General features: G+C 36.4%; 2 protein-coding genes and 1 long non-coding RNA gene across 3 annotated transcripts; 2 read left to right on the top strand and 1 right to left on the bottom strand.

Moving 5' to 3' along the window:
- Positions 1-1,364: 1,364 nt before the first annotated feature.
- On the top strand, positions 1,365-5,125 carry LOC129278250 (uncharacterized). Its single transcript, XR_010295560.1, has 4 exons — positions 1,365-1,399; positions 2,762-2,858; positions 3,615-3,774; positions 4,846-5,125. It is a non-coding gene; the product is annotated as an uncharacterized LOC129278250 (long non-coding RNA).
- Positions 5,126-64,573: 59,448 nt separating this feature from the next.
- Positions 64,574-70,309, bottom strand: LOC129274574 (angiopoietin-related protein 7-like). The gene is made up of 4 exons (XM_054911363.2): positions 68,734-70,309; positions 67,503-67,849; positions 66,870-67,137; positions 64,574-66,407 (listed from the first exon to the last, which is right to left on the bottom strand). Exons 1-4 carry the CDS (start codon positions 69,176-69,178, stop codon positions 66,154-66,156), a joined length of 1,314 nt encoding a protein of 437 aa, XP_054767338.2. The 5' UTR covers positions 69,179-70,309; the 3' UTR covers positions 64,574-66,153.
- Positions 70,310-80,659: 10,350 nt separating this feature from the next.
- LOC129274096 (integrin alpha-V-like) lies at positions 80,660-135,579 on the top strand. Its single transcript, XM_064108954.1, has 28 exons — positions 80,660-80,772; positions 104,675-104,808; positions 105,583-105,680; positions 106,436-106,574; positions 106,876-106,940; positions 107,875-107,917; positions 108,739-108,822; positions 115,473-115,561; positions 116,343-116,552; positions 117,582-117,684; positions 118,346-118,446; positions 119,588-119,678; positions 120,135-120,180; positions 120,951-121,055; positions 122,818-122,873; positions 123,297-123,448; positions 123,933-124,061; positions 124,491-124,555; positions 125,107-125,254; positions 125,732-125,815; positions 126,274-126,353; positions 126,695-126,778; positions 127,305-127,410; positions 128,242-128,412; positions 128,699-128,980; positions 130,009-130,110; positions 130,823-130,954; positions 131,729-135,579. Exons 1-28 carry the CDS (start codon positions 80,660-80,662, stop codon positions 131,828-131,830), a joined length of 3,114 nt encoding a protein of 1,037 aa, XP_063965024.1. The 3' UTR covers positions 131,831-135,579.
- Positions 135,580-144,179: the final 8,600 nt, after the last annotated feature.

Here is a 144,179-nt window from a genome sequence, read left to right as displayed (position 1 = left end):
TTTTACATAATTGTAATTTATATTGTGTTGGGGAAGGGAAAAGAGACATAGTATTGACCACCATGACCACAGTCTATAGTTATGAACGTATAACAAAAACGAGTTGTTTTGATGATGGTTTGTCAGATGGATAATAAATTTCAGTAAAATGGTCAACATCCAATTTCAAAGTAAAACCCATTTCCATAATAATTCAATAGAAGTTTAAGAAAACACACCAACGAAAAACACTGTCCATATCCTATACGTAATTGCATTTATGATTTTGAATTCCTAAACGTTCGCGAGGAGGGTATCGGTGCGAATTTGAAAACACTTCTTTAGCTATTTTAATTTGATCATTCTTTATACATGTATCGTATGCCAATAATATTAAATTGAATTAAGTATTTGGCCATTTAAATGTTGATCTTATAGGTCATTCAAATTAGTTGCAAATTGAATTATTACATCATTAAATCGGTTGAAATTTTGACGAAATTGGACGGGAAAACCTATACTTGGAATCAAAATTCAAATTTGATTATTAGAAGAGCGATTTGACATGAGAAGACCGTGCATGTAAGTCCAGGGAAAAAGTAAAAAATACCAACTCAAGTGTTATCAATTTGTTGCAGAAGATCTACAGTATCATTTAAAAATGTTATCCTTTCCATTAGTCAAACATAATTCAAATTTTATTCTCAGAACCTTTCTTATTTAATCTACTGTATGCATGGAGGGGATTTGGGATTTTTGGCATGGGAGTTTAAGACTGACCATTTATACCTCTGTCATTTTTATCTGTGCCATTTTCACCTATGCCATTATTACCGCTGTCATTTATACCTCTGCCATTCTTACCTTTGCCATTTTTGCCTCTGCCATTTTTACCTCTGCCATTTTTACCTTTGCCATTTTTAACTCTGCCATTTTTACCTTTGCCATTTTTACCTCTGCCATTTTTACACCGAGCCATTTTGATCACAGTCATGCGCAAGCAATAATGTATTATCACGGTTGATAATATGGTATATTGAACTCCTAAGTATGCACTATGGCCCGAATTCACAAAGGTCGACTAAAGTTATACCCGGGGTATAAAACGCGTCATTTGACGTCATTTTAATCCATGGACTAAAGTTAGCACCTAGGGGCTAACTTTTGCGATTCACAAAGGTCGACTAAAGTTATACCGGGGTATAAAACGCGTCATTTGACGTCACGACTTAGTCAGCTCTTTGGGGTGGACTAAATCGGTGGGTTAAAGTTAGTCCACTGTTTTAACCAATCAGAGAGCAGCATTTCGATTGCGGAAAAGTTTGCTGCAAGAAAAAAGTTTTTTGGACAGAGACGAGATTCGGTGTGATCGGCTTATCTAAAGACTAAAGCTTCATATTTCACGACTTCGACCGAGATTGTAAGTAAATTACACAATTTTTGGAGCTTAAATCATGACGGAGCCTTCAGTTCCATCTGTAACTATTATTGATAGCTTTAACTTTCCAAAAGGTATACTCGAAAACTTGAAATGGTATCTGAATCATTGTTATCGTCGCGTCTCTAAGCTGCTCAGTCCCAGCCATGTACTTTTGTGTGCGTTCATATCTATGAGCAATTGCAGTGCGAGACGCAATTAGCGTACACTACACAGGCCAGGTAGGCGTGATTGAAAGGTCGATACTATTTGCTAGTTATGTCAGGCAGTGATTTTCGATTTCGTGTGATTTTCATGGAATTTTTGTTGTCTACGATACCCCTGCCACTCCTCCTGGCCCTGCCAACACAGCTATACCCCTGCCACTCCTCCTGGCCCTGCCAACACAGCACTCAGCAGCTGTGTTGGCAGGGCCAGGAGGAGTGGCAGGGGTATCGTAGACAACAAAAATTCCATGAAAATCACTACTGTGCATCTAATTTTGTCTGAGACTGAAGCAAGGCCAAGGCAAGTCCAGGAGAGCAGCAATACAAATAAGTTTTTTTTTAAACACTACAATACAGAGCCGGTCTAACTCAGACATTCTACTCTGGGCTGGCTTTGTCTTGGCTTGGATAGATGGTCAAGCTATGAAGCTTACCTGGTAGCCATGTTAGAGTAAGTCCTACAACATCGTTGGAGTAAAAAAAATATTTTAATAAGGGTCAACTCTAACTTAAGGCTAAGCCCTGATTAAATTATTTTTTGAAAAAATATTTAATAAAGATTGGGTTCCACTCACCGCTGTTTACTCCAACAGCTATAAATGAGCTGATTTTACTTTTACTAAAACTAAGTTTTACTGACCTTCGGCATTGCATTTGCGATCACTTATAGATTTACGGTGTCATCAAAACATTAAAAAATAATGGAAATCCTAGGCCTAATTGATTATTTGAGTAGATCTAACTGAGGTCTAACTTTGAAAATTCTCTCTTTTGGGGGTTATTATAAACTCTACCCCACCCTCTTTGTTTCAATTTTTTTTTCACAAGGAGTCCCAATGTTATATTCACATGAGACCACAGACAAGTGCATTTGATCTTCAGTCCTCTACATTTGTAGTAGACCGATAAATAGGTTTATCTCTGTCAGGGATATGCTCCCCTGAGATTTCATGTGGCTCCGCAGCATACCGTCCCACCAAAAAAAAATCAGAAAATGTTGAACGACTCCTCTGAAACAGCGAATTTTATCAATCTACATTTGTAGCTGCTTTATTATTTTTTTCTTTGATATACCTTGACATTGCAGTATGATTGATGAATAAATATTTTTTTCATTATTTTTTTTCTTCCATATCAGCAACAGACCATACATACTCGGCAGATTGTGCTCAATCAAGACAAAGCAAACATGGCTCACAATTTTGAACTGCTGTGCCGTCTTGCAAGAGAGTGAGGTATGCCTTATCAATTCATATTTGAAAAAAATTAAATGTCATTAAAATGGCCTTTTTTAATAAAATATTATTTCTGGGATTTGAATTCATCATGTAATTGTAAATGTATCATGTGACATGTATGTTACTTTTTCATTCTTGTCATAGAAATTGACAAAAAAGAAGAGGGGGGGGGGGGGACCTTGCTTGTGTGTTATTAACATATATATTTGTCTACTGGTCACTAGGCTTGTTGATCTCCAATTAATCCTGACATTTTGTTGAATATTTATTTAAAAGAGAGAAAGAAAGCATTGTCAGTCTGATGAATGCCGGGGGGGGGGGTAGAAAAAAAGGTTTAATGAGACTTTGATGAAGATTCATGAAAATATGTTATTCGAAAGTCACTCGCAAGCAATAACCTCTATTTGTGTAAACAAAGTTCCATAAAATTAGTGCTTTGCCTTCATTATTAAAGCCAATTGAAAGTGATTCAGTAAATCAGTTTTCATAGAAGCATCTCTATGACGTGCGTGGTTTGATCAATGATGATGATCAGCAACAATTGGCAGGTTTTTTTTCTTCACTTTTACAAGTAGGTAAATAGAAAAGCTACTCATGTCAATTAGAATTTTTATCCTATCTTTTTTTAAGGATTTCTGTATAATCTTTCACATTCTGTTCCTCATTTTAAACACTTTTGAATTAAATGAAATTCAAAGAGTAAATTGCCCATTCATGGTGACTCTTAAACACAATCTTTTAACTTCCATGCAGATTCAGCAACACATAGAAAGACCACAGCATGGATTAAGAGACAGGAAGAATCCATTTGAATACTACGAGGATGAACCTCTCAGAGTGGGGTACCAACAGAGAGAACCACACATTGCCTGTCATGTTACAGGTTTTGACAGGACTTTGTTTTATGTCATTGGTGAGTTTTCATGTGCGAACTATAAAGCAGAGGGTAATTGGGGGGGGGGTCAAATTATGTTCTATGAAAGTGATTTTCCAGGCCAAAAATGATGAGATTTTGATAAAGAATAATTCGACTAGCAAAAACCATCAATATTGGATGGAGAATTATGAATTGATTCAGTTTTAAAGTTTTACATAACTTGGGGGAAACAGTTCTGTGTATCTCATATGCAATATTCATATCCCCACTTGTTCTCTAGTGATCTGAAATCATAATCATTATTTTTTTTCCTCCAGGAATGTAAAAATGGGGTTGACTGCTGATTATATATTTAAGATAGTTATTGCGAGTTCAGAATAATGTAAGGATCAAGGATTGGAAGTATCTAGTCATGAAAATTAAGTTTTATGTTTTGCTTAGCATGCAGATTTTCCATTGAGTAATTGTCGCCAGAGCAAATATCATGGAACCCTTGTACATTCATGTGTGGAAAATGTGTGGATGTGACATCATCAGGCTATTTCTTGCATATTCATGAAAACATGCACATGTTTCACATAAATAATTAATGCAAAACCTAATATTCATTATTAATCATCCAAATTGTATGATTTTTGTTTCTGCTTTCAGCCAGGAGTACTAGTAACCCCTTACAGGGGAGGGGGAGTGTTGGAGGTATTTCACAGAAAGGTTTTTGTCGGAATGAAACATGTAACCCTTTGGGTTGGAAATAGGTGGGGATTTTATTTTTCTCTCATTTTTTACAATGTAGCAACATTTTTTAATACAAATATGTCATATTCAAGTGGGAAATTATCATGAAGGATGATTTATAACCACCCAAAAAGAAATATTGGTATGTCATTTCAGCTTAACAGAGATATTCTCAATTTTGCATGGATTGTTATTGCAGTAGAGTTTTTTTTTAATGAATCGAAGAAAAATCTCTTTAAGCAGTTCCAGTGCATCATAAACATCAGGTCATAACAGAAGCACAATGTTTGCAAACGTAAATGGTAAAGTATCAATTGGCTTTCATATCAATAAACCAATTACATAACATCACTTATCATTCGATAATTAAAGGTACCTTTTAGAAGATGCAAGCAGACGAAGCAACTATATCACAGTCATCCGTGTGCAGAATCATCAAAGATTTTTCTGAGGCAATAGCAAGGAGTAACAGTCAATGAAGTTTCCGATGACGAGAAATTCAAACCACCCAGCGACAATTTGATGATTGCTACAGGTTTCCAAGAGTCATAGGTGCTATCGATTGGGGCCAATCCAGGCCATGTCTGCATCAGGAGTCCTGATGGGGAACAAGCCCTGTACTTAGCAGGAAGAACAGGTCTTCTGTAAATGTATAGGTTGGTATACTCACTCAGTTTTTAATGTGATATTCTCTGTATTCAACACCTACTAGAGGTATGTGATAATGAAGAAATAATATATTGGCCCCTACTACATACTGTCTTTTATCAAGTTTCAATCTTGTTGTTGGTCAAATTTTCTTGTAATTTTATACTCTTAATATGTGAAATAAGACAATTTTAAAGATTTCACTGAAGAAAAAAATATAGATAATCTGCTAACTTTCCTATTGCAGGCGAAATGAAAAATAGGAAAAAAAAATGCATTTTGCTTATTCAGGTAAAGGAGGTATTAATTGCTTGATCAATGAAGATTGTGGCTGTAGTGAGGTCGACAAACAAAAGACAAGCGTAACAAAGGCCTCTACAGGATTTCGATGTTTTAATATGTCAATTCGATATCAAATGCGTACAATCAATCCAATCGAATTGGTCTTAAATCTATTAGTGCTTTTAATCCGTTGATTGTTTTAATCCAATTCGTCCTTTTAATCCAGTTTGAACCAATTAGTACGTTCAATCCGTTGATTATTTAATCCTTTTGAACCAATTAGTTCCTTTAATCCGTGAAAACTGTGGAATCAATGATAAAGAAAAAGGAATCATAAATACCAGCAAAATGAATCATCTTAAGTTACCAATAGAGTAACATCAATTCTTTGGAAAACATGAATAGCCTTGTCTCAACTAGATTCCAAATTCTATATACATATATGCTTACTCATTATAGGTTTGCTTGTTTCAAACTACAAACATAATTCAGTTTTGTTCTCACTACAATTATAAGAATACAAGTATAAATCAACTATCATTCTTGATATATCATATAATAAATGTAGTACAAAATGTAGTTTCATGTATAACTAATCAGTCTTATTTGATTACAAGGGGATGCAATGAGCCTGGTATAGCTTGTACATACATTATACATACTACATACACATTATCATTTGTCATTATGAACCAAGAAAAAGATCTCTAAAATTTCACTTTATGCTTAAACCATAATAAGAAATACATAACATAAAACATTAACTAACCTCTTTGCTTGCTTTCTCGAGTAAATTAAATGTCTTCTGAGCCAGGATGTTTCTGATTTTGAAGGGCAAAATCCTGGTCCCTCACACAACCCAATGTCCAAAATTCAAATGCACTGTCATGGTGCTATGTAAGTGTACTCATTGACTAAGGGAGTGCTAGATACAAATGTGTTAATCAGGTAGTGCAATAGTGAAAGTATATATACAAAAAGTGCTAAATCACTTCTGCGCTAATTTTGGTGTGCTAATTTATAAATTTAGATGTACTTTCATCACATGGCTCCTTTAAATTAAATATTAATTTACCTCAAGAAAACATCCGCAATGAATAAATCTAAATTTAAGTACTTTATAGACTACATACATGTATACTTCTTAAAGATAATTTTACGCTACTAGACTAAGTACACATGAACGTTTCCTCGAAAATTTTCACTAATCACATTTCCTGGCTGTGTAATCATACCGTTAACCATAAGATGATACTATATACAAATGATGAGAAACTCAAACTACATCTTTCAAAACATGATAAAGAAACATCGATATCGCAAAATGTCATATTTGAATTCTAACAGTAATTTACGAGCGTAAATCCAATTCAAAGGTATCGTAGTACTTGAAAGGCTTTCAATGTAAAACAACAAAAATTACTTTTTTCCAGCATTTCACCTTTCCTTTTTTTGGGGGGTATATAGATAAAAACATTAAGTTCACACAATCTCAACCTTCAGAAATTTGACCATTTCAGGAAGTCAATAAGTATTCATAATCAAGAAACAAGTCATTTTAGGTAAAATATGAACTTAACCTCTAATCTAGTCCCTTTCCTCTATTTTCATGGAATATTTATCTAAACCAAGAAAAAAGGCTTTTGCCAAAAAGGAAGATAAGCGTCGTTTTAAATTTTATAGTCTTAACTTCAGACATCATATATATATGTAAAGATTCAGACCTCGATGCATGTGAGATACTGTACGTGTATATACGATAATTTGTATCAATAACAAATATAATAAAAAGAATTATATAGTATACCATATCTTAAATGAATTCAACTTGAATTCAGTCAAAACTTATGTTTTAGATAATTTAACACTATTCCTTGGAAGATTTCAACATTCTATGATATATACTTTTTTATGCGTTCTTCCTGCTCATTATATATATGAAAATATTGAAATATTCTAGAATACACACAAAGTCATCTTTGATAAGTTTAAATACAACTGAAAACAAACATGTTCTCGAGACTTTCTCCACTTTGCATTTTTATAAAACTTTGAAAATATGCAATATACAAATTGTTGATTTTCTTCTGAATGAAAATGAAGAGAAGCATTAGTCTAAATTCCAGACTAATGTATGTTTGATCAAATTGAATTTTGGTAAATGATATTCAAGAATGTGTATGAAAAAACAACATGATTAAGCAATTATTCTGCAATAATCAGACTCATTGTCTGAAATTCACGAAGCAATATAGTCTTTAATCAGACTCAGAATGTTTGAAATGACAGTAAAACCTAAGTTTGACTTCAAAATTTTAACACAGTCAATTTCTATTTCTATAACCTACAAATTGATGTATTCATATCTTATTAGTAGTCTAGAGTTCAGTCTGTGCTCGAGAGCTCTCAAAGAGAATTTTGATGAGTTATAGTCCAGATCAAATCATCAAATAAACTTCAAAATTATCAGATCCTGTATGAGCATTTTAGTCTTTCTTAATGAGTCACGTTGGCTCCTTGGCTGGGAATTATTCCTGGTCTTCACTCGGAAGAAGAAGAACTAGCTTGTGGATAGGACGATCAAGGTAAGTCACTGGGTTACTTTGTCTTCCCACATTGTCTAATTTTCTGTCTCTTACCATGACCCTAACCTTACGAATGTAGTCATCCTTTGATTGATATAGTTCAACGATTCTTCCAAGAGGCCAAACATTGCGAGGAGTGTTATCGTCTTTAATAATCACCACATCTCCTATTTTCATGTTGCGATGTGGCTTGGTCCACTTCTGTCGCGACTGAAGCTGACAAAGAAACTCCTTCTTCCATTGACACCAGAATTCATTATGACACTGAAATACAATTGAGATGGTCAGGTGAGTTTGAGGGAGGATGACAGGATGCTTGCTTTCAAATGAGAGGTCAGATCTCCTCAAACGTCCTCCAACTCTAAGGATGCCATCATCATCTATAAATGGTTCAAGACGACAGAAGCGACTGGTCTCCTTGCAATGACGCCTTCTTTCTCTTTCGTTGTGAGACTTGCTGATCTCTGATGATTTCGCTTCATCAAATGTCCTTCTCTGAATCAGTCTCATGATTTCCTTCTCTGCACGAAGAAGTAGTTCAGTAGTCAGAGGTTCCATCACAACTTTCTTGACATCTTTCCCATCTCGTCTTGCATAGCAGCATCTCTGTAAGTATGATTTGAGACGGAGGCAGTTCGCCACAGCTCTCTTTGCCCGATACCAATTAGAGAGATGATCAAATCGTCCTAACTCGAGCTCATCTACATGTACCTCTTTTACTAGGGCATGAGCGTTGCTTTTCACTTCATGATCTTTAGGAATGACAGTAGCTTCTTCCTCAGTCTCTTCCAGAATCTCCCTTTCCATAAGCCTAACAAGCTTCAAGTCGTTCTGTGAATAGGGTTCCTGCTTCTCATCAGGAGTAAAATCAGCCTCGAGAAGTTGGAAAGCATTTAGAGGGGTAATCTCTTCCTTCGCAGTAGATGGATGCAGGATCACTTCCGAGCGATGACACTTCAACTGTACCTCCTCAGGTACAATTCGTACAGTTGTGCGATGATTCACACAGATGGGATCATTGTGACTATCAACATGCCCTGTGTTCACTGTCCCAACAATGCTCCATCCTAGATCTGTCTGGACTGCATAGGGCCCCCTTTCGTCAGGAGAGTGGATGACAGCACGGGGAGCTAAAGCCTTGGCACAGTCGTAGCCGATCAAGAGTCCAATTTCAACATCCTGAAGAGGAGCAATCATATCGGCAATCCTGGACAAGTGTTTGAAGGATCTCGCTGTGTCAGGAGTAGGAATATGATGTCGATCTGCTGGTATAAAGTCTCTTGTATAGCTTGGAGGGAGACTAATTACCTTCTCGGAGTTGTAGTAAGCCTTCACTTTCAATCCAGTCACCTTCTCACAAGCTATTCTCTCATTTGCTTTTGTCATTGTAGAAAGCAATAGGTGCATGTCTATGCCTCTGATGCCCATTGCTTCTTTGGTTTGTGTGAGAATGAAGGATGTATCGGATTGCGTGTCCAATAGTGCATATACTAGTCGCTCCTTATCATGACTGGACTCGTGCGATAGCCATACCGGAACAATCATCGATGACTTCATAGAATTACTGGAATCTGACTGGGAAGCATGAGAATTTGATTCCAGAGCTTCATTACTGCTCCTCTCTCTGTTAGTAGCATCCAATCGCCTTTCCTTCCATTCATCATCATGTAGAGCAGTGGGATGCTTTCCTTTACATACAGAGCATGTATCTCTTTTCTTGCAACTCTTTGACATGTGTCCCTTTCTCAAGCAACCAAAGCAGAGACCATTGTCCTTAATAGTCTGTCTTTTCTTCTGCGTCGTTTCGGAATTGAACGAGGAACATTCAGCAATATGGTGTTGACCCTTGCAGAAGACACATGACAGATATTTCTTCTCAGCAGAGCCGTCTTGGTGATTGTGTGTTCCAGTCTGTAAAGATCGAGAAAGAGTTGACCACTTCCTTTCCTTTGAGGTCTGCAGAGACTGAAGAGAGGTGACGGGATCACAAGCAACAGTTGCCTCTTCGTCAATGAACTCTGTGAAGATGGCAAACGGTGGAAAGGTTTTCCAATCTTGTCTCCACTTAACAACCTTCCTTCCCCATTTCACGACTAGCCATTCAGGGAGTTTCCTCAGTAGGTTTCGATTTTCTCGTTCGTCATCAAGATGATTCAGGTGGGGAACATACTTGGATGCGGCGTCACATTGTTTCAAGAAGTCTCCAAATCTCCTAAGTCCAAAGGAATCTCTTGATCCAACCTTGGGCCAAGCATCCAATTTGTCTCTGTAAGCATTTGAAACTACAAATGGATCCCCATATCTCTGTTCCAACGCTTCCTTCGCATTAAGGTAACATCTGCCATCGCCGATCATAGAGTAGCCTTCTACCAAGGATTTCGGCTCACCTGTCAGGTATTTCAAGAGAAAGTAGAACCTCTCTGCCATAGGAATTCCACGATATTCGATCAATGCATCGTAGCTTCGCCTCCATGCCGTGTAGTCAAGGGGGTTACCTGAGAAAATCCCAGGCTCTGGAAGAGGAAGTCTATTTAAGGATAGCAACTCTTTCAAACTGTTGGCGAGAACATCATCATTGCTGGACTTTGGTTCTTGTCGATGACCAATCTTAGTCGCAGGGCTTTCCGAAGGTGGAGCAGGGTTGTTCGTCTCAATGATGGGTTCCATTGAAGGGGCACTGTTACCTCCATTAACTATACTCTGAACTCGAGGAGGAACTGACACTTGACGATCAACCCAGTCTTGAATTCTCCCTCTGGATGATCGGGAACCTGACTTAGACGAAAGCGTCCCACCTTGCAATCGAAGAATAACTTTCATTGTTTCTCTCATTAAAGATGAATGTTCATCTTCCATGGTTTCAAGTAGATCTTCACCATCATCAAGATCTGCTGAAGGAGCTATAGCTGCGAGTTCTTCCTGAGAAGAAATGGCCTTGTCCATGGCTTCCTGTACTTGATTACGGGATTCTTTAATCATCACAATGTTGACATCGTCTTCAACTATAAGCTGTCGATGCTTATTTGCCCTTCTCCTCCAAAGTCGAATGGCATCTCTCCATGTCTTGACTGTGACGTCTGCTTTATACTGCAAACCCTTCTCAGTGGGCATTCTATCCCGTCCATTCTCAACTCCTTCTGCCATGATTATTCCCAAATAGAAGATTTATGGTGAAAGAATTGAGATCAATCAATCACGAAGATTTCATTCATCGTGTCGAACATTGAATATCGAAGTTCCAGATTTGCATTCGAATTGTTCCGTAGCTGGAAAAATTCACAAAGCCCATTGAACTGCGAGGATGTTTGATCGTGTCGAAAGAAGAAATTCACGTCGAAGAATTCTCGCTGCCCAAAGAGTTTTCACTGTGGCTGTAGTGAGGTCGACAAACAAAAGACAAGCGTAACAAAGGCCTCTACAGGATTTCGATGTTTTAATATGTCAATTCGATATCAAATGCGTACAATCAATCCAATCGAATTGGTCTTAAATCTATTAGTGCTTTTAATCCGTTGATTGTTTTAATCCAATTCGTCCTTTTAATCCAGTTTGAACCAATTAGTACGTTCAATCCGTTGATTATTTAATCCTTTTGAACCAATTAGTTCCTTTAATCCGTGAAAACTGTGGAATCAATGATAAAGAAAAAGGAATCATAAATACCAGCAAAATGAATCATCTTAAGTTACCAATAGAGTAACATCAATTCTTTGGAAAACATGAATAGCCTTGTCTCAACTAGATTCCAAATTCTATATACATATATGCTTACTCATTATAGGTTTGCTTGTTTCAAACTACAAACAGAATTCAGTTTTGTTCTCACTACAATTATAAGAATACAAGTATAAATCAACTATCATTCTTGATATATCATATAATAAATGTAGTACAAAATGTAGTTTCATGTATAACTAATCAGTCTTATTTGATTACAAGGGGATGCAATGAGCCTGGTATAGCTTGTACATACATTATACATACTACATACACATTATCATTTGTCATTATGAACCAAGAAAAAGATCTCTAAAATTTCACTTTATGCTTAAACCATAATAAGAAATACATAACATAAAACATTAACTAACCTCTTTGCTTGCTTTCTCGAGTAAATTAAATGTCTTCTGAGCCAGGATGTTTCTGATTTTGAAGGGCAAAATCCTGGTCCCTCACACAACCCAATGTCCAAAATTCAAATGCACTGTCATGGTGCTATGTAAGTGTACTCATTGACTAAGGGAGTGCTAGATACAAATGTGTTAATCAGGTAGTGCAATAGTGAAAGTATATATACAAAAAGTGCTAAATCACTTCTGCGCTAATTTTGGTGTGCTAATTTATAAATTTAGATGTACTTTCATCACAAAGATATATTTGCAGAAAGAATACCGAAGAGCAAATTTTCTAATATTCATTTTGTTTTGATCCTTATTGCAGGTATCCGTTGCTCCCCTCTTTGATGAATTCCTGCCTGCATTCTGTTGTCAATAGAAAAGGAGGGTGTGCTACGGGTATAAGCATTCCATTGGATTATCTGTGCATGAAAGTGGACACTTGTGATAAAAAATGGTAGCTTGGTTGTAGTGGCGTACCTAGGATTTTCCACAGGGAGGGCAAAACCGTTCGGCCGAAAAATTTTACAAGTAAAAAAAAAAAAAGGTCTTCAATCACAAATAAAGGATTTCGTACCAGAAAAAAAATTGACAAGCAAAAAAAAAAGGTGTTCAAGCTCGTCAGGGGGCAGGTATACGTCCTTTGCATGGGTTGTGGCTCGTCAGGGGGGGGGGGGGCAGAGTGCCCCCCCCCCCCCCGTAGATACACTAGTGCTTGGTTGATAGGATGTATTCATGCATTCCGATTTATCATTAGTGATCAAATGACCATCTTGCTTTTTAAAAACCCAAGTTCACAACATTTTTCTTGTTTGATAAAAGGTTTGGGACGTGAATTCCAGGATATAAATGACACATATGATGGGCTAATGTATAAGCAGGGACATGAGAGGTATAAGCAACATTTTTTTCATGCTTAATTAAGTTTGGCATGAGATGGACTTGGTCTTTCTTATGATTCAAGTCTATTTTATACCAATTTTGTTTTAATCAACAATCAATGTTTTAAGTCTCATGATTTCAATTTCAAAACCTCTTTGTTAATTAAATATTCATTTTTCCTTAGCATTTGCATCTTCTTAATTTATCAAATTTAAATTATAAGATATCATTTTTGCTGAATATCCCTTTTTTCACCTATTTTCATAGGCCCTAAGATACATTTCTGTAGTAAGCACTATAAATATATTGCAAGCTATTATCATTTGTTTGATATTACTATTTTATAGAATCATCTTTTAATTTCTTTCAGAAAGATATTTGACAAATTACTTGTGATATCCATGCTTTAGCTGTAGAGTTTAAAATCTTCATTAAAGGAGAATGAAACCCTTGAAACCAGCTGAATCCATATCAAAGAAAAAATTCAAAGAAACATATTGTTGAAAGTTTGAGGAAGATTGAATGAATAATAAGAAAGTTATGAGCATTTGAATATTGAGATCACTAATGCCATGTAGATCCTCCCATTGGCAATGCGACCAAGATCTGTGATGTCACACACGTACAACTCCCTCATTGCTTTAGTACTTATTTCACTTATATTCTCACTTATTATAGAATCTATCACAAGGTGAGGTGTTCTCTTTATGAGAGGACAAGTACAGAGGTTTCACAACATTATATCATTGATGAATCGTTTGTCATATGATTAGAATGAGCAAAAAGAGATGTTTTGGGGTATATTTTCAGTGTCCAAAAGGGGAGAGTTGTTCATCTGTGATATCATAGATCTTGTTGCGTTGCCAATAGGAGGATCTCCATAGCAATAGTGATCTCGACATTCAAATGCTCATAACTCTTCTATTGCTAGTCCTATTTTACTCAAACTTTTGTTGATCTTATTCTTTGATTTTTCTGCTTTCACAAAAGCTAACTTGCTCCAAGAGTTTCATTCTCCTTTAAACTTTATTTAATCTGTTGTTTATCTATTTTCATTCAGAGTTTCTGAAAACGTAAACATATCATTTGTATCATCATGTAAAGAATTTCAATCTACCTTAAAAAGTAATGCACTAAATAAACTGCTCTGTCTACTACACATGTACATATAAGTTTTGATTTTAAAGGTCAAGTCCTCCCCAGAAAAAAATTTGATTTGAATTAATAGAAAAAAAATCAACCAAGCATAATGCTGAGAATTTCATCAAAATCCGCGTCGTTTGTAAAATAGGAACGTTATGAAATTTTCAAGTTTGGCTTATTTTTCACAACACAGTTATATGCACAGATCAGTGACATGCAAATGAGACTGTCAATGATGTCCACATGTTCGGGGGGGGGGGGGGGGGACTAATCTTGGTTTCACTTGACAATGAAGGGAAAATTTGAATATTTCATCTCGTAGAATTAAAAGAAATAGTTTGCATGCCGACTGGGATGTACATATAAGTTTGTAGTCAAGCAAAACTTTAAAAATGTCATAACTTAATATCTTTACATCAGATTTTGATGAAATTTTCAGTGTTACGCTCGTTGTGTTTTTCTCTTTTTATTCAAATCAACTTTGTGGGGGTGGACTTGTCCTTTTATATCGTTTTCAAGTAATTGTGTCAGGAGAAAACAAAAATGAAATTCTTTTATCAATTCTGTCCATATGCTGCATGGTTCATCGTTCTTGCAGGAGGCAAAAAATAAATTTATATAAGAAAGTCTTATTTTATTTACTTTCAGATAAAAATTGTGCTAAGGAGAGATTAAGGTTATGTGTAAGACAGGGGTGGTGGTGATGGTATGTTGGTTAAGGTTGTGTATGAAGAAAGTCAAGTGATTGCTTGCTTGTGCAGGAGGATATACTTCAAGAAACTTGTTGTAAGGCATAATGCAAAATTATTTATAATAGAACTTAATTGAGAGAAAAGTATTTGGCACGTTAAGATGCACAATAATGTACATGTGATTGAAGCAAATGAGAAATGAAAGGAGTAAAGGTAGCTACATGTGTCACTGAGAGAATTGCCTGTGGTGTTATATTTATAGCATAAATCTTTGTTTAAAAGTTATTTTATTTTAGGAAATTTAGTCCCTTCAGTTTGAAAGTATAGAGGGCGGACCATGGACCACTGACCATGGAAAAAAGTCCCCCCCCCCAAAAAAAAAAAAAAAAAAAAGAAGAAAAAAAAATATATATATTACCAAGAAAAGAAAGAAAGGTGAAACACATTATTTTCTGAATATTATGTCAAATCTATCACAAAATTGGATATTTGATATTAAAATTTTGAATATTATTCCTTGCTCGCAAGTTTTTATTTTACCTGATATGCCATATTTAGCCCACTGATATTTCCCCAATTTCAAATATATTATTATGATTGGGTGGAATACCCTTTACACTTATCCAGGATTGATAAGTCTTTATTTTTCTGATAAGGAAATTGTGTTTCCTTTAAGGAAAAAAATACTGCAAGCATGGTGAATAGCTTGACCCCCCCCCCCCTCCAAAGCAAACTGGAGTATATAGGTTAAGGTTGGGATAATGCGATTGCAAGAGTGACCAGTGAGTGTGGAGGAGCTACTAATGAGTATCTCAGCTCCTTTTAGAGATGTTGGTAAAACTGACGTACAGAATAGGGAGGGGGGGGGGGGGCTTGGGGCTCTTGCCCCCCCCCCCAAAAAAAAAAAAAAAAAAAAAAAAAATTCACAACCAAGAAAAAGAAATGAGGGTGAAATAGAATATTTTTTGATATTATGTGAAAATCTAACACAAACTAGGATTTTAATGTCAATTTTAAAACAATTTTGCTCGCTTAATTTTTTTTTTTAAATCAATTTATCGAGATACACCATATAAGAAGACAAGAATAAATAAATGAATTGAAAATATTACTTCGAATGGGAAAGTCAATTTTGAGGGAAAGGAAAAGAGGCACGCTTGTGGACGCGAGATCAGATCAAGGTCATGTCGCTTCACCCCACGCGACGCTGGCCCCACCATTTACCAAGTACATAACCCAAACAAAGATTCAATTCCATATTTCCATTTTCTATCAAAGCTAGCTCCGGGCAAAGTTCCACCGGACTTCGATAAGGTAGGTAGGATTATACAATCAGATTGGTTATGATTTAATTCAAACAAATGTAATTGGCGTGTAACGTTAGATTTATTTTTCCGTAGATCTAAGTAACTTCCTCAGGCCTAAAACGCAGTTACGGCACGCTATTATAGGCCTAGATCCACGTCTAACTGCACTGTAATACGATGGCGATCGATCTGGACTTCATATTAGACCAAAAAGGCAAAAAAAAAAAAAACTTTGGTCTCTGTCATTGTTCCGCTGGACTCCGTTGCCTCCACTAACCAATTGAGAAATAAGAAATTGAACAAAAATGTGTAAACCCCCCTCGAAAAAGCCGGCTGCTGCAGCTGTCTAAAAAAGGTTAAAACTTCTTCACGTTGCAGTGCACCTACCGCACGGTACCGTACATTGACGGAGTTTGAACTTCTCGATACGGTACGATGCTGCAGGCGCAGTCGAGCTAGCTCGCACGCAGGCAGCGCTAACGTTAGTCCGAACCTAAGTTGGTAAATATTAACAAATAAGTAATGACAATGTTCGTTGTCAACACCTCATTGCTAAGAAATTCAAGTTCATGCTGCTGATACATGATTTTGGGGTTGAGTTCTGCTTCCTAACTCATGTGATGCAATGGCGACATTTCATATGGCCCTAGGCCTAGCAGACGAAACTCTCAAATACGGCACTGAGCATGCTCAGTACTGCTTTATTACACTGAGCATGCTCAGTGCAGTGTTATAATAGTATGCTAGCTTCAGTCCATGATTTAATCCATGGACTAAAGTTATCACCGGGGTATAACTCAGCCGTGGGTTAACTTTAGCACCGGGTGCTAAAGTTAGTCCATGGATTAGTTAGTCCACCGTTTGTGAATAGCGCGGTGGACTAACTTTATACCCCGGTATTAGTTAACCCCCGACTAAATTTAACCCCGGTATAACTTTAGTCGACCTTTGTGAATTCGGGCCTATATGTATAATACCCCACCCGCGTGAACAAAAAGTAGACTATTCAGCGATCTCCGATTAAAATAAGAACCTTCAATCTTAACAACGACTAATCACTAGTCTGATTATTATATTGATTTGTCATGCTCTTGTTACGAATACGATAAGAACTAGATGAAAATTTAGATCGATATACATGTATTCTATCAGTTTCTATCAGTGACATTTGCAGTCTTTTTATTCAAAATGTTTTGTTTTTCTCAGGGAACTTATGTTAAATGAATGAACAATCATTCATTTGCCCATCCAATCGATCAATGAATTATTCCCCAATCCTTCCATCCAATCCATGGCCAAATTTATCAATTATTGCTGACTTCATCACAAATCCATCACTGCATCAAATTCATCTTTGTCGAGTAATGAGAGATCGAGGATAGAAAATCGGCCAACGGAACAGATCAAGGATTGAGTTTTCTGATTAAGTATCAATAATGTTCAAGAGAACACCGATTCTGTCTTTTTTCAGAATACTCCATAATGTTTGTTTACAGTGTTTTATTGATAACATTTCTCTTATATGTTAGTTTTTCATTATCTATTTTTTCCGATTGTGTATTCCAATTACTTATTTTTCTCTATGGTCATGATGATGTTTACAGTGACTCAATGGCACATGAAATCGAGGACCTTTCCTCTTGCCTTAGAACACCTACCTTAAACATTTTATAACTCCTTATGCCTATCCTTTTTTTCATTTTTAGATTTTCCTCATGTGAAGCATTATATCGCTCTTTATCAGATGGAAGATATGCATGATATTTATATGATAAGGGTAGGGGGTGAGGCTTGCCTGACATGCTTCCGTGAACAGAAAATATACACCACTTCGTCATTTTATTTTATCTATTACTTTCCGACATGAACTCACATCATATCAGATAGATGTAGACCTTTTTAGATCAAGAGAACAGCAATGTCCTTCTGGATGATTCCACTCAATTTGAACCAAACTGCATCTCTCAGCAAGGATGGCGTCCCTCAACTTATACCCAGATGAATGCAAATTGCTACCCCTAGATAAGATATACCTCAAATTACAGAGTGACTGCGTGTCCCCTCGGCGCACTCTGGCAAAATCGAACAGCCAGACAATACAAAACGGTCAACCCTTATCAACGAAGGTTTTCAATCTGTGAGAAAGAGATCGATTGGAGCATATCCTTGTATTTTATGCTTTAGTAGCTGTTTAGTGAATCAGTGGGAAAATTTGAGGTCCCTTTGGAAGAGCTGGTACTATTTCGAAGGAAATAGTTTGCGTATAACGCTCAAGCAATAGTGTTTCATAAGAAAGTGACAGTCATCCTTATTCATGTTGTTATCTGATAAATCATCATCATCTTAAAACCAGGATCGGTCGATACAACTGTATAAATACCAGTCAATGGCAAACTTTCACGTTAGCTGAAATAAATGGCAAACTTTCCTGGTATAGATTTAAAAAAATCAAGTGACAAAATTCAGCCAATCAGTCGATAGGGATTATTGTCTCCATTTTATGAGCCACTTTTTTTCTCAGTGATTTTTACGAAACATCAGAACAATATTTTGTTATGATAGTTACTTCAAACCTCAATATTACCACCGTCATCACTATTCTCCGAGCACAGTCATTTAGCATCCAACATGGATCCTACTAGAAAGATCCATGCATCCATCAAGTCCAAAGAATCTAGTTGTTTGAAGTTGGGGGAAACGGCCTGTTGATATCTTCTTTGTTTTCTTTTCATGTTTTATTCACCATCCGCGTGTAATATACCGACATAACCATAGGACTACAACGGGGGCAACTTAGGACATCGATCGTATTCTGAAAATTTCAATTGCGACTGAAAATAGCAGCCGAAGAATGTTTAAACCACTGCCGTTCTGAAAATACCACAATCAAATAAAAATGTAAAGACTACTTTCAAAAGAAAAAAAAACAAGCGGTTGATATAAACCAATAGTATCTTCATTGTTTTTAAATGAATTGCGGTTGACTTAATAAAACATTATCTTAGGGTATACATGTAAATATGTTTAAATATACTACTTATAGACAAGAGAATGAAACGAACAAGCTGATTATGTTGGAACTTCTTGTTTAAAATGAAAAGATGTTGCGCATACTTGTTTTAACTATTGAAATCATAATTTAATTTTTGTTCAGTAGCTTTTGAGATTTTTTGGTTTTAATTCATTTTTTTTTCTTTTTCGGAGGGGGGGGGGTGGAGGCAAGGCTCCATCTCCCTCTGTGTTTATAAGCTTCGGGTTCGGGGCTAATTAAGGAAGCAAGTATACACACACAAAAAGCTATACAAACATTGAAATGTGTCGTGAAAATTATAAAAGTTCGAGGGAAATAGCACACAGAAAATATATATAAATCATTGAAATTCAAACAGAAAATATGTATATAAATCAGTTAACTGCTAAAACACGGTTAATTAAATATTCATTTAGTACAAGACCCCAACAACGGATTTATGTTATATTAAGGACCTGCATGTATAATTGCTCCGTTCATTATTATAAAAAATTACTTTAATTGGTATACTCTGTCAGCTAAAATACATCTACGTTCATGAAACAAAATTATTTCTGCCATATCAAAGCGAGAAAACCGGCAACCTTAATTGGATTTACAAAAATATGAAGAAAAAAAAAAATCAGTTTTTTTGTATTGTTAATATCAACCAATTATTAAAGGGCACCAAATGTCACCAATTTCGTTTTGACCTTATTATTAACAGATAAACAAACATCGTGTATGATTAGGATTAATCACGAAAAGCGATAAAGACAATAATTATTCTATTTTGAACATTATGATGAATTACTCTTGTGTGCCCTTTCACTGAGGATATATATATATATATAAATATTTTGAGAGAGAGAGAAAGAGAGAGAGAAAGAGAGAGAGAGAGGGGGGTAGCGAGAGAGGGAGAAAATTGTGAGGAAGTGCCTGTGCGGGGGGATATTTTCCATCGAGTTAGTGCTAATGGATAGATGCGACGAGATATATACAAGAAACATTTTATGATAACCCATTTCTTAAAATGCCAGATTGAAACAGCGTATAATCTATGCATTTCTTGTCAATCTATGTCGTTTGTCTTATTGCTTTTGCAAACTTTGATATTGACCTTGTTCTCAGACATGCATATAACAGGGCCAATTGTGCAATATGCCCCGCCCTGGAATAATGTAAAGGAGACAAATCTTGCAAATGGCATTTCATTGGATTATATTGAGGTTATGGAAATAGAACAAAAGCGAAAATGGGGTAAACTGTGGCATGTACTTTTTCATCCAGCCCGAAAAACCCATTGTGCGAGAAAGGCTGGGGGTTAGGAAAACGAAATATGAAAAATGAAAGCATATACTTGTGATAGTATTGCTGTGTATTTATCTTTTTTATATTATTTTGGTCTGGTTTGGTTTGGGTTTATTTACCGCATAAAAATCACAACGAAATATATTGTACAACATATTAAGATTGAAATCTATAAATATTCAAACGGATGGATCACTCTATTCAAAGGCATTGATGTAATGGCTCTGTTCTTCCTAGAGGTCCAAACAAAGTAACATGAGAAATAATATGGAATGTATGTGTTGGTGATTCATAAAGTAGTTCGTAGGTTACGCAGGAGTCTATCCCATTATCTATCTATCTATTTATCTATCTATGAATCTATCTATCTATCTACATATTTGTGTCGCACTCTCAACTGGCAAATATATAATCTCAATCGCATTAGAAGTGTCCTGGATAAGGACACGTGTCATAATGTTGTTAGGGCTCTTGTGCTCTCCAGGCTCGACTATGGTGGTTGCTTGCTTGGGGGTATTAGTAAACAAGATCTTGGAAGACTTCAACGCCTTCAGAACAAATGTGCACGATTAATCTGTCAAAAACCAAAATGGTGTCATGCTACCCCTCTTCTAAATGAACTACATTGGCTACCTGTTTCTGATAGAATACATTATCGAATACTTGTTCAAACCTATAAATCTCTCAACCATACTACCTTCTTACATTTCTTCGTTATTTCAGCAACAAAGATCTACATACTCTCTTCGTTCTGCAGCTGCTCCTTCCTATGTCATTCCAAAATCCAGAAAACAGGCCGGTTTCAACTCCTTTCAATCTCTTGCCCCCCGTCTTTTGAACAAACTCCCTCCATCTCTTCGAAACCTCTCTTCTCTTGACCTCTTCAAAAAACATCTCAAAACACACTTATATAACCATAAACCTTAACTTGTCTTATGTAATCAACAGCGCTTTGTATCCTCCGGAAAAAGCGCTATATAAATCCAATTATTATTATTATTATTATTATTATTATTATTTGTATTTATTTATCTGTCTTTATCTATTTATTTATCTAATTGTCAGTCTATCTATCTATCCATTTTTCGAATTCGAATCCCCTACTTTCCAGTATCTTCTTGTACATTGTCGATATGGGGCTCGAAGGAAAAGTTCGTGCACAGGAACGGTTCACCTTTTTTTCCCGTTATCGATAATGGAAAACATATCAGTCCATCTTTCTTTCCACCTCACAGTGTATTTTTCCAACTCTCGTCTCGCCCAAGTTCTTCTTTTCCACCTACCAGCTATAACCCGTAACGCCCTCACCCCCTACCCCTACCCCTGGACCATCTCACCCATCGCACATGACAGGAGCTAAGCCATGCAAGCCATGCTACCTAGTACATGAGACAAAGCAAAAGTCAAGTCAACCCCAAAAAACGTTTATTTGAATAAAACGAGAATAATCCAACAAGCATAACACTGAAAATTTCATTAAAATCGGATGCAAAATAAGAAAGTTATGACATTTTAAAGTTTTGCTTAGTTTCCGTCACAAAACAGTTATATGCACATCCTGGTCGGTATGCAAAGGAGGAGACTGATGACGTCATCCATCATCAGTCATCACCACGGAGGAGCCGTGGTGTAGTGGTTCGGACTCTCGCCTTGTAAACAGAAGGTCGTGTGTTCGAATCCCACCGTAGTCTGGCGTCCTCTGGCAAGGCGTTAATCCACACTTTACCACTCTCGACCCAGGTGCTAAATGGGTACCCGGTAGGACGTGAAAGTAATTATAGCTTGTTCAGTACTGTGTGCGCCTCATCGGCGACTGTCTGGAATACTACCCAGGGAGTGGAGGATGTGCACACATTGTGTGCGGGAATGACTGATTGAATCCGATGACTGAGTTGTGATAATATATCTGTAAAGCGCTTAGACACGTCTTCCCGATGTATTAAGCGCTATATAAAAGCGGATTATTATCAGTATTATCCACTCACTATTTCTTTTGTATTTTATTACATGAATATTCTAATTTTCTCCTTTTTGTCAAGTGAGACAACGATTAATTCCTCCCTGAACATGTGAAATTAGCATTGTTTATTATAGTTTAGTCAAGTTGGTCCTTATTGTCAAGTCTATTAGAAATGAAATATTGTATAATTTAAACAATAAAACACAAAAGAAATAGTGGTTGAGGGACATCGTCGACTGTCTCATTTGCATGTCAATGAATTATGCATATCACTGTTTGTGAAAAATAAGCAAAACTTCAAAATTTCATAACTTTCTTATTTTACACCAGCTGATTTTGATGAAATTTTCAGCGAAATGCTAGATTGATTTGTCTCTGTTTATTCAAATCAACATTGATTGACCTTTAATAATTTGCTTCACTAGCAATGTTAAGGATCAACGTGGAGGTGCATGGATACAGGGACTGTCCCATTTCTATTCTCTTTCGTTCAGACCACTCTAAAATTGTCAAATAACAAGAGTTTAGAATGCAATGGGAAAACGAAAGATTATCCAGTCAACCTGAAAGCTTGAAGAGTCACTTGTGACGCTAGCACACCTAAATACAATGATTGGAAGTGTCGTATGTCGACAAGGGTTTTCATTATCCTCAGTTGATTTCAAAATTTGCTCTCGTTAAATCAAAACTAGGAAAAAAAACGTAATCGCAACTTCAGTTGAAATGTTTTAGTTGAAGGCGATGACGACAGAATTAATTTAGAATCAGCAGAAAAGTATTGCCCCCATATTAAATTATGATGAGGCAAAATAATCACTAGATTCGCAGCTATTTTCCAACTCGAGGTGGTTTACAATTGCTCAGAATGCAAGACATGGGGGGGGAAGGAGGGGCAGAAAGAAAGTGTAGTTTTTGTATATGCCCCGCCAACCAAAAAAAAGGAAACAAAATATTGCTGCCCGAAATGGCATCCTCAATTAAATAATCTCTACAGGGCACACATGAGTATTCCAGACTTCAATTCAAAAACTTGTTAAATCACGGCTTAACAAAAAACATCAAAAATCAATCCCTCGATAGATTTTGTTTTAATTCTCTGACATTAATCAACACGAACAGTACAAAATAAAACAAAACTAGATACGTTAATCGGACACTTTTCCAGCTGAAACAAAAGTTAAATGGCCTGATAGAATACTAACCATAACCTCGGTCAGTTCACGGCGAGAAAAACTGAAACTGCATTGCTGATAATAATAACTAAAACAAAATTCAGTATAGCTTCTACAAATAATGAAAGGATATGAACTTACAATTATTTTGATCATTTTCATTCCGATATACAAACATTTTGTCATGTGATCTTTACTTACGCCTGCCCGACATGCTTTGCGCGCGGATGGAGTACACGCAGGTGCCCCATAGGACGAACGTATAAAAAAGAACGAACTATCTGCTTTGATTTTTTTTAGCATTGATGTAGAAATACTTGAATTATTCACGATAAAACGACGCACAACGCAGTATTAGGCCTGATAGCATAGGCCTACAAATTAAGTATCCAAATACTGAGTTTTATTATTTATGACAAATGTTTTCTTATTGCAATTTTGTTAATGTTCAAAATAAATTCATATATTGTTTCAAATGCGTGCAAAATATTATCTGTGCAGTCTTCTGTATATATTTTTTATAGTATATAAAAAAATCCCTCATGTTAGATTTTAAATGACATTAAATCATATATTTGAAATTTTACAAACTTGTTATCGATCTTGTATCCATGACTGTCGATGATCTTCTCAAAATCAATAGGATTTGTTAAAGATTATTAATGACCTATATGTTCGCTTTACACATCGGAAAAATGAATGATTAACAATCATTTAAACAGGTTGTACAATTTTGTTACGCTAAACAGAAAAGACCTGCTACAATGCCAGTCCGGCTATCGTCCTGATTTTCCTGAATGTACGAAATTTATCCCCCCCCCCCAAAAAATCGTTGTTTCAGGTCAATCGCTTTTAAACGGTCGGGTGCATTACATTTGTCTGTTTTATGAGCATTTTCAAACTATTTTTCAACCTTGGAATTCTACTTTTAAGATCATTCTTCAAATCAGATTTCAAGAGGTGATGTTAAAACCGTTTCACAGAACGATGACACACTTTTTCTTATTTTCCGCGATGCCGCAAACCCGCCAATTGCATGTTAAAACAAAGACTCGTCCCAGATCGAACAAACGACTGGATATCGTCATTTGATCATCGTCAACCGATGCACTCCGATATCATTATCAGTATGATCGTCCTCTTGGGACGACCTTTTTTTTTTACAATCATAACACACGAGTCCCCGGGCATCGATACTGAACACTCTACGGATGTATCGATATCAGGATCACATTAACAATTAACACAAATGCCTCAAAAATCATAAGTAGTACTCTGTAATTTGTTTAGGGTGTAGTTAATGTAATAAAAGAAAGCTATAAGGTTTCGCCCCTGAAGCGAATGTTGCCCTTCTATGACCAAGATGACAAAGTGGGTCGGAGCTTGACATGAGAGGAGAGAAACATATCAATATCTGCCCATTATATTTTTTTTTCTCAAGCGTGAAAATTTGCAATTACATTTTAGGTTCAAGTTCGGACATTTTGTATATTGTTTTTCTTTAAAAAAACACACACTTTTAATGGAATTGCTATATGATATATAAACCCATGATATCAAGCAAAAAGGTACACATTTGAATCTCTCCCTCAAAATTTGTTGTTTTTGTAATTAAATTTAAGCATTTTAATACATCGTTTAATGACGTCCAATAATGTCTTCAACAACATTCTCTAAGGATCAAAAACATTTTTCTTTGACTTTTAACTACTTCTTAGTGAGGCAAACAACATGAATAATCCATCCTGTCACATAATTGTTTGGAATTTTGATGAAAAATTGCACATAAGTATTAAGACCAGAGGGTTTTGTTTGTTGAACTTAATTTTCGATAGAAACGACGCACATGCCTATTAATAACGGTCCAAATATCCATGATATTGATTGCCAATTTTTTCAAATCAATCAAACGAACCTTCATCTGCTTCGCCTTTTCTTCTTCTACTACATTTTCTCCTGTTCCCCATCCTCCCTTCCTCCTCCTATTTCTTCTTTTGACCCTTCTACATTATCAGCGTCTTCTTCCCTTCTTTCTTTACTTTACGCCCCCTCTATATACAAACAAAATGTACGTGGCAGCTAACTCCCTTTATTGCCCTCTGTTTCACCCCCCCCCTTCACCTCCAGACGACCGATTCCAACTCCTGAGCTATCAATTTTCGATTTGCTGTGACAATCCTAAATCTCAAATCCGTCCTCAAAGATCGTCTTCGAATTGCACTCACGCACCATTTAGCGCAGATGTGCGCTAGATTACTACGTTGATGCGTTGGCTGCGTCCACAGATCTCGGCGACGATAGTTACGTGTTATCATAAATGGTAATCAACAAATTGAGGGACGGACGTCCTTTCCTGGCAGTCCACGCAATGCTCCGTCACACCAACAATACCGCCGGCAATACCGACTCCAGACCGATCAAAGTTTTAACGTTGTTTCAATAGGTATGTCATCGGTCCGCAATGGAGTCGGTTTCGTTGATGTGACCGCTGCATAAGGAGGTCGAAATCTATAACTCTAGCAAATTTTAACACACCGTTCCGGATTTACAAAACCACCATAAACATAAAAGATAAACTAATTGATGAACATCCCATAATCATCATAACGTGATAAGAATGTAACCAGAATTCACGAACCTTGATTCGGCTGAAAGATAATAATTTGATAACATTTGTGGCTTTATCCTCCTTTTTCTTCTTTTCTTACGTTTTTATTTTTTGGTAGAACGCTTCATACGTTAAGTACTATTAATAAAAGTTCCAAGTAATAACGACTTCTAGTGTCATAATGCATTATCTTGTTATGCCCACTGCAATTATCACGATAGGTATTATGAGATAACCCTTCCCTTCTAGACCTGGGTCCCGCCCGTTCCCGACTGATTAAAATGATAAAAATGTTCATATCCATCGCAGAAGCCAGCCCCACCTCACCTCGCCACACGACATAAGATCCTCAAATAGGGCCTACACGACAAGCCCAATCCACTCCTCCACCCCCCCCCCCCAAAAAAAAAAATACCACCCTTTCGGACACCAATCGATTTACATATCCTTCATAAGTTGCCTTCTCATCACCCCAACCCGCACCCTATCCCCCACCCCCAGCTTCTCCATGCCTACTTGAAATAAAAAAGCTGATTGATAAAGGTCCACATCCATCATTAGACCGGACCAAGCTTCCGGCTGTTAAGTATCAGAATGAATTTAATTTGCCCTTCAAAATCCTTCTACGACTGCATTAAACTTAACCATGTCAACGGTAATCCATCACATGCTATATCCCTACAATAATAATAATAATGAAAAACAACAACAACAACAACCAAGCGATGATTATGGTTGAAAAAGCAAGTATATTCTAGGTGAAATTGCGTTCCCACATTGTTTTAATTATAGCTAGAAAGTAGAAATTAGATTTATATGTATATATATATATATATATACACACACACACAAACATACAAAAATATTTTTTAGCTAAAATTCGAACAATGTGGAAATGCCATTTCACAAAGAATATACTCGCTTTTCCAACAATTATATATATATATATATATACAAATGTGTAAAGTTATACATGTACAACAGCTTTGGCAACTCTTTTATTTAAATATTGTAAAGAAATGGATGAAGAGAACAATGGTAGGCGTAGCTTAAATCAAGGTTTCCCAGAGCTATCTACCTTTTGGAAAAATTTGTTATGCCGAAAAAATGTCTCTGCCAGGAATCGAACCCAGGCCCCCAGCTTTGAACGCCGGTGCCTTAACCACTAGACCACAGAGACGGGTTAGTGGCTAGGGCGACCCCGATCCGATTGACCGTATAATATATATATATATACTGTATATATATTCATTGCAGCAAACGGGAAAATAGAGTTGGCAGGGTCACGCATGTCATGCCTATGGCATCACGGAAATACTGTCAAATGCTTGAGAAAAAAATTGTGTACCAAAACCAACTAAAGTCATTCTTCGAATATAAACATGCACATACAATACTGTTATACGTTTTTAAATTATTCCACGCGTACATCTGCAAGAATGCTGCCACAGAATTAGTTTTAGAAAACCTTTGTATCTTGGATAATATCATCGTGTTTTTTTTCAGATCACTCGATCACGTTTATCATGATGGCAATGAAATGGAACCAACTTGGATGGGACGTGACATGGGGCTTAAATTGCGTTTTTTTCTGATCTAGGACGAAACAGATTGCTTCCAATTAAAACGTTAAGTGTTTCCTCCTAATGTTTCACCAAAATAACTGAATTGAGATTTGACTCGGCCGTGGAAATGCATTACAAAAAACGTGATTGTAATTGCTTTTTTGGTTAAAAGAATACCTATACTCGAAGAAGGTGACTGAATTATTATTTATTTTTATTTATTTACTTGTGGACGATTTTTACTTCTATTTTTTTTATTTTCAATCCTGAATATACTTATGCATAAAGGCGTAGACTCACAAGGTGCACGTGTACCCTCCCGCTGAGGGCAGAGGAGTTCCGACACTGGCAAGCAGAACGAAATTTGTACTACTTCTTCTGCTTTCAACAGCTGATTTCCAAAAAAACATCTCCATCTCCCCAAAGATCTGCACCTCCTCCATACCACTTTAGTTCCACCTCGCCAGGATGTGCACTCCCATTCTCAAACCAGCCTTACGCCCTTGATTAATTATTAGGGCAAAATGTATACTCCTTTATTACGCTTGGTTTGCTGCACCCTATATTTATTTCTTTAATTTAACCAGGTCCCTTTATGTAGTATATAGATTATACTCTGAACAAATTTTTTTTTCACGTGTTCAGCATGTTTTCTTAATAAGCCCGACACTAACAACTATTGTTAAAACTTTTAATTCATTTATTTTTTTTCTTTAGATTTCAATAGTCGTCTGCCATGTTGAAGCTGGCTATGTGGAGTGGGTAACTTAACCCGTCTATAGCAGATTCGTATTGTAATCTTAAACATATTTTTTTGCATATAAATGGTTGATGTCTTTTGCAATGTTATACAGTATATAATATTGTTTAATACGGTAAATAATAGTTGTTTGAGGTACCATGCTTAAGAAGCGTTGTCTAAAATGAATAAAAAAAAAGTTTTATTAAGACATTTTTTTTTACCTTGTAAGCAATATTTAATATAAACGATGTTAAAAGAAGTATCAGGCAGGGGGGGGTCAACGGAAAACAAAAACAGGTTCAATATTTTATTCATTTTGTTAGGAGAACTTGAAACCCGCGAATTATAAATTGCCATAAAGTTAACACTCAAACCGAATTGTGCTACAGTACCCCTTTGTATTTCAAGCGTGGTTACGATCATTTAAGTGATTAATTAGACACTTGAATATATTTGATTTATTTAAAAAAATAAAAATTAAAAAACATCATCATACCTCTTCCTGATAATGCAGCAATATTTCGTATAATGAAAATAATGTATGAGTATGATGTATACTACTAATCACCTAATAATGGAGATGCAATAATAATTATTTATGTATGGTAATAATTTATGTATGGTTGTTAAGTTTGTGAGATTAGTATGTTAGTATATATAACAACCCATTAAATTTCATGTATCTGGGAATATAAACAATGGCTTGGAGGACTGTATTCTTACTCAAATGATATTTTCTGCTCTTCAACAACCGTTTGAAAGAACGGCAAAACACACCCACGTAAAATGATACCCAGACCTGCTTATCGATGACGAATGGGTGATTTCATGTGAAAAGATTGCTTGGCACATATGCGTTAAATCGATCGGACAGCTTCCTGATAGCTAAGAGCTACATTAGGGAATGTTTGCAAAACATCTGAGGAATATGGAAAGTATAGTGCACTTTATCACACTATCAAACATTAATGTCGATTACTGTCGAAATAAATCTTGGATAGGCTTAATCAAGGCTGCTCTTTAGACTCTCAACAGCAATATTTAGTCTCTATAAAACTATGATCCATTCCTCAGCCTTTCCCATTTTTTCTCTCTCTCTTCTTTCCTTCTTCTAATTCTTTTTTTTTCTTTTTTGTTGTTCCTCTTCTCTTTTTTCGCTTTCTTCTGCTTCTTCTTCTTGAAATTCTTCTCCTTCTTCTTCCCCCTCCTCTGTCTCTTCTTATGTTTCTCCTCCTCCTTCTTATTCTTCTTCTTTTTTCTTCTCCTACTATTCTTCTTCCTCTTCTTCATTTTCTCATAATTTTTCTTCTTTCGTTTTTGTTTGTTCACTTTCGTTGATAGCAATGTTGATATTCTAACAACAAAACAGCTCCATCCCATCGTCTCCTATGGTGAAACGTTGGGTATTGGGTTAAAGTTAAGTAAAAGTCACATTGCTCATTTCACATTTTAATTGCTATAGAACATTATGGCTGATATCAAAATATCCTTGATGGGTTTATAGTATCCACTAGATAAATTACATTCTTAACTCATATAACCATTACCTTAACCCTAAAATAATAGGGAATAATCATACAATATACTTGATAGATGATATCTGGTCCCTAAAAGGCTTTAAATTGTATAGTTACGAATTCCAACTGCACATGCGCGCTGTCCAATCTATGTCGGATGCCGGACTGAGAGGCTCATTTGAAAGAGATTGATGATGAATAGGCTTCGCCATGAACTCTCCCAAGACAATTGGTTTTTCCACTTTGCTGAATCTCTTCAAATATACTTGTTTCACCTAATCTATGTCTTCCAAGAATCTTAAGTTCTATCAATATTGTATTTCTTTTCTCCACTGCGGCGATTGCAGTTGGATACTTTGGCCGTTCCTTCCTCTATTTCCATTCCAACCGGTCTCCCCATTTCCATCAGCGTAGTAAAATTGTATTTATTTTTTCTTTTCCTTCTTCATACATTACCCCAAACACAGAGAAAAGGAAAAGTGGGGAATTACGAGAAACTTTCACCCCGTCGATAAGTTGGTTTTAGAACATTAAAAGCAGAAAAAATGATAATATTGGTGAAAGTTTGATTAAAATCCGATAAAAAAAAACGGGTTTAAGATTTCTTTATGTTCAGGTTTAGTTAGTGACGCCACAGTAAATGCGTGCTAATAATATATTTTAAGCGACATCTTCATCCATGACGATAGAAAAAAATAGCCTAGAGGGCTGTCATTTTGCGACAGTGTATCAATTTTCTAATGGCCAGAACTGTTAACTATCAGTAGCAAACCTGGCACCTAATATCAGCCGATGGCGCACAATACATACTGATGTGACTTCTTCATATTCTATACAGATTAAGATAATAACAAAGAAAGCGTCGTTATCAAAGTGAAAAATATAGGTCTAGATACAAAGATTGAACAATGACAAGGTTGCATCATCGCCGCGAATACGTCATTGTTTTCATTTTTTTTTAAATCATGTTCCAGTCTGTTTTTGTTTTGATCGTGATATGAATGTTCAACGAAACAACGGTTTAATAATGTTCGATAATGTGTATAGTTTCCCACAAAAAAGCGTGCAACTGTTTATTGCAAGTTTAAAGCATGCATATCCTAAACGGGATCTGAATATGATTCAATATTCAATAAACACCCCTTTTGTGTATGTGTATTCTGACTCTAATACACACTTGAACTCATACTCGGTCTCGATCTCTACTCAATAACTAGGCATGTCTGCTTGGCTTGAAGTTACATTCACAACAGACTTTATTCTCTATACTAAACTACAATATATAATTCACTGTACACAGTTACATAATATTCCGAGGAAGGCGAAGTGATAAGGAAAGTATAAACAGATGGAGTTGAACAAGGGGTTGTTCTTGGTGGGGGTAGTACAGCATGGTCAATATATTTACACAACTGGTCTGGGGGATGGAAACATGATGATACCGAGGTTATACCGAGGTTTTTTTTACCTGACAGCTAAGAAAGCACAAATGCATGTGAGCAAGCAACCATGGGACCAACGGCTTAAGTTCCTATCCGAGGGAACTTGTAATGAGGATAAATGCATTACCAAAGGGCACTAGCGCACCACTTGGGAATCGAACCCGGGTCACCGAAATCCGAAACCCCCGCTCTACCGACTGAGCTATCGCGCCTCCTGATAGTGAGCTTGTGAACGGAGATGGAAACAGTAGTTGAGATAATGAGGCATGAATGCATGAATTAATAACAGTGATGGAATGACAGAATGAAAGGATGGCTTGAAGAATGAAATGTGCTGTATGAACACAATAACCCCATTGTTGTAAAGTAAACGGTGCCACATATAGTGTGTTGCCGTTTGTTCACATTGCGAACTTTGTGGAAAAATAATTTCACATTGTGGATAACTCTGTTTGTCTTTGGCAGTAGTAACTTTTCACAGTATGTTTAAGGCAGGTGATTACATGATCATTTGATTCACGCTGCTAGAATATGATTTTATATTGTGTTCCACACTGTTAACACTAAAGTGACACAGCATTTTTGGCCCCCAAGCGGGAACATTTGAAGGGGTTTGTCGTAAAAAGAAAGGGGGGAAATAAAATCTGAATCTGAATAATAAACTACGTAGAAATGTATAGTAAAATGCAAAAACCCTGTCAGATTTTGAGCTCAACTGATTTAGAAAAAAAAACTGATTCAAAACAATCATAACATTCGACACAAAGAATAAAGCTACAAGATGTATTTTCCCAAATGTTTCTTTCAAGGTTGCTTTATCCGGGGAAAAAAAAACGAAAAGCAAGTTTGGAAATATTACGTATTCGAGATGGCAAAGAAATTCAAATTCGCCAAACCGCACTATGTCCATAGTGCTCGCGTACAGATCAATCAGACTGGTTTCGCTGTCGGGTGTTTGTTTTTGCGTTGGTCACTTTTGTTTTGAAGACGCTGTAAATAGAGGATATGAATACGGTGGATGCCGTCTGTAATTTCGGCGTCTCTGTTATTTTTATACTGAGATGAAACTCATCGAACGAAAGATTGAGAAACCAGATAGATAATAGGAAGTTATGTTTTCGGTAATTTAGTCGCATTTTGCAAGGCCGTCAAAATAATTTTGGAAAGGTGTGCTCAAAGTTGAATGAATGATTAAACCATAAAAAAGGAGGCTGTCTTGTTGCCAGCACCAAGTAATCGATATTTTGATTCAATTGAGTTTTGCTTTAAATTTTTCAACTGTGAATTAAGGAGATTGGAACTTTTTAGGATGGAAAAAATATATTAGACTCTCGATCAAAATTTCCTCTCTAACATTGCCTAATCCATGCTTTAAGATGGCTCAAATATGAAATACTTGATGAAATATACGGATTTTTGCTAATGTGTGAGTCATTTTCAAACAACATTTGTACGGTTCATATTCTTAGCAACCTGTGGGTTGGCTTATCAAATATATAAGGGTGTAGAACTGTCTTAGAAATTCTTTTAAGCATATATATACATGTATACATATATACACACATGTATGTATAACCAACCAATAAAGAGTTCAGAGACGGTTTACATGATGAAATAAGACGTGTATTTAACTACCAGTTAAAAGAGTAAACATGATCAAACAAAATCTACATCGCCTCAATATAGGTAAGCGATACAACTCGACCACACAGCTGCACGGCCACACAAGGTTCGACATGGCTAAAATTAGAGGGTTCTTGGGACGTTTAATCGATAAATAAACAGACGTTGAGTTCGGAATACACTTCCCATGCGGGTATGGGCAAGACGATATAATGCGAACAGCGAGCGTAAGAAAATATGATGACCTTGGAGGTGAATGTCGGCAATAAATTCCCAAATTCACGGGTGAATGTCTAACATTGCTAATAAATGCTAATCCAATCGATGGCAGAAAAATGAAATGAGTGACGGTATTGGGTTAGTTAATGCACGGGTAGAGGTGAGCGCAGAAAGTGAAGGGGGGAGAGGGGAAATGTGGATAAAAAAACACATGATGAGCATGAAGGAGGGAAGAACGAGGAGGGGGGGTGGTAGATGGCAGACACGAGAGAATAGCAATGGACAAGATGTAGATTGAACTACATTATAAAGAAAGATAGAAGAAATCCATTCATTTGCGTAATGCGCGGATGATATTGAGGGGGCACAACGCGCGACGTATGGGGCAGAGTACCAACAGAAGAAGTCACCGGTAAGCAAAGCGTCTGATCATAAACTTTTAAACTGATTTTCGAAGATCAATTGTCCCCCATAAACTATACAAAGAGAAGTGATTAGAAAATAGAGGTCTTTCTTGACTTGGGGATTGTAAAACATATACGTGATAATAGGGAATGATAAAAGAACAGATAAAAGCAGCAACAATGAAACTGATAAGAACATAAAAGACGAACTAAATCTGTAAAAAAAAGCCTCATTGAAATATAACATGTATAATGTTACAAAATATGATACAAGACAGTAAATAATTGAAACAAGGTTATGCCTACATAATCAGAACATAATTATAACATGCACGACGAAACTGAATCGTTTTAATGAAATAAATGCCCAATGCACGGCAACGTGGAAGATGTATGAAAGTGTGCATTGCGCGAGATTAATCCGATTTATCAGGCGTTATTGAATCCAATATGAAAAACTATACCCGTGCCCAATGTTCGCGTTGGTGTGGCCGATATGTCGACGGACATTTTAGAAACAAGGTCGAATTATCACTTCAAATTTCGAATCGATTCGCATTCATCGGTTTTATCTCTCTTACTAATGTGGTTCAGTCTTTGTGAGAGGTGAAGGCCTATATGAAGTTCAGTCTTGATTATTTAGGAGAGTGTTCACCATACATCTTGGCTTGAAAGGGTTGTCTATCCGTTTGTTGCTGCACACTGTGTAATATACCACGATCTTTTACGGCTGGATGAATTGCAATTGTAATCAAACCATCAATTCAAAAAAAGTAACATACATCGTATTCTTTATCACACCAATGGTGTTACTTTGACAAGGCATTAAACATTTTGTTGAAAAGAAATACATCATGACCGCCTTTCCCTTCCCCGCATTTATTTGCCCAATGCCTTCACTTCCCCTTTCATTTTAAGTTGGTTTACCACAGATAGCGATATAAAAACAGCAATGAAAGTACACTGTCGATATCTCCCTATAATTTACATTAACGATACTCATGTACTGTTGATAATTTCTGCCTTAGAAACAATTTAACATCTACCTTAGATCATTATGTGACGTAATAGTGTTTAGCAGTGAAAACGATTTTGTGTAATCAGGGGGGGGGGGGGGGGTTAAAGCACAGAGGTTCCCGATCTGATTTGTTATGAGATGGCGAAGGGGATAATATCGATGTTACGCGATCAAAAGAAGATAGCGAGCTACAAACTCATTTCATTTTAAGAAATATAGTTTATTTTAACAATGCAAATAGACTCTTAGACCTTAATGTTTTAGATACATGTAAATGGTCCAAATTTTTTTTTTCTTTTAAAGTTCGAGGGGGTAATTCCGCAACAAAATCGAAGGGGCACGTCCGTCATACTGCCGCTCCCGGGATCGCCGCCTATACAGTTTGGATCATAATATTTGTAGTACCTCGATGTAAGAAAACAAGCTGACAAACTTATTACCAAGTGGAACGCCTCTGGCAGTTTCGCCTGCATTATGCATATTGATATAAGAGCTGTGCGGACTTTGAAAACAGCTACTGAATAATGATTCACAAAAGAAACATTCATATGATAATAAAATACTATGTCCATTGACCCAAAATAACCTTTGACCTTGATCATGTGACTCGAAGATTTTTTTTCAAAACAATCATTGAAATTTGATTACCCTTATGTCTATGTTTCATGAACTAGATCCATACACTTTCTAAGTTATGATGCCAATTCACTAAATACCCCCAACACTGCCGAAGTTCAGAGACCTTGAATGGCCTTTGAACTTGGACATGTGACCTGAAATGTGCACATGATGTACAGCGATACATGGTTGCTCTTATGTCCAAGTTTCATAAACTAGATCGATAATCTTTTAAAGTTATGATGACAATTCCACAAATAACCCCAACATTACCAAAGTTCGTTGACCCTAAATGACCTTTGACCTTGGTCCTGTGACTTGACACTCGCACAGAATATCCATAGGTACTTGATTGATCTTATGTCTACGTTTCATCAACTAGGTTTATAGACCTTTAAAGTTATGACAATTCCACAAATACCCACAACATGGACACATTTTGTCGACCCTAAATGACATTTGGCCTTAGTCATGTGACCTGAAACTCTTCGGTGATGTACCATTACCTCTATGTTCAAGTTTCATGAAGTTGATCTATAAACTTTCAAAGTTGTGATGACATTTCAAAAACGTAACCTCGGTCAAGATTTCGATATTGATTCCCCCAACATGGTCTAAGTTCATTGACCCTAAATGACCTTTGACCTTAATCATGTGGGATAAAACTCAAGCAAGATAATTAGTAATAATTGATTACTCTTCTGTCGAAGTTTCATTAACTAGGTTAATATACTTTATAAATTATGAAGATATAAAAAAAAACTTAACCTTCGTTTCAATGTTGACGATGCCATCGCCGTCGGAAAAAAAAAATTATTGATAATTTTTTTTTAGATATTACTAGATTACTGTTTGGCACAGTGACTGGTCATGATCTCTTATAGCTTCATGTGGATACTCAAACTTATTATGAAAGTGGAGTAAAACATAAACAAAACAACATCAACAACAACAACAAACAACCCCTCATGTATGTACTGTAAAAAAAAACTGATTTTACAGGAAAAAAACAATATTTTGCAGAAAGCAATTACAGAATCTTTCTGTAAATTCATAAAACAGGAATTTGTCTACAATTTAAAAGAACAGGTCAGTCTAAAAAGAGGAAATGGTGTTTTAATAAAGGAAATGTGTAAGGTTCCATACACCAAATACCAATTTCCTGTAATTATACATGATATAATGTAAGGTTACGCAATCTGGTTAGATTACAGGTGTTCTCGAGACTGCTGGAGGAACTTCTTTTATTTTAAGGATAAATTTTCTAACATGTGGTGCGAAGCGTAACTGTTACATAGGTCAGGTAAAATGATCCGCCAGTCCATCGTAAGACCAAAGACATAGGAGACCATGTGTTCCAGATATTTCTAGACCTATAATTTAGAAATTCTAAGCAGGTATAACCCCGAGGAAAGGAACATTAAACGGAATATTTCAAAGAAGATCAGACACAGCAAGGACAGTGTTAGAAACACAATCGCCTCCCCATTCGAGAATTCGATACGTTTAATAGGATAAAAATCAGTCGTTATTAAGTGTCCAAGCAAGTGGAATGAGTACCATGCACTGATTAAACCTTCAAACTTTGATCAAGCCAGACCTGTTGGTTTTGTCCTTCCGAAATCGGGTATCAGCAGGCAGCATCGAGGACAGTCCGTAAGTGGTTGACCGGCACATCCGAACCTGTTGAGTTCGCAGTATCATTACATGTGTAATGGTAGTCGAATGTGTGTGGGAGGAATTCACGACAGGGCAATACTCGAACTAACAGGGATCATTGAATTTAGCGGCAATATCGGAGACAGTGAACTGGGGAGAAGGTGGAATAAAATTGATGAAACCCGAAAAGAGGGCGAAGAATGGAGAAATGGAGACGCTTTTGACGGGAATGATGTAGTTATTCAAAGATAAACGAAGAATCATTTCAACATGTGCTTGAAAAGGTTTTACAATGAGAATGATGAATAAATATTTCTGGCAAGCTCTGTTCTGATCAAACCTTGAACTTGTCCAGCATTTGTTTTGTTTTTTGTTGCTTTTTTTTTTTTTGGGGGGGGGTGTTTTTTTATTCTTATGATTGTGATTAATAAAACAAATCTTTGTAAAATTCCCTCGTGTGTCAGTGTAAAGAAGGCAAAACATTTGGCGCATAATTTAAATGAAGTAGAAGAATGCATATTTTTTTCAATAAAAGAAACAACAACAACAAATTACAATATGCTTACATAAGCTGTGACAAATTACCCAAAACTATATAGGCACATCAGGACCACGGCAAGTCAGTATCTAAAAAGTATTATGCCCCTCTTTCGGCCCAATCACCTGATATGTAGGAGTCGGCTACGAGCCGCAGGACAATTTTGCTGCTCCGGCACTACTCTAGATTTATAGTAAACGGGTTCATTTAGGTGACCGATACGGGATCTCCAGCGAAAATGTTATGCGCTCACCTGCGCGATGACACAATGCAGCATCACCGGGAAAAAACACCGAAGTCGATTTCAATATCGCTGGTTCGCGAGTTCGGCCGGGCCCCGGGGCGAGAACTGTAGAGACTCTTGAAAATTACGCACCTTATCGTGCTTCATGTCAAATACACTCCGGCCCAAGACATACGAGACTGCCACACTTAGATGTATAATCCAGAGTATACCGGCGCATATACGAGTGGCCAGTCGTTTTCTCAATTAATCCCGTCTTCATATCGACCATTTCCTTTGCTCATTTCCAAAATTGGATGTCGTTAAAAACATCAAATATCAATGATTGAAACTATTCGTTGGAAGAATGATTTGAGCTGTTTACAAAAAGGGAAATCTTAATTTCAAGAATTGGGACTAAGAAAATGGCTTGTTGTAGTCTAGGTACGTCGGCATACGCTGGCTATGACGTTCGGGTGTAACAGACCCTTTACCGAGTCAGGGATAGAAGAACGAAAGGGACAGGTAAGGGGAGGAAAGCTAAGCGATGGGATGATTAACATGGTGCTATAGGAAGCAATGGACCCATCTAGAAGGATGTAAGAATGTGTTAATGTCACTTTCTCCCTAAGGTGTAGATTGAATGTCCTTCAGAATCAAAATAATCATTCGGGGGGGGGGCGGTTGTCAAAAATTATTTGTTTTTATTTCTTTAATTCTATCCCGCTCTCTATTTATCTCTTGTCACCTATGTTATTTTCTCCCCTTTCCTTTCTAAATGTTGCTTTCTTCTCTTCCCGTAAATCCATCCACCTCTCTCCCTGCCTCCTTTTACTGTTATTCAATCTTTTTCTTTCCTTAAGTCTACACATTCATGGCAATGTAAAGGAAACGCGTTAAACTGGGGAATAAAGTCCAACTAACGCATGTCCCGGAGAACCGGTAAAAGGAGTTGGGGGCATTAACATCGCGACTGTTTTAATTCATGTAAACAAACCTTGATGAAAATAGAACTAACAAGGGAAATTCAATCTGCTCGTGCCTATTAATTCGGCAACACTTTGTATGTCGATAAAAAGGGCTAACTTCAGCATGGTCGACTGCCCCTAAACGACATTGCCAAGGGCAAGGAGACCGAAAGGAGTATCACCTGTGTTGCATTTGATTAATCAATATGCTGTCTATATCACCTCGAGTGTAGAACAGTTAGTGGGGCACTGCCGAAATGTAACAGCCGTTGGCGCCATTATTGTACAACTATACGGCCTTCGAGTAGATTTATTGATGCATAGTTGTAGAGTTGTTCTATTGTAACCAATCAGAATAATTGGATTTACATAACACTTTTTTTCCAGAGGATACAAAGCGCTGTTGGGGAAGGGAACTTTACAGCTATACAATTATACAATTATTCAACTAAACAAGTTTACAGCCATGCAACTAACTATGTAACTACCCAATGTCTGTATAGTTACCACGTTTACGAGCCAACACGTCATACATGACATGCAACCCAAAACTATGGCGATATGCGCCTTCCCCATTATAAATGTGTCCTTTCATACACCATCAGCTTAATGGTTAACCAATTTAGTTACCGTTACCCCCGAAGAACCCATACAACAGAGTACAGTTTATTTGGAGACCAAAATTCCTCTGACTTCTTTAAATGTTTTTAAATCGAGAAAAAGTGATATGGTTGGATTCCCCGATCATTCCACTGTGAGTTTTTACTAAGTTCTAACCACCTATACACATTGGTGATTCCGAACGGAGAAAAAGACTTTATTTTAAAGCCAAATCTATTCTAAAATACCGTTAATATGAATTATAACAAATATGAAAAGCACAACAATGGAAATGTTATCTAAAAAGATGTAGACATGGTAGAGTAAGGCAATCAGCATGGTTAGCACATTACTTGCAGTAAGATTCCGTGGCCTGAAAGCTTAGGGGAAAAATATAAAAAATTATGCATGATTTTTGCTTGTTGTGTTCAGGTAGTGTCCATGTTGCTAAAACAGAACAAATTATATCCCACCCGCTTGCAACCAGAATATCCACAGTCACCACAAACACACGCACACGCTCACATCCTAACACTCCCACACCCACATTCACACACACAATTAGAATTTCGGAATATGTAAAAAAAAAATGGAATGAATGACTTCCGCCGGAAGCAAAAGTAGCAGAATCACACCAGTGACTTAGATTTCCAGACCTAGATCTGTCGGCAGAAGCTTGAATGGGTGAAACCGTTTTCCCCCGCCCTCTTCTTCCCCTAGTTCTCCATGGACCAAATACGCTGAATCGAGGTTTCTTTTGCATAATTCAATCGCCCTGATCATGGCGGGAGAACCACAGGGACCATCGCTTCTATGTCCCAGAGACACATCCCTCCATGCACCTGAACTCCGAAGGGCTTTTATGCCCTTCACACGCCCAAAACACCTGAAAATGTCACCTATTTATCTATTTCAGTCCCCTCTCTTTCCGTCTATCTGTATTCTTCTATCTCACTTACACACATTCTCGCTCCTTCTTCAATTTTTTTTAAAGAATATAATATAATTTCATTTAATAGCAAATATCATTATCATATGATAATTGAAAATTGGGGCTAAAAACCTTGGACAAAACTTGTTCGTGTTTAATGCGTGTTGCTGTTTGATAGATCATACATACCATCGTCATCATTGGCATGGCCTTCCCCTGCCTCCTTGTTCATAATCAACCCAATACAAAAATAACGATTTGGATTTTCAATGCATAAACCACTGCAGCGCCCTCTATGAAGTTACAAAGGAATTAACAAAGGAGCGATTTTTCTTCGCGTATGCGAAGTTGATTCATAATTCGAAAGCATATCCTATGCCTCCTTGCGTTCGATATTCCATGTAATATGATTGCAGGTATTTCATGTAATTGAGTGACATCGTAATTATATCTTAATAGTCATAAACCCTCTTCGTGACAATTCGGAGGTGAATTCCATATCTAACCAAGATAACTATTGGATGCATATTATTATTATTAATTTATTATCATTGTTATTATTACTATTATTTATCTATTTATTATTATTATTATTATTTTTTTTTTTTTTGGGGGGGGGGATATTTTTTAACCGGATGATATTCCATGTAACGTGGATAAAAATCATTCCACGTACATGAATGATATCGTTTTTGAATGGATAGCCTTAGGTCCAATGGGTGAGAGCTCTTATGTGAATTCCATATCTAACCAAGATATCAAACTTTTGGAACTCAATTAATCTTCTTTTTTTTTTCCAATTTAATCTGATGGTATTTTATCTAATCTTAATACAATCATATCACATAAATAAATGATAGCTTAGATGGATTGATACCCTAAGCAACCAATGGGAATGCGGTATCTAATCAATATATCATTTGATCCCAAAGATTTTTCTTTTAAGTTTAATCAAACGGAATCTCTTCAATATGCTCCTTTCATTTTCATGTATATTTAGGGCCATAAGAACAAGGTTTGGCGATATGTGAGAAATCCTATCCCCTTCCTTCATATGTAAATGTAAAAAAAGAGTAAAATTCCAAGCTAATTTATACTTGACTCTTTTTCTTGCCAAATCATTAGGAAGGAAAATGTCGACCCAGGTATGGTAAACTGATTTTCATGGCGAAAAATCAAAGTTTGAAAAAGTTAGACCCCCTCCCTCCCAAAAGCTTCCGCTGATCTACCTCCTATTTCTTTAATTTCCTTTATTCTTTTTTTTTACGGTCGTCGATAGCTACGATAATTTATTATATAACTTTTAATGATTTGTTATTTTTACATTTGTCATCAAGAATCGTTTTGTTTTGTTTTCGTTTCAATATTTGGCCATTGCATTGTTTCTTTCATTTAAATCAGTCCTCTTTCCCTGCCTCTTATTCTCTCTCCTTCCCCTATGTCAGACTGTTTGGGTGCGCGTGTGTGGGTGTATGTGTGTGCAATTGTTTGTTAGGGATGTGGATGTGGGTGAGCGCGTTTTCTCTCATACCATAATTTGTAATCCCCTCCCTCTCCTTCTCCCCTCTACCATACATAACCGGTTTCATGACGTATATCCATCTCCTTTTTCTTTCACGTTCACAGCCTCCCCCCTTTTACCCATCCCCCCCCCCCCGTCTCTCTCACACTCCCTCAGGCCTTAAATGAACGAACTGCACGGGGGTCACAAATGTTAGTTAAAGAAGCCCTGAGGGGCATGTATTATGACAATGCTACATTTGTTTATATTCTAAATAGAATTACTTTTAATTCTCTTTGGATAACATGTCGTATTTTTCAAGAAAGGAATCGGTTGTGTTTTTTGTATCATTTGCTGAGGAAATTGTCTACAATACAAAAAAAATAAAAATGAAGTGTATATCCATACACACGAAAAAGGGAAATACTTGTATACAAAAATCATGTTTGTGTCGTATCTACGTAGGTACTCAACCCACTCCCTCTCTCGCCCCCCCCCCCCTCTCTCTCTCTTAATATCTATTTTTGTTTCTTGTCCTTCTGTATACATGAATATGACTGTGAAATACATTATCAGGGTTTTTATTAGTCTACTTAATTGATAGGGTATTGTGTTTGTGTACATTTACAGGTATTTAATATTCTGCATTAAGTCACAAGTCTAATGAAAGTTTCCCACAAATAATGAAATGATATCAATAGCTAGCGAAAAGTACACAGAGGGCCTTTCCACACGTGAATCTAGAATCATCATTGTATTGATGATTGCAAATCGTCTTTAGAATCATCGGACCTTTCACACGCTCACTCGAAAACTGTGATTTGAATTCGAATTCCCGAGCAAAAGCGGTATGTGTCCTTGGTGACTTGTCAATCAAAGCACTGCATCGATACGATGAGTGCATTGATAATTGTATCATCTTCGGAAGTACTTGAAAGGACACGTAAACTCCGCCCCGAAAGATGTTTTTGAGGTCAAGCCTTTCACGCGTGAAATTCGTACCGTAATTTGAGAAAACTGGAATTCACCTCCGGAGTAGAATTTGAATTCGTGATTGCGATTATCGTGTGTGATTCTAGTTCGGTTTCACACGTGCTAAAAAAAAATCGTCATTTGCCTTATTTTCACTGGATGCTGGTATGCTATGGGGGAATGGATTCAAAACACATTTACATAGATTATTTCTTATTCAAAAAAGGTTAATCAGAACAGTTTGTAATGCACATTTCAATAGTCACACAAACAAGTTATTTCTTGATTGTAAAATATTGAAAATTTCTGACTTGGTTCTTATGTATACCTATATATTTATGTACAATTACCATTCAAATCTCTTGCCAAATATTTTTGATAATCTCTTCAACACAAATGCCTCTTTCCATTCATACTTTACGCGTCATTCAGCAGATCTTCACCAATATCTTCCAAAAACTAAAATTTCCCAAAATTCTCTACGTTGTAGAGGAATTAAGCTGTGGAATGATTTAAATAATGATATTAAACAAAGTAAAACCATAAATAAGTTTAAAATACTCTTGAAAGTTGAATTTTTTGCTCAGTATAAAAACTCCTGCCAATAGCACACTGTAGGTCACTATTATTTATAATTATTACTTCTAGTTTGCTTGTTTGTTTATTTCCCCTATGTTAGCCCATTGTTTTTTTTTTTTTTTTTTTTTTTTTTTTTTTTTTTTTTTTTTTAATTGTATTTCAATGTTATTTGTTGTTCACTCTTTATGTACATGTATGTATTATATTAATTTGTATTTGATTGTACCATGGTGGTGCCCCACTCACAAGTTTTTTTTAATGAAAACTTCTAGGGGCTCCCAATCCCATGTTTTTACCTAATTTGTATATACCTGTATTTTTATGATTGATTGATTGAAATAAATTTTGAATTGAATTGAATTGAATTGAATTGAAAAAAAAAAATTAAAAAAAAAAAAAAAAAAAAAAATCATCATTCAAATTCCGATTTTTTTTTAACCGTGTGAAAGGGCGGATAGTTTGATTCTTGAATGATTATAATGTCAATACAAGGATTCGTGTTTGGCGTCTAACCCACTACTCGTTCCATTCAATGCAAGTCCCTTGCGACCCGGGACATCCGCGACAACTGCAGGGCTTGAGCCGAACTTTCTCCTCATCTATCAGTCACAGAACTAGGCCAAGAACATCCTACATAGAGGAAACGATTTTTTTTTAATCTCATTCTAGTTCAGCAGCAGGGGATAAATGAATCGCAAGAGAAAAGATGGGGCAAGAAATCGAAAATTAGACGCGAGACGGGTTGCCAAGAAGCGCGCTCTCATTTCCCATATCCCTGGCACCTGTCGCCCATGCCCCTTTGCACTCCGCGAACCGGCAAGGGAATTCCTACCCGGAATTTAACCCACTTTTAAGGGTTTCATTAAGGCTTTGCCCGGGGTTGGAACTTGTCATTAGCGTTGATGGGAATAATACAAACGAGAAAATGTGACAAGCCGGAGAGACAATTGAATAAATGTGAAGCAATTTTGAGACTTTGTGTTTTCGCGACTGTCTACATCTGCTGATATGGTTTGGAACCCAGGCGAACAACCTGCATAATCTAGAAATCGGCAATGGTCCTAATAATACGTTGCTTGAGCGAGGTGGCGCTTTTCTAGGCGCCACAACGTCGAACTTGTCTCTTTCACTTTAATTGTGTCTGCTTGTTAAAATGATTTAGATGTTTCGCAATTGAGACAAAATCATTTACCACAGCAAGGCCTCTCGCGTTTTAATCAATATTTCCTACTACTGTATAATCTGTATATATGTGATACCGCCCTTTTTCTCATGTTCTTCATTACAGTATTCATGTAGGCCAAATTGATATATACCGATTCCGCAATTACATTTCTCTCATCCTCTTTCTACTTCTTTCTTTCTTCCTGTCTTTCTCTCTTTCTATTTATTTTCATTTCTGTGTCTCTTTAAAACATACACACACACCCGCCCATCTCCACTGAAATTTTAATGAACCCTCCTATTCACTTGAGGACAAATATATTCATTAAAACGTTGTTATCATAAGAAATGCTTTTATCAAAAGGAGCATGCTGTACTTTGGTACACGATTAAAAGCCCGGCGATGAGAACATGTATCGCCGTACCAGTATTCGCTGCTGTTGTTGTCTTCAAAACATTACGATGGAGGGGGGGGGGTCAGTTATGGTGGTGCTATCCTAATACAACGTGTACCATCTCTGTAGGTCAATGCTGCATACGGTCACAACTCTCTACCTCTACCGGAGTTCCCTCCGCAAGACGAATCGAGTCGAATGTACGTTGATGGATTTAATTTTGGCCAGGACAATTTAATTGCTATAGAGATTGATGTTACAATCGTATATTGATAGGGCGTTGCCCCTATCGTCCGTAAGAGGAGCCCAGGACCCTTGATTAATGCAGGATTGAGATGAGGACAATGCGCGCAGTGGGATGGCAAGATTGTTCTCGAACTCGGCATGAATGATATGTCAGACATTGTATCACATTAAAAAATAATATAAATACGTGGCAATATATCATTTTATGTTTGTTGTATGTCTAGGGGTGGTAGGTGGATTGGGAGTAAGGGTGTGTGTGAATGTGAGGATGTGTGTGTGGGCGCGCACATGCTTGTGTATCATCTCTCCCTGCCCCAACCCCCCCCCCCCAATCTCTCTCTATTCCCCTCTCTCTTTCCCCTCTCTCCCTCTTTCAACAACATCATTTAGGATACACACAAAACGAAAACACACACACACAATACGAAATGCGAACCTATAAAGCAAGTTCATGTACATAATATGTACATGAATATTATAGGGAATATATGATAGATGTGTTCACTTTTTATCATATCTCTATACAAACAGCGTTCATTATCAGGACAGATTCGTATAATCATGATAAAACAAATTTAGTAGGATGAAATTGATTTCGTAAATTTATATTTTTGTTTAAGTCATTTCATAAAAAACAGTACTGCGATTACAAAGCAGGTCAAATTCGAAGAGTATTGTTTATCTGAAAAAATGGTATTCAAAATATAATTGAATAATTATTGAACATAATTATATGAAATATTAAGAAATATGATAGCGAGTACAATTATAATGGAACAAAAATCAATGTTTAAGGTCTAATGGGGAAATAGTAAATTGGTTTTGATTTTGATATATATACGTGGATATGTATATACATCTTCTTCATATTTCATATAATTATGCTCAATAATTATTCAATTATTATCATTATTATATGTATATATATGTATGTATATATATAAAGCAGTGTTGTAGTGCCTTGATGCTCAGCCTTGGCCTTAAGGCCTACTTTTTCAAAGCCTTGGCCTTGAACATTCAAGCCTTGGCCTTGAGAGGGCCTTGGCCTTGAGGTTTTTGAGCCTTGAAATTTCAAGGCATTTTCAAGGCATTTTGTATTTTGTACTTTTATTTGTTTTTATATAAGTAATTATAAATGTTTAAAATTTTCTGTATATTTAATTACACTAATGGTCAATTTTACCAGTCAACAGTAGCAGTAGCAGCAGTAGTAGTATGTGTACTAGCAGTGCCATCAATTGTAATTATCACCATTATCAAAAATTATCATCATATTAGGTTATAAAAAAAACAGCAGTGATGAAAAAAAAAACATTATTTATGTGTTGTAATCATGACTAATAATGATAATGACAATATTAATAATGATAATAATGATTGTAATAATGATTATGATAAAGATTATAGTTATTTGATGACAAGAATAATTCAGACAGATCTGAATGTAATTTTGACAACGATTTTTATATAATTTTCATAGCTAATTCTGAAGAATGATAACAAGGTTGATTTCTATTCCACTAGGATTTTCCTCATATTATTTTCTTTGGTCAACAAGAATGTTTTAAATCTTAATGATATTTTGAAAATATTTGGTAAACTTGAACACAATCTCCGATTTTGTCAAATCCAAATAAGCTATGTCAATGGCATGATGAGCCACAATTTTTGAGCGGACAAGTATAGCATATAGAGCTAAATTTCTGCCTAAAAAAGTTGAAAGCGATCGAAGCGAGCGAGCAAGCAAAAATGTTCACCCTCTTACTATAAGAAAAGCTAATTTTGTGAAAGATTGTGACAATACATTTAGAAAATAATATCACATGTACTCCTTTTTCATTTCCTTTTTCCCTTTTCTAAGTTTATTCTTTGTGGTGGAACTTCCTCTCTCTCTCTTTTTGGGGGAGGGGGTTCTGATATTTTTTAAACAGGCGAGAAAAGGAATGGGGAGAGAGAGAGAGGGAGAGGAGAGGGGGATAGACATGTGGGAGCGTAAGAAAGGATGGGGGTGACACATTTGGCCAGTTAACATCGTTAGGCAGAATATACTGCAAAATCAGTTATGTTGATAGGCAGTACATCTTTTCTATCAAAATTATATATAATTTTTTGGGGGTCTAGGGTCTCAGATTGACAAAACAAAGTAAACATTTTTTTTTTCTTTTTAATCCTATGGTCTGACAGTGAATTTCATTTCACTACAGTTTCAAGGAAATAAACAGTGTATTTGTTTTTGTGTAATAATAGAGAACTCTATTTTACTTTTTCAAGAAATAATTAAGATTTACTCTCCCCCAACTAAGGGTATGGGGTGCGCCCCATTTATTTTATATTCTTTTGAATATAACTTCAATTTCCTAGTACTCTTTATTCCAGTTTTTTAGGTTAAAAAAAGTAGAAGATACAAAAAAATTATAATTGAAATTTAACAGTGGTTGTAAGCAGAAAAAACATGAAAACTGACAAGAGCCCCCAAATGACTAATTTTCAGGTCAGCATCTGAAAATTTCAACTTGCGCTTTGTGCACTCTTGCCCCCCCCCCCCCCCCGAAAAATTCCATGTAGGAAAAAATGTCCCTTTTTTAAATCGAAAATGCCCTTTTTTCAAATGAAATATGCCTTTTTAAAAAAGAATACCTTTTTAAACATAAAATTTATAGTAAAACATCATGCATTTTAGGTTAGAAAATCATCAAATTTTGGATCACGCTCGCATCAATTATTGTTTAGCACGGTACTTATCCTGTTCATGGTTACAAAAATGCTTAGCATTTCCAGTTTTCAGATTGGAATATCAATAATATTGGCTCGTGTTCTACACTCGCATCAATTGTTAAGTAAGGTACTCATTCTGTTTCCGTTTACAAAAAATACTTAGAATGTCCAGTTTTCAGGTTGTAATATCACAAAATCTTTGAGCTCGCGCTTTGCACTCGCATTATTTTGATTGGTGAGTTATGTATCCTATTTATGAGTCACTAAATGCAGTCCTTAAAGGACAAGTCTACCCCAACAAAAAGTTGATTTGAAAAAAAGGAGAAAAATCCAACAAGCAAAACACTAAAAATTTCATCGAAATCGGATGTAAAATAAGTAAAGTTTCGCTTAATTTCACAAAATAGTCATATGCACATCTTGGTCGGTATGTAAATTGGCAGACTGATGACGTCACCCACTCACTATTTCTTTTGTATTATTATATGAAATATTCTATTTTTCTCCTCCTTGTCAAGTGAAACAAAGTTTTATTACTCCCTGAACATGTGGAATTACCATTATTTTAACGGTTTATGGTTAAGTTAAGTTGTTCCTTATTGTCAAATCTGTAAAAATTGAAATATTGTATTATTCAAACAATAAAAAACAAAAGAAATAGTGAGTGATGGACATCATCGACTCTCTCATTTGCATATCGCTGAGTTGTGCATTTAACTGTTTTGTGAAAAATAAGCGAAACTTGAAAATGTCATAACTTTCTTATTTTACATCCGATTTCGATGAAATTTGCAGCGTTATGTTTGTTTGATTTTTCTCTATCGATTCAAATCAACAATTTTCTTGGGTGCACTTGACCTTTAACAGCTTCCTTTTCTGGCCAGTGAATTAAAAATTTCAGCTCGCGCTTTACGCTTGCGTTAATTATTTAGTTACATACACATCATGATTACAAAAACAGCTCGGAATATTTAATTTTCATGTCTTATTACACGAAATGTCCAGGAGTTGGAGCTCCTGATTCGCGCTGGCAACATCTCGCAATGATGCCCTTTTAACAGTGATTAGCGCCATAATTGACCAAAAATCAAGTTTTACAACTTCAGAATCAATATTTTTTTTCAAACCTGCTTTCTCACGGAAAAGTAAAGCCTAAATTAAAATATCTATCAATTAGAAATCACTTAAGAAAAGCCTTTGCTCAACTTAATGTCTACAAAACACACAACTACTTCACGCAGTTGATAATCACATTTTGAAAATATATGTTTGCACCAAAATATATATTTTGACATATAAGTGCCCTTTTTGGATTTGACCCCACCCCAAACAAAAATATGTTCTGCCACCCCTGTCACGGGGAGTGGAGAAAGACATACGTTGAGAATGGGCATGCCAAGATCAGATGACCGTGGCAATAGTACTTATTACAATGTAAAACGCCTAGAAAAATAATGTATTGAATGTACAAAGGTAACTTTATTATTATTTTGATTTGATTTGATTATGTCTAAATCTATCATGAAACTACTTTTGTTTTACATGTACAGTACAAGGGTCAACATTTTGCTCGCTCAGTTCGCTCGCTCACACCTTTTATACAGTTTGCCCTGTGTGCCATGTCTGCCGCCTAAGCATTGTTGGCTCATTGTTCCATAATTATATCATTTGAAATGCCTTGGCCTTGGCCTTGAGGTTTTCAGGCCTTGGCCTTGGCCTTGGGTTTCCATGCCTTGGCCTTGGCCTTTAGTATTGAAGCCTTGGCCTTGGGTATTAAAGCCTTGGCCTTGGAGGTTTGAGCCTTGACTACAACACTGATATAAAGTATATGAACAACAATACACCCCTCCCCCATATACTGCCCAACTTTGGCAAAAGGAAGCAAGTGACAAATCAGTCTAATTTGAGTTATTGTTGTTTCTGAAACGGCCTTTGCATGTTGCACGTTCAGGCAAAATTTGGGGGAATAAATGATCGTTCTATGAAAAGATATTAAAGAAAATATGATGTTAAATTGCATTGACGCCTGTGAAAGTGACGAACACACATTGCTCATTTATAACAAATTATGCTTTTGTAACTTGCTTCATTTTGCCAAAGTACGGCAGTATAAACGTATTATTAGAGATGCACGAAAATAAAGTTTCCGCCTACTTTTCACTGAATCATACGCTACTCATGTTTACAAACAAATGGTTGTAAATTGTGTTTACCGCCCCCTCCCCCATTTGAAAACATTCAAACATACACTCAAATTTTTATTTTTATCCATATTCTGTCACGAATTTGACAAAAATTAATCATTCTTCTCTTCAACTAAATTTAAAGGAAATTCCAAAGCAAAATCAAATCAAATACATAAACTGAATACGCATTTCATTTAAAAAAAGAAAGTAGGAGGGGTTGCAGTCCCCCAAAAATACCACCAATCGATCACATCCCTCCTCCCTTCCCTCCAAATAGTAATAAACTCCCTCCCAATCTCGCGATCGTGATGGAGCGTCAAGTGCAAAAAATAACGATGGGTCTCCTGAGAGTCTATTACAAAGGGATTTTTCAATCAGTGAAATTGATGCTTGAAGGGAGCGGGATTTTTTTTTTCCATTTCGTCATCATCATTACAGGTCACGACCCGAGGATTTCTGAGATGCTATTAATACCACTCAGCTATGCCAACTGTCATCGCAGTTTTATACATCTATTTCTGTCTGTGATGTTTCAGTAATATCTGTCTGTCTCTGTATTGAAAGGCGTGTGCCTTTTCCGGACTATTTCCCTTCCTGTTTGCTCATTTTCTCCCGTTTCCTTGCTGTTTTTATTATTTCTTTCTTTTTCATGGCATGAGTGATGATAATGGTGCTGGCGGTGGTTGTGGTGGTAAATGGCATATGATAAAACGAAGATGATGAAACGCGGGGAAGGGGGGGGGGGGGGCAATGAGTGCAAAAGTCGCCTCCTTCCCTCTTTAATCTTGTCCTCATCTATTCCAGGCTCTCGTTATCATTGTTTCATTGTTTCATTTATATGCATGCACTTCCCCGGCATTTTATCCCCTTTCTGCCCTATCTTAATCCCTCATTCACAGTCTGTCCATCCTCCAAATATCTCAATCTCTACGCACCCCCCCCCCTTCCTCTCTCTCTCTATCTCTCTTACAAACACCAACACACTTTCTCTAATTTCACAAATAGATATTTTCTACTTGATCCATACCACCATTCTCCTTTTTTTTTTGTTGTTGAGAATTCGTATGTTTGCCCTCTCTAAAGTGCCCCCCCCCCCTCCATCACTCACACTCACTCGGGTTTTATTTTCGAACCATCTATCGTATACTGACCCGAGTTTTGATTTATGAGCTAGACCATGACGGAAACAATCCGTCTTTTACTCTTCCCAATATCATTTTCACTTGCACAGCATAATCTCGGCATTGCTAGGTCTTTGATCTTGGCCTACGTTGAATTTTATACATGCTAATGTGTGTAGGCCTATAGTTTGGTTAATGCCGAGTAATGACATCGATTCGTTACAGATTAATTTACTTGCCTGTCCATTTCCATTATAAAATGATACAGCATGACAAGTTGGAATTTATGATGGTATGATGGTGCCCTCAAATGCAAATTTCCAATATTCAAAATGCAATTTTATTCTCACTTGATCGATGCGTCTCCCACTTATAGAAAGCCCAAGGCAAATATTAGTGTTCGACATGTCTATTGTGTCGCTAAAGATTATTTAGTTAAGATAAAAATTACCAAGGCCTATTGCAGTATTTGAGATATTTTGCATGATTTTAAAAAGAAACACTGAACAAGATAACACTACTATACACTAAAAAAACAGAGAGTAAAAATTTACCTGATATTGGGTAGAAAGGGAACATGCATGTTTGCTGGGTAATTTTTCCCCCATTATTGGGCAAAATGCATGTTTCATGGGTAAATTTTACAAAATGTTTGGTATAATTTTTAACAACAAACATGCATGTTCCTATTTTACCAATATTTGGCAAAACTTTTCTTTAGAGTGTACAGTGTTAATTGATTGCGGGTTGCCCCTATATTCAGCGATGACAACAGCAGCGCTATTTTGCAGAAAGCAATACTTTGCTACATTGTGTTAATGATGTTGTTTCATAACAAGAAGTACGCCAAAATACAATAGTTTCTCCAATAAAAATTACTGATTTCTTCAAACATAGACCCGCTTTCGCAATGTTTAGTGCAATATCAGTTGTTATACAACGCACAATTTGTCGAATAATATCTTAAAGCCTTATTGCATCCTAAAACCGGGCGAAGTATTGTACGACAACAGATTCAAAAATGTGAAAAGCCTCACGATTTGAAAATTCTTAAATCAACATTAGATAAATTTTCACACATTTTCACATTCCGAAAATTGAAGATTAGTTTGTTGGAATAGATTTAATTGTGATGTTACACGTCACAATTGCGGCCACTGTGACATGCGACCAGTCGAGTAATTTCCAATCATATTTCACGAAATATTGCAACGTTGCTGGAAATGACACTGTGGTATTGGGACTTGTGGTATTTGTGTGTGCCGTAAGTGTAAAATGATGATGATGATTGTTCATTGGCAGTCTGAGGTGTGTGGAATGCTGTCGTAATTTTCATCATTTTTTTTGTTTTTGGAACTTTTTGTCATTAGTGAGGAATGTTTATTTAAGCTGTTTTATTGTGTTCATCACCCAGGAGTACATTTTTATCTCTTCTTTTGGATATAAACCTGTTTTTGCTGATTTCAACTTTGGAGGACTTCACTCAAATAATGTCTACAGTCCCATGTACTTCATAAATCGTCAGCAGTGAATCTCTTTACTGTTGTGAACCCTGTAGAGCTGTCATCATTCAACTATACTGCACTGTATTGTTACCCTACCCTGGAACTCCATTGTTTTCTTAATCCTGCCTCATCTGCCTATTGATTACTGCCGTAATCTCTATCCTAAATCGCCTACTTACAAAGATGGCAGATAAAGAAGTTCCACCACCAACAACAAGGGGAACTTCAGCAATAGTTGCAGCTACAATCAAAGATATCCTCACAGACAAACGTCTCATAAGCCTTATTGAGAACCATGTAGTAAATCACCTTAACAAGTTAAAAGAAGATATCGAGAAGCAAGAAGCCCGTATCCTTGACATGGAATTTACCATCCAGAAGAAGAACACCGAAATTAAAGCACTACAAGATCAACTGAAAACTAACACCAACAGTGTAGCCAGCATGCAAGATAAGTTGAATCAACAGGAACAGTACTCTCGACGAAACTGCTTAAGGTTTTTTGGTATTCCTGAGGTAGCTAATGAGAACACCGATGATCATATCGTCAAGCTGTCGTCAGATGTCTTGGGAATTGAAATGACAAAGCAAGATCTGGAGAGGTCGCATCGCGTTGGGAAATCCCGTGAAGGAAGACCACGAGCTATCATTGCAAAGTTCAAGTCATATCGTAAACGTGATGAAGTCATCAAACAACGACGGAAGCTTGCTGGAACAAGAAAGGCCATCCTGGAAGACCTTACCTCAACGAATGCTGACCTACTACAGAGAGCGAAGAACAATGAACGAATCAAAGCTGCCTGGTCCCTGGATGGTCGGATCTTTGCTATAAGCAAATCAAGTGGAAGTACCAAGAAACTCATCAGATCAAAAGGAGATATTGATCGTATTTAACTCTCTCAAGTTTGTACTCCTGGACGATTTTTAATGACTTTTGTTGTTTCACTTTTTTTCTTTTTAATAATTGGACTCCTGAATTTTTTATCTTTTTTGTAATTAAACTTTTCTTTTTCTTTTAATGTTTTAAGACTTTGTATTTAATGTTATGTATAGATTGTAACCTTGTAGTAAAGACAAACATTATTACATGTCCATTTTGCAGAGACTTTAACAATGGCATTCACATTCACTCATGTGACATTCATGATACATGCCAATGTCCTTTTCCTAGATGTATCCATTCTGTTTTTCCTTATTTTGAGATAAATGATGATGAATTTATTAATATGCATCATTATGATAACAATCATCTTTATAGTAATCAAGATTTGAATGAATTATATAATACTTTTAATGCAAATGAAGACAATGAATTTGAGTTGGATATTGATTTTAACTGTAAATATTTCTCAGATGATCAATTTGTAGATAGTTTTAAATATATAAATAGTAGTTTTAGTATTTTACATTTCAACTCTCGTAGTTTAAGTAAAAACTTTGATGCAATATCAGAATACTTATCCACTTTATCTTTTAACTTTTCTGTATATGGTTTTTCAGAAACCTGGATTAATAGCAATACCCCTCTCTTATTCAACATAGATGGTTATACATTTGTTAATTCTGATCGTTGTCAAGGGAAAGGAGGAGGAGTAGCTTTATTGATTTCTGATTCCTTAAATTATGTTGTTCGGACAGATTTACTAAGTTGTTCACAATGTTACGAATCACTTTTTATTGAAATATCATTTCAACATACTAAAAATATTATTGTAGGTATTGTTTATAGAAAACCCTCCTCAAACATACTTGAGTTTACTGAATATTTTGAAGATTGTTTAAAAAAAATAAATTCTGAATGTAAGCATGCATACTTAATGGGGGACTTTAACATTGATCTTATGAAATATTCTAATTATGGTCCTGTTAATCAATTTTTAAGTGTTATTTATGCCAACAGTTTCTTGCCTCTTATTAATAAACCATCTAGAATTACTCAATCTTCCTTTTCCCTAATTGACAATATTCTTACTAATAATTTCAACTCCAATATTTCATCTGGTCTATTAGTAAATGATATTTCTGATCACTTCCCGGTTTTCCAAATTTCTAAAAAATACAATTTGATTAAACAGGATTTTATATATTCATGCCAAAACATAAATGAAAACACAATCAATCTTTTCAAAGAAAAACTTGCCATTGCTAATTGGGATGATATATTATTCTGTGAAAACACTGAAATTGTTTATAATAAATTTTTAATGAAATTCAGTAACTTATATAACAATATCTTTCAAAAAGCTTCAAGATCCAAAGAAAAAAGAAAAGCAAAGAAACCATGGATTGATTTGACACTGTTAAAACAGATGAGGAAAAGGAATAGACTATTTAAAAAATATCGTGAAAATCCTAATGAGATTTCTAAGAAAAAATATGTGAAAATACGTAATTTTGTAAATACAGCACTAAAGAATGCTCGTAAAAGATTTTACGAACAAAAGTTTAAAGAGTCTAGTGGTAATTTGAAAAAGACATGGATCATTATTAAAGAAGTACTTGGAAACAAAAAGAAAAAGCTGCCTAACTATATAAATGTTAATGGTAATAATGTTCACGGGGATAAGAATATAGGAAACAGTTTTAATGATTTTTTTGTGAAGATTGGATTGAAGATAAATGAATCTGGAAATTGCTTAGATAATAATGATTATGCCAAATTCTTGCCACAGGAATGTATGAAATCTTTATTTTTTAAACCTATCACTGAGAATGAAATACTTGATATTGTTAAAAAAATGAAAAATAGTAGAAGCTGTGGAATCGATAGTATAAGTCCCATAGTCATTAAAAAAACAATTATACTCATTTCTAAACCATTATGTCACATATTTAACTTGTCATTATCATCTGGTATAGTTCCTTCCAAATTGAAAATTTCCAAAGTGATTCCTGTATATAAAAAAAATGATTTACATGATATTTCTAACTATCGTCCAATTTCTTTGCTCCCATTTTTCTCAAAAATTCTTGAGAGAACTGTATATAATCGATTATATGATTTTCTATGTATCAATTCTCTCTTAAATGATAATCAGTTTGGTTTTTTAAAAAATGTATCAACTGAAATGGCAGTTATCAATTTACATGATTATATAATTAACTCATTGAATAAGAAGCACCATACAATTGGAATATTTTTAGATCTCAGTAAAGCTTTTGATTGCATTGATTTTACTATCTTATTTCGTAAGTTACAGTACTATGGAATAAGGGGTCTTCCGCTGCTCTGGTTCAAAAGTTACTTATCAAACCGATTACAATATGTTTTTTATAACAATGTTTTATCTGAACCTTTGAATGTTTTGTGTGGCGTGCCCCAGGGATCAATCCTTGGGCCGCTATTATTTTTAATATTCATAAATGACCTACCGAACTGTACAAATAAATTAAAGTTTCTACTTTTTGCGGATGATACCAACATATTAATTTCTGATGATTCAATACTATCTTTAAATAATGTTATAAACACTGAGCTAAAAAACGTAACTGACTGGTTTCATTCTAATAAACTATCTTTAAATATGGATAAATCAAATTATATATATTTCTCTCTCAATAATACTTCTCAAAATACTTCAGATTTTTTACATATCAAAATGAACAATCATAATATTAAACGTGTAGCTCATTTAAAATTTCTAGGTGTCATAATTGATGAAAAACTTTCATGGAAAAATCACATTTTAGATATCACAAACAAAATTTCAAAAAACGTTGGTATCATCCGCAAACTCAGCATATTTTTACCCCAAAATATTCTTTTTACTCTGTATAATACTCTTATATTACCCTATATATCTTATTGCAATGTAGTATGGGCTAACACATATCCAACTAAATTGAACCCAATATATATGTTACAAAAAAAGATAATTCGCATATGTACATTCTCATCTAGATTAGCCCATTCAAAAGAATTATTTATCAAATTCAATATTCTTACTGTATTTCAACTGAATTCATATCACTGTGCAATATTACTTTTCAAACATAAACACAATATACTTCATGAATCATTATCTTCGATGCTTATTGTAAATTCATCTGTGCATGATTATAACACAAGAAATAAAAATAAATATCATTTGTGGACTGTTAATAAAAATTATGTATCATTTTCATTTAGACATCATGCACCAGTCGTGTGGAATAATCTCCCCATTGCAATAAAGTCTCTCAACTCAATGTATGCTTTCAAAAGAAAATTGAAATTATATTTAATCACTAGTACTTAAATTCTGTCTTTACTGCACTGCCTGTTATTGTTTTGGGTTTGTGCGGTCTTTGTATCTTGTTGTGTTCTGCTTTGTTTTCATTATAAAATTATATGCCCATTACCTATTCATAAATTTTCTTTATTAAATATGATTTATAAATTGATTTAATCTAATTCTATACTATGTTATCAAGGGTGGTTATCCAGACAATTCCTTTTGGTTTTTTATGACCGCCCTATTCCAATAATGATGTGTTCTTTTTATATTATATATCGTATTTTAATATTATATTTAAAAATTTTCACTGCTCAAGTTTTCTTTTTACGCAATTGTATGATATGTGTAAGTTTTATTGGAATTGAATAAATGAATTGAATTGAATTGAATAAAAAATAGTTTAAAGTGTGCGTGTGTGAATGTGGGGTTTGGTGCGGGTTAGAAGAAACATAGGTTTGTTCACATTTTGATATGACAAAGCAAGAAATGGTGGATAAGGACAAAGAGAAGGAATGGGGGCGCCATTCATTATTACCCAAACCTCATTGAAAATACGTTTTGTATACTTTTAATCTCATAGTTCTGGAGTTCGATGACTTTGATAACTGGCATTTCTCAGAATAATCTTCGGAATAGTTTCATTCCCGGCAGACGTTGCACAGTTTTGATCCGTCGGGATATGAGAAGATCAAAGAAAATCGTCCGAATGGTTACCGTTTAGGTAGAAAATTAAAATCAATGGCTTAGCAATTTGCAGAATAGAAATTTTTATGGAGAAGCGCTCTTGGAAAAGGTCGTGACAGGCAATTTCATAGTTATGATAGTGTTTTCCTCTTGAATAGTGAATGAACCCGAATCGAAGTAGGTCCAGGCTCGTATTATTTATGTAATAATCCCAAGTATCATAATGTATGATAAGGACTACAGATAAATGTGACCAAGATAGCATCTTTTTATTTTACAATAATAATGTAGTAACCACGTGACGCCCTAAACAAATTTATAAAATTAGTATAGGTTTTTATAGTTTTCCCTTCAAGTTTTTGGTTTGTTCACTTAACTTTCTTAAAAGTGTGTCGTCTGTATTAATCGTAAATTTCTACATTTTCAAAGATTTTTTTTTTCATGACAATCGCTAATGAAATACAAAAGCCACAGCATTAACAGCTCTGACAAAGTGGAAAGTGGCAAAATGTTTTGATAATGAAGTTGATAAATAAAAACTTTTTTGTCGCACCATGTACCAACGAATGAATCCGAATCAAAGTAGGTCCAGGCTCGTAATATTCATGCAATAATATGATAAGGACTAAAGATAAATGTGACCAAGGCAGCATCTTTTCATTTTACAATAATAATGTAGTAACTATGTGACGCCCCAAACAAATTTATAAAATTAGTATAGGTTTTTATAATTTTCCCATCACGTTTTTGCTTTGTTCACGTAACTTTTTTTTTAAGTAGGCCATAATCGTTGATTGTACATTTTCATCAATGACAATCTTGACAATCCTTACTGAAACACACAAACCACAGCATGAACAGCTCTGACAAAATGGATAGTGGCAAATGGATATGTTAAAGAAGTTGATAAATAAAGACTTTTTTTGTCGCACCATGTACCAATGAATGAATCGAAGATAAAACTCAATGCGACTGAACAGCGCCTTAATAAAAAAATATAACCTTTTTGATGTTTTCAATACTGCTGGGAAATGAAGATTTGTCATGGCTGTTGAAATATGGGGCGAGGGTCAGATCTAAAAATAACCGTCTATTTTTACAACTGGGTTTGAATATGGTGTCGCAACGGTGGGAATAAAATATAGAGAGAAAACTATACAATGGCCGTGAGAAAATGTCGAGGGAAGGGGATCGGGGTGGATAAAAATTAAAAAAAAGAGATTTACTGATGTAATTCATTAATTATATATTAACATCCATTCCTTACTCCATCCATCTACTTAGTTATGCATCTATACACTAACTAATTTATTCATCATTTCTTTTCCATTTCAGATCGAGAAAAATGTAATGTTTAAGTAGTAGTAGTAGAAGTAGAAGTAGAAGTAGAAGTAGAAGTAGTAGTAGTAGTAGTAGTAGTAGTAGTAGTAGTAGTAGTAGTAGTAGTAGTGGTAGTAGTTAGTAGTAGTAGTGGTGGTAGTATAGTAGTAGTAGTATAGTAGTAGCAGTAGGAGGAGGAGAGGTAGTAGTAGTATAAGTAGTAGTAGTAGTAGTATTATTAGTAGTAGCAATAGTAGTAGTAGTAGTAGTAATAGTATAGTATCAGCAGCAGTAACAATATTAGTTTAAGAAGTAGTGTATTAATACAAAGTATAACGTGTTTCGCTGTATCATACGATTTATTAAGGACCTAGGGGTTTACATATAGGTCGGTCGGAAGTAGTACCGAGAGTGTATCGGGAGTGCACAAATCACACGACGTCGTACAGAGGTCTTACGATTTTATTTGAGAACCTTTAGGGAGATCGTGGAGTGGCTTTGCGATCTTCTTACGGTTTCCGTAAACCTACGCAAAAGACTCGACCAGATCGCCCGATCAGTAAACTGTATTTGCATGTTATGTGGCAACATCCACGCAACGATGTTTCACTGTCATCTACGAGATAAGTCCGCTTGCCACCCGGCCAAATAGTGCTTGTAGTGCTTAGTTGAATTTCTTTCTTTCTGGACATGCGAGAGGACAACAAAAGGGGAAATCCATATACGGCGAGAAGAATCTGTTTTTGGAAGGGGCGAGCAACAGGGTTTTTATTTATCATAAATTGTCCCCATGAATTAGTCGCTGAAATATTTGACATCCCTCAGACTATGGGGTTAGCGATGTGTATAAAATAAAGGCATGTATAGAATACGGTTGGTATTGTTATTATTATTTATTCGGCAAATAATACCAAAATACATTTCAGTATAAACAATACAAAATAAGAAATATTGGAAGGCCAGTGACAGAACAAGTTAACTGAATTAGGCTTTTAAGATGTTTTGAATTTCTGCCACTATAATAATCTCACGATTTCACATTTTTTCCTTACAATATCTGATAGTTTTAATTCTTATTCGATAAGCAATAGAGGCAACGAAAAATCTGCCAAACACGACGCATTGGACGAAGAGAAGTTGACACCTTTTCCATACAAAAATTAATTTCTGAGAGATTTGGCATGCCATTCAGACAATAGTATTATTATTTACTTTTCTCTTCTTCCTTTCTGTATTTTCCTTTTTTTTTCTTGAACGTGAGATTGCGGGGGGGGGGGGGGTCCATGTCCCACAATCTGTCCGCCAATGCTCTCTGCCCTTTCCCCCTCCATTTGTTCAGTATACTATATTTGGCTTGCAATGCTGCCCTCTTTTAACAACGTTTTATCACTTCATTTCAACCTATTGTATCAGGCTACTATTTCACTATATTCAAGAGCCCTTATTCAATGTAAGTTCCAAGCTCCCATCCTCTCCTGTAAATTGATACGCTCGCAATCAAGACACTATATAGATCGAAATAGATACGTAGTACACCGTCGGTATGTCAGAAGTCCATCTTCCCCAGCATGTCGAAGTCTCGACAAAAATCTATTTTGAGCGGGAAATGATTCTATTTTTACCGGCAGCCCTATCAAAGATTGATGAGGTTAAAATCCAGCTAGCTTACCTGGAGACGGAGCGAGATGCTGCTCCGAAATTGCCCCGGGACGCGTGGGATGGGAATCCGGTGGTTTTCCGCTCCGAAGCTAATACCAGAGACGGCGGAACGAATTAATCACGTCGTCTGTATCGCCTCCAGGCTTACCGAATGTGTCGTTTGAAACCCTGAGGCCGTACAACAGATTTTCTCAGCAACTTTCCTCGTTTTTTGGCAGTTCTGTTTCCACCCCTTCTCAACGCGGGCGATAACGTGAAGATTATGTTGGTATTCAACAGTCTTGGAATGAATGTAGTCAGAGAGGACAATAGAACAAGAGAACAGTCGAGTAACTTTCTTGAAAGACACAAAGCAAGGGCTTTATCTTTGTAGTGCTATAGATGCGAGTGGCGATTGAAAGCAGAAGCAGACGATGGTCCTTAACCACTGCCCTGGATGCGATAAGTTTTGTCATGACATGGGTAGCGCGCTCTAGCGGCAAAATTATTCTAGTTTACTACCAAAACCTCACAGCGTCCTGCATCACCCGTAAAGATTGATAAATATCCATCGATAAAAGTCTTTGTCCGAAAATTGCACTGCTTTGTCCGAAAATTAAATTGTATTTTCAATGTACGGACAGCACACGAGAGAAGCTCTCTTGGGTCTTGTAAAATGTTGTTTTATTCAAATATCCAAATGGAGTATATGTGTTTCAAAATCGTCTTTATTAAAGAGATGGCCCGGACTGAAAATATTTATATTTAAATAAATAAAGTAAAATTCACAGAGCAAAATGCTGAAAATTTCATCAAAATCGGATAAAAAATAACAAAGTTGTTGAATTTTAAAGTTTATCAATATTTTGTGAAAGCAGTTATATGCACATCGTCATGAATAGTCATTAGCTTGGCTGATGATGTTACATCTCCACTTTCCCTTTTCTAATGTTATTACATGAAATCATAAATGTTTAATTTTTTCATACATGTGTAAATGATGTGTCTCCCTTATAATGAAATAAGTTGCGGCAATAAATAACTAATGCACTTAATCAGTTCTCAATCCAATTGTTTTAGTTCTTGGTAGAAAAATTTTGAATAAACCTAATTTCATGTAATAAAATACTAAAGGACAAGTGGGGATATGACATCATCAGCCCACCTAATGAATATTCATAAAGACATGCCTAGAACTGTTTCACCGGAATAATGCAAATCTTTAAAATTCAATAACTTTGTTATTTGTTATCCGATTTCGATCAAATTTTCAGCATTTTGCTTTTTGAATTTTACTTAATTTATTAAGATAGAAATATCTCCAGCCTTGATCAACCCTTTAAATAATGCATCTCGTGATTCTTTTATTTCACAAATAGTTTAAATATGTTTTTGTGTACATTCTACATAGTATGTTTTGGTACAGCATTAATTTTTCGTCACACAATATTTTCTATTTATATCATTATGAGATCCTTAACTGCTTTTTCGTCAAACCTTTATTATCTGAAAAAAAAAATGAAATATGAGTTGAGAAATTAGCAAAAGAAAAAAAAACACCGAACAAACCGTTGTCAGAATGCTAGCGAAGCGGATTTTAAAAGTATTTGGATATTGAGCAAATTCGATTTTTTTATAATTTATTTGTTGTTGAAGTAAATAGAATTTTCTCTGAATTAAACACATAGCCGAGGGTATGAAGGTCAAATGACCTCTTACTCGTCGTCCCTAAGTAGAGAGGATCGAGAAAATGGGAACAAATTTGACATTTTTTCTTATGAAACCACTTTTTATCTATGTGCAATAATATCAGGGGACAATTTCATCAATTTAGGTATATCTTTGGGAATTTTCCTTTGTATTGTTGCATCGTAATCCAACTTACATTGTAATTCAATTATACTTGTTTATCATGTATAAATGTATCATTATGAATTATAATTGTAATTATTCTGTTTATTGTATATGTATTATCATCATGAATTGTAAATGAAAACTGTGGAAAAAAATTCAAATCAAATCGAATCGCATTTTCACAGGAATGTAAGGTAGGCCGATGTTTTATTCTAATTTTCCTTGTTATTTATTATATTTATTATTTTTTTTCACAAACATTGGTTTTTATGGCAATTTCTTTAATGAAAATTCAACCATTCCAGGTACAACAAAATTAGTCTTTAATACATGAGTTAGTTTCCCAATATCATCAATCATGAACCCGTTTTTTTTTCCACAAAAATATCTTTTTTTTTTCAAAAGCATCCCCCTGCATAACTCCAGCAGTTATTTTGTCAATTACCTACACGGTCAATACCGGCTGCCATATAGGGTTAAGATGGATAGATGTCCTACATTTCATTTAAATGCCTATACCCCCCCCTCCCTTCTCGAGACAAGCCAATAACATGGATAATGGTAGTAGTTCGTCGTCCTTTTAACCGAGTCGCATAGTATACATTTACATTTTGATGGGGCGGACGTCCTTCATGCACTCTTTTTTATTCGGCTGGAAATGGCCATATTTAACCCAACTCCGATGCGATCTTTAAAAGGGTCCCATTTATGTCGCTATTCAATAAAAACCGCCGGCGTTATCGCGCTTCAACGCGGAGAACACCGAAACCTCAAGAGCGAAACTGATCCACCGTCCGTATACTCAGAAGATGCGTTACTTGGCGGGTAAAACATGTTAAAAGGTTGGAGGCTTTTAGTTTTCTGGGAAATGTCCCTTTAGTGGCATCTATCTTGATGTTTATAACGCGAGTTATGAAGCAATCATTGGGGAAAAAATGATTTTCAGAGCTTGATTTTTGGCACTTAACTCCTTTTTATGAGGAAGGGTACACGCTTCTGAAACTTCTTTCTGCTCGGGTTACCATGGTTACTGCTACGGGCACACACTTGCTTATCTTTTAATAATATCAGTTATCACGGTTCCTAATGTGAACCATTTGCATACAATAATAAAGAGAACTGATTCAAAGTTATTTAGGCCTATAATAGTAATACATGTACATGTAAAAGTGCATACGTTCCGACTGCGCTTAGTCGATATTCGATCTACATTTACAAGTACTTTGATTTGCAAAGTCTAGATAAAGGTAAGGTTATATATTCAACGCAATCATGATGATAAGAATCAGATGAGTGGCTACTACCCCTGACGATAACTTTAATATTGGTCACAAGGTCTTAATCTTCTTTGTCATTTCTAGTTTTTGAAATCTCCTACGTACTATGATACTACGCGGTAGCTCAGTCGGTAGAGCGGGGGATTCGTATTGCGGTGACCCGGGTTTGATTTTGCCACTTGGTGCGCTAGTGCCCTTTGGTAAGGCATTAATTCTCAGTACCAGGTCCTTCGGAGAGGACCTTAAGCCGTCGGTCCTCTGGTTGCTTGCTTACAAGCATTCATGCTTTCTTAGCAATCAGGTAAAAAATCACCACCACCACCACCACCAGATCCTTTCAAAGATACTACATTTACTTGTACTCCAATCCCAACAGATTTTTTGATCTATGATACAAGTATAAACTGTATCAGACCAACAAAAATACCAGATGCACGCACTGACACACACACCCACCCCCCACGCGTGAAGGCAACGTCTTGATATTTCATATGAAATTCGATGATCAGCAATATCAATTTCTTAAAGTCCATCAACCTTCGTCGGTTCAAATACCTTCCGAATAGCTTCTTCAATATCCGATAAGACCGGATATGCGTCATGACCGTGTCTCCTTTAAACACCAGTGTATCCGATCACCGTGGTTGTCTTACCTCATCACACGCATCCAGCTGAATTTTATCAACTGTTATGCTTTATTGCGACCTAGGCCAGCTCCCAGTTGGTATCATTACGTCTGAAGCAATTTTGATTTTATTGCTTAAAGTCAATCCGCTGGAAGCAAACTTAACTCGATTAATTTCAATAACGAATGCATTTGACAATGTAATTTTATTTCAATTAAATCATTTTTTTAAGTCGAACATGTTTATTTCATTTTGACCGTTTGTAATAACAAGTCAATTGTTAATGTATACATTAAAAAAAAAACACGTTAGTCGGTATTGTTGTTAAGTCAGCTTATTGACTTTTTTTAATTACCCTCAGTAATCTGACATCCATAGACTTGGTAGGGGAACGACCAGACTATAGTAGGAAATGGACTCATAATCATCGAGAGAAAAAAAAAGACAGGGCATTTTGATCATGGATATACATGACATGATTAGATAAAAGTGGTCTCGGACTTGATAACGACCAAGTACATGTATATTTATTGAAAGTTAATATCACTAACTAACTAGATATGGACCAATTGGTGGTCTCTAACTAGATATGGACCAAATGGCGGTCTCCTGCGTTCATTTGTCAATGTTCCTTTTTATTATTGTTAAAATGTGAAGTATATGCCCACACCATTGTTTCTAATTATGTATTATGTTTATATTGTATACATAATGGATTATTTTGTATATCGCAAACAGTGTAAATATTTTTGATAATGTATTGTGAACGCAGAAATAAAAAGAAAACAAGCAAACAACCTGGTGTTTGACGAATTGTAATTACGCCAAGGTTGAAGGAGACAAATCGAAAAAGAAAAAAATTGTGATTAGACCAAGCTGGCATTTATATATCTGCGAGTCTCATTACACATGTGACAGACAGACGCCTACGTAAAATGTCCTTGAATGGCCAGACGAAAATGCGTTTGGACTGAAACTCATCTGTTGGCCCATATTCGATTAAAATAAGAAAAGTACATATCAGTAATTCATAACTCTGCAGGGATTATTTAACTTGTTTTCTGTTTTTGTTTTCACTTCATTTTGAAACCGGTTGCACTTGACACAGCATTCGGATCATTTAAATCATCGATCCGTTTACTTATCTAAATGCAGGTTTATCGGTGATTACAATGACAAAACTCATGTTTTCATCAACGTCTTGTAGTATTATCTAATATTGAATTTCGCTTGATTCATATTTAAATTTCAACTATAAATGATTTGTACAATTCAGCACAGGCTGCAAGAGGACCTCGAAAATCATTCATACAATATTCACGAGATAGCATTCAATTCATTAAGTTTAAAATGTCATCTGCAAAGTCTGTGTTATCATGTTGAAAGGGCAACGTTACGTTGTGGTTACAGCCACGTACTATGTTCAAGTTTCTCGACGTGGATATTGTTTTTGAACTGCTGAAGTCGCATTTATCCGCGCACAAGCAGTCCAAGATGGTAACTACAACGAGTCCACTATTGAAAAGGTTGATGTCCTGCTCCTTGATTTCCAGTGAACTCAATCGCAAATAGTGGGCATCTCTATCGATAGATGAATCCTTCCACGTCGAAATTAGCACAGGAACGTAATGACTATATAAATACTTACTTCACAAACCTTAGAGAGGGTTAGCTAATTTGTGTTAACTGTGGTCTAAAACCCGGAAGCTTCATCTGATGATAATGTTCAGGTGCCACTTCATGCAGGAAAGGCTCTGCCTCACCATGTTTTCGGATCAGGTCTCACTATCAACTCGACGAACTTCAAATAGTGTCTGAAACCAGCGAACTCGCATCACGAAACGCCGGTTGTGTGACTGGCCACACATTGTATAATTCCACGCAGGACACCCACCTCTTTACGGAACCGGTCTCACTTTCATCTCTGAGAATTTCAAAGAGCTCCTGAAGCCAGATAACTCGTACCACGTAACCCCAGTGGCAAAATCGTCATTGTCAGGCCCGAGGTATATCCCGTTGAGGTTACAGTAGAGACAGCCGTTGTACCACCAGCCGCCTTCGGAGTAGAGTTCGGCACAGTTCTTCTTGGCAAGATCGTTGTCCCGATCGGTCGTCGTAAAAGGCATGTGATTGTGGTAGCTCAAAGAATCACCTAAAGATGGAAAGAAGTGGCATAAAAGAATTGAAGCTAGAACATGTTTAATGATCCGCAAAATATTTCAAGGTAAAACTTTGATTTTTTTCAAAGTAATTGCCAGACTGCCATTATTCTAATAAAAGTATTGGGTCTGTTTATAGACAACCTGAATTGAAGCATATCCTTCAATTTAGAATTTTGATTAACACTAAAGTAGTCAATCCCTGCAGGGCTCTCCGTAATATGAATCAAATTAAATTGTGTGGTAATTCCTAGCGTACATAAGTGTGTGGGGAGGGGGCAAAGTGCCCCCCCCCAAAAAAAAAAAAAAAAAAAAAAAAAACACACACAGAATTCCCATGACTTTTCTTTTGAATTTAGTTGTCACGAAGAGTCCCCCTGAAAGTGATTTCCATGTACGCAACTGCTAGTAATTTCCGGTTTACATGGTTTAAAACAAAAAATGTAAATAAATACCTGCGGAGCCGTTCGCCTTGAATGAGCCAACGAGGAGCCGATAGTTACTTCTGTAATCACTGATCACAAAGCTCTCATACTCCGCCGTCGCCTTTGTCCCGTTAAAATCTTGGAGATCGATCCGGAGTTCGTAGTCGTCCTGCGATGTCAGTCGACTCATTTTGTCTAGTCCCATCCAGAATTCTTTGAGGAGATTGCCGAATCCTCTTCGGTATGCACCCCACAGGCGAGCGAAACTGGTCTCACCATTCAATCGACGTTGGATGACCTACATAAGGCAAGTATGACAAAGAGGAATTAAAATCAAATTAATAAAATAAGCATAAATTTCAACATAGCTTCTTTTAGGACCTGTAGGTTTTCACATCATATTTCACAAGGTGATGGCAGATTTTCTTCCCTTTGAATTAATGATGCGTTGTCCTAAGCATTGTCCCCTCGTGTTCTGATCCTGGCAACTAATCTGTTTTATTTATTCTTTGTTCTTTACATTCCCTCTTCTGGATGTGGGCGTTCTGAACATTCGAATATCTAACCAGTTGAGTTTTAAAACTCGCAAGTTTCGTAGACTTTGTAGAGAGACCAAACAGCTCTAATAGGCAGCACGTGGAAAGAGAGAGATAAAGATCTTACCGTCCACCCTCCCCCAGCAGTAACCATGTCACAGAACACCTGGAAAGGCTGTCCGCACCCGTCTGGAAGTATGGTATAGACCCCAGAGACGTTACCCACTTGTTGCTGCACTTCAAGACAATCTCGCGGGATCACATCAGGTGGTTCCATTATAACCAGCTGGACCCCTTTCAGGATTGAGGGAGGTGTCTCGATACCCGGCTCCTCATGGCCATGCTCGTTGTCCTCGTCTGTTGAAGCGAGGACGACGTCTTCGATGGATGATGATGAGGACGACGATGGAGTTAACGGTTCATCGTCTGATGATGATGACGACGCAGTGTCTGTGTTAGGTGACGTAGGTGCTTCTGATTCGAAGTAACAATATGGATTTGAACGTTGAGGTTGATTAGGACCAACGTATTGAAGAATGATCATACAGACAATAATCAAAGTAATCAGTAATAGCCATGACAGGCATGATAAGACTAGGAACAAAGAGCGACCTTTAGGCCTATATACCTCTGTAAGCGCAAGACATGACGGAAACGAAGTAACGAACATGACGATAAATTTATTCCAAATGTATACTAGCCTAGTTGAATTTTCTTTGGAAAACACCTGGAAAATACGATACACTTTTGTATCTTGTTTTTCAAGTGATAATGGTAAGTACGAATCGTATCACCATCTCGATCATTTCATAGTTCATATGACGTCTACATACCAGTTTCGCAATGATAAAGTGAAATTTAAAAGATGCCAGAGATTTGTAGTTCATTTTCAAACAGACTTTCCGAATGTTGTGCTGGCTTCATTTTACTCAATTCATACAATCTTTATCCAGGTGTATCCCGGCTTCGACAAGGTAAATTAATTAATGTCCTCTTTAGTTGTATGACGAATCTACAGTCAATTAGGGCTCCTAATAAAAATATATTTGACATCCGTTTGATAAACCAGATGACCAACATAATCCAGACAGACTTGGCTCCAGCAATATCAAATTTTATTACGAACATGGATAGCGCCGGGACTAAGGTGGTCTAATAATTTTATCCACTAAATCATTTTCATGATTATAGAGTTAAAAGGCCAAAACTGCTCCATATATACATTTTTTCGTTCTTCCTCATTTTATTATTTTATTTTCCTCATCCCTTTTCTTCCAAAATTGAAAGATCAAAGGGGGAAACCCCTGCCCCTCCACAGTTTGCCCCAGTAATCATGAAAATCAAGTATATTTTCTCACCATACGTATCCATGGTATCGGCATGATTGGTCTCCCGCATACTCGACAGTCCGTCGACGGCTAATTGGAGCTCGCCAACCGTCTTAACATGGAGATCGACAGCCAAAGCGGTGTCGATGCACACCCCTTTCGTCTCTTTCACCTCCTTGATTATCTTCTGCAGGGCGTCGCACCCGCATTCGACGTCGGTGTTCGACATCATTGTCGTCGAGGGCACCAGATCGATGCCGGACCTCGTCGGGGGGTTCGATCGTTGATTGATGTTTAATTCTTGGATGCCATCCAGCATTGGTTCGGAATTCGATGACGAACTAAAACTCGCAGGCGATGACGATGTCGCCGATATAAACAGAAATACGCTGACGAGGATGGGACAGACGTTGTGATGTGTAACACCTAATATCCAATTCCCAAGAAAACATGGTGAACGATCGCCTTGCGTCATTTTGTCTGGACAGTTTGGCCTTTGGCCTGGTTAGAATGAAATTCTAGTAGAAACGGCTCTTGAACTGATAGGTCATGTAGATTAGGTCTCCATACATGAAAACGAAATCGTAAGGTGACCGTTATTATTTGTTGGTAGTTGGTACTCTGTCACGGTTGGTGTCTTCTTTGAAGATGGTAAAACATCCATATGATTATACGTTAGTAAAAACCCAATGTTTTCCGGCGATGCAAAACTTCAACTTGTGCGAATAAAATTATCTCCTGGTCATGCATTGTGTCATTGTCGTCGACAATCTGCTAATCACAATCGTATCAGAATGTGCCCTTCACAAAATGAGCATGATGAAGACCAATACTTTTATTTTTATATCAGGTATTGAAGGAACCCGTGTGCATTACTAACCAGAGTATCGCTGTGGACGTAGTAGATCACAACATATTGAGCGTCGATAAAGATAATACATCCACTTCTGCAGTTCAGGTAAAATTGATTTGTTGTGCTTTACACATTATCATCGGGTGCAATAAACGACCAGACGTTTACCTAGCCCCATGGCCAAACTGACTCACTTGTTTACCACGCGGAAATCACGATAGATACCATCAGAAGGCGCACCTCCGTACCAACTTTACGAAAAGTCGATCCGAAATGGCAGTAAAGAGCCTACCTGGTGGGAGGTTTTAGTTACCTCATCTGCCACTATACCTTTCTGGTTCAATTGATTCTATCGTTGATGTTTCCGTCTGTGGTATCGAAAAGGTTTGTTTTTCTGAATATTTGTGAGGCAGATGCACCACAGACAGTGAAAGTAGGATTTTCCGGAAGAGAATTATAGTCTGAAAATATTTCCGGTTCTCTACGGTGTCTGCCAGAGAACATGGAAGATTGTCCTTTTTGGTGTGATTTATCATTGATGGTAATTTTCCGCTATCACATGCCCCCAATTATCCCTTACTACTCTGACTACAGAATTGATCACTCGAACACCAAACCTTGATGCATTAAATTCGTTCCACAAATCTCCTTTGACGTAGGAATATCGGATTGTGAGAATTATATCGATATCTCTGGAATAGTTAAACGACGTTGGTTTTGAAACAGTTGAACGGGGGAAAAAATCGTCAAATTCTATTTCCAACGTGTATCGGTAAGGGTGGTTGGTGAAAGTTTGATATCCACTATAGCGGGAAACTCTATGACAGACTGCACATCCGGTATTAGTTACCATGACGACAGCATATTACCAGTTAACCATGAGAGTTTTCAAATTAAAAAGTGTAAGATTTCCGAAGGCAGGAAAAGTGTTATTGTTCGAAGATGTTATTATCCTCCCCCCTTATCAAGATCGAGCCAGCTACTCGTGAAGAAAATCGTTATATGGCGCATTGTTTTATGCTTCTGTTTATTATTATGATACAAAGTTAACACATTATGTAAAACAAAGAACTATTGAACAAAGACAACGAGTATGCATATTATAAACCTTATACTAAAGAAACCAAATATATACATATACATATATATATCATTGGAGTGACTAGGCGTAAAAGTGAAAGGGGCAAAAATGACAGAGGCAAAATTGCCAGAGGCGTTTTACATGGCTTCATTGGGATGGCCCTCTTTAGAAGAACTTATTTTCCCCAGGGTTTCTGTAAAAAATAAATTGATGAACATAACTATTCGTGGGTGCGTCGTGGTCTAGTGGTTCTGACTCTCGCCTTTGAAACAGAGGGTCGTGTGTTCGAATCGTAGCCATGGCGTATTTTCCTTCAGCAAGAAAAATATCCACACTGTGCTGCACTCGACCCAGGTGAGGTGAATGGGTACCCGGCAGGAGTAATTCCTTGCATGCACTGAGCGCCGGTGATGGTAGCTCGAGCTAAAGCCGGGGTAATAATAGCAGCGCTTTGTATCCTCTGGCAAAAAGCGCTTAATAAATCCAACTATTATTATCATTATTATTATTATTTTTACAAAAATTGAGATGTCGAAAGGAATAGTAGAGATTAAAAATAATATATACATGTCTGCTGTATTAACAGAGTTGAGCCAAAGTGACCAGAGGTGACCCGACTCGTTGAATCAATGGTTATGATTATTAATAGTGCATAGCGCCAGCTATAGTTTCGGTGTACCGTGCCGTTCGTAATTTCTATACTTCATTAGTTATGACCATGGACCTATTATGACTTTGTGCTGACTTAATATGTTATCATATAACGATAAAGCTAAATATTCCAACCCCCTCTCATCGGCCCTGCAAGAAAAAAATGTACAGTTTGAAGATTGGCATAAAGACAATGCTACAATAATAATAATCAAAATACTGATATTTTTTATAATAATACTATTTGGAGCTTTTATATATCGCTTAATACAATACAGTTTCTATTAAAGCGCTTTGCAGTTTACAGAACGTAAATAAAACAACTTCAACATGAATAATTTGAATAGAAACAACGTATGAATTGTACGTGTACAAAATAAAGAGGTAATGAAATATCAACCATACAACAAAAAATCAATAATTGTAATTGCAAGATAATCATAGATAACTCGTAATTATTAGTGTAAAACATTAGGAGGTAATGAAATATCAATCATATAACAAAAAATCAATAGCAAGATAACATATAACTGGTCATTGCAACAGCTTACTAGTTTTGTGGATTAAAAAGATGGGTTTTGAGTCGATCTCTTAAATATATCGACAGTAGGAGAGTTTTGAATGTGGGCGGGGAGATTATTCCAGAGAGCAGGGGCACACACCGAGAAAGCACGATCACCATAACGGGTACGAGCGCGTGGACCAGGTGCAAGTTGCAGTTTTGATGATGAGCGGAAAGACTATACAAATAACTCTATCATTGTGGAGAAAACCCATGAACTAAAAAAGACATGATGCATGTTCTTTTCATAAATTCAAATTAAATTTAAAAAAAACTACTTCTGGAAAGGTCTTGCTACACACCCATCCAATCTCAGAGTTATACCGAACTTTATATATGAATTTACTATATCAAGCCTTGTTCGTGGAGAGAAATGTCTTACATCACACTCACGCCAGCGGAGGTATCTCCAAACCAGCTGATTCGAAGTTGACCAGTCTGCAGCTGGTATGATGTGTGTGACTGGCTGCAAAATTGGGTTCGAAAAATGTGGACCAAATTAACCCTGATTTCTTGCATATCTCAATTTTGGGTGAAAATGTTTTACTTGTACTAAATGAAGCTTTTCATCGAGAATAATCATGAAGTGCTGGGGTCGGTTGAGAATATTTTCAGTTATTCAAAACCAAACTACGCAATGGAATTCCGCAAGAAAATGGAAATTTGATATTTTTATTTTATGGTTATTACTGTTTCTTATTCAGGCTTGACTTTCGGATCACAGGCTTTGATATTGATAGATATATTTATAAATGACACCACGGTCACAGCGACGAAGCAGAACATAAATCAATTAAAGTATTAACAATGACATACTATCGGGCAGTTTCAGATCGGATACGGCAATTTGACTGTCGTATAACGTGATAGACCCACTGAAGCGTTTTTGTCTTGTTTTTTAAATGAAAATTAAATGTTTGACCGGTTTCAGGTTTCAGGAAGTAAAGTCACTTTTTATTTCCTTGTTTGCAAAAGGTAATCTACCTGTGAAACTACCCACCTCAAGTACATTGGTATTTAGTTACCTATAGACATCACTTCATTTCATATTTCATATTTTCAATAGAAAAAGGTTTAATTTTTACTTCCTTAATCATTTACATTGTACAAGTTCCAACGGCACCCCCATCTCATATGTATAAGGTATTCAATCCAACTCTCTCCTTTACCCCCCCCCCCCTCTTCTTCCTCTCTCTCTCTCTCTCTTACCCATGAACACACCCACACTCCTGCACCATTTTCATATTTCAATGTGTGTGTGTGTGTTTTTATATTTATTTGATTGTTTATTTATTTTTAATCGTATTCTATGTCACAATTTTTTAAAAAGAAACTTACCGAGAGATGTTAAACCCATACCTTAATCTCAACTATGTTAACAAAGTTCGAAAGAAATTATCGCTCAATTAAACAATTTCTAGTTAAAGAATTTTTAACATCCTTACATTCTGCAAATTAAAAAAAAATTCTGGTCACTCAAAATGCTTAATGGAAATTCCATCTTGATCTTGTTTGTTTACAGAAGGATATTATTTTCTAGCTTAGGTCACCGTAAATTGGTAAACCTTGTTAAGTTGTCAAAAGTCAGCCATTTTCTCGAAGCCGATTGATCGAAAGTCCTGATTTTGGTCTTCCTTTATTCTGACACCTGCCTTTGTCGCACCCGAGCTACAGTTGTTGTGGTTTTTGTATGCCTGGTCTATAATCGTATTTGAAACGACTAAAGAAACAAGAATTCCATTTTTTTTTCCAAATCGCCCCTTAAAGGTCTTCTAACCTCTTTGAGCCTGCCACGTTTTATGGTGGATATTTTCTGGAAAATTCACCCCTTTTTTACAACTCACAATTGGACTTTTGTATGATGAATTTGATAGTAGCATCAGTATTCATTTGTCAAATCTGCTTGACATTTGTTTTAAATCCAAACATGAAAATGCCGAGGTAATATTAAAGTTTGAGAAAGTTAGAAACGTATGGGGGGGAGATCATAATTTTGCTCATGCGTGCCACCATAAATGGAACAGACTTCCTGAAGACATCAAAAATCGTATCTCTGTTGAGTCTTTCAAAAATGTTCTCAAAACCTTTCTTTTTACTTCTTAATTTCTTTATGCGCATTGAGCACTCTGCATTGTGGATTTGGCGCTGTATAAGTCACATGTATTATTATTACTATCATCATTAATACTAAATCATGTATATGTGTTTCAAATGTATTAATTTGTATTTATCAGTTCAATACAAGTATTGGCTGGATATGTCCTCTTCAAAGTGGCTGGTCCCCTAAAGCGGGTCCAATCTGCCGAGGGACTGGAAAAAATACGACGAACGAGGGAAATAATAAACAAAACTTGTCCCACTCGGTCATGAAACTATGTTTTCAAAAGTTTTATGATGCCAATGGTAAGAAGAATGATAGAGTTGATAACCAATATTTTAAAGGGGCAGGGCGTCGACTCGCATTTCGATTCCGCCAACTGGGGTAGTTCTTCCTGGACGTACACTCAAAGTGCAATGCTTTATGGGACTCAGGGGGAGGAACGCAGGATTTGCTAAATAATTGGGGAGGAGTTCTTTTTAAGGGACGACAAGCAAAAAAATAATAAAAAAAACCCGTGGCTCGTGTTCCCTTTGCGCACCCCTAGATCCGTGCCTGGTGGAAACCCTGTGTCTTTTCACATTGCTGTTACACCCATCAATGGCTGCGATGATCTTGTTATTCCTTGTTTAAACTTTATACTACTTTGTTCATATTTTCTTGCCTGATTCAATATTTCACTTGATATACATTTACCCATAGGACACGCATTAGCTCAGCTTTCTCCTCAGGCATGTCTGTTAATTCGGAATGTGACGGAAGATTTCTTGGCAGCGGTTTACTCTCGACTCTTTCTGTTGTATTTCAAATGAATATGACATGAAACTTTATGATGTCCCGTGTTATTTTAAACATTAAATAATTAAATCGTAGGAAATTGCCAAGACAGGGGCATTCCCTCTCAGATCTCTCTCTTCGTTATGGGACCGTCTCCAAGCGTCCCCGTACATGCCATATGTATTTCCCTTGTATTTTCCTTATGGCTGTTATTGTATAGGGATGTGAAAGGCAATGTTCTGGAAGACGGGTGAAATTCCATACATGTAGTTGAATTCCAGAAAAAAGAACGCTTTCGATATGGCAAAGAACGCTATTCCTTTATACAGTTGAGAAAATGAATAAAAAGAATGACCCAAGTCTTTCTTTTTGCAAACTTGAGTTAAATTATAGATGAACCAATATCTGTAATTTATATCCTGAAATTCCTTCTAGAAATGCCTGAAATATATATTAAAAAAATACAAAAATTAATGCCCTCACTTGTACAAACATGATTTCTTGATTTACTGGAAAGGACTACGTCCATGGAATTGTGTATATTCATTATGTTCTTGCTCAGTTGGACACTCATTTAAGGAGATAGTTTAGTGATCACTCGCTCATGTCAAGCCTAAGTTCTATTCTGGTGACGATCACATACGGTCTTATGATTTGTAAAGCCCCTTTCACAATGGTGGTGCGACTGCTTACAACCATTGCGATTCTGTGCAACATATATTGTGACCAAGTGTTTGCAAACCATCGCACGAGCAATTGTGAAAGCCCTTTAAAAAGACTTGTCAAGAGATCGTAGAGATACAAAAATTAAATTCCCCTAATACCTCTTTCCCACAGTCGTACGATCCGTTGCGATCGCCACGATTGGTATTCCGTAAAGCCCCTTTTCACAACTGCTTACAACCGTTGCGATCGTGTGCAACACATATTGTGACCAGGGAAGTGTTATACACTTCCCTGTTGTGACCAAGTGATCGCAAATGGTCGCACGAGCAATTGTGAAAGCCCCTTGACTGATTGCGAGAATGTTTAACCATTCATGTTTTTATGCGATCATTACGATTGCCACGAGTGATCTGATACGATATGATACGAACCGATACGATCACTACGACTATTACACGATTAAGATCACCGTTTCAATCGTGGTGCGAACCGTGAAAGTGGGAACTGGGTATTAGGGAGTACATTAAATCGTAGGATGATTATAAAACACTTCCTTTCTTCCTAGGTAGTTGTATTCGAAAACAAGCAAGTATACAGACGCATATCTCGCTTGAATCATGGACCCATATACGAAAATTCATATAGAGCTATTCAGATACCACCCCCCCCCCTTTTTTTTTCCAATAAGGCAATTAGAGTGATTTGAAAATAATTCCTTCCAATTCACTCTTTAACTAAGAAGTTCCATGTAAATGGCAAAAACAGATTGTTAGAGCTCCAACATTATTTTTTCAGTCAGCTTTGCAACATTTAACGAAACTTATTGAATCAGTCATACAAGTACGACCGACTGCGAAGTGACCGATGGGATGTCATTGACAATAACGTTACAGTCATGATCGGCTTGAGGTTGGCTCCGTCGGTGGGACTGTAACATTGCCTGTAATGTGTTAAAGCGGTTGCTCCGGAAGCATAGAGAAGAAGTCGGAAATAACAATAATGACAATTGCAAGGAGCCCTGTTCCAACAATCATTATGGCATCCGGTGGTTCAGAATCTGTGGAGTGAAAGACAAATACTGAAATAAACTGCAACAGAGTCTGTATGCCTGTGTATGTTTTGAATTATTTCAACGTCCTTGCAATCTTTTGTTAAATTATGCTAGACAAAGGCATAACTTTAATAAGCTCTTCAGTGTGGACAGTGTCAGGGGCCGCGGAACCAGTGGGCTTTTGGTTGGGGGATTCAGCCCCCATTTTCCATTAAACCGTGCACAAAAGCGTAATAAATACCGTCTGATTTTGATTGTTTGCATGGTTGCCCCCTACAATTTCGGCTCAGCCGCCACCCCCCCCCCCCTCAAAACCGCTCCACGGCCCGATTGTGACGATTCTCGATGAATTCAAAATAGAACTGGATTACATTACGCTATGGGTATCAATAACGCTGGCAAATAGGACTATACCTTACCCCAAACTGGTGAAATGGTTGTTCAGTGGAAAAGCACGCACCTCTTCAATATGAAGAGGGTCATGGGTTCGAACGCGAATCATACTAAAGTAACTAGAAAATGGGAAGTTCTGAAATTTTACGTATGAGAACTGAACATGGTAAAACTGTGCCAGATAACGAATTAGCTGCAATGGTTCTAACTCGATGATTTCGGCATAGTCTGTATTCTCGTATTTATTTTTCATCGAAATGTTTAAAAAAATGAAGGCAAACAGACAATGAGGAAGCAATGCTTGATTTTGCCGGATATCTGAAAACTTAAGATTGTTTAAGGAGATTCAAGGGGAAGTCGGTCGCCGGTATTGTTGTGTCATTCAGGAATCATGAACATTAACAGGAGGTGCCGTGGCCGAGTGGTCTAAGGCGCCTGGATATATATAAAAAGTCCGGGGTTCGATCCCCGGCCGCGGCATCAATGCCCGTGAGCAAGGCATTTAATCAACAATGCTCATTTTTTCCTGCTTTCAAATAAATGGAAATGCTATATGCATTATTGGTAACTTGGTGTGCACTTGTTTGTTTAAAAAAAATAATATATATATATATATGTGCGTGCGTGAGGATGTGTGTTGTGAGTGTCAGTTCACAATCATTCGACAAAAATGCTAACTTTTGAAATAATCTGCCTTCATTAACAGTATTGTATTACTGGTGTGAATATAAGAAAACTGGGAAGACTTTAAGACTCTAAAAGTATATTAAACGGTATTTCATATAATCATGATAATTTCAATTATATTGCATTTTTCAATTCGTTGCTAGCCCCATTTGGGGATCGAAAATTCACCTAGTCCTACTTTTTTGTATCTCACAAGATTTTCTGTACGAGTTGTCAAATGATCATGAACATGACAAGAGGGACTATACTCTATCCAAGCCGATGATGATTTTGCAAAAGAAATCGTCATGGCCATCATGGTCGAGGTTTATTGTGTAAATGAAAAGGGTGATTTGAAATTACGTTTTCTAGGTAACCATGTATGGAGGCGTTAAGGATGTTTATAACATTCCGTCAAAAGGAAATAATTATATCCCCATAAAAACAGGATCATCCTTCATAGTTAATCTTAAGTAAGCTCCATCTTCCTCTAGATTAAAAGCACATCAAGACCCCCCCCCTCGGGATAAATAAAATGTCATAATTATATATTTTTTTAACATGGCCATTTTCACGGTTTGAAATTGGTTTCAGGGTCTTTGTTAATCTTAAGCAGGATAGGGCACCGCAAACCAAATAGTTAGTTCCTTGTACATGTTGTATTCATAGCAATTATGGGCATACAATGTACTTGATATATCAAAACAAAACAAACGTAAAACCACGTTAGATTAAACCATAAGATTAACCAGCAATACTTTCAGGGTTATTCTCATTTGAACTTCATTCAAACAATTTACATACAGGCCTACGTGAGAAATTTTTTTTTGGGGGGTGGCAAAACAAGGTATTAATATGTGGCAAATTTAATATGTATAAAAGGAAGCGAGCTAGCAGAAAAGTTTGACCCTTTTTTAGAATTCATGCTCTATTCACTTTCTTATCCCCATTGATATATTTTCCAGGTTTCTTCTGCCTGTTTTATGTCTTAAAATTAGGGTTTGAACCGGTTGAACACATTACAGAAAACATGCATTTCTGGCCCTGCTGTGACCAACTATCAGGGTTCAATATCGCATGAATTATTCGGTTTTCTTATCCAGTTCAATTCAAATATAATTCGTTATAAAATATTCATTCGACTTCACTTTCAAAAAGTGGACGCTTCCGTTTGATATTGAATTCCCATTTCTTTCCTAAGGTATGTTTGGGATAAACGCCTTATTTCTCCGAGTGATGGGGGCGAGGAACATTGTAAACAGTCTTAATCCCCAGACCCAGTTAGTCTTTCACTCAATTTTACCAGCCCCGCCCCCCCCCCCCGCCACTTGGCTTGTGGCGAATGATTATTCAAATAAGGATATTGAGATTTTTGTTTACCAAGTCGAACTAGCTTATTGTGAGTATTGTGAGTAAAAGTTCAACTTGCCCTTGATTTGTTCAGGCTTATAATCAATGACAATGATTTATCTTAACATTTCAGCATTTTTTTGTATAGGCCTTTAAACATGTGTATCATATTTAAATGTGCACAGCGATGCATACCAATCTCTGTGTTATTTTTGTTATTCTTATGAGGGGTCTAAAGTGAATGACGAAGGTAGTAATTATTTATTATTCAAATTAATTATTCGTACTGTATAGTAATACAAAAACATATTATGTAACTCATTTGGGATTTGAATGGTTCTGAAAGCTGGATGTGCACTGACCCGCCTTGCTGAAAATCATGTGATGCGTTATTGGGAATATTATGGTCTGTGAATCATAGACTAACCTAATCGTCAATAACCTGCTAATTATGTATAATACAATTATTGAAACTTCCCCTATATCAAATGTCCGAATGTAGCGTGTCTTCATTGTTTAATCCTGGAGCTTAGGTCTTCCTCGTGTTTTCATCTTCGGCCCTGCTTTCGAATTTACTTCGAGTCAATAACGGTAAACGCTCAGAGGGACAGTATATTGTAGACGATATCCCTGAACGTGCACCGACTCATAAGAATTCGCAAGTCCTTTGTCATATCTGAGCAATATCGAGATTGGATTTATGCACCTCGACTGGATTTTGAGCCCGGGGCAATAGAGGAATCCCCGATGCTGTATTGGAGTCCTATATTCATTCATAATTATGCCGTAAAATTCATTTCTACTGGTTGGACTCTCCAAATGAAAACGTCTTGTCTTCATCCTGCATGGTCATGCTCAAGCATTATTGCTTGCCGTTCAGAGCATGAACTAGCTAAGATGATGCACTGATAGTATCCTATAACGCTCAGTGTTTTATTTTGGGAGTCTGCGAAGCTTCTTTCGCACTTTTTTCCTTAATGAACTGACCTAGGGAAACAACCTTTGCCAACTAAAGAAGCATTAGCCTACACCCCGCTTCGAAATCTTCATGTCATCATTTTCATATTGAATTCCAGGTCTATTGTTGACGTTCAATACCTGACCTTTTCTTTAGTTGTCAAAATTGGGGAAAAAAGACTTGACAGTGGCATTTGTTGTTTCGTGCATTTGCATGTCTGGAGGCATGATTGGCAAACAATTATTGAGGCGCATTGTGTAGCTGCTTTTGACACGCAGTGTGAGCCCAATCTTCATGAATCAAATATTGGAATAACTATGGAATAAGGGCCAAGTACTTCTTTTCGGCGTACAACATTATTGTAAGTTTGCGAACGTGCTGTTCAGTGGTTTCATAATCGTCATGCTCATTGACCCAACGAAACTTGCGAGCGGAGCTGCGGAGTGGGAGGTACTCTGTTAACGACCAGATTCTCTTGTTGGGGAGTAGTCAACCAAGGTTTTCAATGCCCGTGGAAGTTCCAAATAAGTACTTTGCCTATTCACTAAAGGCTTTGGAATCATTGCAGATTCAATTCACTAATACTAAAGGAAATATGGGTCGACTCCGTATGTGAATCCACTTAGCGGATGAAAGATAAAACTTTATCTGCTCAAAACAAAACTTCTGCTGGTAGTGCTTAGAAGGTGTCCCGAGAAGCACATCGGGGTCAAGTGGACAGCTCCTAACACGGAAAAGTTTTCTCCAAGATCCTCAGAAGTCAGAACTTCTGGAACTCTGGAATCAAAGGAGAGCCATGGCGGAGATATCACCCTTTACTTTCTTTCTGTCACTTTGGTCAGTCTTGACCATGGTCCAAGGTTTTAATATGGACTTAAATGCCCCAGTTGTACATTCTATCAACGATACCGAATCGCAGTTCGGCTTCTCGGTGGCTATGCATCGGCACAGCGGGGAGAATATGTAAGTTAATATCAATATATTTTTGTTAGCGAAACTGATAAAAAAGTTCATTTCCATGGTCAGATTGATTTGTTGTCTTTCGCGGAAATTGAAATGTTGGCATAAAATAGCTGGAAGTCGATACGGTGGTAAATTACCATTTCCTCTATTGCCAACTCGTCCACTCACCACATGGTCTACTTTCATTAAGTCTAATGCCATTCCGTTTATCAACATTTCGTCTAAAAACCACTTTGTCCAACAACCATTTGGTCCAATCATCACTTTGTCTCATCACCATTCCGTCTATGACCATTTCCTCTCATAACCGGTCTAAAATCCATTTCATTTTCATTCATTGTCCAATTAGACCAAATGGTATATGGACTAAATGGCTATTGGACCCACTAGTTATTAAACCAAATGGTGAGTGGACGAATTGACAATTAGACCGTGTGGATAGTGGACAAGCTGATGGTAGACCAAATGATAGAAGACGAGTTGGCAATTGGACGAACTGGCATTAGACGAATTGGAAATAAACCGATACGGTGGTCAGTGCACAATGATATCATTTTGAGTATTTATATCAATGTAGCCGTGCATCATCACCTTGGATCAGTTCGGAGAGAGAAAGAGACAGAGAAGGGGAGATGATTATTTTTTTCTATTTTTTTTTAAATCCTGCTCCGAACTCGTTGGGCTTTTCAGTGTAAGCCTCTGCATATCTATTTCAAGGGGTAAAATGAACGCATCTGGACAGCATGCATGCTGTAGTTTGGATTTGGTAATTGTGAGCTGCATTTCCATGTATAGGTGCAGCTATATAGCCAAGACAATCTCAGCTGATGTGTAAGAAATTCGGAGGAGGGGGGGGGGGCTGGCAAGAGATACCTTCCCATGCATATATTCATTTGCACAACAGTATAGAGCATACGTAGTATAAACGGCGGGGGTGTCAAATTCTGATAGACAGTACTATTATTTTTATTCCTAATTATTATTGGTGGCAATCACTTGCTTTTGGCAATACACCATTTCTTTATCAATATCCACTGGCCGCGATTCCGTTTTCTAAAAATGATAACCCTTCATTTGTTTTGCTTGGCAATTGTTTTGAAAGAGATGGAAGAGATTTGCACGCACAAACCATGACAGTGCATGAATAAAGAAAACAACTCACTGAACAATTGATAATAAAACATTGAGTAAGAGTAATCATGAACCCATTGGGTGCGGGCCCGCTAATCCGGAAAAAAAGAAAGAAAAGAAGAAAAAAAAAAACATGAGTCAAAAAGTTCCTATAGTAGTAACGAAAACCCTATAGGCCAAGAGAGCATTTCATGACAGCTAATAGCCATTGACTTTCATTTATAAATAAGCTCTGCGCTAAACATATAGTTATCAATACACATATTTGAATTGTAAGGAGCAAATACTAACAAAAAAATAATATAGATTTCAAAGGCGGTAATGAATAGAAAGAACCCACACATTTTTTTCCTTCTTTTTAGGCCTTCGTCACAAAGTTGACAAATTGCAGTTGAGTGATCACAAAGTACAATGACTCCTAATTTGCCTCAATCCCTTTTTCTCAAGTCTTTTCCATATTCCCTTCTTTCTCCAGTGGTTGAATAATGCACAACATAAGGAAAAACAAAAATTTAAAAGTTGTAGGAGAAAGTTTTGCCTTTTGAAAATGACAATGTGCTTAGTGACAGATTTTGACACAATATTTAATAAAACATGTCGTATTTCATTATTTTTCCCCCCATTTTTTCCTTTTTTGGTCGTGGGACCTCTTTTTTTTATTTTAATATATTGTTTTTAATTTATTCCTGTCCCCATCCATACTCTCTATTCATATGAATATGTCTTCAGGAGGGAATCCCAGATTAAAATATCTACCCCACTATATACACTTGCATACGTTGTTGATATTAGCATCTTCTTCTTATTTAGTTTTTGCGATCTGTCGCGTTTAATGTTAAAACGAATGATATACACAAGAGCTGAATTATTATACATTGTGGACGTTGAATTACTTCCAACGGAAATCAACATGGGCATTTGTAAGAGTTTACTCCATGAATGCGTTTTCTGTTGATTTTTTACTTCCTTGTTAATTTAAGATTGTTACAAAATGGATGACGGCTTCCTGGATACTATGCTGTTTCTTATGTGTATAATGCATGTGTTTAGCGGAGTTAAACAGTATTCTGCGTGTAACGCGTAATATGGATGCCTCACAATATTATATTTTGTTATCTATGATATTGTTTGATTTCCTTGTGTTATGCTTTCATTAATAATTATATTAAAAAGCGAATGATACATTAATAATCACTGCATGCAGATGTACATACGAACTTTTTACTTATTGCTTAATTTACAATTCATTAGGTGGTTAAGTACCACAGTATTATACACACTATTATATATTATGTCCAATATGTCACAATGAAATCGAGATTGAAACTACAAAGTGAGACAAAAGGATACTAAGAATAAGAAGGAACAAATTCATTTGCATAGACAGAAAAAAAATGAAACAAGTAGCAATCGCAACATGTAAATGCCATTTACATAGATGACAATGCCATATTCATATTTCATTTGATAGCAGAACATACGTTGTTTTAGGGTCCTGGGAACGTTTTATTTTTTTTTGGGGGGGGGGGGTGCTGATGAAAGTTTAAATAGCAAAAAAAAAGGGTTTCACCACAAAATTAAGGTTATTATGGTTACATTATTCATTTATTACACATCTTCCAGCACACCTGGGAGGGGGGGGGGTGCTGCCTATGAAGAATAATACAAGCAGCACCATCAAGGAAAATTTTCAATGTTGTATTCCACTACAAAAAATTTGAAGAAAAAATAGCTTGATCATTCATAATTAGTTATAAAATAGTATATTGGATGTTAATAATAATCATGATTGGCTGATATCTATCACGTGACCGGTCATTTATTTTAGTTGATAGGAAAATTTGTTTATAATAATAATAATAATATAGGGTATTTATATTGCGCACATATCCACCTTGTTAGGTGCTCAAGGCGCTCCTATATTACCCGGCTAAGCTAGGCGTTCATAGCGCACACAGCTTTATGACTGGTACTAATGACTTGTTATAATGACCGGTCATGGATTTAAAATGAGGATGGTTGATCAAAATATAACCGGGATGCACATCACTATTTTATAAACCAAGTTTTGCTCTGGCATTGGAATAATTACATATAGGCCTACCCTTGAAAGATTACAAACGCACTCGGCTTAGAAAATATTATTTTTAATGTATATATTGGTGGATATTCCACGAAACGAAAGTCCCACTCGAACCTTAAAAAAAATTAAATCTCAACCACACATTAATCATGTTCAATTGCGAACAACTTTGTTTTCAATGATAATTTGATTGCACTATAAAAGTAAAGTACAAATTAATCACGTTTAAATGAGGCGTGAGCTTGATTAATTACGGTGTCCAAAAATACACATTGGAATCAGTCTTTGATGACAGTATGCACATAAACCTTTCCGTCATCATTTTTTTATTCGATTAAAATATCAAAATTAAAAAAAAAGCCATGGCATATGTATAGACTTCTCAAAAAGGTATATTTTCTTTAATCTAAAATCACTTCTCAAGCATAGAGTGGTCAAAAATTTTGGGATACAAAAGTTAAGTGTCATGGTAATGAAAGATAAATATATGAATGATTGAAGAAAAAACAGGCATCATTACCGAAAGAGTGCGCTATATATGGCACTGTTGACGACCAAATTCAAATTCATATTATCAAACAATTATTCATGAAAAATTATTTAAGAGTCATATCGATTTTTTAAAGATTGTCCGTTATAATCCGATGTAGTTCACAATTTTAATAAATATTCACCAAATCTTAAGTCAGATTTCAAGCGTTTGTTCTTAATGAGGCTTTAAGGATATTTTAACGTGATAAAATTATTCATTAAATCGATTTTCAAATTACTGTTTCATGTTAAACAGATATCCTGGTTTATACAAATCTACGGACATATTCAGGTCATTGTAACGTTCCACATAAAATTATTCATCTTAATTTTTATAGGCATTATACCCAATGATTATCGGTATTCTTTCATACTTTCATACTGACATCATGTCCATGATAATCAAGTGCACAGGGATATATGATACGATTCTAGAAAATGAAAATTCTAAAAGTAAGAATACGAGAAGACAAAGGGTGTTTAAATCCGTGATTAAGATGGTTATGCGGTATTGAATGTTACCAGCAAATAAATTAATTTTAAATTCTCTCCTTTATCGCAGTTTGTTTTCCTTGGGATCATTTTCCTTAGTTTCTTTAGTCATTTTCGTATTTCTTTCTATGTCCTCCATTCTTTACTTTCTGTCATTTTCTTTTTTCATTCATTTTTGTTTCATTCATCTGCCCTTTTCATTTAGTTCTTTCTTCATTCCTTTTCCATCGTTCTCTCGTTTGATCTTTCCTTTTCCCATTCTTCCTTCCTTTTTTTGTTCTATGTTTCTGTTTTATATTTGAAAGGTAATCTAATGTTACTAATTTGTGGCAAGTAGAAATTCACAATTTTCATAATAAAGAAAGATGAATCTATTTCTTTACTCACTCGACTATTATGTGTTATGATACGTCGTATCTAACGGATATTCATTTGTATTGCTGTAATCTGTTTACTGGTATATTATTTGTTTTTGTATTATTGTTGAGTTGAATTTGAACTGCAAGTCTTGGTTTTTCACACAAACGTGAAAATCATATTGGAAAATAAGGGATGTAGGGCCTTGAATAGCAAAATTACAAGTCAGTCGGACGCGGCTACAAAGTCACTCCATTGCTGAGCCCACAACACTGGCATACGCATCCTACTTGGTATCAAATTAACAACCTGGGTGGAGAGTGGCAAAGTGTAGACTACCTCTTGCCTCTTGCCGAAGGTTGTTAGAGCAGCATTGAGATTCGAATTCGCCTCCTTAGATTGAGAAAAAAATCCCAGTCAGAACCAAACCCCAAATCGTTCCTATTTTAGGGAATTCCCCTTCTCCAGACTGGGACTATACAAGAAATACGAAGGGTGTCATATTCGGAGGGAATGGGGTCACAGGGGCGAACGGTGGGAGGCCATGTGTATCAGGATGTGTGTTGTGGGGGTGGAGGAGGGGTCAAGATTGAGGTGGCTGCTCGGCTGAAGGTAAATTTGTAGGGAAATCCCTTATGGAAAACAAGATGGGAGCTGTGACGATGGGGATGGAGGCATGGTGCGCTCTTCATGCTCATAAAAATACAAATTGGATAATAATGCTGGCGAGCTGAACTGCTGTTCAGGGTGTCATATTGGCTAAGTGTGGGCGGGGTTCCTTAGGCCGGTCACATGATCCCCGCTCAGAGAGGAATGCCCTGAATATCAAACATTGGAATACTGTCAAGTCGATAATCTACACCCTTCCCCCAACAACAATAATGATAATGATAATAATAATAACAACAACTAAAACAATAATGGTAATAATAATAATAATAAAAATATAATAATAATAATAATGATACACTGTAAAAAATGAAGTGCTGATTTAGCACTTTCACTGATTGTATATATAGAGACTGCACTACAAGTGCTGATTTTTTAGTTTAAATTTGAACTAGAAAATCAGCACTCGTAGTGCAGTCACTATACAAGCACTGTAAGTGCTAAATTAGCACTTCATTTTTTTACAGTGTAATAATAATGATAATAATAATGGCAATGATAATAATATTAATAATGATAAGAAGAAGAAAAAAAAAAGAAGAAGAAGAAATAGATAAATAGATAGATAAATAAATGAATAAATAAACATTTAGAATTTTGATTAATATGAATTGATGATTTGCGGTAGTTGTTTTGTTTGGAAAACTTGAGCAAACCTGACCGATTTACAAACAATGTGAAGGCTATATCTAAAACCTCCCCTACTTCAAAAATAAACTAAAATCATCCTATTAGTGAAAACGAAAAAACGAACATCTCTGAAATATATTCAGGAAATGGATAATTGGAAACGCAAAGTGTCGTGAAAGATTATGTGTTTCTATAATTCTTCTTTGATTCAACTATGCGGGTATACTGAGAGATAATGAAGTATTAGAGCAGAACTTGATGATTGAACGTTTAAGAAAGCTCGTTGGCTTGTGGAAATAAGCTGGTAGGCACCTCCATTTTATAGGTTTTAAACTAAACTCTAATTCATGACCAGTGGGGGATTTTTTTTTTTTCATTATTTCTAGAGACGAGGGATGGGGGGGGGGGGGTGAGTACTGAATAAACGATAACCATTATGTGAAGAATAATCCACCAGGATGTGCAAATAACTGTTTTGTGAATGAAACCCTTGAAACCAGCTGAATCCATATCAAAGAGGAAAATCAAAGGAACACATTGTTGAAAGTTTGAGGAAGATTGAATGAATAATAAGAAAGTTATGAGCATTTGAATATTGAGATCACTAGTGCCATGTAGATCCTCCCATCGGCAATGCGACCAAGATCTGTGATATCACACACGTACAACTCCCTCATTACTTTAGTACTTATTTCACTTATATTCTCACTTTTATAGAGTCTATCACAAGGTGAGGTGTTCTCTTTATGAGATGACAAGAACAGAGGTTTCACAACATTATATCATTGATGAATCGTTTGTCATATGATTAGAATGAGCAAAAAGAAATGTTTTGGGGTATATTTTCAGTGTCCAAATGGGAGAGTTGTACGTGTGTGACATCACAGATCTTGGTCGCATTGCCAATGGGAGGATCTACATGGCACTAGTGATCTCAATATTCAAATGCTCATAACTTTCTTATTATTCATTCAATCTTCCTCAAACTTTCAACAATGTGTTCCTTTGATTTTTCTCTTTGATATGGATTCAGCTGGTTTCAAGGGTTTCATTCTCCTTTATGCAAAGTGTTAAAAAGTCATAACTTTTTCATTTTACATCCGATTTTGACGAAATTTTCAGTGTTATGCCCGGTTGGATTTTTCTCTTTATATTCAAATCAACTTTTTTGTTGGGGTGGACCTGGCATGTACCTATTTAGCAGCATTCCGTTCCCAATCCTAGCGTTAGATGAAACATCTTCATACCATGTTGTCCCAATTAATGTACCACCATGCATGTAACATGCACACGTTATGTCAGGCAGAGCATACACGCTAGTTAATGATCGATCCCACATACTTTAAATCCATGAAGAGTCAATGTAATATAGACATGCATAGGTCTAGCCGGGTTATTAATAGACTCCACACACTCCACACATGCGGCATCACCTTGATGACTTCCTCTTTCATCTGCCAGCACCATCAAATGGGATGACGGGGGAGAGCTTGGGGACACTAGACATGATAGAACCACCCCTCCCCCCCCCCCCCCCCCACAAAACACCGTTTATGACCAATACAAGAAAAAGGGATGGAAAGGCAAACAAAAATGTGTGAAACGTGTAATCAGTTATCAACCGAGAGTAGATTTCACTGTACTTTTTAAGCAACATAAGGTCAAGTTTATCGCTCGCTCGCAATGTCTTTTGTTTTGTTTGTTTTTAGAAATGTTAACCGATATGCCATAATGTACCAGTCAGAAAATTGACACATTACGCCCCTGTTAGCCCCCTCCAGTCGTGTTAATGTACTTGGCGTATCTCCACAGGTACTTGGCGTATCTCCCTTTAATAATATTTATTGTAGTTAAGTGTAGGCCTATATATTCATGTATTGCCACGCTCGCATATATGGAGAAGGGGCGATAACGGCGATAACCACAACTCCCACCATAATAGCACTTTCGGTGGCTTGATATAATGTTTCCCTTCGAATTTTATTTAATTGCTACCACGCCCCGGCAGGCTAGACTTGATACAACCCACTGAAGTAACAACACCGTCTCTTGATTGAGATGACATAAAATAACAATGAGATAAATAAAAACGAAACAAAATGAAGAGCATTATTATGTTGAAAAGAAAGTCAGAAGACAGATGAGGAAATGGATTACAATAATGAATAAATATACTATCGTACTATGATATAACATCGTTTAGTTAGTAGGCCTATTAAAACATGCAGTAACTGATTATTAAATGAAAGGATACATTAAACAATAGCTGAATAAATGATTGAGTATATAATTATAAAGATTAATATAAATCAAAAGTTTTTTAGATAATTATGTATCTAAAAGACAACGCTTAGATGATAGAGCCCAAAGAAGTCAACGTCGCTTCAAAACGCATTTATCATGTTTATCATGATTGTGTGTTTTTCCACTCCTCCCCCTGCCAAATCGTTGTAATCTCCGTTAACATTATGAATTTACAGATGGTGTAAACCAATTTGTGGGAAATGCTCTTCAGAATTTCATGAAGGACTTACGTCCGTGTGAAATAAAGGTAAGTTTATGTTACTGATCAGCGGTATTTTATAAAAAACAATTAAATCTAAACTAAAAACTAAACTACATCAAAACTAAGAATAACCATGGACCTGCAATGAATTAATTATTGTGCCAATATTGACATTTCCTCAAAATGTAGGCGTCATGAATTAGTGGTTCTGACTCCCGTCTCTTGATGAAAAGGTTGTTGGTTCAAATCCGGGCCTCAATTTCCTTTAGCAAGAAATTATCCGTATTGTGTTGCACTTAACCCAGCTGAGGTAAATGTAAACCTAGCATGAATTTATCCCATAGTACGCTTTGCGCGTAACAGCTGATCTGCTAAAGCAAGGATATATCCTTGCCTAAAAATATTGAGTAAAAAAATTACCCAATATTGGGTAGAAAGGGAACAAGCAGCATGTTTGCTGTGTAAGTTTTTCCCCGGGTAAAATGCAAGTTTAAAGGGTAAATTTCAACGCAACATTGCGTAAGACTTACAAAGTATTTGTTATCATTTAACCCAGCAAGCAATATTGGGTAAACTGTTTTTAGAGTGTATTATAATATGATGCAGTACTGTAGAACGCTTAAAGACTTCTGATAATCTGATATAGTAAATTTCAAATGCGATATAAAAAAATAAGCAAGTATAATTACTGTTAATCATTTATAAAGTATATTGTTTTTGTTCTATATCGAGTGCATTGACAAGATGATTGTAAATCACTAGCTATGACATCGGGAAAAAATGAACATGATTTATACTTTCGTTAAAACAGGGAATTAAAAAAACAACTATAGATCCTTAATTGTTTAACCAACATTATTAATTATTCCTAGTCATGCTAGTGGGGCATCACTCATTTCGTGCTCGTCATCAAAATAAAAAACAACATTCTGTTTGTGTGCGTTAATAGGCAAATAACAGGGGCGGTTCCAAAATTTACCAGTTAGGGATGAAAAAAAAGTAAAACAAAATAGCATCAAATATGCACCCCCCCCCCGCTCATTACTACTCATGGAAAGTCGTTTTATCCCTCAAAACAAACCGACAAGCACCAAAAAGAAAGAAACACAACTTGATCCGCCTAAATGGGTAATTATTTTAGGTCCGAAACAGAAGGCGTAGGCCTAGTAAGACCAATGGTTGATACAAGGACGGTATAGTGGTATACTGTTCTTTTTCATTTGAATTATATCATGGCTGAATGCTTTTGCGACATATAAACACAATACTTCAAACACAAATCCATTGCCATCTTCCTTTACTTTGTTTACTATGCCCTAATTTGCCTCTGTTCAAAGCCACACGAGGAGTATTTGCTCAGTTGAAAATGATTTCATAAATAACTCGGTTTAAAAATGTCTGAATTTCCGTTGTCATATAGGCCTATACATGACGGTGCTATACAGTGAAACGTATGCATGGCATTAGCCAAATGTAATTCAATGATCACTGTACTCTTCATAGTGTACCCCACTTTGTACTATGCAGTAGAATGTAGCAAATAATGATGTACTACTACTACTAATGATATTCTTGAGCGGTATGAATATTTACGTGGTGTCACTAAATAACATGGAATATGATGATGAAGAACCAGTAAAATATAGGATTAAAATGTGGGTGATATCACTATCAATATATAAATGTCTGAATAATGATGTCATGTACAGTATAATATGTGAAACGATATATTCTATGAGCCTGATGATGGGAAGGGGGTCTGGCAACCCCTATTGCATCTTTCCAAATGTTGTAGGCCTTAACTGCACCATTTGTAGTCGTGCACTGCAAAAATAGTACGATGTTAAACAGCAACAGCCACACCCTCGTGTGTTTTAATATAGCACCGAAAGTGTAGAAAAAAACACTGTAGAATTCACCATTGGACTGAACTAACACAAAGGTTCGATACACTAATATAGGTTTAACACTGGTGTAAATGCTCTGCTTGGTCCTCTCTCAGCACCATTTAGTGTAAATGTAACAACTGTTTTTTCAGTGTGATGTTGTTTTTTACATTGATTTTCAACTCCCTCATCCTAAACTGCAATATCAGATTTTTAGAGCATTTAGCATAATTTTTCGACCCGAAGGAATACGGTCACTCGCAGCTGCTGAGCTATTGCACACAGCAAAAACTGTGGTGTTATCGGTGTAAGTAGAGGACCACACCAGTTAATTACACCGGTGTTAAATTGACAATGTTAGTTTAACACCTATATGTGTTATTACAACACCTTTGGTTGTGGCATTTACACTTTTTTGTGTTACGTTCAGTCTCAAGGGTGCAATTTTAGACCTCAAGATGCGGTCCTCTATTAACACCAGCTGGTGTCAGTTTTAACGCCACAGTTGTTACAGTGCATGAAGAACACGGTTCGTTGTCATTGTGATGACTGATCATTGATAAAGGATACGTTTGGTGTATTTGCCTCAGGTAAAGGATTGTTCAATATCAACCATGTCTTTTTTTTTGTCACTGAGCACCCAAGCTGACATAACGACATGAATGCGTATTGTCTGAATGCTTTATATATCCGTTCTACATTCCAACTCATTTGTCTCAGTGTTTTTTTTTTCATGAATGACATGATCATGAAAGCATTTGAATATAGTTTAGCACTTGTAACGCAATATAATAGGCCGACTGAACATGATAAATTATTTTGCCCAAAGAATCATCTCTTCCCACACACATGTGTACAGTTCAGTTGTACAGACTATTCTTAGATCAGAGCTAAACTCATTCTACATGCATACCAAACCGTAATGGTAAATTGCAAATTCGTCAACTGCCAACTCGTCCACTCACCACACAGGGGCCGCGGAACGGTTTTCAAAGCGGGGGGGGGGGGGGGGGCTGAGCCAAAAGTGGGGGGGGGCTGACCATGCTAAAAATCACAATCAAATGGTCATTTTTACATTTTTGTACACGGTTTTGGAAAAAAGTGGGGGGCTGAAGCCCCCCCCCCCGATCCGCGGCCCCTGCCACATGGTCTACCTTCATTGCAATTCCGTCCATCCACATTTTGCCCAACAACCATTTGGTCCAATCATCACTTCGTCTAATTACCAGTTCGTCTATGACCATTTCGTCTCACAACCAGTTGGTCTAATATCCGTTTAGTTTTCATTCATTTTGCCCAATTAACACTTAGTCTAATTAGACCAAATGGTATATTATATGGTTATTGGACCAACTGGTTATCAGACGAAATGGTGGGTGGACGAAACGGCAATTGGACCATGTGGATACTGGATATGAACTGATGGTACCAAATGATAGTAGACGAGTTGGCAATTGGACGAATTGGCATTAGACCAAATGAAAATAAACCAACCGTACTATTAGAAAGATTTACGAGCAATAAATAATCACAATTAAATTGTGGAATATTTTTGACAACGTTAGAATTAGACACACATATCCATGATATTTATTAATAATCTAACGTTACTCTTAAATATGAGTATGTAAGCCTGACTACCCATACATGCCATTGGATTAAATAGACCCTACATACTGCCATTCGCGTACGCATCCAAAACGAACGAACAAATAAATAAATCAGAGTATGGATTAAGACAATACTCATTAGTGATCTTAAACAGCCCAATTCAAATCATAAGAATATGATACTTTTAGTAATGGCTTTGCGCAAAATGTAATTTCGTGGCTAGATTTCATACACAAAACAGAGTGAGTAATGAGCCAAAATTGAAGGCAAACATAGTGTATGGGACATATTTCGAATAAAAAAAGTCGCGAGCGAGCAAAGGTTTGGAGCTTTTTATACGAAATGCTAATATTGTCAATTTCTTGAGAAAGTAATATCACGTTTCACCCTTTCCCCTTTTTTTCCCTTTCTGTCTTTCTTTGTTCATTAGATAATTATCGGTTGATTTTTTTTTTTTTGGGGGGGGGGTGGCCCACAAACCCCCGTCGATACGCCAGGGACACGAATAAAGCAACATCAAGTGCATGCTACTCTACATATTGGCTGCATTCTGGTCGCACCATGAGGTTCATGGCCACTATTTTCGTACTCTACAAGAACATGACCATTACATCCTACAGGTTTCAAGCACGTACATTCGGCATAATTACGGATCCAGGGGGTTGTCGGATCCTTGCTTGGTTTGATGACTGCGAGACCTCTATTCCCATTTTAATGATGATTATCGAGAAGACAGATGGCAGTTTGAGCGATATCGTCTTCGACAAGCAAGGGAAGTTTTGAGTATCACCCAGACAAAGAAGGTGAATCATATTGAAAATGTATGCGTTTCCAATACGATCATCTGGGACCCGCATCATTGGCGCCAGTCACATCGACCCGACACATCAGCAGCCGATCAGAGACCGGTTGTGTGATTTTATTTGTCACGAAACAGATCCCATTTGGAATCGGGTTTTTGGTGCGACTGGGCTTGACTGGGAACGCAGTCATTGTAGTCCAGGGACGAAATTCTGTCAGAGAGAAGCAGATGGGAGGGATAGAAACAGAGATAGGGAGAGAGAGAAGTAAAGAGATAATGGGGGGGGGGTCTACGATGAAATACAGAACTCGAAATGAGAGGGGCGTGCCAACTAAATTGGCTCAATTACTATCAATGCGCCAATTGAATGAAAAGGGGGACAAAGGGACATCCATCCTTGTCCTTGGAACGTACGAGCTTGCCGAAATTTTGCCGGCCATCTCAATTTCGTGATTAAAATCTGTGATGCATCCCCCTTTTCCAGATACTGGATCGATTCTCAAAAGTGCCCCCGAATCATTGCAACGGAAAGACATTGAAAGGTGACGTGTGTGAAACGGTAGGGAATGGGATGGGAAATGAACCATAACATACAATCATTCATGAGAAAGACACGATTTCATTATTTCGTTCACACTGCACTATGAGTTTAGTGGTAAAAACAAGAGCCCCGTTTCGGACACCTCTCCATTCTGGCTTAACTTTGGCCATTTCTGGAATCATTGATCCTGGTTGTCTTCCAATTACATCCGCCATTGGAGTTTAGTTTTACTATTTGATCACCCGAAACAAATTATTGTATGTGGATTTTATGCTTAGCAAGGGAGAGGGGGGGGCATGCTTTACCGACTAAAGTAAAGTTTTTAAAAAAATATCAAAGCACGGCGACATTTAATTGGGCACATGTAATGGGAATATAATATGCAATAATAATAATAATGATAATTGTAATAATAATAACGGTATATTTACCCATGGTAGCCACTTCAGTTCCGAAAACTGTTCTTCCAGCGGGCCCTGCTATTATTACAATTATTACAATTATTATTGCGATACAATTTTGATATATCGTTTCATTAAAAAAAATGAACATGCCAACAATTCTGGCACTGTGAAATTGTTAATTGAAAATAATTTTACAATGAGTAATGAAAAAAAAAAGCAGAAACAGGAGAGAAACATCCAAGAATAGGACAGGAAACGAATATACTCATACGAAATAAAGTGATGATTATAAAAAAAAACTAATTCAGCAGAAAGTAATCAAGAATTCCCTTAAATCATGGACCTCCAGTGTAGTTGGGTTTGAGTGACGTGATCCAATTTTTCAGCTGTATATTATTTTCATGTTCAAGTTGAGGTTTATAACACGCTTAACCTGTGACTTATTTCAGGTATGGGTGACACCGAGGGAAGCCCCCTAACTTTTCAACTCTGTCAAACAATTCCCAAGAACAGGTGTTTTGGTCCTAAAAAGTAGAAAGCTCCAACCTTTCGTGCTTTAGCTTCGCCCCTGCGTGCTAACCCTTGCCATTCTCGCATGATGTTGATAAATTGCGAGTTGGGCAAGATTTGATTTTTCTTTTCGGATGAAGATAAATCATAACAGCGAAACAACAACAACAAAATTATCCACAAGTTTCTCAAACCATGAACCCATACGGTATATACATGTAATGCTCAAACCATTCCAGCGGCCTTCTATCCTCCTCATCCATCTCTTGGCGAAGTCATAAATTCATAAATAATTTATCCTTAGTCGTTAGATCCTGGATTGCCTAACGCTGTCTTTCCTATTCCCTGACAGAGAGTTCCAGCATTGAGCTGTTGAGTAGCCAACGTATCATAAATAAAGACTAGACTAAGACAATGAAAAGCAACATTATGTTAAACCGTTCTGGTTCTTTACAGCTGTGACGGGGAGAATCACTCCTTTCGTCCCCATCCTCAATATCTCCTCCTGATTTTACCATCGTGTATACAGACGATCAAGTTCAATGTTTTCTAAGAGGACAAGTCCACCCCAACAAAAAGTTGATTTGAATAAAAAGAGAAATATCCAACAAGCATAGCGCTGAAAATTTCATCAAAATCGGATGTAAAATAAGAAAGTTATGACATTTTAAAGTTTCGCTTAATTTAAAAAAACAGTTATATGTACATCCTGGTCGGTATGCAAATGAGGAGACTGATAACGTCATTCACTCACTATTTCTTTTGTATTTTATTATATGAAATGATAATAATTTTCTCCTCATTGTCAAGTGAAACGACGATTAATTCCTCTCTGAACAATGTGGAATTGACATTGCTTAATACTAAATGGCTCAGTCAAGTTGGTCCGTATCGTCAAATCTGTAAAAGAAAATGAAATATTGTATAATTCAAACAATAAAAAAACAAACGAAATAGTGAGGGACATCATCAACTGTCTCATGTGCATGTCACTGAGACGTGCATATCACTGTTTTGTGAAAAATTAGCGAAACTTGAAAATGTCATAACATTCTTATTTTACATCCGATTTTGATAAAACTTTCAGAATTATGCTAATTTGACTTTTATTCATTCATTCGCATCAACATTTTTCTCGGGTGGAATTGACCGTTAGAAATTAAAGGCAACGCTACCGTCATAATAACGTAGTCCATCGTGTACTGTAGCAATTGTCATGCTGATGATCGAATGCTGGTCTGTGTAAAGTTAGTTCAATTCTTTCCTATTTCGCGCTATATATACTTGCTTTAGGTTTATCGTCGTGTCGTTTAGAAAAAAAAGTTTGGAATAAGAATAGCAAAGAATGGTGACCAAATAGTATTTGATCCTGGGCACAGGGAAATTGGACTGTAATTGTGTTTTCATATCCTTTACATCTATTCATATCACTCCTCCCCTTCTCCATTTCTCTCTTTCTCCCATCCCCTCCCCCCCTCTCTCTCTCTATCCCTTCTCCTACACATTAATCAGCCCCTGCCTTTCTCTCCCCCACCCCCTCTGTTCTTCAAAAAGCCCATGCATATTAATTCTGCCTATGCCCGATATGTATCAGATATGTTGTCATGTGCACGTTTTGCTGTTCCCGTCCACTCTGCAATCATGTTCTATCCTTTTCCGTCCATTAATCTCAAGATGTCTCTAACAAGAGCTCCTTGGAAGTAATCAGATGTGGGTCGTTAGGTGTAATCAACATCGACGACGCTTCCAGCCACTCGATGACTCAGACCATGGAGATTCCCTACTCGGGGATACCCCTTTCCCCTTCACTAGCTCGGAAACATCTCCCCTTCGCCTCATCCCACGGGATTTCAAAAATCAATCTCTTATTCATTTCATGTACCTTTGAATTTCATCTCCCCGAGCTCGTAAATCATGTCATATTTTGTTGTAATATTATACACGCATGTCATGAAGAGGTGTTAGTGTAATAATCTAGGTGCTTGGTGTTTAATAATTCAGACGGTAATTCTGTTGCAATGGAGATTCCGTGCAGATTGCCGTATGATTAATGCGATAGCGTGATAGAAATATGATAGAATGGATAGATTAAGAGACAGGCAAACGGTTTATTTATGATAATAAGAAATTCCTAAATTCCATGGGGACATATATGCTGCATTTGGTTGTAAAAGTTAACTGAAGGAACATGATTAATATAAAGATTTAATAACTGAATAGATATCTCGATGTAGATATCAACGCACACATGCGCCTGTCCTTCTCTCTCTCCTCTCTCTCTCTCTCTCTCTCCCTCTCCCCCTCTATCTTTCACCCGTCTCTCTCACTCGTACGCATCCCTGTCTACCGATGATCATCTGTAAAACTTGACCCCCCCCCGGCCCGCCGAGTTTGTGAATTTTTGGATAGGATTCTCTTTTTTTTAATTCACAATTGTGTTCTTGTAAGGTATTTACGCGTACCATTTAAATTCGCCACCAAATAATTACTGTTCTAGCATTGATATCATTTAGATCAGTGAATGCAAAATTGCTACCTGTCATGGTCGAACTTCCTAACCGGAAGTTCCTCAATGCTAAACACTTCCGGGGTCACTCGGTGGGAATGGTTAATGAGATATAGATCTTTGTCAAACAGTTGAGCATGATGGTAAAGGATATGGGATTACATAAGGTCAGTAAACCTTTCCGTAAAACAACATTTATTAGCACCCCCCTGTTTTTTAGAGACCTATTGCTCCTATTGATATAATGATGCTGCTGTTGCTAATGATGATTAGGATAATGATAATAATAATAATAATGATAATAAAAATAATAACGAAAATTGTTTTAGAATAGTGAAAATAGTGGTAATAATAGAGTAAACATGAATAATCACGAGGACAAAAATAGGATAACAATGATGACAACCATGATCATGAATGCTCTTCTACCCCTCTTGCCTCAATCCAGTAATAACATACAATGTTTTACATCATAATTCAATTCGGAAAACCTAAATAAACATGATAATTCAACAGGATGGCGGATGATTCAACGTATTTTCTTTTCGTCACTTTTCCTATTTCCTGTTTTTTGCGGGTGATGTGACCTCGCCTAACGCGTTAGAGGTTACCTAAAAATAATGATTCAAGAACAAGCTTTTCAAACAAAAAAGTCAAACTAAATGAAGGCATTTTTTGTCCGAAATTATGCGTTATGAACTGTCAAAAACACAATTCCTAAAAAAATCAAATAATTTCAATAGAACAATGATGCGAGAAAAGGAAATTCAGACAAATGGTAATTGATAATAGTTATCATAATTTGTTTAATAACGTCTACGAAAATTAAAGCAATTAAAATATTGCACAGATTTTATGAGACAAATCACATTAATTAGTAAATTGCAATTTCATGTAATGGCATTTTCTTTATTTCACTGCTTACCCAACCCTTCCCCCTCCTTAAATCTGCATACGAACTCAATTGGATTTCACAAAATTTCACAGACAAGGCTTCTTCTTCTTCATCTATTATTTTTCCTTTTTTATTTTTTCATCAAGAAAGAATTACTGTTGTTCCCCTGGTTTAAATATCTTTAAATAAACTGTTCCTGCATCAAAACAGGATTTGTATGCATGTATTAAGGGACACAATTATTTCTTCTGAGGAAGTTCCAGATGTCACGATTATTGATGACGGAGGTAGTGGTAGATGATGGCGACATTGGTACTTACATGTAGGTTATAACGATGTCTGGCCCCGGTTTGATCGAGTGCCGTTTCGAATGTCTTCGACAAAGAGTACAGTACCACGCAACCCGATAAGAGAGAGCGGGGCTACTATTCTGTATCTCAAATGCATCGCGGGCACCAATACCTTTAAAGCAGGGAAATACATTTGGATGGCAAAATAAAATGTTATTCCTTGGGGACAAGAACGATTCGCATGTACCAAACATTTTCAGCGCGAAGCGTTAACGTTATAGTCAGCGACCGTCTCGAAAATTGTCATGTTTTGTGGAGTGAAAACGATTGTTCCAAAGTACATTCCTACTTGAATGTGGTGCTTATGACAGCATTTTCTTAATATTTACGAATGCTTCTGCTTTTGGTGCCGCCATATTAATAATAAATAACGGGTCAGGATAGAAGTTTCGGGTGGCTCTCGTAACCCGATCAACAAAGTTGGATGCATGCTTCTCCCCAATCCGAAGCCTCTTATACCCTCATGGGGAACCTTTACATCCTCCTTTGAGATGTGAAGATAAAAAAAATGCCGATCATAGTCGTAAGTCTTACAAGAAAGCCCGTCTGTGGTATCGCTACCAAAGCAAACATTGTAATATTTGTAATTTAAAACTAATATTCTAAACCACGAAAATTGAACTGTCAAAAAGGAGACCTTGAGTTTCGTAGTATTGTTATCCATGTTTTTTTTTCTGATCCGTCAACCTTTGACGCCTACGAAAGCACAACTGAAAGTTCGATATTTTTGGCAACCTCGGAATCCATTACTTTCACAATGCAGACTGCTTCAAAGTTAGACAGAGTCATCACTCAAAAGCACTGAGTGGTGCTCAGGTTTCAATACTTCACGATGCTTGAAATCCTGGTCACGGGAATTTAAAATTGCCAAGGTCGTTTCCTGAAAAAAATGTCCAACGCAATTTTAAATATCATAAGACTTCTGATGTTTTCTTTTTCTGATTTGGTAAGAAGAAGTTTGCATAAATCAAATGATTTAAAGATAATGGTGTCTTTTTTATAATTCATATCAAACTATATATGTGCAGAGCAAAGATTGTATTTCATGAACTATTTTTTTTTAATTGTTAATGGGGGTTAAGGGCGCGGCGGTGACATAACTAGATAAAGTGCTGTCTAGGTATACATACATGGACATTCAACACAGTTTACTTTAAAGATATAAAAATAACGTGATTGGTCAAACAAATACGAAAATAATTATGCAAAATCATTCCCTGAGAAGAAAAAAATCTTCGATTTTTCATCACCGTAAAAACAAGTCTACCAAATAAATTAATGTTTGATGTCGCACATTAGATTGCCTTGTATAATTCAATATCTGAATATGATATTTTTATGCGTAGAAAGAACATTTGATGAACTATTTGGCAAGACGTTTAAATCAACTTTCACTTTAAACACTCAAAACCTATAGTCACTCGAGTGTCGGGAAATTAGATTTTTAACGAAAAATCAACAAAACTAAAATTACAAACCTTAATTGAAAAGAGGAAGATCATCGAAGGTTTTAAGTCCGTGATTGAGTAGCATTTCGAGATCGCCATATAATAGGGCATATTGATTGTCACCCTCTTCATCATGTTCATAAAAAAATGACTCCTTCCTTCCCTGTGGCTTTCATGATTTAATGTTCACTCTAAATATGGTGTTTCTCATAGCCATAAAATCACGTGATTTGTATTTATTTAATGACGGAGGGGGGGGGGGATTGGCCAGTTGCAAATATTCTCCCCCACACACATTTTTATGGTCATATTATAGGACATAACATTTGGAACCTCCTTCCCTCAAAAAATATTTGACAATTTTGAAATAGGAAAAGAAAAATTGAAGAAAAACTAAAATATTTTATGACCTTTTGAACTTTTAAAAGAGAAAATGAACTGTCCCCAAACTACATTTTTCAAAACATAATATCCGGAAAATCATTACAATCATTTATTCTTCTTCTCTTTTTCTTGATTATGGAACTGTAAGGGCTACCAGCTCACAGCCCCCCCCCCCCCCTCCCTTACCCATACGCCAGTATCTATATGAATGCAGGTTTCTTACTGGCTGAAAATGCAAATTACTGTTGTGTTTTTCCTGAATTTTTTTCTTCAAAACAGTTATCAGACCATGGCACACAATAATAAAAAGAAATCGGACAGTATCTGACCCATACCCCCCCCCCCTTCTTGAAAAAAAAAATCACCTGATGTATAAGCGTTTTTATTACGAGCATTAAACATAAAATAACAGGGACAGGAAGAAATCAAACACGGTTTTATATTTTAAGAAGAGGAAGATAATCAGGATTATATCGAAGTTACTATAAACTTTGCGGGAACCCAAGAATATAATCACTAAACTTGATATGGATCCTTTATCAAAAGATAAAGAAAAACGTAATATACTTTTGTTTCGATTTCTTCAGTCATCGATAGGATGGCATAATAAAATCAACATGAAATTGATATTCATGATTTATCAATCATCCGTGAAGTAACTCGTGATCAGTTAAAAAAGATGAAAGTCTTTACTCACCTACAATTCTAATATGAGGGCAATTCCATTTTGTGCATTTGCTTGTTAATTGTATTCTTCCATTAAAAAAGGGGGGCACCCCCTCCTGCACGCAATAAAAATACTATAAACAAAGCAAGACAAAGCATCAATCATTATTAAACAAAAATATGTGTATTGGTGTTAAATTCAATAGTGTTCTATTTTTTCCAATAATACTAAACAGTTTAGTTCACGTGTTTGATTAATCAAGCTTAAGCATACAGAAGGGGGGGGGGGGGCTGGGGACCATGGAACCCACAAATTTTCACGATTAAGGGCTAATAAAAGAAATTATATAGCTGACATATTACTTTCTCAGTATACTATGTAAAAATCTATCGCGAAAATGAGATCACTGTATTAAAGAGGTTAATTTGTTTTGGCCTGCCATTTTTTCTAAATTACATGATATTAACAAGCAAGAAATTAATAAATATGATATTAATAAGCAAGAACTCACAATATTTATGTATAAGTATAAAAAGAGTTTGTTACCCACTCCTTTTTCAGATCTCTTTCAATATAATAGTCAAGTTTATAACCATAATACACGTTCTTCATTTGTGGTTTATCATGTCTTGTCACGAAGCTAAATCATTGAGTTTATTGTAGGTCCCAAACAATGGAATGTGATTCCCCAAATAAGAACGAATTCACAATATATGTCTTCCTTTAGAAAAAAATTCTTGTAAATGATTATTGATTTTCACAGTTGATGTCAAATGAATCCATTACTTGTGCCATAATTTACCCTTCAGTTCCACTTGTGTTTGTATTTTCTTGCACTTTAAGTGTTTGTTTTTCTTTTTCTTCTTTACCTTTCCTTTTCCTACGTGTACGTTGAATCTATTACTGAAAGGAAATTTTTGTCTTTTGTGTGGGGGTGTATGTGTGTATGATGGGGACAGGACCCACATGGGTATCATTTTCACTTTCAAATGTCTAAGTAATGGGTTCTCGTCTTTAAGAACGGTCAACCTTGGAGGTAGAACGGGTGGACATTTTCGACCTCCAGAATTTGAGAAAAAGAAAAAAAAAAACTGGCAACTTGCAATTTTCGGGGGAGGGGGTGATTTCACGCGAACCATTTTTAGGCTTGATTAGAGCGTGTAGGCCTACATGAAGTATACTGCTGAAGAACTTTATGCACCGAACCGGGAATCGAACCTTAGATCACGATAGATGTGAACCTGGTTCATCAGTAGTCTGCAGGCACAGACCCTGATTGGAACTTTGATCAACAAGTGTGCCTCTACGCAAAGACTAGCACATACAACACTTGCTGTTCCAATACATGAGCGAGAGAGCCTTCAGTACACAAGGCATGAGTAGGCTGCACTGCACATTCAGACCCTTGACTCGAGTGAAGGGTTTGCCCAGCAGACTAGTTCATCAGTCGAGAAAGAAAACAGAGATATTGGATATTATGTATCAACATGTGTTTATAAACTTCATAAATAGCCCTGTTTACAAAATGTCTAAGTAACAACATGTTCATGGCCATACAATGTTCTTCCGCATTATTCGTTGTGCTAACCCGACCTCGTTCGTGATCGTTACCAAACTATTTCCATTTGTAATTATTTGCATTTTCACGCTTGCGGAATTTATATCAGTCAAATACTTTGATTTTAGGTTTACGTGTGTATGTTGGCGGTTTTTCTCTCTAGAAACTTTTTTTTATATCTTTATGTGTGATCTCAAAACGTAACCACGTCAAGGGCAAATTATTATATTCATTCCATAATTGATATGATTGGGTGAATAATTATGTTTGTTATTTTATGCCTGTTGGACATATAAACTTCCACTGATTAGTCACGTTTGATTAAAAGTAAATCAATAATGACCCAATGCAGGGCGGTGCTATAGGGGCAGGGGCGATCGCCCCTTGTAATTGTTCAAGTGTTGAAAACAGGGGGAAAAGTACGAAAATTGGTATGAGAGAGAGGGAATGAAAAAACGGTAGCGAGCCAAAAAAGCTTTCTAGATCGCGTAACTCTATACTTCCCCCTCTCATGCTAGTATTAAAAAAGCAAACAAATATGTGATCGGATATGGATGGCTGACCAAAGTCTATCTTATAGTTATTGCCCTGATTCGACTCAAATTTGACAGCACATTGGGTCTTTAACTCGACTCGGAATCCATGTCACCCATCTTTGACTCAGAAGTCCGGGTCATTTTGACCCCGTCTGGGTGTAAAGCCCAGCGGACCCAGTTCCTTGGTCAAACGTGCCTCGGATTGGGTCAAATTTGACCCGGCATAAATAAGAGTGTGCACTATCAAGATGTCAGGACTCCGCCCCGGGATCAACGTTGATATTCGATTAAACATGTTGAATCTATTGATGACTATAGGTAACAACTGGTACTGTACAAGGGGCTGCGCCACGCCACGTATTTTGTAAGGGGATGGTGCCAAAGACCCAAACATAAGGCTAATCAATTTTTTTAGAATATCGGCAATGTTCTCCTGTCTGTTTATGCTTTAATTTCCATTGCTTTAAGAACCATTGGGATGACCTTGTTCCCTTTGGAGCCCTGTTTCTGCTCAAGGCTGTGCTAACAGACAAAGTACGCAATGAAATGAGAAGGAATGTGCAACCAGTAAAAATCTGAATAATCCGTCAATCATAGGTATATGGCCCCTCGGATTTGTTAAAGTGCGAACGGAAAGTAAATTAATATTTATTTATTTATCTATTTATTCATTTATTTCTGTTTTCTTTAGACAGGGTGGTCTCTTCAGTACATAAAAGCTGCATTTCGAGAGAGCCCTGTACATATAAAAATACATATAACAATCATAATACAATGGTGAACACTTACAGAGTTAATTAGCATGCAACATAAAAGAAATGAAATTCAAAAGCATACATATCAAATTAACAATACAAAATAGATACATAGAGTGATCGAAATGTAACAATAAAACTACATGAACATTGAAATAAAGTGAAATAGGCGATAATGACTGGCATGAAAATAATAAAGTATAACAACCGAGAAACAAGCAATCAAATAATACTACAATTTATTAGTACAGATAAAATAACAATTAAATACAAACGAGACAATTCTCTAATTGCACAGAACCCCCCTCCCCCTGTGGAAATGTTGGCTGTATCTAGTTTAAAAATTACTTGTTTAAAAAAGGTCTTCAAATGTGAGGCTAAGTTTTTTGCACTGTCTTTTGAAAGATTGAAATGTAAGGCAACTTTGGACATAAATTGGAAGACTGTTAAAAATCAATGTGCCCTTATAGGAAAATGATACTTTCATATATTCAGTGCGTGGAGTTGGGACCTTGTTGGTCCATGATAAAAGCAAGTACTACATTGTGCTGTTGAAGCTGCTATTTCATACAACATGATTCAAAACTAGACGATCTGTTTTATTAAATTGTCTTCCTTTAAACATTTTATTCTATTTTGTTTTATTTCAGGGTTATTGTTGGTGCGCCAAGATATCAAACAGACGAATTGGATGTAACACGAGGGGGCGCCCTATTCAGATGTCCTCTGAACTCATTAACCAATCCAGAAGAGTGTGAGGAACTATCAGCTTTTAACTCGCTAGGTAAGACAAAACAAAAGTGAAAACAAAACTAAATTTATAGAATTAGATAATTATTAAGATGCAGGAAGGATTGCTGTGCAGACGTTTAGAGAAGAGAAATGAAGATGAAAAGAAGTTGGAAGAAGAAGACGGAGAGGTATGGAAACAAAACATCAACAACAAAAAAGACAAGAACAATAACAAAGATAAGAATATTGAGGATTTAAAGAATGGGAATAGAAGAAGAAAGACAGAATTATGAAAACTGAAAGGCAAGAACCTGATGAAGAGTAAGACGACGACGATGAAGACGATTAAGAAGAAGAAGAAGAAGAGGAAGAAGAAGAAGAACTCAAAAATGGAGAAGGAGGAAGAGGGGTAATCAAACACATATTGATTGCCGTTATTGTAACACATGTTCTTGATACAAACTCCCGAAATTTATACATGTAATATATATTATCATATTAAATTAAATGTTATTGTATGGCACTATTTATCTTATTATAATAAATAACACCCTCATTTGAATAAATGAATAAATTGCCGGGCATGGACGGAAGGTCGTGGGTTCGATCCGTGGCCGAGTCATACTAAAGACATTTTTTTTTTAATGGGACCGTCTGCCTTCGTGCTAGGCGCTAAGCATTTAAATTGAAGAGGGTTATAATAACCTGTCATGTTATGCAGCGCCAGATGGTAGATCAGTTTCCTATAAGTTATTAAAGTGGCTACCCTGGCTAAATATAAAGTTGTGATTATTTATTATTGATAATAAATTAATTTTCCACACAGGCAATGAATTCAACGAAGAGGGTAACCGCATCGCAAACAAATCGGGTCAGTGGTTTGGTGCCAGTGTAAAAAGTGCTGGTGAAAATGGAAAAATTTTGGTGAGTATATTATACCCATTTGCAGATATTGATTTTTGAAAATTAATTTAGTATCCAATGTAAAAAATAAATTACTATAGGGTCTACCTGTCATTTTTGGAAATCTTCTAAAGTGATACCTCTAAGATATGAACAAGATATGTGTTGAAAGGGGCAATATCTTCAAGTGTTTAAATTTTATATACACCTTGACATTTGAGAATTGCACCAAATGATCTTAAAACAAAGTTCATTGGCACCAATAGGTGTTTAATTGACACGATAAATCCAAATGTTCATTGTGTTATATGCTTACTGTGCAGGCGATCCCCTGTTAACACACCGGGTGGTGTCGATTTGCATTTCTGAACTTTACACTTAAACTGCTTAACCCTATCCATCGTTTGATTTGAAATTCACAATTATGTTTATAAATTTAAAATTAGAAGAAATCTGATTGGCTAGGAACGCAGAGGACCATGCCCCTTCTTGACGATCAAACTTTTTTGACCTTCTCAAGATGTTTTACCGTTCACAGCCGCGGGGGAATGCTAAGGCGTGTTAATCCCTCTTTTCAACGACTTAAATGTGAAGAACAAAAACAAAAACTCTTCACATTTCAAATTCAAATAAGAATTTAGCGACATATATTATCGATTAGATACCTGCCGTTCTGTTGATGCCCACAATCAAAGTGTTGATTATTATTTTTGATGCCATTTATCTACATCCAAAACCTTTCCTTTCTTTTCGTTTGTGTGTTTGTTGCCATACAGGCATGCCGTCCGCTCTACACGTGGTTCATTCAACCAGAAGGGGGTACCAAATCTAAACGGGAGCCGATAGGGGGCTGTTTTATCGCCACCTCCGACTTCTCAAATATACAGCTGTATGAACCATGCAGAAGCACTCAACGTGAGTATTTAGTCAAGAACTTCTTAATTGGCATGGTGTCGACTGCATTCATGGCGTGCGACAATCTCACCATGTCGACATTCTATCAAATGTTACTGTCGCGACGTCGACATAATCTTTGAAAATCGACTTGATAAGATATAGTATGTTGCCATGTATACATGCGTCTTTGTAAAAGTCGACATTTTTTTCTGAAAGATTTGATAAACATGACAAATCAAGTACTGAATTAAAAAAAAAGATCATGTAAAAATGACTTGCATAATCAGGTTCTTTTTCATTCTAATTTTATTTTTCACAGAGTCAGAGCAAAGTACATTCGGCGTTACGCATTGTGAGGCAGGGATTGCAGCTGATATTTCTTCGGTAAGATCTCACTATTCCATTCATGGTGACGTCACGGGTTCATAGTCTGATTTATTGCATTCTTCTTACCCTTATTGTCTAGTTGCGAACTGAATAGATTGAAATTCTCATTGTTTGATTTACAATTGCGGCAAGACTTATATGATGTAAAAGAGAAAAAAAAAGGTTACCGGAATTATCTTATAGTGGGCTTATGATATTCTGCATGACATTTTAACATACCTGAAATCATACAATCTGTACAATCGATAGGTCGATCGAAAACAGGTATACACCTTTGTGTGACTGGACGATTTGCAATTTAGAAATCTTTTGTTTTTATTTATATTGATTTTTTTTTACAGAATTCACTAAAAGGGTGCTTAAATTCATTCAATTTTACTTCAAAAAATGCAAAGCGCGCCCATGACAAGATCGGTCGCTTCGCTCTCTCGCTTTTGAGTTTTTTGGAAAATGTTATGCGTCTTGTACCTCCCCCAGGAAACAAAAAATCTACGTATGGCCATGCTTGAGAGCGAGAGAAGCTGCCTGTGGGGAGGGGGGGGGGGCATTCCAGCATTTAGATTGAACGATTTCGCGCATCATATTTTCCTGGGTTGTCTGAAGATATGATTACTATTTGGGGCTCCCTGAACCAGGAAACCATTGCCCATATGAAAAGGGCAAAACTGATAGTGGATGATTTAATTAATTTTCTGCTAAACCGTTATGTTTTAAATGATAAGCTGAATATATTGGACCTTTGTTCTGATACATATTTGTTACACCTTTGTTGGCCAGGCTCCGTGCCATTGATCATAGCAAAATATACATTGTATTCCCGATACAATCGCTTTTTTTTCTTTAAGAAATATCAATGACAAAATGTAATGTTCCAATGAATGCAATTGAACATGTTGAATGTGGTTTTTTTTTTCGATTACCTCCCGGACAGGATGAGATATTAATCGGCGCCCCCGGAAGTTTCTTTTGGCAAGGTAAGCAAGATAAATGTAATTTTGTTGCGTTTTTAATGATATTCCCAGGCAGATAAATATGTTGAAAATTCTCGGTGGAAATGTTTGCTTGAAATACAGATGGCATGTTTTCGGGATTACCTTTATTATTAAAAGCAGACGGGGAAGTGGGATGGTCGGTGCAAGTAGTTGCTGAGATGGGTATGTTAACATGGTTAACGAATAGAAGGTAGAAAATGGAAGACATAGTCTGCAAGCACAGACTCATACCTGACACTCTAACCGATAACAGGTCTAGAGTAAAGACTAGAATCCCAAAGCTCTGTCTAGGTTAACTTAGAGAGTCAGCCACAGTACACAGTGAATCTAGTCTCACTACTTCAGACTCTGTATTGCGTACTATGCGAATTGCGAAACCAAGGGTCTGTACCTGCAGACTAGGGAAGACAAGGGGTAGAGAAACAGAGGACGAAGAGACAGGGGAGGGGTAAACAAAAATAGGATCAAGAGGTTTAAACAATGCATATTGATGAATCAATTTTAAGTCCGCGTGATTCGTTAAAACAATGTACAGATAAACGAATGCAAGTTAGATTCAATTAAACAAACCATTCGGGGAAAATAGAGGAAATGAAATTTTGTGAAGATAAAGGAAATAACAAAAATGAAACGAAACGATAGCGAGAAGCGTGGGTGTGTGTGTAATGAGAGACGGGGGGGGGGCTAGGGGAGGGAGGGATAAGGATGAATGTAGGTTTTATATCATGATAAGTGTTGCATTCTAATTAATCTCATGCTTATTCAGATTTTTTAAAACATTCTCTCCACTTCTTTCCATCAAGGACAAATATGGGTGGCAAATACAGATCTTCAAGGCGAGAGGCGCACGAATGAAGGACCTACGTTTTTCGACGACAGCTACCGAGGTTTGTTCGTCTTTTGTGTTACGTTGTTTTGCTATGGAACAAGGGTGTTCGTATCTTTTCTACTTTTAAATAACAAATTCAATGTACATTCTAGAAAATAACGTTCTTCATCCAGCACTTAAGGATATTGTCTTTGGTGCCACTGATTGTCAGCTCTTCAGGTTCTGAAGAAGACTTCACTTTCTATTGTTTTAGCACCTCAAGTGCTGAAAACCAGCTACAAAATGGAAGTCACTATTAAATCATGAAGTGCTAAATCTAGCACTTAATCTAGCACTTTTATAGTAATCAAGGAGTTGAAGAGTGACGGGGAGAGGTTGGGGGGGGGGGGGCTCTAACCTACAGTCAAAGTACCTTGTCAAAGCCCTGGGTGATACATGATGGCATAAAATCTTTGTGAAATTTAGATAATGATTCAGAACAGAATGATTACTATGATCGTATAAATTTCACTTAATTGTGTATGAGAAATTGAAAATAAAAATTTGTATGAGAAATTGACATATTTTGTAAAATATGGACAATGATGATCCATACCATTGGCGGAACCGGAGAGGAGCACATCCGGCCCGTCACCCCCCCCCCCCCCCCTTGAGAGGCGCAATATTTTTTGTGTGGAATAACAGAGCTAATAACTTGATTAAAAATTTGAAAAAGAAGTATTATCAGGACAAATTTAAGGACTGCGAAAATGACATAAAAAAGAACTGGAACATTTTATCGAAGCTTATACCTAAGAAAAATAAAACCACGAGTCATGATGTTAAATTAACAATTGATAATGATCAAATACCTAACAATGAAATAGCTCACGTTCTAAACAAAGCCTTTAATGAAGTCGGCTCAAGGTTGCAAGCCGCTTCGGGTAATTTCTCGAAAGATTTATTAAACAATTTACAAACTCTGTTTATTCCAGATTGTGAATTTAAATTTTATGCAATCAAAAAGGAGTATGTTTTGAAAGAACTATTACATATTGATTGTTCGAAAGCGGTCGGAGTAGATGGCATTCACCCTAAGTTTCTTAACCCTTTGCGTGCGGACCCGCGAATCCCGATACCTCTCCCTGCGGCGGAGCCGTTTTGGTACATTGCTGGTATTTGGATCTGTGGCGGTGTTTTCCCAATCAATTGCTAATTGCGCCAAACTGATGTATTTTCAGGATTTTTAGTAAATGTAAAGATGAAAGATCAGACATTTTTCTTTCTAGAAATACAGGTTTCGCTTCTCAAATCAACAGAATAGTTAAGAAATTTATGAGGAAAAAGTCGTGTTATTTTGTAAAATCTTCGTTTTCCCCCAAGTCAATAGGCACTGTGTACAAAAATGCGTAAGGGCAATCAGCACGCGCGGACAGGTCGGGTTCGATCGATACCGCTTTGTTGTCTGCTCTAGTGCTTTTTTTCATTGCCTATTGTCCCGCTACTCATGAATTGTCTCTTTACCTCCTTGTAGAGAGATCATTTGCAAAGTGTATAATTACAACGATAATCCGTTTTGGGTGAAATCACAGCATACCATATACCTTTATTTTCCAGAATGAACAAAAAAGCGCGAATTTTCCCTTGCAAGTGCGATGATGATGCCGCGCAACGAAAGTCCGAAACTATTTTGTGATTTTTTGGGGGCTTCAAGAGGGTGGCCTCAACGTTTCACTAAATATCGTCTTTGGTATCTTTTCATAAATTATGGTTTGTATTAAAAAAAACCATTTTGTTCCTGAAGATTACATACCAGTATTCGATATGTTTTCCATTGCAATTTCAAAGAGTGAAGGGTGTAAATAAGTTTCAAATTATATAGAGGATCTGAAATCATACCTCCCAACGCTCTCCTCGTCTCGTTCTACGTTTCATTTTTCTTATCTTCTTTTTCCCTCCAAAATAACCATGCTACCGACTACTGTTCGTCACAATGAGAGAAAGTAAATTATTTTCATCTAATGAAATTGTAACATCTAAATTAAAAGTGTTTTATTATGTTCCTCCATTTTATTCATTTTTTAACCGCTCTGGTTTTTTTCACAATCGAAAACAAAATTAATAAATAAATTATGAAAAATTTGTATCACTTTTTGTCTCTTTCTTTTTAATCGTTCAATTAAAACAGTACAGGGGTGTTGGAGTTGGTAGGAGGCGGGAGTCCACCCCCCCCCCTCCCCTTCAGGAAACGTATACAAAAAGGGGAAGTATTTCTTTTTTTATAAAGTGCTGTCATGCTCAAGAAGAAAACGTTCTTGCCATTTTTAAGCGCCTGCATGGTTTGTCAATAAACAAGTAGACATTTACATTGTTTAAATGTTATTGTCGTAATATGAAAAGCAGTATTCCTAAGAGATTTTTTTTCGTAAATTATATGTCTCAATTAATTCAGTTTGCCACGCAGCTATTGTAATAGTAAAATAATTTTCTTCCTGAAGTTTGCGCACCAGTATTCGATTTGTAATATCCTGAAATTATTTCAAAGTTACACGAGTACGAGTGACTAAAATTGTAAGTCTGAAATCATACCTCCCGACTCTCTCCTTGTCACTTTCTACGTTTCTTTCTTTATTTTACTTTTCCCTCAAAAAGAGCCATGCTAGCAACTACTAAAAGTAAGAGAAATTATTTTTTCTTGAATAAATTATAACATCTGCAATTAAAAGTGTTTTTTATTTGTTCTTTCGTTTTGTTCTATTTTTTATGTGTCTCCTTGATTTCACAACCAAAACCACATGAAATAATCATGGTAATAAATAAATCATTAAAACAAATCATAATAGTAATAGTATGCAGCGCTTAGAAACATTTGTATTATAATTGCTATATAAATGTTGCATATCATTATTATTAGTATTATAATATAATTCACTTTTGCCTCTATCGTTTTAATCGTTCAATCTGATAGTACAGAAGCGGCGGAGTTGGTAGGAAGTTTCAGTCCTCTCCCCTTCAGCAAACATGTACAAAAAATCCGAAGTCTATATAAATTTGTAATTTTTCTTTTAGCCGGTGCACTCCCTCCAACTATCGGCTCAACCCCTCCATTATCAAAAACGCTCAGCGGCCCCTGTTTTTTTTATGTAAGAAATAAGATATTTCGGTTTTGATGCTAACCAGGGTAAGCGACCCAAATGTTTGTTTGCAGTAACGGGAACAAAAACGGGTGGGTTGGATTTTTTTCTAAATGAATCTTTTCTACCACGCTTTTCGCCGGTTAAATAAAAAATAAGAAATTGGCGAAAAAAAACCCAGAAAATCGGAGAGAGGAGACAAACAAGCAATATTAGAGTGCAGGTCAGAACATTTCTATCTGGAGGGGGAAGGGGTATGTCAAACAAGAATAATAACAAAAAAAGTCATCAGTTTGACAAGGGTCTGAGGACCGAGTTGCGACAAACAAACGTTGTGGGATTTTTTTTAGTAATCTATAACCAAAAATAAAGTCATGTTGTTATTCGTTTAAGTGGATATTCATGGATTTTAGCAAAGCGCACTTGTCTATTAACCCTTTTATTCTCTGTCTCTCATTCTCTCTCGTTCTCCGTGACATCTGAACATTTTTTTCTACAATTTCCCTAAATGGTTCTTCTTTCATCCTTATATGCATCATCACCAAGGGGAAGCGCTTTGAATCACTGACGGATGTCATAAGCACCTACGAGTTGTTGGTAAATGAGACAAAGTTTGTTGTTTTTAGTTCCGGTATGTTGGTCGAAATAAAAAAAGTATTCATAAAAGCTTTTTGTATTGCTAAGTACGAAAAGCATTCAATAAGTCATCCTCTCGATAAACACTAATCTTCCTTTTGTTCGGGGCGTTGACCATCTGTATCCTGCTCTTTTCGGAAGGATTTTGTTTGAGTGGCCGCCCTAACCTTCTTTTGTTCGGGTAGTGCGGATATCATGAAAAACATGGACGTTTTCCTTTTGAAAACAGCATAAGATGAATGGTGCGCTTAACTGCTTTATTTTCTCTTTTTTTTTTTTACAGAATAGTAGACAAAAATAATGAGAAGAAGAGAGATGATTATATTATGGGGAGTGAAAAAGTTCAAAAGTGTACCGAGATCAGCTCAAAGTACTAAGACATTACTCTCGTACAAGCTTTTCTGTTTTTCTGAAAATATAATCAATCGATGAAACCGAGGAGATATTATTCTAGAGTGAAATCTCCTTGATGAAACAAATAATAAGACGGAAATGGTGAATAAACGCGTAGCTTATTACGTGACGATCTTGCAGAAAAAATGTTGGTGTACGATATGGATCAAATCACGTGATCCGAACATGTCACGTGATCAGGCCTTTTGCGCGCGCGTACGTGCTCGTCACCAAATTTATTCGTCCCCGTCTGAATCCAACGAAAAAATCGGGTAAAGTTGAAATGATTTCCTATTTTCGGGATTTTTCCCACGTAGCTGTATATTTTTTTCATTCTGTTATCGAAATAGGTTTATAAAGGAAATAATGGCAGAGGTTTTAGTACATAACAATTACGAAAAAGCTGAAAAACTTCATCGAATTAGACCAAAAAAATCTCGGCTTCTGTAGAAGCCCGTCGTAGCTAAGTGAACAACTCGCTGGGCTTCTGTGGAAGCCCGTCGCACGCAAAGGGTTAAGCTGGCAGCAGAGAGTATAGATGGCCCTTTAACCCATTTATTTAATGCAACTTTACAAACTAGTGTTATTCCAGAAGATTTTAAAACAGCAAGAATTACTCCTGTACATAAGGGAGGATCATTTGATATTGACAATTATAGACCAATTTCTGTGCTTCCAGTCCTGTCCAAAATACTAGAGAGAGCAATACATGATCAATTGTATAAGTACTTAAATGTGAATGATCTACTTGCAAATTGTCAGTCTGGCTTCAGACCGTCTTATTCTACTGCCACTTGTCTAACTGAGATTACAGACTTTTTGTATGATAAAATGGACCGAAAACATGTTACTGGTGGTATTTTCTTGGACTTACGCAAAGCTTTTGATGTTATTCCTCACAATTTTATACTTGCAAAACTTAAGTACTATGGTATTACTGGCAATGAATACAACTGGATGGAATCGTATTTAACAGACAGAAGGCAATTTGTAATGATTAACAGTTGTCGCAGTGAATTTTTGAAGATAAAATCAGGTGTCCCACAAGGATCTATACTGGGTCCATTGATATTTTGTATTTTTATTAATGACATGTGTAATTTGAAATTGCATGTACATTCTAAAATGTCTCTTTATGCTGATGATACCGCCATTTTTAATCACGGTGAATCAATTAAGGAGGTACAAAAGTATTTGCAAGATGATTTTGATTCAATAAGTAAATGGCTAGACTTAAATAATATGCATTTACACCCGCAAAAAACAAAAGCCATGGTATTTGGTCAAAAGAAAAAGTTGAGGGGTGCTCATTTGTCAGTGAAATTCAGGAACATACAATTAGAAAATGTAAAAAAGATTAAATACTTAGGTGTCATGCTCGATCCGGGCTTGACTTGGTGCGAACATATTACTAATATCGTTTGTAAAATATCTCGGGCAATAGGTTGTGTAAGGCGGATTAAGCACTTACTGTCCTTTGATATTATGAAGAAGCTGTACTTTTCTATGATTTTACCTTACATTGATTACTGTATTACATCTTGGGGAAGCAGTGCAAAAATATATTTAGATAAGATACAAAAACTTCAAAATAAATATGCCAGAATGCTTTTGAAAAAAGATTATAATACATCACAAATTTCTTTGTTGCAGTCACTGAAGTGGCAATCAGTAGATCAGCGTATAAAATATCAGTATTGTGTTCTTGTATATAAAATAATGAATGATTTAGTTCCAAATTATTTAAAACCTTTAGTATGTAAACGGCCCGTGAAATACAGGACACGGTATTCTTTACGATGCCCCCTTCAGCTTCCCAAAGCTAGAATTGAACATAAAAGAAAATCTTTCGCATATGTCGGACCCAAATTATTTAATGCACTTCCTTCAAATTTACAAGTTTGTACCTCCTTGTTAGTTTTTAAAAAATTATGCAAAGCCTTTCATACGAATTGATAAAGAGCGAAATGATATTCCATTGATTTACAATGCTATGTATGTTTAAATTGTCACTTCCCACTCTATATTTTGGTGTTAATTGTTTCTGATGTTAGATATTTTGTATTTTGTATTTTTGATGTTGTTTGTTGTTGTTGTTCATAGTTATCTTGACATGTATTTTAAACTGCAGGGCGCCTTTGTAAAGCAGTTTTAAGAACTGAACAGGCCTACCCTGCAGTATAAAATAAATAAAACAAAATAAATAAATAAATAAATAATAAGCCATGCATACGCAAGTGAGGATCTTACATTTCTGCATGTCAGTTTGTTTTCTCTGCTACAAAATTGCTTTGATTTGTTAGTGAAAACTTATTTTTTTGCTTTTCAATTTTTTTCTTACACAAACATGCCCCCGCCCCTTGGAAAATCATGGATCCGCCCCTGATCCCTATACAGCTTAGCGATGAAGGGAAACTAAGGGACTTTATGATTTCGGATGGGATCCTTCTTGACTGCGAATGGAGCCCGAGACAAAATCAAAAGAGACAGTTTACTCCACCGTGTACTGTAAAATATCAACTCCCTATCATTATCAATTTGATTTATCATAATCTTCTCTAATCAGGATATGCAGTAGCTTTCGGAGATTTCAAAGGCGATCCTAGACCAGAGTATGCTGTTGGAATACCTCGTGCAAGAGGCGCTTTCGGGATGGTAACTACTTTGGTTTTATTTTGTCAAATAAATCAGTCTGTCTTTTTTCAGAACTTCATACTTCGTAGTGTGAAGATAAAGATATAACAAATCACATACTTCCAAAATATTCTCACACCCTTCCACACTGCACACAGTGTGGACCATGACTTGTGAGGGTGTGATTAATGCATGCTCAAATCATGTCACAGTGTGAAGATGATTTCATACTATGTACACGTCCAGTGGCGGACCGTGACCCGGAGGAGACAATTGATTGGAGGGGCACTGTATTGTATGTGAACAACACTGTGCCCCTCCAATGCTTTGTCTCCTCTGGGTCACGGTCCGCCACTGTACACGTCTATTGATTCTGTGTGTGATCACAGTGTGTTCAAAGAGCAGATGATATGAAGATGTGGTTCACACTGTTAAAATGCTCAGGTGGGTGTGAACCTTTCTTGTAAAATAAATGGAATGCACCAAAATGGTCATTGACGTTGGTTTAGCGCGTAAGAAAGGTTAAACAGTCTTTATCGAAGTCGCTCGAAACTTACGTACAGCTTTATGAAACACCATTCGGATTTAACAATGTTATTAAGGTGATTTCACATAATTCACATTGTATCCCACTCTTATGTGGGCACACTGAACACACGGTGAACACACTGTGGGGCGAACTGTGGAACAAAATGTGGGACATTGTTTCTTCTCAAGCAGAGAAATGCGAGAAATTATCAGAATTATAAATAAAACATGTTAGGTAAACAAAAATAACGGGTTTTTAAACGTTTACTTACAGGTATCCATCTTCGACTCGTCAATGAACGCCTACTTGAACATTACAGGAAGCCAGGTCGGTGCCTACTTCGGTCATACCCTGGTCGTCTCCGACTTCAATGCTGACGGCTCTGTGGACCTCGTCGTCAGTGCGCCGTTCTTCATCGACGAGGAAAAGACCACCAATGGATGGGATATCGGCCGAGTGAGGATATTCTACAACGATGGAAATGTAAGCACATTGATTCACATATTATCACGATCCTCACTGAAGTTGTAAAAGGGACTTTTCCTTTAACTGCGCGGTAACTCTCTACAACGCATCGATTCCTTTGAAAATGCAATTAAAATCACAATGGAGAGCTGAGAGGCTTTTGTTGAAAGTTGGTGGACTGGGACAGCGGATCGTGCGAATATTTGCCGCGGAAGAACAATTGCAAATATGTCGTTGTCCAGAGTCAAGAGCTCCTGTTGCTGTCCCGGTGAATCAACTTTCGACAAAAGCCTCTCAGCTCTCCATTGTGATTTGACTTTCATTTTCAATGGAATTTGGCGTTGTTGAGAGTTCCACCTAGGAAATACGAAAAGTCTGGATGTAGGTTACCTTGTCTGCGCCGCTGCTTTTAGCAGGAATTCCACTAGAAAGAAGCAATGCGCGTCTTTTCATACCAGATTCCATGTATTCCCCAAGGGGTTGTCTATGATGAACGATAATGGAAATGAAAGGCCACAAGCTGCTGGTGGCGATCCCACGTGAAAGATGCTACTCGGACTTTTGACAGGATACCTAAAATATGAGGGAAGAGGATTTAATGCGGTCTAACATTTCAAAAATATAGACAGGAAAGGAAAGCGAATTAAGAGCGAAAATATAAATATTTCTTTAATAAAAGAATCGTGCATTACGCAAGTGCATTGTAACTTGAAACTCTTCAATTTTTGTATTTCACATTTTGATGTGCACTTTATTAACATGATTGTTCGGTATTTGAAATATATGATTTACGTCGGGAAGAAGGAGGGGGGGGGGGATGAATTCTCACTTTTCCATCAGGTTTTGACAAGGGCTTTTTGTGATGATTCTTAAGAAATTCGTTACTATTTTGTCCAAAGTTACGCTGAGTAATGGTTCCTTGAGAGTCATTGAAACAATTGAAATATGATTAAAGATCACAAATGTCAGGGGGGGGGGAATCGATGTAGTTTTCTAGTCTTTTTCGTCTAAAAAAAAATCTCCTATTACCGTTATACCCCTATCTAGGCTGGTTTCTCCGAAGGGACGACTATCCAGGGTTACAAAGTGAGTTCTCGATTTGGATTCAGCATGGCTGCCCTCAACGATGTGAACCAAGATGGATATAATGGTAATATTATCCGATATTCATAAAATAATGCTATGACTTATTTCTTATTTTCTTCTTAGGAGCGGGTGTGAAATCATTTTTGTATTGATATACTGAAGGTTCAATAAAAACCTGAGAAAATGACCATTGTTTTTTTTTTCACATACAATTTGTAGGAATGCTGCTCGCATATGACGTGACAAATCAAATTATTAAAATTCTAATATATTTTGTATTTTGTGATGGATTTTCCCCCAAACCTTTGCCAATATTTTAAAATTATTTAAATGCCATTTTTAAAACCTTTTGTCGGGGTTAACTTTCCCCTTTAATGTCTGGTTTGTTGGCAAAGCGGGATTTGTTCAGATTGGGGAAAAAACACAATAATTACATTTCCTTTTTATTCATTAAAAATTCATTAAAATTGTATTTTGTCCATTGTAAGTTTTTTTATCTTTTCATTACAAGCCACGAGTTAATATCATTATATTTGTCATTTGAGAAAGAGATGGCATTTGCGTTGGTATTGCTATCGTTGCATTTGTATATTGAAAAGTTATTGCACTATAACTTATGCATTAGAAAGTTTAAATTTTCTTATATTTGATATACCTTAGTACTTAACTCTGTTTGAATATTGAACAATTCAGCGTTCGCATTTTGTGTGTGTTTCTTCATGCAGATTTAGCAGTGAGCGCCCCTACCGGAGGTCAATCGGGTGAAGGAATAGTCTATATATACCACAGCAAAGGTCGTCTTGGTCTTTCAACTATATTCGCACAAGTAAGTTATGTGAACATGCTACAAATTTTAATAGGGGAGGGCCTATTGCCTCATCACGTAGTGAAAAAATGCAAAATAATTCTGGGCTTCATTTAAAATGTACAAGAGCAAAAGGTTGGTAATGATCCATTCTTTGGACAGAGAATATGTATTGTAATATAACGACATAGAATCATCAAAAATTAAAGGGAACGTTCCGTGTCCAGATTATCAAAATAATAATATAACGCCTACCTCTTTTGGACACTATAAACATGATGAATGGGTATTGATAATCATGAATTCCCCGCCTCAGGACCTTTTGCAAAAAAAAAGGTATGTTTATGCACTGCTCTTGTTTGGTATTATTATAAACATGTTCACGTGTTTATACTATAGAAAGTTTTGTGTATATATTCTCCGATAATTCTGGCGATTTCCGATGGCGTAATTTCCTTCAGCAAGAAATTCATCAACATTGTGCTGCACTCAACCCAGGTGAGGTGAATGGGTACCCGGCAGGATTAATTCCTTGAATGCATGAACGCTGAAAGGCAGCTCGAGCTAAAGCCGGGGTAATAATAATAACAACAACGCGCCTCGGAATAGAATATGTCTATATAGATGGCGCTATATAAATGCCTATTACTATTATTATTATTATTTTTATTTTTTTCATTTTCATTTATTTCCATATTCAAATTCAAATTGTACAATATAAAAAACATGATAAATATACAAAAAAGAATCAATTAAGAATGACAAAAATACAAAAAATACAAATTAACCAAAGAAGCATAACATAATGTAATCTGAATACGGAGGAATTGCCAAAAAGCCAAAGACGCTTATCGAGGGCAATCCCAGAGTAAAAGTAAAAAGATACATTCATATCATGAGAAACAGGAAGTGCGAGACAGACAGGAAGAAATTAGCGAGAGGGGGATTGGAAAGAAAAGGGAGAGAGATAGGGAAAAAAGAATGAGAATAGAGAATTGACATGAATAAAAAAAATTACGAAGAAAGAGAATAAAATATACATGCTAAGTATATTAAGAATCTACACGCAGTATATATGCCTTGTATTTACGTTTGAATGTTAACAAAGTTATTATTATTATTATTATTATTGTTATTATTGTTATTATTATTAACTTTTCAGTCCCTTGAACCGTCTGACTTCGGACTAAGCCTACAATCTTTTGGATCATCGCTATCAGCAGGAATGGACATGGATAATAACAGATATCCAGGTATGTCGATATTTATAAATTTAAAATACCATCCCATCATTTATTTATTTATTTATTTATTTATTGGTTTTATTTATATTATACTGCAGAGTAGGCCTGTTCAGTTATGCAAAACTGCTTTCCAAAGGCGCCCTGTAGTTTAACAAAATAACTCAACATCATAGCAATTCAATGTATGTAACATTAAAGTAAAAACAGAATACATTATATACATATAGAGTGAAATCAACAATCATCCTTTACATGTAATGCTCCAACGTGGTCTATGGCAGGATATTTCAATGCGTTTGTAAGTGTATACTTTCTTTTTTAGCATTGTTACTGGTTTGTAATAATTATCATGTTGCTATGTGTTTCTTTCGAGCTGAATAATTGACATTAAAATGATAATAGGTGTATTGGAATACCTTTATTTTCAGTTCCTTAACACCTTTTTCCCTTTTCATCAAATCATAGATTTGGTTATTGGAGCCTATAAGTCAGCAACGATAGTACTTGTAAGGTAAGCACGATTTTTTTTTCTCTCTCTCACACCTACACACACACACGCTCCTCTGCACCCACACATAGACACAGATTTTTTAATACGGTGACGAAAACTACTCGCTTTTCACAGTTTCATGTGTCATTGCATGGTTTAACTCGTGCATTCGGCATTGTTATGCTGCCATGCTTGGCATATGTGTTAGGCTTGCACCTGAAGGATTATTATTAGTATATTTTTAGCATAAGCTAGAAACTTCTGTCACATCCTTTTCTTCTGACTGCTTGCATTCTCAGTTGCATTAATGTTTGAAATAAAACAACGACAAGGACTGAACATATTAGTGCAGTATGCAATAATAATGATAAATAATAATAATAAATGCAATTTATTCGGCGCAATATCAATCTCATAAGAGATGCTCAAACCGCACAGGTGAAGGGGGGGGGGGCAAACATAACAAATAACGAAAAATATAAAATTTGTAGTAACTTAAAAGTTATTTTTTGGGTGGATTGGCTAAAACAGTGAAATCCATATTCAGATAAAAAGATTGCATATTTCTTTTGACAAAACTACTGCTTTGGCGTTCATTCATAGTAATTTCAATTTTCAATTTACATGTAATTTCAATATCATATTATTGGCAACTTGCATTTTTTGAGAAATGTTAAAAAAGATGTGACGGAAAGGCGGTTCACCAGGTACATGAGAGTCTTGATACTAACAGACAGGAAATTTCAGTCAGGCATAAGCATAAATATATTTTTTTCTCGTATTCCGTCCAGATCTAGACCAATCGTTCACGTGACAGGATCACTAGTCTCGACCCCAGGATCACTTAATCTGAAAGTTAAAAGTCACACCCTGCCCGACGGAACAGCAGTGACAAGGTAAGTACTAGGGTTGTCCCTATGTTGCCGTGAAAGTCTGCCTAAATTAACAGCAAGTCTGATATTGCCTATGGGTGATTATTCTTTCTTTCTAAGTTAGGAAGTAAGTGTGCTAGGCTTGAATCCACATCCGATGACTGGGTGTCGTGGCCTGCGCCTGTAATCCAAGCTACATTGGGGAAGTTACATATTTATGCAAAGGGTCGGGGTTCCAGCCCTGGTCACGTTTTAATACAGATGGATCTTCTAGCATCAAGTTGTATGTCGGTCCCAGATGTAAATAATCATATCTGATTGATACATGTCTGTTAAAACTTCCTCTCTCTCTCACACACAACGGACATTTACGCCATCCCTTCATTGGGTGACGAAATGCAGAATCTGTGTTGCTTATAGTAGCAATGGGTGACGAAATCCGGAATCTGGTTCGCTTATTTTAGTTGCAATGGGTGACGAAGCCCAGAATCTGGGTCGCTTATTTTAGAAGCAATGGGTGACGAAATCCGGAATCTGGTTCGCTTCTTTTAGTTGCAATGGGTGACGAAACCCAGAATCTGGTTCGCTTATTTTAGAAGCAATGGGTGACGAAATCCAAAATCTGGGTCGCTTATTTTAGAAGCAATGGGTGACGAAATCCGGAATCTGGTTTGCTTCTTTTAGTTGCAATGGGTGACGAAGCCCAGAATCTGGTTCGCTTATTTTAGAAGCAATGGGCGACGAAATCCAGAATCTGGGTCGCTTATTTTAGAAGGAATGGGTGACGAAATCCGGAATCTGGTTCGCTTATTTTAGAAGCAATGGGTGACGAAATCCAGAATCTGGATCGCTTATTTTAGAAGCAGTGGGTGACGAAATCCAGAATCCGGTTCGCTTATTTTAGAAGCAATGGGTGACGAAATCCAGAATCTGATTCGCTTCTTTTAGAAGCAATGGGCGACGAAATCCGGAATATGGGTCGCTTCTTTTAGTAGCAATGGGTGACGAAATCCGGAATCTGGTTCGCTTCGTTTAGAATAGGTGAGGAAATTTAGAATCTGCGTCGCTTTTTTTTAGTAGCGATTGGCAAATGGGTGACCAAATCCGGAATCTTTTTTTTTAGTAACAATGGTTGACGAAATCCTGAATCTGTGTCGCTTTTAGTAGAAATGGGTGACAAGTTCAAGAATCTGGTTTCGCTTTTTTAGTAGAAATGGATGACGAAAGCAAGAATCTGTGTTGCTTGTTTAGTAGCATGAGGTATAGTTCCAAATGGGCGACGAAATTATTAAAATTTGCGGATTTATGTTGGTACTGTAGAAATAACAGAATCTTTCCGGATTCTCCTTCTGTCCAGAACGCTGTAGAAATTATTAGAAGTTTTCCGGTCTTTTCAGTACCGAATAGTGGTGAAATTCACAATTCATGTAGCTTTCTGTTCGGTACCAATAATGAACAAATCCCTATGACTTTTTTTCGTGCAAATGCAAGGTTCTAATTATAGAGCCAATGGATGATGGAATTCATAATACGTGTGGCCTGTCTTTTGCTAAAATAGTGATTAAATCGGAAATCAAATCATTTTCCCCTACCCAGCTGAAGTAGAAATGTAAGCGTTTTCTTTATTTTATTTTATTTTTGCAACGATGGCAGACAAAAATCCAAATTTCACGAGCCTTTTTCTTCCCACATACCAGTTGGCATCATAATGTTACAATGTTATAATATATCATGAATCATATGTTGACCTTTTCTCTATTTTTTTAATATCTTTATGCCTTTACAGCTTTGATGTCAAAGTTTGCATTAGATACTCCGGAACGAACGCACCCGCAAACATTGGTAAGCGTAATATTTGTGTTATTTATTTGGTGCTAAATATATTGTACAATATTGATAATCAAAGTTCTATTTTAACACGTACTTAATTGTCTTTTATTAATTTCACTATTCATATTTATCTCTTCGTTTTTAAATCCTGTATTAACAGTTTTCCAAAATTCTTGATGCCATATGCCGTGATCAGAACAAAGAACTTTATAACACACGCAACTGCCAATTTAGGCCGTGCGAATCTATACTAACCCACATTTACATATTTGTGAAACGCCCTCAGTTTTGTATCGTTATTGGTCCAACCTGGTAAGCTGGTAAGGCCACCGAATTCTTTGTAGAATGGTTTCTTTCACTTTTCAAACATAGTGAGGACGCATGTCACCTAAGGGGCGAGGCTTACGTTCCAGTGTTTATTTCTCTCTCTCCTAGACTTCGATTATACAATATCACTTGACTACAATCGGCAGACAACGAGAAGGGCGAACTTTGACCTGGGAGGAAGTGACCCATCAACTTTGAGCCGAACAGTCACATTGACAGCCAACGTAGAATATTGCAATAATTTCACTGCATACGTCAAGGTATGAAGCGATGATTTTACTTGAAGTGATAACTTTGGAGCTTACACTGTATATCTTATCCACCCATACCCTACTCATAGGACGCCTTTTTCCATCTGTTGATGGCATTTATGAGGCGCTGATCGTCCAGTTGCCTATTCAAGGATGCACGATCTATATACTATGTAGGAGTATTTACTACGAAAGAATGGGTGTAAACGTAAAATGAAAAAAGGGGAAACAATTGAGAACAGATGCGTTATATGATTCTATGCGTTTTTAAGAATTTATAAAATGTCAGCATCGTTATTTGTAACTCTTTATCTTTGTAACATGTGCATTGTCTTGATTTTATGTGGTATATAAAACCGTAGGAATCGTAGTAATTCCTTCGAGTCAAAAGTATGCACAGTAACCGAGACAACAAAAATTGAGAAAAATAAAAACGGAACTGATTTTGTTGTTTATTAATTTGCTTTTGTTTTGTCCATTACTTTTCTTACAGCCTTCGATTGTGGATAAACTGTCCCCTATCCCGGCATCTGTTGTATTCGGGCTTACTGAAACTACACCCTCTCCTGGTGAAATCCTGCCAATTCGCGACTTAGCGAGTGATGATTCGAATGCGATTTCAGTAAGTTGATCAAATTGTTCTGTCCTTTAAATTCTATACTTACTGCTCTTCAAAAGCCTGGATCATAATAATGCATCATTGTAGAGAGCTTTAAAACTTCTGGAGCCTATTTTATAAAGAGTTACGATCATGGTAGCCCTACCATTATGGTAACTTCTAATGGGGTTCAGTAGGCGATGACTTTCATAATCGTGGTAGCTCCATGCAATAATGACAAAGCTTTAACAAAATAATGTTTTATTTATGAAAATGCCCCCTGAAGTAAGTTCAAAGATCTATACAAGCAAATATAATAATTATTTCTAAAAGCCCACCCAAAACGTAAGTTATGTTGGATAACTTTCTGCCCAAATTAGCAAAAATTCCATAGAGAAATGATAAAGTGGCAATTCACTGTACGATGCCATTTCTTTTTCTGTTCCCATACAGGTACCTATTGAACGAGATTGCATGAACCAAACATGTGTACCAGATTTAAGTGTTCGTGCAACTACGTAAGTATATCAACAATTAACTTCAGTTGCTATGAAATAAAAAGAAAATCGTTTATTTCTTTAAAATAGTACCATCAAAATTGATATTTGTTTGTGATAGCAATATAGCAAGAAAATGAGAAAAACAAATAATATGCATTTTAGAAATAAGAGCCGCCAACCTACGAATTTCATCAACGAAAAAAAAGGATAATTGATGTAAAAAGATGTACCATATACATATCGAGGTTCTATTTAAAATATGTTTGAATTGAGACTAAAACATGTTCAGGCAACGAAGAAATTCATGAAAATTTGAATTATACTTAATATCCCTATGTCGCCCCCTCCCCCAAGTCTTTGCCATTACATCTATGGACTAAACTACGAAAGCAATCGGCATAAAAACAAATGAATAAAGTTAGAATTTCAATTGACATGATTCGGTAGAAATTGCATTTAATGAATAGAATGTAAGTCCCACATCCTTTCTCTCATTTCATTAAACATGTGGTGTGTTTGTTTCAATAATGTAAATTGTATCATTATGTCCATCACGTTTACACTTAAAGCGGAACAGAACGTTTGATCGTCGGAGCGAGTGAATCTATTGCGATTGACGTCACAATAGCGAACAATGGAGAAGATGCCTATCTCTCGACACTCACCGTAGAGGTACCACCTGAACTACAATATACTGGTTTCACTCGTGTACAAACGGTACGTTTTTAATTTCAAAGTATGTCGTTTCTACCATTTCAATTACGCATAGACTAAATTTATATATCAAGAAATAACCCATTTAGTTGTAAGTTAAATCCTCATTCGCCTTACAAAAATAATAATGAATGAAGGAATTCCGTTATAGAATAAGAATTATATGTATATGTATATATATTTGCGTTTTTTCTGTGTATTTATGTCGATCCCGTTCCTAGACAGTTTTCGTTACTTTTATTTCGAACGTGACATTTTACAAGCGAAAGAAAATTGTATTTTGAGAATAATGGTTGACGATGACATAGCATACGATCTGACAAACCCTTAAAATGCTGTTATCAAAATTCCATCGGGAGGGAGGTGGCAAGGGGAGAATGCTATACTCTAGCTGTATGTGTCATTGCTGTTTATAATATTTGCCTATAAAAGAGATGACATACTACTCAACGTTTTTTTTTTCTTCATTTTTTATTGTAGGACAACATCTTGACCTGTAGTAACAATGTCCAATCATCTGAGATAAGCTGTGATATTGGCAATCCATTCTCTGCAGGAGTAACGGTATGAAGCTCCCAATTTTGAAACTATATAGGGACTTAGCACACCCACGACATCATTGTGTTTTATTTGCAACCATGCTGCATTCGATTTATGTTTCAGTGATTTATGTCCCAGTTATCAGAATTCTGAAAGGTATCGAAATATTTAACACAAAGATCAACCAAACAATCAACGAATCACAGGAAATGAATCAGGCTCGTTGAATGAATAAATGATTTCATGTATCAAACATTTTAGCCGATGATTCCTAAGAAAATGAATGAATAAGCAATAATTCTCCAACCAATTAAATCATATGAAATGTTTTAACAGGTTAATGGATAAAAAGCCATTTACAAGCGTTAACAACCTCTGTTTATTGGATTTATTTGTCTAAAATTTGAAATAGATAAAAGGTAAACCTTGATTTAGCAAACCGATGAACTTGTCAATAATTTCCATTGTTTGTTTATCTCCAGGTCATTCTGCAGTTGCAATTTAGCAGTGAGAATCTACCCGGAAACGGAGATAACATAGACTTTACATTCAGAGTTAGCAGGTAAGGAATTGAAATCGAATATGAATTTTGACATTATTCTCGCTTATCATTGTTCTAATTCGTTGTTTGGTTGTTTTAGATGTAGAACCGTACTCGAATCATAAAGAATTTAAAGTGAGGGCCGATGACCCCATCTCTCTCCTCTATCTCTCTTGCTCTCGCCTCATCATTCTTCTCTATAATCAAGACCCTGCCTCTTCCATACTGTCTGCTTCCATTCTAATTTGCAACTGAATATCGTCAATGAAATATATAACCTTTACAGCTTTCTTTCTGATTGTCATTGATATCATCATTAGCAATGTTTTTATTTCATTGTCTTTATATTTTTACCTCAACAGCGTAGAGTCTGAACAAATGACATCTGATAATGAATTCAACATATCTGTGCCATTGGAAATCAAAGCAGAACTATCATTCCATGGGTACGTAACAGCCCATCTTCTGACGGGAAGAGATTCCTTTAATCACATAACCCTAATGAATAGAATAATCCCGAGTCAGTACAAGAACGTTTCTGATTATAGGAGTTCATTCGATAAGTTGCCTTTGCTTGTAACTCTCTAAGCGACAAGCAGATCACGTACAATATGTTTCATCGCTAAAGTATAATTTTCCTTTCAGTACTTATTTCCAAAACCTCAAGAATCATAGATAGTCCTTGTCAGCGACTTAAACATTAAAACATGTTTAGCGGATCCAGCTTGAATGTGTATTTTCATTTGATTGTCAATTTCAGCTTATTCGTCAGGGGGGGGGGGGGGGTCGCATGAGTAAATAAAATACATGGATCGTAAAGTATGATTAATTTCCTCAGAAAAGTAAGAAGATTGAAATCAAGGACGATCCACATCATATAAATGGCATCCCCGCCGGAGCGTTGCCCACCCTACCCCCTCCCGATCCCGTGGGCTATAATCACTTCCTTCTCTAATGGTTTATCATCTATAGGAACGTAATACCCGAGACAATAATATACGATGAAGAAGAATACCTATTGACCAGACCAATCAAACTGCAGAAGCATGTTGGACCCGAAATCACCCATGTATTTTCGGTAAGATGATTCTAATAGGCCTATTCCTTCATGATTTGATAATAGAGAGTTTTAGCACTCGCGACTGAGACGGATTCTACAACGTTGAAAATCTATTGAAAATGTCCGTCAGAGCACAATGAATAGCTGAGAAGTCTTTGTCGAAATTGGTGTTTTGATTCACCCATTTTCGACCAAGACTGCCTTGTCATGAAGGGCTTTTGACAATAGATTTTTCTAGAATCTGTCCCCGTCGCCACTGCGAAAACTCCCTTATGTCCCAATGAGAGGGGAAGATTTCAAAGTAACAGTAACTGTTCAAAACGTCCATGTATCTGCTAATTGATGTACATTTATCATCATATAGCTTTGTGGCATATCGAGCCGAATTGATATGAAAACAAAATTGTACACTCTTTCGACATTTAATCTTGTTTTTCATTCAGTTCGTGACCAGACGCAAACAATATCTGGTCGATACACGTCCAGAAAACCAATCTGTTCCCAAATATTTCATTTACTTCAATAATGGGATATTTCAGCTATCTAACAGATTGCTCTGGTTCCAAAATCTACATCAACAGGTAACTGAGATAAGAATTTGTTGCAGATTTTCGCGAGTCATACCAACTCTCAAAAATCCAAGAATGCGTAAAGACTTGTAAATACTACTCTTAAACTCGTATGCCGACATTTATCTTTTCTTTTTGTCAACTACTCTCTTGGCAATGAAAAGTTCTGTGAAAAGTGACATTTTAAGAACATTGTCAGAATGTAGCTTTTATGAAAAGGAGACGGACAAGATGCAATATTTTCACATGTGATTCGTGTGTTATCGTTTTCTTTAACCAGCTCTACAACAATGGTCCTAGTTCCGTAGCTCAGACAGAGATCACCATCCTTTGGCCAATGTGGTACAACAGTCGCCAGAATAAGAACTATCTTCTTTATCTCCTGAGTGCCACCATGGATACAGGAGACGAATGTACGATAGATGGGACATTGAACCCCGAGGAACTCGCGGTGAGTATTCTGTTTCGTGAATTAATTCTAGAAGGTGCCGATTTTTTTAAAGTAGTAGTTGTAGTAGAAGCAGCAGCAGCATTAGTAGTAGTAGTAGTAGTAGTAGTAGTAGTAGTAGTAGTAGTAGTAGTAGTAGTAGTAGTAGAAGTAGTAGCAGTATTAGTAGTAGTACAATCATTATCATTGTTATTGTAATTGTGCCTATTATTGCTTTTATGTTTGTTATTAGGATGATTATAATATATATGTAACTGCGATTATCACATGTTTATGTATTTCCGTAAAGTCTGACGACAATAGTACTCTCACCCCTGACGTCGTCAGCAGCAGACGGAGACGACGACGAGCAACCGGGACTGAACCTCCTCCGGTCGGAACCACGGACATTCCGATGTCGACCACCGAGTCACCGTTGAAGGTACAGGACATCGAATGCAGTGGATCACAAACTCGATTCTGCTATGCCATCACGTGTGCCGTCGATTCGCTGGGCGCAGGCAGCAACGCGGCAAGGAACAACATCGTAGTGACATTACGGTCGCGGGTGTGGACCAATACCTTAACAATGGTAAGGACTATGTGCAAATCATTCATGCGCTTGGTGGGGGAGCATATGATGTTGAGATCTCCTTCCTGCGGTTGACATGAATCATGCACATTGCAATATTCGATAAAGACATCAATATTTATCGGAAAATTACTTCTAGAAAGTTATGTGGGACATGATCAAGTTAACAAAATATATAGTACGCCACTTACAGTTACACTCAGAGTGGCCGAGGATATTAAGGTCAAATGTGACACAAAAAAAGATCAGCTTCGACCTCCAAATGGTTTAATCGATCGGTATTACTGGTCATTATTTTATTAGGAACGGGGTGTGGTATTGGTGGTCCCGGTTCCAAACTCACATAAATGTTTCATAACCTATTGATTGATATGAGATATGATGGATATACGATTTGCTTCGATGGTTACCTGTAGGTGATGAAGAGAAGAGGACCGGGCTGACTGCCATGTGGTACACCACAATTAATCGGAATAGCAGAATAATTGCCTTGCCAACCAATATAATATGAGTCATTCCTGTGAAATGATCTAGTTCCTGATCCACTAGTTCTTGCATATTATTTTTTTGTGAAATACTAAACGGTTAGATGGACTGGAGTTCGTATGTTGCTCTTACAATGCAACCAATTTAATTGACTATTTATTTTATAAAGCAAGATTACATATTTTTCGAAACCGTTTGACAAGATGTAATCGATCAGACTACGAAAGCAGGAGTGACATTAATGTTGCAAATATTGCACAATTAATTCCATTATGAAAAATGCTAGTTATTGCAACGTTTTATTAGAGGCAGTGAAGGCGAAGTGGTGGTAAAATAAAAAAAATATCATGCATATCATAGGAGATGAGTAGGGAGGTTCCTGCTTGTGAAATCCAGAGTTTGTATACTGTAACCCCGAATGATTATGATCTCTCGTTATAACTGCATGGATGTAAATGAGTCATTTAAGTGCTGATTTCATTATTAAACAAGAAAAGCTGTATCACTAGTGGTTGTCGTTTTGTTTGCCATTTCTTCCCTAGAATTCTCTGGAGTTAACGGTTTTTGTCGAAGCTAGTGCCAGAGTGTTGTCTGTGCCGTACGAAACGCAGTTTACTGATTCTATAGAAATATCATCGAATAAGGTGAGGGCATTTGATATATTCTTAGTCAATAAGGATTAATTAACATTTTTGTATAATCCTAATTAATAGGATTTTGTGTGAAACTAATGTATGTTCAGACGTAACAAACAAAACTTGTTTCTTCCGACGTCCCAGTTGTGCTCTTTATTGGTATATATATGGAAAACTACCAGGTGGCGACCGTAAAATACCAATTTACAAATCGCTGGACCGTCATCATGAACAACCTTGCGAAAATATAATTTTTCCTCTAACCATGCTTACAGACATAATTATAGATAAGCAGAGACGAAAATTTAATTTCGTCGCAACAACTTATTGCATTGCTAAATATTTTACTGCATTGTCTAAAGTTTCTTAAAATTAATAGCAAGATAATTATATTTATCATAGTGTCGAGAATACTATCAAGAGTACCAAGTCTATTTCATTTGGAATAATTCTGCCCCATTTCATAACTAATAGTAAAAAAAAACACGTGGGAGTGGTCGTTAAGGATGCCTATCTAATTTTTCTGTGCCAAACGAGAGGGCAGCAAGAGAGGCAAATATTCTACGGCTGTCAAAAGACGTTTCAGAAAACTTGTCGTCACGACTTTAAAAGGGGATATAAGGAACACATTGGCACATGCTTATGTTTATGGCATATGCATATGCATCTAATTCCTGCCAGATCCTTATTTCCCTTCTTTTTTCATGTTCTCATCATTCAGGTTTCAACGAAAATTGTACCTCAATTTATTATACCAGAGATTGAGCCTCAGAAAGTCCCACTCTGGGTATATCTCGCCTCAATATTAGGGGGTTGTTTCATCCTGGTCATGCTCATATTAATCTTATGGAAGGTAAGCAGTCTGCGGTAGTCATTTTTTCGAGAAAGGGTTTGAGTGTTTGTGTGGGTCCTGTATTGTGTGTTTGTTTTTATGAAGAATCATTGGCAGGGATGGTCAGCAAAGAAGAGAATGGATTTGAGGTAGGGGTATCTGATAGAAGGAAGGAGCAGTGAGAAAGGAAGAAAGAAGTATGAGGATGTTTGAAGAGGAAGGAAGAAATAAAAAGAAAAGGGCAAAGAGGAAAACGAAGATGAGGAAGGAAGACAAGACGAAGAAGAATAAAAAACGATAAGAAACAGGTGGATGAACAAGAGGAGGATGAAGAAGTGGACTAAAAAATGTTTGTGTTGACTGAGCAGTAAAAAGGAAGGTACAGAATTCAGAACATTGATTAGATGCAGGAATGGAAAGAAAAAAAAACACGATGAAACTCAGATATGGAGATGACAATGACGATGACGATGGGATTTGTTTATGGCCACATTGGTATTTACAATGATGGTGATGATCATGATGGTAATGCGGTGATGATGTGGTGACGATGATGACAATGTTGATGACGATGATGATAACGACGTTGGTGATGATGATGATGTTGACGATAATGACAATGATAACAATTGTGATATTGATACATTTACGGTTATATGGTCAGTGCAGGTAGAGATGCAATATTTGGAAATAAAAAATATGATATGAAAATAAGTGGATAAATGTTTAGAAAGACGATTTATTAGAAAGTAAAAATGTTTTCAATAACAGTATCGTCTTTATTTCGTTTGCCAGGTTGGATTCTTCAAAAGAAGAAAGAAGCTTACATCAGACCAACGAAAGATGCTCGAAAGTCGAAATGGAGTCGACAATGACGGAGTGGACAATACTGAGTGACCAAAGTACTTCTATGCAAAAACAAAATTGAATCAATAATATTGAACGTCTTCCGAACATTTCCATTGGATTCTTCCATCCGTTTAGAATAGGGTTTAGGATGCACCCATGAAAGAAACATTCTCTCGATTAGTCCTGTAAACTGCATGACAGAGGTTGTAAGCTGGCAAGACTAAGCGTCTTTCCTCGAGGCCCGATCGATTTGGAAGAAAGTATGGTCAATCCGTAACTCTACAAGATAGTCCCGTGCGCTCTTCTGGGCTGTACTAAAAACCTTTTAGTACAAAATGGTGCACATTTCTATGTACTACTTGTATACGCACGATAGAAGAGGCCGGGGATGTAGGTTCGACTTACGACGAGTGCAACTGGAGAGCGTTTTATCAGCATTTGTGGTCCGAGTCGTCTGACGCGTTGTCAGACCCAAATCTTTATTTTGATCGGTTGAGAAGCACAGTTATTCGACTGTAACAGATGAAAAGAAACATCCGACAAGCCCTTTCATAAAACACCCCTTGGTTCTATACCCCCTCTTTAGCCATGTTAGCCATTGAGCCAAAGACCCGTCATTTCTGCTTCGGGTTGATGGCGACTCTGTCTTCCGGGTCGATGTGCTTAGAGAAGCATAACTTTTCAGTTTACGTTCTTATTTTTAAAAAGTATCTCACATCGAGAGAATATACGTTCGCTGGATATTAACTATTGAACGGTATCGTCAGAATCTAATGAATTATTTCGAGTTGACTTTTAGCACTTGTTCGTAGGATAAATCCACAGTGAAAGATTACGACAACGAAATTCAAACATTCCGAAGGATGAAAAGTTAGACCAAAGTGACTGAAATGTACTATGTATCACATGGGATTATCGAAGATAGAAAGAGAACATCCGACCCGCAGTTCATGCAGTTTGAAGAAATTAGTTTAGATTTAAGAAAAAGAAACTTGAAAGGTCATGAGCCAAAAGGTGTTAGAGGCCAAACGTCCACGATCAAGAACATCCAAGACCAGAGAATTTTAAGGGCCGTATGATCAACCATCGAAAAATAACTCCATGTATGATCAAGACCTGACACTACATCAGACATGGAAGATGTTGACTCATTGTTGAGCCTTTATTAATGCATTTGGCGAATGAGTGGAAGGTTCCGACTAAGGGAACTTTGACCTGTTTGTCATGTTTGTTGTAATAAGTATAAAAACATTGATATAGGAGCTTTAATATTTATTCGTGCAATCATCGGTGAGTGAGCGTGGCGCGTGTGGATTGCCGTTTTTTAATTCTGTCGTGCATGTAATATACTTACCTTAATTATAGTAACTGCATTTCATAATAATACCAATATCACTTTAGCTGACTACGTTAATGCATATCATTCCTTTCTATCATCGTGTCATGGTACACAATATTCCTGAAATACATTGGTATTTACGACTTGTGAAATGTCATGATTTTTTTTGGGGTATTACTATTACATGGATGTGTACTTGCCAACGATTTTTTATGTCACATTTTTTAATGTTCATTTTTTTAGATTGTTCAGTGTGTTTCTCTTTCGAATAAAAAAAAATAGAAGATATTACTGCATTATGCCATTATCACATGCATGCCGCAAAATTCCAACGCTTCACTAATTGGTTTTTATTAATTAAATTTAATAAAACAAACAATATTTGTTTTAAAGGATATTGTCGAGATTGGTAAATACGTTGGACCAATTATGATGTAAATTTCTTAAATTAGCAACATTCTTAGTCAGCTAGGGGATTTCGACGTACTGGTTAACTCCACTATTGGTTTTATGCAAACATTAATGTTATAGTAGCAAGTCATGTTTCATTGATGCCTTTCGTTTGTGAGTACCACACAAATGACATTTGTTAGGTCCAGTTTTATCTCGGTATTTCAATACCTGGTATTTAGAAATCAGTCATATATCAAATTTATTCATTCTGCAAATGGATAAAGCTTAGATTGTAAGAGCAATCTGTGATAAAAAGTAACATACAGAATTTACATTGCACACTGATTCGCACTGAGGAGAAAATGCGTAAAAGACAAAAAGTTATGCAAAAATGGGGAGAGCGCCATCTTATGTCAATGGCTTAGGGTTAAACGCCTTCTATAGGTTTCACACCTGTAAACATTTCCCATATACACTCGTGTTAATATAGCAGTAAACACAAATTCTTATAAATTATAGATTAAATTAGGGGGACTAGTATTTACTATCACAAGACAGGAAATATATTTGATATTTCATATCTTACCCTCAAAGGTATGTCGAACTACTAATTTTTTTTCTTCCAAATAATCAGGAAATTGTTTTGAACCATCTAGTGACGAGATTTCATTCATCACCTGAAACAAATAGCCCTTATTCTTCCGCAAATCAAATAGTTCCACAAGTGTAGTGATATTCCTTCCCCGGTTTGGCAAGGGGGTTCAGTGATTGCCATTCCTAGAATCAGTGTTAGATGGTAAATCATTTGCATATATATATATATCCATTTGTCTTTTAATTGTAATAAGATGTACGAAACCAAAAAGAAACGGTATTGTGAGATTACAGTGGAAGTAGTGCAATATCATTACAGAATTATCTGTTAGTGCCTTAAAGGAATAGGATGGAAAATTCTGTAAAAGGTGAAAATAGATAATAACACTCCTGAATTTGCAACACTTTGGCAAAGCGATGTTGAACTATACCTGTTCATTTGGATAGACCCACTTTCCACTTGGAATCACACAGTTGATTCATATATCATGTCTACTTGATTCTTTGCAGTACTTTTCTATTAAAGCAATAACGTGCTCGGCTAGAGACTTGCTTTTGTGTGTCCTTTTTAATGTTTGAACAAATTTTATGTTATGAACTGCATGTTGCCTCGTGGCCTAAAAATGGGCGAAAATGGCGCAAGCTTTGGTGAAGAAGGGACAGTTAGCCGGTTCCACTGATCTAATGTTACAGTCCTATATATTACAGGTATTTTAAGTTCTATTTACAATTATAGTTTCAGTATTTCTATATAGGCCTATACACTCTGCATGGAATCTGATGAGAATACCAGTGCAAATTTCCGGTGTTTAACACCAACCTATCATAACCATGCCAGCGTTAGTGTTTTCACAAGACCAATAAATATAAGCACAACATTAGTTTTATTTTAAAGTGGTGCTTTTTTCAACAATTATCCACGTTAATAAAGTATTGTACCAACACCTTTAAGAGCTTGTATGTAGTGACTGCACTTCAGGTGCTGATTTCAGTACTTCGGGTGTTCAGTGTATAGCACATAACGTCCGTGCTAGCTGTTTGTAGCACTTTCAGTGTAGCAATTCACCACCCTAAGTACAATCACTACATGTATACGAACTCTTAAGAGAAGTGCTAATGTAGCACTTCATTTTTACACTATATCCCAGACTGGTGTCAAATTAAGAGCGCGGTTTTGCAGTGAATTTAAAGTAGTCGGTCTACCTTTCCATTTAATTGATAATAAGGCGATGTATCATTGTGACGAATCATTCGAAATAGTTTTATGATGTCCTAGTTATACTTATTTGTACTAAATTTCATCATGATTTTAACAGTTTGATCTAGTCCTTATCATATTTCAAAAAGTTGTACATATTCATGGTGTATAAATGTGAAATGTAATTAGACCAAAACCATGTGTATATACAGTAAATTAGTAAGACTATTAAATTATAAATTCATATAATTGTGAAGTTGATTCCAAAGTTAATTACTTGTGTTGCGAATGGAAAATAGTCAGCATTTGCTATTCAAATACTTAATACGAAAACATTTCGTCGTAGAGAGTTGGGACCCTGAGTTTCCTAATGAATGCTTATTCTGATCATTTATCATTGTTGGAATATGCCTTTGATCATAATTATCAAAATCGGATGTATGAGTTTAAAAAAAGTAAAAGAAAGAGAAAGAGGGGGTATGAGTGATTTTTGTAAGATATTGTGTTATCGTAATATTATTATATTGGCACTAACCGAAACAACAATTGACCAGGAAGTTCAGGAACCCCTTTTTTAATATTCTTGAGCAAAGTTGCTCCGTGGTGGAGTGCTGAAAATGGATTTTTAAACAGAATGTTCGAATTGGCCGGATGAAATCCGATATTTTCTTTTAAAGGGGTACTCCCGGCTGAAAATGATATAATTTGAGCAAAATCAGACAAACAAACTTTGATCAAAATCGGACAAGGTATAACAAAGTTATGGCATTAAAAAGATTTGCATTTTTCCGATAAAAACAGTTCTAGTCTTGTCTTCGTGAATATTCAGTGAGAAAACTGATGTCATATCCCCACTTGTTCTTGTATTTCATTATATCAAATTATGTTTATTCAAGTCTTTCCTTCAATATCAATAAATGGATTGAAAACTGATTAAGTGCGTTAGATATCTATTGCTGCAACTTATTTCTTACAATGGGGACATATCCTTCACACAATTTATGAACAAATGAAACAATTATGTTTTCATATAATAACATAAGAAAGAGGAAAGAGACAATGTGACATCATCAGCGCACCTAATGAATATTCATGACGATGTGCATATAACTGTTTCAAAATGTATTGCTAAACTTAAAAATGCAATAACTTCGCTATTTGATACAAGATTTGGGTGATATTTTCAGTATTTTCCTCTGTGAAGTTTACTCTATTTACTAAGATATATATCCGGAGCACTCCTCTTCAACAAGCATCTAAATTAATAATTCAATATTTTATTAAAAGTCAGGGCTTCTGTAAATACACCCCAATGACGTTGAAAAACTGTAAAATTTGGATTCCCCTATGAAGCACAAGAAACTGTAGTGTGTAAAGTCATCCATAACCTAATTGCTTTATGAAACGACCCCTGGTCATATCGGTCATTATCTCTGACCGGAAATAGAACAGTCGTATCCTCTTCCAACTATCTATTTGTAGTATTCATTTGGTGTAGATGGTCAATGACCCGGGATCCGATAATAAGAAATAGTACAGCCCATCCTATCGATTTTAAAGGGATGGTCCGGGCTGAAAATATTTATATCTAAATAAATCGAGTAAAATTCACATAGCAAAATGCTGAAAATTTCATCAAAATCGGATAACAAATAACAAAGTTATTGAATTTTAAAGTTTATCAATATTTTGTGAAAACAGTTATATGCACATCGTCATGAATATTCATTAGGTTGACTGATGATGTCACATCCCAAATTTACTTGTTCTTATGTTATGACATGAAATCATAAATGTGTCATTATTTCATACATGTGTAAATGATGAGTCTCTATTATGATGAAATAAGTTGCAGCAATAAATAACTAATGCACTTAATCAGTTGTCAATCCAATTGTTTAAGTGCTTGGTAGAAAAAAAATTGAATAAACCTAATTTCATATAAAAAAATACGAAAGAACAAGTGGGGATATTACGTCATCAACCCACCTAATGACTATTCACAAAAACATGCCTAGAATTGTTTCACCGGAATAATGCAAATCTTTAAAATTCAATAACTTCGTTGTTTGTTATCCGATTTTGATCAAATTTTCTGCATTTTGCTATGTGAATTTTACTCTATTTATTGACATATAAATATTTCCAGCCTGGACCATCCCTTTAAAAAGGAAATGGTCAGTTGTGGAAAAGCAGGGAATTCCGGGAGAAGGAGTTCGCTTTTGGAGATTGATATACACGGGAAGTTTGAGTGAAAAATTCTCCATGGACTGGTCAAAATTGTTCAAAGCCCCCCCCCCCCCCCCTCCATAAAACACTATACTAAATGTATGAATAGATAAATAAATAAATGAATGAATAGATGAAAAATTAAAAATGAACATATAAATAAATATTAAAAAAAAATGAATAAATTAATTGATAAATAATAAATGAATAAATAAGTTCTGACTCGCCCTCCTCTATGAAATTTCGTTTTGATGTTGCCTGAATTTGCTTTGTACACATGAAACATATCCTAGAATCTACTTAAGAATATGTTGTCAAATTTATGACATACATGCTGTTGTTTTCCCCCTTCATTTTAATAAGATATTGAAAAATAGAGGGCTACTATCAATAAAGCCTGATAGCTCAGTTGTTCAAATGGCAGTCACCCAAATTATGGTCAGGCGCTGCGCGAGACCCGGATTTGCATCTCATTAACGACCCTTCTATTTTGAATTTCATGTTCATCCTAACATCGTTTACCACATAATATTACCCATAGCAACCATCACATCCAGATGTCACTCTGACAAAATAACAATATATACCCTATTTTGGGATATAGCCTGCCGAGCTACTAGCACGTAGATACGGCATTTATTTCACATAAATTATCAACACTTTCATTTTTCAAAGTATGAAAACAACTTCTTTCATTTTTCAAAGTATGAAAACAACTTCTAACAAATTCTGTCTGAGAATCATACATATATAATGTTTTTATACCTCTTAACATTAATCATGTGAAGTCATAACTAATTAAACTGTTATGCCCTAACCCTAATCATGCCCGGGTTTAAAAAAAACAGAGATAAAACTGAATCAGCACTAAACTCTGAAAAGACCCTATGGCCACCGCAACTTAAACTTTGATGCAACAACGTCTCCTACCAATTATCATTTTTTAATTCACTCTTTAAAAAGAACTCCATATTAAAAAACGTGCTGGTGTGCGGTCCTTGGAAAGCTAGAATGACTTCCCCTACAACACCACACCCTTATCTCGCATCCCCTCTTTTCATATTCAAATGAAACACCTTCGACGCAACGGAATTGAATAATTCCGTCACGCATGCCGGAGAACAATTAGTGTTCACCACTTATTGCCGTATAAACAACATTTGCCAGCTATACGATGTAACGCTGGCAAATACATTTCTCAAACAGACTCTTATACGGGCAATCGAAATCGTGGTCAACTTGAATGAAAGTCAAAATAATGTGTCTCTCATTGCGTCGCTTTGACGGCTTTTCATGTGCTGAAACGTCCCACAATAACTAACATTTTCATGAACTTGATGTATATGAAAAAAGATCAATTTATGAGGTAAAACTAGATATTTTATCATATTTTCAAACCGAAAACAGGCTGCCTATTATTTGTTGACACAAACCTCACGCAAATGCTACACGTGTGGAAAGTATATATGAGGCTTCCTTCCTTGTATGGAATAATTTTTATCTGGGCCGGTCTATTTATGAATATATAAAATCATAATTTGGTACAGGCCTTTACAAAGAAAATTTTACTCATCGAAAACTCGAGAAATGACGTCATATGACGCTACGGCACGGAGGCTGATTTCGATCACCCAGCTGTTCATGTGTTGTGCAATGTTGTTGTGATGAAAAAAGCTCCTTGGCAAAAGGAATGATAACCCCTATGATAAGACAATGGAAAATACGATCCTTTGCAATGCGAGATGGTCGTTTCGCGCACAGCGCAGCACGCTCAAATACGAACATGTGGGACTGCAATGAGGCTAAATGCACTATAGGATGCAATTCACTAGCGTACCTACGGGGGGGGGGGCAGAGGGGGCATTCTGCCCCCCTGACGAGCCACAACCCATGCAAAGGACGTATCCCTGCCCCCCTGACGAGCTTGAAAGACCTTTTCTGCTCCCCCCCCCCCCTGACGAGCTTGAAGCTCTTTTTTTTTTGTCAAATTTTTTATGGTACGAAATCCTTCATTTGTGATTAAAGACCTTTTTTTTTTTTTTTTTTTGCTTGTCAAATTTTTTTCTGGTACGAAATCCTTCATTTGTGATTGAAGACCTTTTTTTTTTGCTTGTCAAATTTTTTTCTGGTACGAAATCCTTCATTTGTGTTTGAAGACCTTTTTATTATTTTTTTTTTTTGCTTGTCAAATTTTTGGCGGACGGTTTTGCCCCCCCCCCCCTGTGAAAAAATCCTAGGTACGCCATTGATGCAATTGATCGGATGCGTCAATGGAATACGTTTTTTTTTACATAACCGTTACGCACAATTACATTGCACAAGATTTACTATACAGGGATATACAATTTATATTTTGTGCACGTACTCATAGCATTCATTTTGTTGCCGGTCAAGAAAAAAAGTTTTCTTACTTCGATTGTTTTACTTCCGGACGCCTATCCTCCCAAAAATTCGACATCTTTAGGCCTATTTTTAACTACATTGGACTTATGTATTAAAAATGTATTGATTTCTTCATTTCGTTAGATTTCACGTCATTCGTTACAAAAATATCTGAGATTTTGGCTTCTAAATCATTTGCGCTCGTAAATTATGAGAAGACCGATAATTGGGACGTAGCGCTGTGACTGCATGTGGTAGCCTGCGCATGTATCACTGCCTAATCTCACGGGAAAGACCTCAAGCCGTTGGTCCTATGGACTTATGCAAACATCATATGCATTCTTATATAGCAATCGGGTGAAAGAAAAATCAAATTAGGAATACCCCCCCCCCCCCCTCCCATAATGATGCATCTATCAGGTCATCTGAAATTAGAGTAAATTATTTCCTGTGAAATCAAACCTTTTTTTATTTAATTAGTGCACGTTTTATCAGTCACTCATGACCTGAGCAAATTTATTTTGTAACCTGCCTTCCCGCTATTCGATATAATGTATTAGCATTCAGCAGTAATATCAACCCAGGGCTTGTCCCTATTGGCGTCTCTGAGACTTGGTTTTCTAGTGAAAATGATATGAATCTCTTTTCTATTCCAGGTTATGATATAATTTGTAATAATAGGAAAAATAAAAGAGGTGGTGGTGTTGCAATATATATCCCTTCTCAGTTAGATTATCAGGTTTGTCATGATCTTAATTTAGTGACCGATCATTTGGAAGCTGTATTTATAGAAATTTTGCTTCCTGGTAAAAGAAATGTTATTCTTGGAGAAATCTACAGACCTCCCCATGGTAATTTCACAAGTTTTATAGATGACATGCAAAATACATTGGAAAAAGCTTTGCTTTCTCATAAATCGTTATTTTTGATGGGGGATTTTAACATAAATCTATTACACTGCAATGATAATGTTCACGTTGATGACTTCTTGAATCTGTTAATGTCTTTTTCATTGTTACCCTTAATCACAAAGCCTACCAGAGTGACTGATACATCTTCCACACTTATTGATAATATTTTTAGTAACTCGCAACCAGCTCCGTCTTCTGGAGTAGTAATTTCTTACTTATCTGACCACTTTCCTGTTTTTACTAAACTAGCTTTAGGACAATATAAGGATCCAAATATTTACAACACCCATACTCGCCAAAGCAATTCTGAAAATATCGCTCGGTTCAGAGAAGCGTTAACTTCGGCTGATTGGAGTGACATACTCTCAGACCAAAGTGTTGAGAGTGCCTTTGATAATTTCATGAAAAAATTGATGGTTCTATATGACGAGAACGTACCTGTGATTAATTGTACAAATAAGAGTCGATTTAGAGTTCCACGTATGCCGTGGATTACCAAATCTTTGTTAAACTCAATTAATAAGAAAAATAAGATGTATTACCAATATAAAAAAACAAAGTCAGCATTTTTGTATAGGAAATATTCAGCATATAGAAATACTTTAACTGCTACATTGCGTAATGCAAAAAAGCAATATTACTGTGCTCAATTCCAAGCGACTTTCAATAATATTAAGGATACCTGGAAAGTGATCAGAAATGTTTTTAAAGCGCCACTTAAGGTTTCAAAGATAAAACAGGTAATCATAAATGATCAAGTTGTGGATGATAACAGTGTTATTGTAGAAGAGTTCAACAATTATTTTTGTAATATTGGTCCAAATTTACAGGCGGCTATTCCACCCTGTCAAAAAACCTGTGCTGACTTCTTGTCTGAGCCTACGTTGGAAAGTCTTTTTTTTTTGCCTACAAGTGAGGTAGAGTTGACTGATGTGGTTAGATCTCTCAAAAGTAAAAAGAGCCCAAGCTGTGAAAATATTAAAAATGAACTTATTAAAAATGTTATTGTATGAATCTTGACACCTCTCACTCATATCTTTAATCTTTCAATGTCAAATGGCATTGTGCCTAGAAGCATGAAAATTGCAAAAGTTGTGCCAATTTTTAAGAAAGGCAACCCTGAATTGTTGACCAATTATCGTCCAATTTCTTTGTTGACATCTTTTTCAAATATCCTTGAAAAACTCATATATGCAAGGGTCATACAATTCTTTAAAAAGTCAAATATCTTTTCGAATTTTCAATTTGGGTTTCGCGAGAAGCATACAACTACACATGCCATTTTGCACTTTGTTGATAAGGTTGCCACTGCCTTGGATAAATACTTGAGCACAATTGGTATATTCTTGGATTTTTCCAAGGCTTTTGATACAGTTGATCATAAAATTTTGCTACATAAGTTATCCCATTATGGAGTGAGAGGTGTTGCCCTTGAGTGGTTTAGGAGTTATCTCACTGACAGGAGACAATTTGTATCTTTGAATAGAACTAATTCCAGCTTGCAAACTGTTACATGTGGTGTACCTCAGGGGTCTCTCCTAGGACCTCTCTTATTCATACTGTATATAAATGATTTTCAAAATTCATCAAACAAATTATCCTTCATTTTCTTTGCTGATGATTCTAGTTTATTTTTTTCACATAGGAATACTCTAACCCTGATAGAAACAGTGAATTGTGAATTGAAGAATGTTATCTTGTGGGTTCAAGCCAATAAATTATCACTTAATTTTCAAAAGACAAATTATATGCTTTTTAGCAATTCCTTAAAAATGCTGCCTGGCAATGTAATGTTTAATAATGTCTGTCTTGAAAGAGTAACCTCAACTAAATTTCTTGGGTTATTTATTGATGAGAAATTGAACTGGAAACTTCATGTAAATCATCTCTGCAAACTGTTGTCAAAAAATACCGGTGTTATATACAAGTTGAGATCAGTTTTTCCTAAAGAAATTTTATTTATATTATATTCCTCATTAATTGTTCCTTACGTAAACTACGGTGTGCTTGCCTGGGGCAACTCACTTAAAACGCAATTGCAAAAAGTATTCATTGTTCAGAAGAGAGCTATTAGAAGTATATGTAATGTCAGTTATCGTGCCCATACAAATGTTTTATTTCATGACAATCACTTATTGAAAGTGGAAGATATTTACTTTATGCAGCTAGGATCTCTTATGTATGATTTTGATTCAGGAAGTCTCCATTCAGCCCTGGCACTGATATTTAAGAAAAATAGTCAAGTACACAATTACAATACTAGACAATCTTCCACTTTCCATATATCTCGTGCAAGAACAAAGTTCACTTTGGGCACTCTAGTTTGCACTGGACCCAGGTTTTGGAATGCACTTGGCCCTGACATTACACATGCTGTCAGTTCTACAGTGTTTAAACGAAAATTGAAATCTTATTTACTGAGGATGAAAAGTTATAAAGAGAACAATAGTCATGTTTCCTGGTAGTATGTGCATAATCATTTCCCCCTACAGGTATGAACTTACAAACAAGGAAGTAAATTAGTTACTTTGCATTATTTATTGCATTACAATAATATGAATTCAATATACCGGAAGCATTAGTCACCTCGGTCCTTCACGCACATGCTTTCATGGTTAAATTCTTGGAAACGATTTTTTTTTTATTGAGACATAATCCATTCTCCATCACTAGCACTATGTCCTATTATATAATGTAGACCTATTACCAAGTTTACCGGTATAAAGTGCCAAGTTTTACAATAACAATATAATTATCATATTTTGGGGCACTACCTGGCTCTATGCAAGAGAATATGATATTGCAGTTGATTATGGACTTCCTTACGTTGTTTACTGTTGTTTCTTTCCCCCTTCTCTACTTCATATATCTTATCTGTGTTAGTTTCATCTGTCCAAATACAGAAATAAAACTGATAAACAAACAAAACACCTAATGAAATTTAGCTTATCACTTGACATTTTTTAGGGAGCCGCACCATAATCGTTCCCTTTTTTTCCCTTTTTTTTGGGGGGGGGTCCGATGTGAAGGGGAAAAACAATTGAAAATCCACTGTTTTTGCTAGCGTTTTTGCTCCAATGTCCAAAACCGTGTACTTTTTTTTTTTTTTTTTTTTTTTTGGGTGGGGGGGGGGGGGTTGGAGTGATGCCTCTAACGTGTTACGCATCTCACAACCCAACCAGCAACCCCCACCCTTTAAACGTTTTTATTTTTTTTTCGGGGGAGGGTGTAGGAAAGCTCCAAGAAATTTGAATGTCCACCCCCCCCCCCCTCACCGCCCTCCTAAGAGGTCCTAATAAAACATCGAACAATGTTGTTCTTTACATCGTATTTTGTATGTATTTATGGCCA

Source organism: Lytechinus pictus, chromosome 13 (genome assembly GCF_037042905.1).
Source record: "Lytechinus pictus isolate F3 Inbred chromosome 13, Lp3.0, whole genome shotgun sequence".
In the NCBI taxonomy this organism is placed as follows: Eukaryota; Metazoa; Echinodermata; class Echinoidea; order Temnopleuroida; family Toxopneustidae; genus Lytechinus; species Lytechinus pictus.
The sequence above is the reverse complement of the archived record's forward strand: the minus strand, read 5'-3'. Positions and strand labels throughout refer to the sequence as shown.

Excerpts from the sequence above, each read along its gene's own strand:
- LOC129274574 (XM_054911363.2), bottom strand. The coding sequence starts at position 69,178 with ATGACGCAAGGCGATCGTTCACCATGTTTTCTTGGGAATTGGATATTA. Across the intron at positions 67,850-68,733 it reads CGATACCATGGATACGTATG|AAGCACCTACGTCACCTAAC; the intron begins GTGAGAAAATAT and ends ACTTCGAATCAG. Across the intron at positions 66,408-66,869 it reads CAAGGCGAACGGCTCCGCAG|GTGATTCTTTGAGCTACCAC; the intron begins GTATTTATTTAC and ends TTCCATCTTTAG.
- LOC129274096 (XM_064108954.1), top strand. The coding sequence starts at position 80,660 with ATGGTCCAAGGTTTTAATATGGACTTAAATGCCCCAGTTGTACATTCT. Across the intron at positions 126,779-127,304 it reads GCAGAACTATCATTCCATGG|GAACGTAATACCCGAGACAA; the intron begins GTACGTAACAGC and ends TATCATCTATAG. Across the intron at positions 128,981-130,008 it reads GGACCAATACCTTAACAATG|AATTCTCTGGAGTTAACGGT; the intron begins GTAAGGACTATG and ends TTTCTTCCCTAG.